We start from the raw sequence: 144179 nt of genomic DNA on the forward strand, positions 1-144179 counted from the left end.
CGTACGTCTGTGTATGCTCTCAGTCGTACAGGAGTGGTCCATTGATGAGAAGGTTTCCTCAGCCGTCATCTGTACAAATTTGAAGGTGTCGGACGTTTCGCCTCCTATCCAAGAGGCTTCTTCAGCAAACTAAAGTCTTACTGGTCGTATCGACCCTATTTATATATCCCTAATGTCCAGACATGGCGGCGCCGTACACAGCTATGATAGGTCCCTACTCTCAGGTTGGGGGGAGCAGAGAACCACTCCCTGTGGCCCCACTGATTGTTCCTACATTCCTGACTAACGACTGGCCTGTTTGCCCCACTCCCTCCGGTATCACCTCATCAGCATTACGAAAGTTGCCTAACCTGTTTTGCCTAAGCAGGCTATTGTATGAACGATCCAAACTGAACCTCACCCCACCAGACCGGTTTAATGAAGGATTTAGTTCTTTTATGAGAATCGCTTCTTTTACTCCCCTTTCAAACCATCTATGTTCTTTCGCTAAGATTTTAACCTCATTGTCGTCAAATGAGTGGTTGCTAGCTTTAAGGTGCATGTACTGCCGATTGAGGCCCACTAGTATTATCCTTGCGATGTTGATAGTCTTTTTTGAGAATTTGTTGAGTCTCCCCTATGTAATGCTCTTTACAATTTTAATTCTTACAATGTATTGAATAAACTACGTTACTTTGTTTTTCATTTGGCAACCTATCTTTTGGATGCACTAATTTTTGCCTTACCGTGTTTATCGGTTTGAAATAAGTAGGAATTTTGTGTTGCCAAAGGACTCTTTGTAATTTTTCAGAAACTCCTGCAATGTAAGGTAGAGTTACTCCTCTCCTTTTTTGGATCTTGAGAATTTTTGTTTCATTCCCTATTCTTTCTTTCTGACATTTGTTGAATGACCACTGAGGGTACCCACAGTTAGTGAGTTAGTGAGTGCTTTCCTGATATGTTTTGACTTCCTAAAGACTGTTTTAGCGCTCTGTCCTCTTTTATAATTACTTTACAATCCAAAAAGGCTAGTTGGTTCTCTTTTTTTGTGTCTATGTCCTCACAAGTAAATTTAATGTTGATGTCTACCGAGTTGAGGTGATCTGTGAAGGATTGAATTTCTTGTTTTTTAATTATGACAAAAGTATCATCCACATATCTAAACCAATGTCTAGGTTTTGTCCCCGGGAAGGATGTGAGGGCCTGTTTCTCCATCTCTTCCATGTACAGATTAGCCACTATGGGTGAAACTGGTGAGCCCATAGCACAACTATGAATTTGTTTGTAAATTTTCTCCCTAAATTGAAAATACGTAGTAGTAAGGCAGATTTCCAATAATTGGCAGATGTGGTCCGGCTGAAGAAACCTTCTCATCGATGGACCACTCCTGTACGACTGAGAGCTTACACAGACGTAAGTCAACAGGAACAAAATCTAAAACATCAAAATCATCTCAACAGACAGAAAAATACAAAGTATCAAAGAAAAACCATCACTTTGCTGCTGTGAAATGTAAATTTCTCCACTGTGAGACTAATAAAGGCATATCCAATCCAATCCAATCCAAAAGCCTGCCAAGATGAAACAAACACATGCAGAGCATACAATGCACAATTCATACAATGACCCGATACTGAATGGTCGTGCCGGGAGTCCTTTTACCTGCCACTGATGAAGACGACTGAGGGCGGGGCCGACAGCACTACCCGTTGGTCGCCAACCAGAACGTGGTAGTCTGCCACTGATCAGGAAAACCAGCACTTGTGCAGGTGCAGGCGGGGCCAACAGCGCCACCTGTTGGTCGCCAACCAGATCATGACAGTACCCCCCCCTTCAAGGGACTACCTCCAGAAGTTCCAAAAGTCTCCCAAAACGTCCAACTTGCCAGGCAACAATGCTGGAGACGGCAACCGTTGCCTCTCCAGCATATGATGGGCGGCGGCCTGATGGGAACGGGACTCGGCCTGACGTGGACGTTGACGCGGCACGGATCGTCGTGGACATGAGTGCGACCCTTCTCGCACAATCACGTGACGACGCATGTCTCGATGTGGACGTTGCACTGCCAGGCGCAGAGTGGCACCCCGGACGGCCGTATGGGAACAGGTTTCGGGCGGACGTTGACGTGGGCGTGAACTGCCCGGCACCGGGGAAACGAGACCAGTCCTTAGCAGCTGCGGGATCCAGCGGTGAGTGGGGTCTCGGCCTGACGTGGACGCGGCACGGCTTGTTGTGGAGGTGAGTGCGTCCCTATCTCACACAATCACGTGACGACGCATGGCTCGGCGTGGACGTTGCACTGCCAGACATCGAATGTCACCCTGGATGGCCACCTGGAAAGAGGTTTCGGCCTGACGTGGGCGTGGACGCGGCACGGCTTGTCGTGGGCTTAAGTGCGACCCTATCTCACACAATCACGTGACGACGCATGGCTCGACGTCGACGTTACACTGCCAGGCACAGGGTGGAAATGAGACCGGTCCGTTGTACCTGCGGGATCGAGGGTTGGTCGGGTCATTCTGTCACGGTTTGCAAGGTGGTGATGGCGTTTGTGGATCCCAAAAAGCAGCTAGGAGGAAGCAGCAGGTTGTATTTAAGAAATTGTATTACAATAAAGTCAACGGGAACAAAATAGAAAACATCAAAATCATCTGAACAGACAAATACAAAGTATCAAAGAAAAACCAAAAGTAAAAGTCTTCGAAGATGAAACAAACACATGCACAGCATACAATGCATGCAAAATGCATACAATGACCCGAAACCGAATGGTCGTGCTAGGAGTCCTTTTAACTGACACTGATGAAGACAACCAACACCTGAGCAACTGAGGGCGGGCCGACAGCACTACCCATTGGTCGCCAACCAGAACGTGGCAGTCTGCCACTGATCAGGACGACCAGCACCTGTGCAGGTACAGGCGGGGCCGACAGCGCCACCCGTTGGTCGCCAGCCAGATGGTAACAGTCTGGACTCTCTTCTCATACTCTGAGAATTACATCAACCTTTCTTTGTTTCATGACATTTACATAGGTGGCAGGACAGCCTGCCTCTCATTAACATATGATCCCAATATATAAACTTTTGTCTGTTTGTTTCCTATGCTTTTCTTGATGAATGCTTAAACTCACGGAAGTCAGAATCGATTCGTACTGCAATAAATTGTAAACCAAAAACAATAAAACCCATCAAAGGTACTGTTCACAGTCTCCATCCGATTTGGACAATCAACATCCTCACCGTCAGTGGTGGGCCGTCAGGGCCAGCAAGGCCTTCTCTGCTGGCCTAACATAATCAGACATCATTATCATAATTATAATAAAAGTCAATTTCATTAAAAAAGTATTTTTTCTAAATATATATATAATTATTCTACATACTGTTTTCTTGATGTTATATCCATTTGGTTATGCTCCTTTCAGTGTTGTAGTTTTAGGTCAGAGTTTTTAATCCAATCAGAATTCAGCTAGTTTGTGTCGCCAGGCTGTATGAAATCTGACCAACGCCTTCAGAATCAACAGTGAGGGCGTCTGTGCACTGTACATGAACGGGTAGTTGATAGATAGTTGCGATAGCCAATCAGATCACGAGTTGGCACAGTAAGGCCAGCTAGAGGGCCTCGCGTTGAACATGACGTACGCGTCCTGTGATTGGATACTCATTTTACCTCAGCCCTCAGCCCGGAAACCCGGAAACTTTAGCAGAAAAAACAAGTATATCTACTTGCTTTTTTAACCCACAATGGCTGAAGGAGAGGACGACTCGCTGTCGCATGTAGGTAAGCCTATTCTCAAGAACAAATGAAAAAAAATTGTTTACTTTTATTTTCAACAAATAGTTCGTTTTGTGAATGTCTTGTTGTTTTTCTTATATTAAACTGACATTTTGTAATTTAGCGTAAAATCTTGTTAAAGATTGCATATTCTTGGTGGACTTCATGAAACTTTGTGGTCAAATAATTTTAAATGTCCTTTTATTTTTAAGTGTTTGCAGTATCACGTATAGTGACAAGTTCTAATTGCTGATGCAGATTTATTGATGTGTAATTGCTCCGGAAAATAGCCTGTGTTGTAGACGATTAAGGTGATGCCACGCCCAGTACTGCGTGTGTGTGCTTTTCTAAATGATATCTCCAGCCGTTGTGTCATAAATTATCGTATTACGAGGGATATTTGTTCAAGTCGGACGAAGCAGGACTTCACTGAAGGCCTAGGTGTGAAGTGCACGGACCGCCACTGCTCACCGTCCATACTTCAAGAACACGCGAAGGAAAGGTAAGGCCGACCTTCTCCTCCAACAGGAGTTTGCATGTTCTCTGTGCCCTGCGATTGACTGGAAACCAATTTAGGGTGTCCTCCGCCTTGTGACCAAAAATGGCTGCGATAGGCTCCAGCACGGCCCACTACTGTAATGAAGATGCAGAGGTGTGGAAAATGGATGGATGGATGGATGGATGGATGGATGGATGGATGGATGGAAAAATGGTTGATGGTGATGGATGTTTTTAACATGTTATGTGCTATGTATTGAATCCAAACTGTATCAGATAATGTGGCATACTGTTTCGTGTGGGCTTTTTTCTTGCCTTTCAAAGGCGCCTTTCAATTTCAAGTCTTTCAAGTCTTTCAAGTCAGCCTGACGCATTCCCACGCATGCAAATGCATATGTAAGTAGCCTTCGCACAAGTCGGACGGAGACCACAGCACGACTTGCTCGACTCCACGCCACGCTCAAGCTCTTGGACACATTACGTCTGCGTGTCACTTCCCTGGGAGATCTGACAACTAACCAATTTACGAATAAAGACAAACATCAAACTCTTAAGTGCCATTGAACATACTATTTCTTCATACTTCATTATCATTTTCGGATTGACATTGTCTTTGCGCCTGTGATTTGCTTGTGATGTCATAATTTCTACCCCATTCCTTGACCGCCTTGTGTAAAATATGTGAATGTGCCGCTGACTATAGCGGAAGCAATATGCGGCCGAGTGATGTGTCTGATTCGGAATGGACGCCGCTGACAGAGTCACGTGTCAACTATAAAAGCAGAAGACGGTCCAGTAGACTGTGCCTAATTCGGAATGGATGCCAGCAGCAAGGATGGTATGACGTCACGTCGCCACGGAAACCTGGCTCAGCGAGTCACGTGTCATCTATAAAAGCGGAAGGCGGCCTTGTCTATTGCGCACTCACATTCAAGGATTATTCGTTCTCGAGGTAAGGCAGAAGCCTACTTTCGCTCTTATTTATTTCACACTATTACGTAGCACGCAACACGTATTCGACAAGTTTTGTGAAACAGCGGATGATTTGAACTAACACGTGTTTTGTAACGTAATCATAAAGAGGAGACACGGAGGTTATCAAACTCACTTTTCTCTCGGTGTGCACTGCAGCATTGCCTCGGGAAAGGAGACTACGACATCGTGTCTTATGTCCATGCTCAACGCCCTTTAAGCTCGCGGAAGCTGAATATCATCATTTCCCGTGCTTGATATTTTCAAATACTCGTTTTCAACTGATGTTTTCGTGAGGTGACGAATTGGTGATATCAAGAGCGTTTAATATTGCTCACTTCCTCCTGGAATGGAGGATAAACCCGAGCATTAGAGGGGATGCGTGCGTTGTTGCATCATGTGATCTTCACGGTTAATTTAGAAATATTCAAAAGAAAAAAAAACGTATTTCCATCGGGAAACGCCGTTTCTAAGAATGCAGTGGGGACCGGGGGCATACGTATGAAGCAGGAGCAGCCTTGCTCGGTGACTGTGTGGCGGCTCATTTTGCTGCATCTTTGCGGAAGTGAACTGGCGTCCGTGTTGCATAACCTACCAGACTACCACACTGCATTTCAAACTATTCCAGAGAAATACCCTGAAATAGATATAATTTAATCACGCTAAGATATGTATGATTGATTTGAAGCCCTGTTATTTGGCCGCGATCCAGCAGTGAGGAAAAGATGGTTAATACCTGGGCGAAAAGAGCTACGTGACTGCGTGTCATTTCAGAATGAAGTCTGTCGTGACGCTCTCCTTGGATGCTTGTGCATGCGCGTTTTACGAAGTTCATTGGCGTGATGGAGTAACTGCACGTTTTTTTCCACATTATGTAATTTACTTGCATGTGATTGACCACACTGCAACGTGTTTTTGGCTTGAAACTTTAACAAAAAAACGTATGGTTTTCAACTGCAGTTTAGGCCATGCCTGTTTGATTTGTTTATATCAAAAGTATAGCAATGTCTGATTTAAGCATACAGTGTCTTGATATGCATATTTTACTGATGTTGCTTGTGAGGCCCTGTCTCATAGCTGAAGGTCATAACTCCAGCTGGGGAAGGTCGATGCAGGCCTGCAGCTATTACATCACAGATGAGCAGCTAACTTATCATATCTCAGATAAAGTTCAGAAGATTCAACATCACTGACTCCATAGTATAAACTGTGACTGAAAGTCATCATTACTGGCGTGGAGTTGCTGCGGAGATGCTTAGTTTTGTTATCGGTACCATATCGGTTCACGCCTGGTTATGATTTGGAAGATGCGTGACACGTATCACAAGCGTTTCCATCTAAGAATTCCATATCTGTTTTTATGCCTGTCTATAATATAATAGTGTGCCGTAATTTACAAGTACTGTTTATGGTTATTCCCAGTGAAAGTTGTTAGTTCAAAAATATATACAGTCCATATATGTATTTGCTACCAGTGATAAGAAAATAAATGTCACTTGAAATGCCAATGTCATAAAAACTCCCACTTAGAATACTCACATTTTTTCACGTAGCATACATAATCAGTTATGTAATCTCTGCTGGTGGAACAAATGGTGGATTCTGGTAACATTCTTCAAGAGGGGCAGTGTTTCCAGTGTTACCTGGATTGCCTCTGCAAAGTCATCACGTGACAAGTGTGCTCTTGAATCCTCTGCAGGCTGAGGCACACCTTTCATTTATCCGTGTACTTGTGCATTCATGTGCCATGTCCACTGCTTGCAAGGTATTCTGTTGCTTTTTAATGATAATAATCCTTTATTTTTAAACGGTCCTTGTTGGGGTGAATTTTATCAGAAACAATGGTCAGCCACTACTGATCTGACCCAAGCCTGGATTTAAGGGGAAAAAAAGTATGGGTGGGTTGTGTCAGTAAAGGCGCCAGGGGTTTAAAACCCAGATTTGACCAAATAATCGGGCATATTATTTCGCTCGCAGACATGGTGAAAATAATTGCCCAAGTGTCAAATATTTTATTTCATTTTCATTTTCTGATATTTGAATCATGTCGAGTAGATCGACATAAGTAACACTGGTCTCATCATTTATCACAAGTAAATCTATATTATACAAAAATATAGCCTTAATTATGTATAAAGTATTTATTTAAGGTCACTTCATTGTCGTTCAACATAATACGTCTGTGTAAGCTCTCAGTCCTACAGGAGTGGTCCATCGATGAGAAGGTTTCTTCAGCCGTCATCTGTACAAAAGTGAAGGTTTCGGACGTTTCGCCTCCTATCCAAGAGCCTTCGTCAGCGAACTAAAGTCTGACTGGTCGTATCGGCCCCATTTATATATCCCTAATGTCCAGACATGGTGGCGCCGGACACCGCTATGATAGGTCCCTACTCTCAGGTTGGGGGGGCAGAAGACCCCTCCCCGTGGCCCTACTGATTGTTCCTACATTCCTGACTAACGACTGGCCTATTACCCCCACTCCCACCGGTATCACCTCATCAGCATAACGACCCTCATCAGCATTACGAAAGTTGCCTAACCTGTTTTGCCTAAGCAGGCTATTGTATGAACGATTCAAATTGAACCTCACCCCACCAGACCGGTTTAATGAAGGATTTTGTTGTTTTATAAGAATCGCTTCTTTTACCCCCCTTTCAAACCATCTATGTTCTTTCGCTAAGATTTTAACCTCATTGTCATCAAATGAGTGGTTGCTAGCTTTTAGGTGAAAATGTACTGCCGATTGAGGTCCACTTATATTATCCCTGCGATGTTGATAAAGTCTTTTTTTTGAGAATTTGTTGAGTCTCCCCAATGTACTGCTCTTTACAATTTTCATTCTTACAATGTATGGAATAAATTACATTACTTTGTTTTTCATTTGGTAGCCTATCTATGGAAAAAGTTTTGAAAATACACCCTTCATTGGCGGTGCGCTTCATACTCCGGTGCGCCTTACATACCGGAAAATAGCGTAGTCGGAGTTCTTCTGTTCTATTGGAAGGACTACAATTCTCACCAAAGCCTTTGCCTTGTTTCGGGATGTGGGCCACAAGTAAAAACGTGGCCTCAATCAATCTTCATGACCTACAGCCAGTTATCTGCCTGCACTGGAAAATATCTTTTGTAACCAAGGTAATGGAAGCCATAAAGAAATTTGGTTCAAGTTTCATTTGTCAGAAAGAAATGAAAGGTAGGAGGGGCTGAAAAATTGCAATAATTTTACCAGTTGTCGCTTTTGGTTTTTGCTGAAAAAAAATGTAGGTCCTGGATCCCCCCTCCTCCCTCCCAACACAAAATGGAGGAGTATTGTTTGGCATAAACCCCTTTTCCCAGCCATGGCCCCTCTGCCTCTCACCCAGTTTCCCCACTAAATGGGTCATATCTTAGAAGGGGGTGGGGGACCAAAAGATCAGCAAAAAGGACAAAAATACTGTAGCATGTATGCTTAATTGCAATAAATAAATAAATGAAACAGAAATGAAAACCTGTGGCAAGCAGTTCGAGGAAGAGAGAAGAACAGAAAAGTAATTGTGTTCTTCTGATTCCATTCTTATTTGGCTACGGGACCATTCGAGAATCAATGTCTGCCTCCCCCTCTCTATTTAATGAGTGCCAGCAGATTTTAAGCTGCTGTTCACATTTGTCTTGACTCGTCCACGAGGCACAATGCATCCTCTGTGCACTGTCGGATGTAATGCGTGTCCTGAATATCGGATCAATCTCTTTGTCACTTGAATGAATTCTAAGTGTAAATTGAAGTTTTTATATCGCTTTAACTACTGCAGTGCTGTTCAAATCATATACCCATTGGCGCTTTCATGAGAGAGAGTTTTAATATGCCCATTTCAACGACTTACCATGTATTTGAGTTATCGCAGTTGTACTCTATTGGCACATTTCACAACCGATTTTCATGAGCGATATTATTTATTCCCCATTTTCCACCAAATGCCAAAGCATGTGCTTTCAATATTTATCATTTGGAAAGTTCCCAAAATATATTTTCACTCTTACCCCTGCCTTCTAACGTATTATCACTGGAAGCACACAACTCAAAGTGAGTGTGTTCTTTCTACCTATTCCAATCTGCGGCAATTATGTCAAGAGGCATTCTAATGTTTTTGCCAACTTAGTACAATGATCAATACATCGTTGGAAGTTCAGCTCATGCCTTTTTAGATGTTCCTAAAATTGAAATTCTGAACGACTAACCAATTTTGCTGGGTTGCAAATGCATTTCAATTATCTGCAAAGGAGCCGTTTTGTTTTAATAATAATACATTTCATCTATAAGCGCCTTTCAAAAGTCTCATGGTCACATTACAGTCACAGGGTACGTTTTTCTGTGGGTGAGCAGTTTTAGAGTCTTCCCATTATCTAAGGCAGGGCTAGCAAAGGAAGGAAATGTCAAGAATGGAGGTGATTTTTTTTTGGTATACACAAAGTTGATGTAAAGGTGAAAGAAGAGAGCATGGAGTCACACTGTATCTTTTTATGACATTTTTTTGTTCAAACCACACAAAATGGGTTACAATTAAACCACAGCAAACATTTGTAGTTTTTTTTCAAAGTCACACAAAATATTTAAAAGAATGTTTTATCCCATCTTTTTATTTTAAGTGCAACCATAATGAGTTTACCCATTTATAGCTTGTCTATCCTGTGTCACCCACTTATAGGCACACAACAGTTAAGGAGATTATAGCCATCCAAAATGACATCCAAGTAGTGTCAAGGACTACCTGCAGTGAGTGCGTTGATTTACTTGAGCTCACCAGGTTAACTCAAATTAATGCCACTGACTTTGGAAGTTGGAAGTTTTGGAAATAAACGTGCCTTTTTAAACATTTAATGGCATGAAGTTTTCTCATGCAGAATCAGTCTAGTAAGTCAATCTGTGTGTTGAATGAGAGCCTACCAATGGCACAATTGAGGTGGAAAAACAAAGGCAGGGACAGGATGTGAGCTCTGGATGCCTCTCCCCTGGTTGATCTCACACACAGAACAAATGAAAGGAGATTGAAAAAAAAAAGCTTTAGCCATGTAGAAGGCGGATCATAGCTGAATGCATGCCAGCTATCGTGTCTGGTTTCATCTGTTTGCAGTGTCCAATTTCCATCCTCTTTCCCTGTGTTTCTCCCTGCCTTCTCATCGTTACCACTGTTTTCTAAACATGTCCATACACGACACAATACAAATGCTTGCGGTGCAGTTCAAAACCTGTACTTTTCTAACATAGCATGGAAACACTCCTTTACATTCAACTTCCTAAGATGTACCTGTACATGTCACCTTGAGTCCAATTTGAATATTTACGTTACTATTTATGTTTTCACATTCAGGAGACAACATTCACATAGAAGAAGGGGCATTTCTTACTTTGGTGTCACTCCATAGAACAAAGTTTTTATTAACAAGCTTTGTTTTATTTTTCTTCTTTCCAGGTGACCCTGTACTCCACGAGACATAGCAACCATGCCAGAGCTCTGTGTTGGAATCAACGGGTGCGTTAGAAATACACATTTTGTTTTAGGAGATTGTAGGTTGCATAATTGCGCATGCATTCTGCATTTGTTAGAAGAAAAGTTCTAATCTCATCAAGATGTGATCGGGTTGCATTCATTATTTCAGGTCTGGGAATATTGTTGCATTATGTTCCCTTGCTTCTCTGCAGCCCTTAAACTGTCGCTGGCATACGTTTGTGAGTCCAATGCAAAATGCGCTCTGAGTACACTGCTTCACTTGGACCGTCTTTTTGTTCGAATGTGCCATTCAAATACTCAGTGCCCCAAAAACAGAGCCCAGTGCAGGCAGTACAAGGTTCCTTCAGAAATTAACATGAGCTCAGCGTGCGCTGCCTAGCTGTTAACTAGGTTTCTTTTTATCCCATGTTGTAATCGCACTTAAAACTCTGATGAATTTATGTGCCTTTTATACAAAAGTTAGTTGTCATGACTACTTCCAGGAGTCTTGTTTAAAAGTATATAATGACGAGGAACCAACAGCAGTCATGGCAACAAACTTTAGCTTTGCACAACAAGGATTTTAAAAGTGCATTCATTGTTACAAGAATTTACAAGGGTGGGACATATGAAAAAGGGTTCATAATTGTTCGATTTAAGTGTAAATATTGCACACAAAAAATGAGACTTAGTCTTCCCAGAAATTCACGTTGCTTGCGGGTATAAAGCCAATCACTTACGAAAAGTGGGGGAACACAATTTGCACAGAGCACACTTACAAGACGCGTTGGAATGCATTTTCATCTTTCATTCTAGTAATGACTGTGAAAGAAAACTAAGAATGTCTTTGTCTTTTTTATTTTCAGTAAAGTCTCGTTATATCGATATTCAAGAGAGTCCGAAAAAATATCGATATAACCGGGACTATCGATATATCCGACCCTGTTTGCATGTAATTTTCTCCGTGCGTGCATAGAAATAGTATCGATATAACCGGGACTATCGATATAACGAGACTTTACTGTATTTATTTATTTATTTATTTATTTATTTTTTTTTTGTAGCTTCGGTCGCATTGGTCGACTTGTGTTGAGGGCTTGCCTTCAGAAGAAAATCAAGGTTGTGGCCATAAATGACCCCTTCATCGACCTGCAGTACATGGTAAGAGAATGAAATGTTTCGGCCCATGTTGGTGTAACATGGTAACAGATATGGAAATGTTTTAAAGAGTAGAATAATCAATCAAGCTTGCCCTATCGTGCCTTTTATTCAGTTCCAATGTGCACTCGCTGATCAAAACCATGCATCCTGAGCAAAATCTTTGCACCTGCATCTTAGGTCTACATGTTCAAGTATGACTCCACCCATGGGCAGTACAAGGGTAATGTGTGCCAAGAGAATGGCAAGCTGGTCGTGGATGGCCAAGCCATCTCAGTCTTCCAATGGTAGGCATGGACATATACACAAACTTGCTATTCATTGCCATTCATTTTGCACCAATGACTATACACAGATCATATCGAGAGGGGCATTGCCTTTTTATACAGCAAGCACAATCTCGTTCGCTGCAGGAACGTTCAGCTTTGGCCATCAGTAGTCATCCGGGGTGCACGCCCTTTGTTCACCATGTCGCCAATAACAAGTTGAAGTAATTGAACTGACCCTCACTTTATTCACAAAGAGGCCAATGTCATGACGAACAAGAGTCCACATCCTGCAAATGTACTGACTTTGTGTGCTTTCTAATATGTGCCCGCTCAGAAATGGGTCGGTCCCGGGAGGTTAGTTGATCGAGCAGTCGATCTTTGGTCCAAAATGTTTGGGCACCCTTGCACTCGTCAATGAAATGAAGCTTCAAATTTGCTTCATGAAAAAAAACTCCTCTAGATGACACTGTTTGGTTCAATGAAGGTGTTTCTCAAATTAAAGTCTGTGTCTAATAATAATAATAATAATAATCGATTTTCAAAACTCATTTCTGACCGTCATTTTACAGCAACTGGATAAATTTTTCTGTGGGTGAGCAGCAGCAGCCACACACGCCAGCGTTCACTCAACCCAGAAGTAACTCAAATAGATAGCAAGCTAGATAACTAAGAGAGAACTAGGCAACGAGATAGACCACTGATAGATAAGAGATAGCCAGCCAACTAGACCGCGAATAGATAACTAACAGATAGCTATGTAGGTAGCTTGATAGCTAGCTCGACTGTCATAATTTATGATGTAACAGGAACCCTAACCATGGATTGTTTTCAAAGTTTAGTCACTTTTAATTTAACACACTATTTAATACCCTTATTTGAACCATTTATAAATTGGGTTATTAAAGATATGTATATCCTTTTTGTGTCTAATGTTCAAGAGAGGAGCGACAACACATTATGGCAATTCACCTTTTCTCACTTTATTTTGAGTAATGCCGAGGCACTTGAAACAGACGACGACTTGACTGTTGTCAGTACACTTATCAGGTGTGTTCACCAACAGTTCAGACAAAATAAGGGCAAAACACTAGGAACCGGTTCAGCACATGGATAGCAGTGGGCAGAGTCTGTCACAGGGATATTTTAAATGTAATTCATACGGTGGTCTGGTGGGCGACTGGTTGGCACGCTGGCCTCAATGCGCAGAGGTCCAGGGTTTGATTCCTGCTCCGGACTTCCTCTGTGGAATTCGTATGTTCTCCCGACCAATCTCTGGATTTTCTGAGGGTATTCTGCTTTCCTCCCACATTCCAAAAACACGGGAGGCAAGTTAATGGAACACACTAAATGGGACTTCAGTGTGACCCTCAGCAGGAGTGGGGTTCGTCAGTTGTCTGTGTGCCCTGTGATGCATAGAGGCTTAAAGGACAACCGATGTCACTTTTTTGTTTCTTAACTGACATCAGAAAAACGTTTTATAGCATCTAAAATACCCAAAACACGCAGTATGATATTTTTATTCAAATGCAAAACACCAATGAAAATGACTTAAATTGTCCAAAATCTGCAAAAAATTTAGCTGCGAATTGGGCATTTTCAGAAAGTCCTGCGCCTAGTTTGTGACGTCACGCCAAGACGTCTTGCATTACTTGAGAATCAAAACAATGGCTTCAGATTAGAAGAATATGCTTTCTTGTTACACCTCCAGTTATGAATATGATTCAAATAGTTCTGAAGACGAAAGCATACATGTTTGCAATCGATTAAAGAATTTATTCCATGCCATTTTGAGGCAACATTGGGAAGAAACGATCACCAGAAAAGAGGCACAAAATGGCGACCTCCTGTGGCCACCTCCGTTTCCACAGGCTGATAAATTCCTTGTATGGAGCTTGAACACCCTCTTCTAGCGGCTTTTGGGTGCAACACAAGGTTTTCAGACCAAACAATACAGCAAAATACATTGACGTGGTGGAAGGACTGCTAAAATGTGTCTTTTTTTCGGTCAGGGGGCATTCCTTTAGTGACGTCACATACGGACTCGTCACCAACTCAAAAACAAGACTTCCTGAATATTCAGCGCAAGTCTTAAAACGTAAAATATAGCTATATGCGGTGGAATCTTTTTAAAATACGTTCAGTAAAAGTAATTTGAAGCCATTTTACAAATTATAGACACAACTTGTCCGGAGACATCGGTTGTCCTTTAATGGAACATTAAATTCTCCCAGTGTGTTAGTGTGTGGAGAGTGTGTGCACTGTGATTTGCTGAAAACCAGCGGAGGGTGCCTCTGCTTACTGCTTTAAGAGAGCTGGAATAAACTCCAGCATGCCCCGTTGCCCTTGTGAGAATCTGTGGATCCGAAAATGCAGCCATGGATGGATGGATGGATATAGTCGATACCACATTTTTGAAAATTCTCCCCCATGTTAATTGCCTCAAAGATAAACGCTGCCCTAACTGTCTCTTCTCTTGTCCAATATGGTCCCAATCAAGAATAATTTGATTGCTTTTTAACACGATTAAAAAGGTGGTGCAGACGGGATACCATGCCTGTTTTTCAGGGTTGAATGTCAATATCTGCAGGATGTGGAGTCTTGTTGTTCATGACATCGTCCTCTTGGCAAAAATATGTGACATTTTCACTTTGACACTTTTCGAAAGGGAACCTGCTCATTTCATTCATACTTTTCTGAATGAAATGTAATGCATTGTTTTTAATATATAGCATTTGTGAGCTTTTTAATATCCAATAGATCAGTGTTTTTCAACCTTTTTTTGAACAAGGGCACATTTTTTTACATTGGAATTTTTTTGCGGCACACCACAAACCATCTCGCAGGAAATAGGCAATCAGTGAAGTCTTGCCACACGGACGAATATTAAATTACCCTCGCAGTCTTTTCAGCACAGACACAGGACAAATGATTAATAAAGGTTTATAAAATTTTACATTTGGATAGTTTCTCACGGCACACTAGTGTGCCTCGCGGCACAGTGGTTGAAAATCACTGGAATACACCCCACCCTGTTTTGGTAATCTTGCGACTGACCAGTCTCGGGGCCTCTTTTAGTAGCTGCATACATCCCAGCCACAAACTCATTCCACCCAGCCCTGCTGTTTGTTACCTTGCATTTATGTTTATGAAAGGGCGCAGCGGAACCATATAGACGGTTCACAATGTCATCAAACATGGCACAGGGATTCTCAGCATGACATGAAATTCCACAGCTTGGATCTGAGCACATTTTGGCCTCCCAAGTCCATAAAAAATCTTGAATTTGCTTGTAGATCAAGAGAGCATAATCAGCCACATCCTCTTTTCTCAATTTTGACCAATCCAAATATACTCAATAAAGCTGCCTTACTATGATTAGCCAGGTGGGCAACATTCCCAATATGTTGCCAAGCAGCAATTGGGAGAGGTGCCAATTTCAAAGTGTATCACTCTACTTCCCAGTGAATTATCAGCATCAATTGTGGTCACAGTACAGTTATCCAAGATGACATGTGCCATGCTTCATAAACAGAGGTGAGTCAAACTATGATCAAGCTGTACTTGCTTGGAGTGCATTTATAGTCATCACAAAATTGCAGACGGCGTTGAGCAAATAAAGATTTATTGGACATCACCGTATTAAAATCACCCATTACATCAACACGAGATTAATTTCAAAAAACTAAATAAGAGATAACCTCCTCAGAAATGTATCCTCATTCCCTTATGATTCATATAAACAACTGAAATAACTCAAACCCAATGGCCTGTTGAACTTTCAACCGTAACACCTAAAGATCTATTAAAGAGCTCTTCCTCTTTTTCTGACTAGTATGAAGCCAGCTGAGATCCCTTGGGGCACAGCTGGTGCCATGTACGTTGTGGAGTCCACCGGAGTCTTCCTCAGTGTGGAGAAGGCGAATGTATGTACATGAGTTCAATTTTACATCACTGCGCAAAACTTCTATGAAGTTTCTAACGTATGCTTTTTCCCTCGTGACTATAGGCTCACATCACTGCTGGGGCTAAACGTGTGGTAGTGTCAGCGCCCTCACCTGATGCCCCCATGTTTGTCATGGGCGTCAATGAGGACAAATACGATCCCTCCTCCATGACGATTGTCAGGTAATATGGGGGTTTCTTCAAGATTTGTTTGTGCAGGTGACTGACGTGAGTCGCCACTCCTCATCAAAGATAACACGTTTGTCAATGTGAACAGCAATGCCTCCTGCACCACCAACTGCCTGGCCCCCTTGGCGAAAGTCATTCACGACAACTTTGGCATTGAGGAGGCCCTCATGGTAAGATTACAGTAAAACCGGACTACAGTAATCACGACAAATGCAATTTTGTTTGGAAATGGGTCGGCTTGTATTTATAGTCTTCTGACTTGTTGCTTTTTTTTCAAGACTACAGTCCATGCTTATACGGCCACTCAGAAGACAGTGGATGGTCCAAGTGCTAAGGCCTGGCGTGATGGCCGTGGGGCTCACCAAAACATTATTCCAGCGTCTACTGGTGCTGCCAAGGCTGTGGGCAAAGTCATTCCTGAGCTTAACGGGTAAAGGACATGAACAGAAACAAATTAATCTCCCTGTGCTATTTTGTTAATGGACACCAAGAAGTTACAAATGGCGATGGTGTTAATTTGTCCCCAGTAAGCTGACAGGCATGGCGTTCAGGGTGCCTGTGAGTGACGTGTCTGTGGTGGATCTGACATGTCGCCTGTCCAAGCCGGCAACCTATGCTCAGATTAAGGATGCTGTCAAAAAGGCCGCTAGTGGGCCCATGAAAGGAGTGCTTGGTTACACTGAGGATCAGGTGACACAAATAATGTCAAGAGCTCAACTTTTTTAAAAATTTAATTAGCAGACACTGACTGCCTGTACCATTTGAGCAGGTAGTCTCCTCTGACTTCATTGGTGACACTCACTCCTCCATCTTTGACTCTGGTGCTGGCATCTCCCTCTCTGACAACTTTGTGAAGCTCATTTCCTGGTTAGTGCATTTTTTTCTTTCTGCATTTGTTCTCAAATTCTTCTAAACAAAATACAGTATGTTTAATGTACTAATCCAATCCTCTCGTTTTTGTGTGCCCTGCTCCAGGTATGATAATGAGTGTGGCTACAGCCACCGTGTTGCTGACCTGCTGTTGTACATGCATTCCCAGGAGTAGACACTTGGCTCTGCTGAACGCCTGTCCAGAAAGGGACCACCCCAATCGTGTGCTATCCCCTCCTTTCTCTTTTTCACACAGGCTCCACTCATAACCATGTCCTTACATCACAGTCACTTAGCTCTTCTGTACAAGTAGAAAGAAATAAAATGTGTTGTGTTCTGATTTAACCATCTATTTCCCTTTGATGGTGAGATGATTGGCTTGTGACAGTATTTGTGTCTATGTGCCCCTCTACCTTCTGCACCTCTTCCCACCCAAGTAGATTTGTTGTTATGGCTCAATACTGTCATAAACTGCTGTATCCATCTCCATGTTCGTGTGTTTCAAAGGCTTATTCACCAATGGAAGTAGAAAGGGCAGGGTGACTGTAACCCCTCTAAAGAGTAATGAGGAAAAAAAAAATAAACTTAAACCTTCAAGATGTGTCCTGTTGTTTTATAGATGCATGTATTGATGATACGTGTACAGTGGTACCTCTAATTACAAATGTCTCTTCATATGAAATTTTCAAGTGCCTCAACAGGAAAATATTGCCTCTTGTTACAAAAGAAATTTCAAGATAGAGTAGGTAATAAGTATAATATGGGTTGCAACTTTAGTTCCTGAACGCAACATATCTACACTTGACCTTCTCACTGCTCCCCCATTTTATACCCTTTTTCACGTTTTTGGTATGTCTATCTTGTTTCACAGTATTATCCTCTTTTTTCGACTGTGTGCTTTCAGCTCATTATTATCAATTGACTAATCTTTAGCAATGTAACAGACATGTTCATGCAGTCGCAATTGGTGACCATCTGCTTATAAGCCCAATGAGGTATATTTTTGAGGGCCAATGTGGAATGCTGCTCGGTCTGGTGGCGACACAGCGTCTTTAACCCACAGGCAGACTTACAGTGATTTACCCATTACTAGCTACAGAAATCTTGGCCAAAACAAACATGCGAATCACACCTCTGAAGATGGAGGACACTGATTCGCGGTATTGACCTCTGAAGGGAAAAGACGAAAGGAAAAGCAGATGTGCTTCCATTCGAAACAGAGGACTCCGGTTCTTTGTACTGATGGTTAATTCTTTAATGTGATTTCACTTGCATGATGAATCACCAATGACACTACCACCACCGTAGAACCACAAACAAGTATAAAATATAGCTATTATTTACACAAACATTTGGACTTTACATCAATGAAATAAAACGTATGCAATTAAATCGGACAAACCAGCTTTCCGTCCGAAATGGAAGTTTTGAGACAAACAAAACAGCGATAAAGCATGTCCATTCTCGCCGTTTTCTCAGTGAAAATGAAACTTAAAGTAGCGCGGAAAGTAAATCTGTACCGGAAGTGACAACCCAACGTAATGTCAAGAAAAATAAAGCACAGCCATCCGCTGGTCCACTATGGGATAGCAGTTATAAACAAATGTATCAGCAGCATTTACAGCAGATATGTCATGCCTTTGTAAATTGTAGTTACTTGTTAGTGAAAAACTAGTGTAGCTCATACTACTGGAGACAAATTCAAATTAGGTCATTTCCATCCTTGCCAAATAAAGATAATTCTGTACTAAATTCATCCTGTCTACTTGATAACTAATGTTAAGCAGATTCCTTACTTACAGACAGTGTATTAGGAAGTGTGGAAGGCGGAAGTAGTCGCCGAAACATGTCAGGTATTTGAACACCTACAATACACTGTCTGTAAGTAAGGAATCTACGGAGCCCCTAAGGGGACATCGAAGAAAAAAAAAAAAAACTTTGCGAGATCTCGCAAAACTTTGCGTTCCCTCGCAAAACTTTGCGTTCCCTCGCAATACTTTGCGTTCCCTCGCAATACTTTTGCGAGATCTCGCATTCTTTGCGAGATCTCGCATTCTTTGCGAGATCTTGCAAAGAATGCGAGATCTCGCAATCTTTTTTTAAAAAATACGCGTACATGTACTTCCGGTTCATCGTCAGTGTAACCGAAAACAACAAACATGGAGCCTTTTCACCCTTTCGTTCCTTTAATCCAGTTTTACTTTAAAATTGGCTTGAAATACAAAGATATAAAATCCGTTCTTGAGATTAAACACGGCTTACTAATAAGTGAAAGACATTTGAAGCGAGTGGTGAACAAAAGTGGACTATTTCGCCGAAAAACGTTCGATGACTTGGGCGTCTTGGTTGACTTTATTCACAACCAGTTGCAGAATTCCGGACAACTACACGGTTACAGGTGGATGTACAGGAAGTGCAGAGAACATGGGCTTCTTGTCAGGGAAGAGGATGTTCGTCTGGTCCTGAAAGAGTTGGATCCGAGAGGAGTGTCTAATGCAAGCAAGACGTGTGAGACGACGAAACTACTTCTCGAAAGGGCCGAATTTTATTTGGCATATGGATTCATGACAAACTGAAACTGTTTGGAATTTGCATCAATGGGGCTATTGATGGCTTTTCAAGGAAAATAATGTGGCTCAATGCCTACACAACAAGTAGTGACCCGAAGTTAATTGGAGGTTACTACATTGAAGTTGTGCACCGTTTGGGAGGTTGTCCTCGAATCGTTCGAGCTGATTTGGGGACTGAAAATGGTCATGTTAAAGGCTTCCAGCGTTTCCTGGTGCCCATACCGCCAGGCAGCACCCTTGACAGTTACTTGGATGGAGCCAGCACCGCCAATCAAAGAATTGAATATTGGTGGGGGTTTCTTCGCAGCCAATGCATGGAATTCTGGTTATCACTCTTCAAAGACCTCAGAGACAATGGCTTCTTTGATGGTGGATTTCTGGACAAAAGCATCCTGCAATTTTGTTGCATGGGACTTATTCAGGTGAGTTCATATATTCTGTAGCTCCATTTATGAAATATGTATTTTTGTATTTGAGAGGGTGTTGATGGGACACAAAAGAAGGTAAATAATCGGATAGTGGAAAGAAGATAGTGGTCTGTGTGTGTGGGGACATAGGGTGAAGGTGAAATGATCAAGGAAAAGATGAAGGAAAAGTGGGGATGGGCAGAGTAGTAAACATGAGTGACGAGTTTAAGGTAGAAAGGAGGGAGCAGGGAGAGAAAAGCAGTCTAATTCTATAATTTCTTGCTCATAAGAGCTGCTATGACTGTGCAACTCTTCCTAAATCTGTCTGTATATCACACCAAATCCAGCAGGCATTTAAACAACTTCTTCCCTCAAGCAATTAACTCTCTAAAAAGTAACCCCAATAGAACTGTATAGTGCCTCCATTTTTTGATGAGACTAGTGCAGCTACAGGAGACAATTTCCTTGTGTGTACTACATACTTGGCAAAAAAAGATGATTCTGATTCTGATATTATTCTCAACAGGATGAGTTGGATGATACTGCCCGTGTTTGGAACAGCCATCTCATCAGGCCCTCAAAGAACATAAATGTCCCCAGTGGTCGGCCCAACGTGATGTATTCTTTACCTGAACTTTATGGCACAAGGGACTTCCTCTCCACAGTTGACAATGAACAAGTTCAACTATGCAAAAGCCAGTGTGTCTTCCGTTTAACTATGCCTTGTGATCCGGATGTATCAGAATCAGAATCAGAATACCTTTATTCGTCCCGCAATGGGGAAATTTGCAATTTTTGTATTGTTTTGTTTTGTAATTTTTTGTATTTGTATTGTGTGCTTCCTTAATGGCCCAGTCTGGTCTGATGCCACCAAAAGAGCCGTATCAGGCTGTGAACTTGTACTTGCACCTCAGAGAGGCCCTTACTGCAATTCTAAATTAGAAGCATGATGTTTTCAGGGGTCAGAGACATTAACCTTTGGTGAAAGCATTTTTGTTTCCGTATACCAGTCATACTGGAATTATATTACATTAAAATTTAAACATGAATTACTCAAAGCAATAACCATATATTTTTTGGTGTGTGTTTGGGTGAAACCATTTTATGGCTCCTCAACTGGTTCGAAGTAACATTTAATGAAGGCTGAATCCGACGACCATTGCCATTTCTTCAACCCTTTGTTCATCATTTCTTTTATCACTTCACTTTAAATGGATTATTGGGATACATTTGAGGACGAATAATATATAGCAATCACAATTTAAATAATTTTTTGTCTGCTGTTTTTGTTACTGTATAAGGAAAGCATATTTGATCAATATGAAATGTTCATTTGTCAAATCATTCTGGGTGTCAATAAATATACTGTCTTGGTTGCTGATTTTAACCACAAATACTTAACCAATGTGGATCTGAATAGTATTCCTGCACCCCAGTACACAATCACTTGCCTGTAAATGATAACATAATTGTCACTCTTCAATTTCGTCAGCAGGTGGTGTCTTGTGTTTAAAAAAAACATGAATTATTTGGAACAAATTTTATTAACATTGACAAATTGGTATGAACACCAATCACAAACATATAAATGGAATACAATATCAAGTACAAAAAGAATTGCTTTTGTTTGAACAGTGCAAATATTTGCAACATTACATGACATATCAACTTCAAACCTTTAGGTCAAACTGAAAGTGGCACCATATCCGAAACCATTAGGAGAATAAGTGATATGGAAAATTGAATGAATGAATAATAACCATGAAATCAATTGTAGACACAAAAGGAAAATACAACTGTAGACTGCCCTACGCAAGGTTGACCATGACAGATGTTTTACATCTCAAAGTACAAATAATGAAATGCTCCTAAACTGATGTGTGTGCATGTGTGTGTAGACATAAGAGAGTCAATCAATCAATTGCGCACTTTCTCCCACCATGTTGGTGACAGATGAATGAGCTTCACTGCATTCATCCAAATGAGATGTTGGAGTATTTTCTTTTGTGCCAATGTAAAATCTTAACAGTTTCAATTTGTTTTTTTCATAGAGTCTGCCAATTGTTTCATCTAAAGCAATGTGGTTTCTTTTGAAATCACAGACCTCAAAAGTAAAGTCTTCAACAGGTCCTTTGGTTTAGCTTCCATCTGGGAAAAATAGCCCTTTTCCCAGCTCCAAAATTTGAGCGACAGTTGCTGTTTTTTTCCAGGATGGCATACCTTGTTCCTCCACCTTTGCTTGTCCTCACTTGATGGTAATCGTTGCCATAAATCTTCCTTTGAGTCTTTTCTGCAGAAACATTGTTATGTCTTGCCATCCCATCAACATGGTTTTGGAGTACTCCCGAAGTCTCAGCCATTACACCTTTTTTCCTTGATCTTATTTTGCCTCTTAATTTTTGGAGGAGCAGTTCATTATCACCACTGGACATTTTCTGATGACAAAAGCAAAGGACAGCTATTCGATCACCATAAGAAGTGATATATTTGCCCATTTGCTCTTCGGTCATCATAGCAATTACTGCCATGTCAACCTGCAAAGATAAATTGTGAGAATAAATACTTGACATGTTTATTTAATTATCAATAACTTTTAATACATTTAACATATTCACATGAGTGATGGGACACTACAGTCATCATTATTTGTATTCAGTATTACACGAGAATAGTATATTAGGTAGCGGCAGCCCAATTACTAACTGTAATATCGATTTTAAATTGTGTTAATAACCTCATTATTAAAATAGAATTAACAGTACAGGTAGAGTAGATAGAAATGTTAGCTTCACTTTCACTTTATTGACCTACTACCAATACTACTTCGAAAAAAAATGTCCATGTTTCTCTTGTTTTGCTTATTACATCAGACTTTGTAGCTGTATGCCCACCTTGTCGCTTTTCATACGTGCAATGTCCACGTGAGGGACGTTTCTTGACTGCAAGAAGTGTTCCAAGTCTTCCTCCATGATGCGCCGAGTTGTTGCCTTCTCTCAATAAGCAGCGCGCGCGACCGTCTACCTGAGCCAAGCTGACCCGGAAGTACAGGAACGCACATTTTTTTAAAAAAGATTGCGAGATCTCGCAATCTTTGCGAGAGAATGCAAAGTATTGCGAGGGAACGCAAAGTATTGCGAGGGAACGCAAAGTTTTGCGAGGGAACGCAAACTTTTGCGAGGGAACGCAAACTTTTGCGAGGGAACGCAAAGTTTTGCGAGGGAACGCAAAGTTTTGCGAGATCTCGCAAAGTTTTTTTTTTTTTTCTTCGATGTCCCCTTAGGGGCTCCGTAGGAATCTGCTTAACATAAAGATAATTCTGATCGATGGCAACCTCTCCCCGAGTCAGCTGTTCACAACTAAGTTTAACACCAACAGAGCTGTTCCGAGCCATCAAATAATATATATTTGGTTGCCGCAGGCTTGGGGTGATAATTTGACCAAGTTTGTTACTCGAGCAAGCCTGCGGGACAGTTGGTCACGTGGACCAGTGAGAGTTGTGTGCAGCTCCCGACAAGTCTTCAATATAAGGATCTCCCAACTGAAAAGGTGGCATAGTATGAATTAACAGACTGTTGGCTTTTCTCTTCACCTTGTAACATTGGACATTAATTCAATTGTTCTATTTTTGGTTTAATATTGTTTTTATTTTTTTAAGATGTGAAAGCATATAACCATTCCATCTTCGTGTTTTAATTTAATACAAAGATTCACGTTTAGTTCACATTTAAGAAAACAGATCATTTTGCTCAAAAACTTGACACGTTAGAGTAAAATTTAGATTAGATTTGGATTATGTACCTAAAAATTTGTTGAAAGCAGCCATCAGACCTAGTTCGACAACAATGTGTTTCCCAGTTAAAAGTTTTCCCCCAGATTATTGTGAGTGTGAACATTTGAGCCAGTTAGTTTATCTTTTTTGGCAATTCTTGACGTCTTCAATATGAATAAGGTCATCAGACATTGCATCTGACATTATTGCTGTGAAGCTCAGCATAGAATGTGTTTGGCAGGGCTACATTCCAATTCCTCTGGAACATACAACTGTATTAAAATAGAAACCACCCAATGTGCAAGTGGTCAATTTTAAAAGGTTTTTTCATTAAGTATAAACAGCAAATTAATACGAGTTAATCTTTCACCACGCAATGAAATTAAGTACAGTTGAACATGTCAGGTGGCTGGAGACAGTGATATTAGGCTGGCGACATTAATATTAGGCAAAAATAAGTACGAATTAACTAGTCAAGTAAAACTTAAAAATATATTTCCAAAACATTTTATAATTCCTTGACCAGAAACAAATCTTGTTTTCCAATCAAAGTCAACATTATCTCCCATTATCACTATCTCAAAACAACTCAAAATCGGCTACGATACACCGTCTGTAGATACGTCTACAAGGCAGGGTCGCTCAACATCAGGCGACAGTCACGTGATTTCTACGTATAATATGTGTGCTCTGCAATTGGTTGCTAGTTTAATCCGTTCCGGGTGGGCCCGGGCCCCGCCCACCCCGGCCCTGCCCACTGCCCAAAAAAAAAGTGGCTAGGACAAGCTCCAGCAAGCCTGCGGCCCATGTGAGGATAAACCAGTTCAGTGGGACACTGTATTTGCCGGCATGTGTGGCAGGATGACACGGCACGTTGTTTTACGCAAATCACCGAGTGAACTCACACTACTATGCACGCTACATCTTAAAACTAAATTACTACAATGGTCCAGTCACGCGTGCCTCTGTGTATGTGCACAGGTCTTCAAACGTTATATAATAATAATAATAATAATAATAATACTTTTTTATTTCAAGCACTTTTCAAAGCTCTCAAGGACACTTTACAGTCACAGACAAGCAAAAATACAATTATAGCCCTTGAGGAAGGAGCACAAACACGACCGAATGTTTATTCCAACGGCTAACTAGTGGATATAGTTCCTACATAGAAAATGCAGTAAAATATTCTCAACATGCATGTTTTCTCCGGGTCCTCCGGTTTCCTCCCACACTCCAAAAACATGCATGGCAGGCAGATTGACCACTCCAAAGTGTCCCTCGGTGTGAGTGTGAGAGTGACTGTTGTACGTCTTTGTGTGCCCTGCGATTGGCTTCCAACCAATTCAGGGTGTCCCCCACCTCGTGCCAGAAGACAGCAGAGATAGGCTCCAGCACTCCCCGCGACCCTAAAGGGGAATAAGCGATACGGAAATGGATGGATGACCACGCCTTATCCTAGTGTCCGCCACAATAAGAAATAAAATACAATTATAAATTGAAACAAGAGATAGAGCTACGCAGAAAATGCCATTTTAAATAGGTGGGTTTTGAGGTGGGATTTTGAAGGTGGGAAGAGAATCGATGTCTACTAATTCAATTCAAGGTACTCGATTTGTTTTCCTAAAGAATACATGACTGAGATGAGATATCCTTTATTCGTCCCACACTGGGGAGATTCCCAATTTACAGCAGCAAAGTTATGAAAGGAAGAGGAAAGGACTAAGAATAACTGGCTGTACAGTTTCACTGCAGATAGTAGATCGCCACACATGAATTAATGTGACCCTCCTTCGCCGGTTGTAGTTCGACCCTAAATGTCTCTCAGAGAGTTTTGCCACCGCGCCCTGGAATACAAATTAACGCCAAGCACGACTGCGAAATGGGCAGGGAATCGTGCAAAAAAAAATCAAGGCTTGGTTTGACCGGACACTCTCTTGTGGTTGTTCATCGCGGTCGTTCATTCTCAGCGGAAACTCCGTCGGAAGGATTTAATGGAGACAACACCAACTTCCGGTACCGCACGGCGTCCTGCTTCCCCTTTAATCTTTTTCTTGTAAGTGGCGTTTTACTAATATTACGTTTTGTGGTACAAACACAGTTTTTGACATTGAGATGAATATGCGTGTATTATTAACTCATGGACAGTGTTCGTGGCTCGATTGACATAGCGCTCTTCTCGCTATGGAGACTGACATAGCGCTCTTCTCGCTATGGAAGTGGGATTGCGATGCGTTGCCCATAGATAGATGCCTGATCCTACCGAATACCGATGAATTCACTTTGCGCGTGGACTGTAAATGTTGAATTTTAATATTTACTGTAGGTGGAGTCTTGTGACTACGGTTAGCGTCCTTTCACATTTATAGTATCGACTAATCGATGAGAAGGTTTCTTCAGCCGTCATTTGAACAATTTTGAAGGTTTCAGACGTTTCGCCCTCTATCCAAGAGGCTTCGTCAGCGAACTAAAGTCTGACTGGTCGTATCGGCCCTATTTATATATCCCTAATGTCCAGGCATGGCGGCGCCGGACAAAAGAGCAGTACATTGGGGAGACTCAACAATTTCTCAAAAAAATACTTTATCATCATCGCAGGGATAATACAAGTGGGCCTCAATCGGCAGTACATTTGCACCTAAAAGCTAGCAACCACTCATTTGACGACAATGAGGTTAAAATCTTAGCGAAAGAACATAGATGGTTTGAAAGGGGGGGTAAAAGAAGTGATTCTTATAAAACAACAAAATCCTTCTTTAAACCGGTCTGGTGGGGTGAGGTTCAATTTGGATCGTTCATACAATAGCCTGCTTAGGCAAAACAGGTTAGGCAACATTCGTTATGCTGATGAGGTGATACCGGTGGGAGTGGGGGAAATAGGCCAGTCGTTAGTCAGGAATGTAGGAAAAATCAGTGGGGCCACAGGGAGTGGTCCTCTGCTCCCCCCAACCTGAGAGTAGTGACCTATAATAGCTGTGTCCGGCGCCGCCATGCCTGGACATTACGGATATATAAATAGGGCCGATACGACCAGTCAGACTTTAGTTCGCTGACGAAGCCTCTTGGATAGGAGGCGAAACGTCTGAAAGCTGCAAAATTGTACAGATGACGGCTGAAGAAACCTTCTCATCGATGGACCACTCCTGTACGACTGAGAGGTTACACAGAAGTATCGACTAATATTGTTTATTTTTCAAATACCGGTACAATATTTCTACAGGTCACCTGATCGCCCGACTCCCCATCATGACTCTGTTTCATTTCGGAAATTGCTTTGCTTTGGCGTATTTCCCTTACTTCATAACATACAAGTGCAGCGGCCTGTGAGTATTTCTATTATATCTGCTAATATCTTCTTTTCCTTTTGGTTTTTCCCTTCCTTATTAGTCTCGCAGTCGAGAAATTTACATTTCACAGCAACAAAGTGATGAAAGGAATGAAAGTAGAGAAACAAAATACAGGAGCTGCTGGAAAGCAGCCACTCTCGCGCACCATCTTGAAGTAAAAAAATAAAAATAAAAAAATCAGTGTCCTCCATCTCACCCAGTATATCTGCTAATATAATAGATGAGTAGATGCACCCATAGAAATAGTTTCCAATGAAAATATTGTTTGTTTTAAATATGCTATAAACAATTTCAAGTTGCCCCAATATTAAATAAACGTGCGACATTTGTAAGAGGCTGCAAACGATTTATGAGAAATTGAGATATAGTATCTTGAAACAAAGAGAACATGATCCAATATTTCTTGGATTAAAAGAGTAATCAATGAGCCTATAACCACATTATCCAGTTGGGTGCTAACATGATGTTGATTTTCTATAATTTAGGCTTATTGAACAGGTTTATTATGATAAACTTTACATTCCCGCATCTCAAGATGTGTACAGTTGATCTGTATGAAGCATAATTAGTTGTAATAATAATAATAATAATAATAATAATAATAATAATAATACATTTAATTTCTAAGCGCCTTTCAAAACTCTCAAGGAGACTTTACAGTCACTGGATTTTTGTGCATGTCATCAAGAAATTTGTCACATACTGTACCTATATGATACAATGTACCCATGTTGAGACAGTAGTTGCTATTTCCAGATATTATTGATAGTTATTTTACATGCTGGTCTCGCATTGCATTTCCTTGTCGTAGAAACATAAGGGTCAGCTAATCAGTTTAGGAATGTCAGAGCTTTGTGAGCCTCTGCCAAATCCTCTTGGTATTGTGGAAATGGTGGTACTTAATCTCCAAAAGCAATTTGGTATATCGTGCCATTCCATTTTATGGGAGCATTCTTTCCCTAATAACAGAATATCTTTTTCATCTTTTGTGTTCTAGTTCAGAATACAATGCTTTCTGGAGGTGTGTCCAGGCTGGAGCTACCTACCTTTTTGTCCAGCTCTGCAAAGTGAGTAGACTCTCTAGTACAAGTATTGTATTCCCCTCGAGGCTAAATGAGGAAAATATATACTGACGTTTCACATCAGGTAGAGTACCGTTAGTGTTGCTGTTAGGTTCGTTTAACAATAGAAAAATCTAGCAGGAATCAAAAGTAGGAACAAAAAGATTGCTATTTAATCTTTGGGGCGGCACATAATGTAATTGACTTGCACCCACTGGTGCAGGCCGGCTCTCGCAGATGGTGGAGGAGCGCGCGGCCAAGCTGTTTGGGAGAGCTTTTGAAAAAGACCAGCAGGATGTGACGTCATTGATGGATGTATAATAAAAACAGAGGCCCGAGAAAATAAAAGGATGTTAGGAAAATAAAACGATGTTTGCAATGTGTTCGTATCGTGAATTGCAAAGTGTTCGTATCGTGAATTGCCTTAACAGTTGCTCAACTGGGACATAGACATGGGCCATGGACACCTAGTTGTCCGCGATGCAATTCTTTACGAAAATCTACAATGACATTTTCAAAATTGGATTTTTGCACTCAAATGGGACTCAAACCTTTGTCTACCTAAAATATGTAGGTTAACGTGACTCTTTTTGCCTCTTATTTTTTCTGTTTCATACGTAAATGTCATTGTATTTTAATCAGAGATCTTACTCTCATTTGAAATCTGAAAGTGACTGCATGACACTAGATCAGGGGTGGGCAAACTTTTTGACTCGCGGGCCGCATTGGGTTCTAAAATTTGACAGAGGGGCAGGGCCAGGAGCATTTGGAGGGAGTGTTTGGGCCGGAAATACTAAACTTAAGGCATTAAAGGAGAACCGACGCCACCGGACAAGTTATGTCCATAATTTATAAAATCACTTCAAATGACTTCGACTGAGCGTATTTTACAAAAATTCCACAGCATATAGCTATAGTTTACGTTTTAAGACTTGCGCTGAATATTCATGAAGTCTTGTTTTTGAGTTGATGACGATCCCCATGTGACGTCAGGTTGGGACCGCCCCTGACCGAGAAAGCGACACACAATGCATTTTGGGTACTTTGTTTGGTCTGAAAACTTCGTGTTGATCCGTGTTGATGGCGAAATTAGGAAAACACATAAATAACGCCATGGTGAATCGTTGTGTGTTGCACCACGACAACTATTTGATATTCGCTGACACAAATTCCCAGCTGACAAATCAGCCCATTTCCAACGGAGCTTGGGCGCAATCTTCTGCATTTTCTGGGTGCTACATTGCTGTCATTGACGGCTCGAATTGGTATGGGAGGACTCCTTGAATCAATTGCAAACATATATGCTTTCCTCTTCAGAACTATTTGAATCATATTCATAACTGGATGAGTAACAAGAAAACATCTTCTCCGAATCTGAAGCCATTGTTTTGATTCTCGAGCAGGGCATGACGCCTTGGCGTGACGTCACGAACAAGGGGGTGGGACCTTCTTCATTTTGAAGTCATTTTTATTGCTGTTTTTCATTTAACTAAAAATATCATCCTGCCTGATTTGGGTATTTTAGCTGCTATAAAACGTTTTTCTGATGTCAGTGGGAAACAAAAAAAAAATGGTGCCGGTTGTCGCTGTACATGTAAATGTAGTGTGTACAAACCTCATAGCACAGTAAGAACACTACAACCCAATTTATTAACTGTCTTTCAAATGTGAAAAATATCCCAGTTAATAAATTAATCTCAAGGAATATGGCCTTTACATACTATTTCGCAGATACTTGGAGGAGGAAATGGGAATAGATTAAAATAACATATGCACTGTGATTTATCAAGATTGCGTCTGTTTTTAATAAGTTTTCATTGAAGGGGCAAAGTTAAAGAAATCAACATTTATTGAAAAATCGAATAACTTTCAACATTCAAAACATATTATTACACAACAAAATATTCAAGCTCAATAATACCTACTTGTGTTAAATTCCGCCAAATCATAGATGGTTTGTCCTGACCGCGCGCTCAACAAACTCTCCACTGACGCCCTCGCCTTCACGCGCAAACAATACACGTGTACCGTCGCCGAGCATACAGACGTAGGCTACCTGCACTTGACATTTGCATACTCGGCACGGCAGCCAATCAGAAGCCTGCTTCTTTCTTCCGGACTTTCGCAAGCGTTATAAAGTCGTGCAATTGCATGTCATTTTCCGAAATAGATGCACAGAACCTCAGCCCAGAAGAAAGATTCAAAAGAAGCTAACAACATATGTGACGCTACAAATCGTAAATTTACATTAAACCGTGACTGTAAAGTGTACATGAGACTTATGAAAGGGGCTTAGTGGCTCGTAGGAAGCAATGCAAACGTTGCATTGTGCACCACAATGACAATCGACTACTGCAGCAAGAATGTACCTACTGTAGTAGGTACATTCTTGATTAAAAAAAAACTTTATACTTTCGGACAATGTTTTTTAATGTGATTAGTTGTCTCATTGTGTTTCAAGTTGTGAAAAAAAATGGAATCACTTTCAACATTCAAAACATATTATTACACAACGAAATATTCAAGCTCAATAATACCTACTTGTGTTAAATTCCGCCAAATCATATGGTTTGTCCTGAACAAACTCTCCACTGACGCCCTCACCTTCATGCGCAAACAATACACGTGTACTGTCGCCGAGCACACAGACATAGGCTACCTGCAGTTGAAATTTGCATACTCGGCACGGCAGCCAATCAGAAGCCTGCTTCTTTCTTCCGGACTTTTGCAAGCGTTATATAGTCGTGCAATTGCATGTCATTTTCCAAAATAGATGCACAGAACCTCAGGCCAGAAGAAAGATTCAAAAGAAGCTAACAACATATGTGACGCTACAAAACGTAAATTTACATTAAACCGTGACTGTAACGTGTACGTGAGACTTATGAAAGGGGGTTAGTGGCTCGTAGGAAACAATGCAAACGTTGCATTGTGCACCCCAATGACAATCGACTACTGCAGCAAAATCTAGCCATGCACATTTACCGTAAATTAAGCAAGGTAGCATTTGTAGTAGGTACATTCTTGATTTAAAAAAAAATACTTTATACTTTGTGACAATGTTTTTTAATGTGATTAGTTGTCTCATTGTGCTTCAAGTTGTGAAAAGTCGGCAGGCAAATTTTCAGTTATCTGCCCTGTTGTCCGCTAACTTTTTGTCATGAGTTTCAGACACTGTTTTTACTATAATTTGGCCAAGTTCAGCGGGCCGGATTAAAAAGCCTAACGGGCCGTATGTGGCCCGCGGGCCGTAGTTTGGCCATATCTGTAGATGATCTGCTTTTTTCTTAAAGGACAACCGACGTCACTTTTTTGTTTCCTAACTGACATCAGGAAAACGTTTTATAGCATCTAAAATACCCAAAACACGCAGTATGATATTTTTTTCAAATGCAAAACACCAATAAAAATGACTTAGTGTCCAAAATCTGCACAAAATTGAGCTGCGAATTGGGCATTTTCAGAAAGTCCCGCACCGAGTTCGTGACGTCATGCCAAAACGTCTTGCATTGCTGGAGAATCAAAATAATGGCTTCAGATTCAGAGAATATGCTTTCTTGTTACACATCCAGTTATGAATATGATTCAAATAGTTCTGAAGAGGAAAGCATACGTGTTTTCAATCGATTAAAGAAGTACTTGCGTATCAATTCGAGCCGTCAGGACTACAATGTAGCGGCCCAGAAATTGCACAAGATGGCCACCGAGCTGTTGTGAGGAATGAATCAGCCCGTTTCCACAGGCTGATAAATTCCTCACATGGAGCTTGTACGCCCTCTTCTGGCACGACACGAGGTTTTCAGACCAAACAAGCATTGACGTGATTGAAGGTCCTTTTGGAAGTGTCCTTTTTTCGATCAGGGGCGTTCCTTCAGTGACGTCACGTGCGGACTAGTCACCAACTCAAAAACAAGACTTCCGGAATATTCAGCACGAGTCTTAAAACGTAAAATATAGCTATATGCGGTGGAATCTTTGTAAAATACGCTCAGTAGGAGTCATTTGAAGCCATTTTACAAATTATGGACACAACTTGTCCAGAGACGTCGGTTGTCCTTTAAAGTGTCTAAAAAGTACTTCAATTTGAAACCGGAAGTGGCCAGATTCAGAAGGCCCCGCCCCCGTGTTCGTGGTGTCACGGCAAGACGCCTTGCTCGGGAATCAAAACAATGGCTTCAGATTCGGAGAATATGCTTTCTTGTTAGTCATCCAGTTATGAATATGATTCAAATAGTTCTGAAGGGGAAAGCATAAATGTTTGCAATCGATTAAATAATGTATTCCGTGTAATTTTGAGGCATCAGGGGAGGGAAATGTCGCGCCCAAAGAAGGCAGAACATGGCGACAAAGCCGTGTAAGGAATTAATCAGCCTGTTTCCACAGGCTGATTAATTCCTTACATGGAGCTTTGTCGCCCTCTTCTGTCTCTTTTTGATCCTAAATGACGTTTTCAGACCCAAGTACAGCAAAATGCATTTATGTGATGGAAGGACTGCTACAATGTGTCCTTTTTTCGGTCAGGGGCGTTCCTTCAGTGATGTGGGGTCTGTGATGTAGGTCTCACCAACTGAAAAACAAGACTTCAGGAATATTCAGTGTGAGTCTTAAAATGTAAAATATAGCTATATGCGGTGGAATCTTTGTGAAATACGCTCAGAAGTCATTTGAAGCCATTTTACAAATTATGGACACAATTTGTCCAGAGACGTTGGTTGTCCTTTAAATGATGCATTGCATTCTTCTTGTGAAACATAATGGAAGCTCGGGAAGCTACTAGCAAAATTTCAGATTTTAATTTGATTGAATTCAGGTGTATCAGAAGTATGCAGGAAGACCCCTTAAATGTTGTGAACCACGGAGTTTGATTGCACCGAAAACATTGTTTTTTTTTCCTATTGTATTTGCCAGATGTTGTTCCTTGCAACTTTTTTCCCCACCTGGGAAGGAGGAGCTGGGGTTTATGACTTTGTTGGGGTAAGTGACATTCTCCTCACATTCTACTCACTTACCCACAACATGAGGCCCATTTTCACAATTGACTTGATTTAAAGTAATTAACGCAAGTGGCTGGAATGTGGCATACTGCAATCTGGGAAGAGCTATTTTGACATGAATATAGTGCAGTCCTGGACCGTCAGGGTCTGCAAGGCCTTCTCTGCTGGCCTAAAAATATCTGAATCACAGACTGATGTTAATTATTATTTTGTCCATGAGTTCTGATTAAATAAATCCGAATTGTCTTTCAGCTTCCTCTCATTGCTTTTTCCCTGTTGTCGTGCTTTCAGATGTGTGTTTTGGTACACAGACGTTTTGGTATTTAAGCATTTAACCAATCACATGTCAGCTATCATTTGTTACCCGGGTCATAAATCTACCTGGATGCCTTCCCAATCAGTTCTGCGGGCTCTGTCGCATCAAATGTGTTGATCAAACCTGTTTTAACCAATCAGATTTCGAGTTGGGAACCCAAATGGGGTACCAAAGCTTTCTTGCAGGCGCTGGTCCACGTTACAGTTTTCACAAACAATGATTGACTAGTCACTAGCCAATCATAGTTTGCGGAAACTGCCTGCAAGAAGGCGTTGGTACCCCTTTTGGGTTGCTAACTTGAAATCTGATTGGTTAAAGGAAAGATTTGATCGACCCATTTGATGCAACAGGGCCCGCAGAACTGATTGTGAAGGCGTCCAGGTAGATTTCTGACCCTGGTAACAAATGATGGCGAAAATGTGATTGGTTAATACATGCTTTAAGACGAAAACACTTCTGGAGTCAGCACAGCAGGGGAAAAGCAATGAAAGGGAGCTGAAAGACAATTGGCAATTATTTGACAACAATTCATGGACAAAATATAATTAACATCAGTCTGTGATTCAGATATTTTGAGGCCAGCAAAGAAGGTTTTGCAGTCCTTAACGGACCCAATTTTACCACCTTTTTCTCACGGTTCTAACACAAGATAAGAGTGGAGAGAGCGAAATATCTAAGCGGCTGGACCCCTGCACTCAAAACACCTCTTAACGTGCTACTGCACAGATGATCCCTTTTCTCTGAAAATGCGTGGAACTCAAAATGTTTTCCAACCGCGACGTTTGCAACTCGATTCCACTGTGATTCTAAACTTCAGTCTTCTCATCATACTGTTGATCCCGTTCCGCTAAGACCTGAAAAGTGAAGGCAATCGGCATGAAAAAGTAGAAGCCATTCACCATTTCTCTTTTGTCAGTTGAATCTGTTGGTCGTGTCGCCCCTTGTGGCGGCAATGCAAGCATAGTCTGAATATGAGAAGTGATGATGAATTCCATCATCCGTCGTATTTGTGCATGTATGAAAAGATAAATTGGTTCTCCGTGGCACACCCTTTTTTTAAGACTAACAATAAAATATTCAACAGAGCCTTCCAACAAAAATGTCAAATCCACCTCCAAAGAATTTCAAAATGTCCTATTTTATTTCAAACTCTTGAATAGCTCTGCACTGCACCAAACTGAAGATTTCAACAAAATGTTGATTCCCCTCAAATATGTGGTGTAAAATAATAAACAGTTCTTTGTATGATGCAGTACACCAGCCCAAACCTTCACCTCAGGAAAATTGACAGACTGTATTGCGAAAGTAATGTGTCTGAGCTAAAACAGTATAAATATACTAGTGAAAGGACAACCGATGTCTCCGGACAAGTCGTGTCCATAATTTGTAAAATTGCTTCAAATGACTTCTACTGAGCGTATTTTACAAAGATTCTACCGCATATAGCTATATTTTACGTTTTAAGACTCGTGCTGAATATTCCGGAAGTCTTGTTTTTGAGTTGGTGACGAGTCCGTACGTGACGTCACTGAAGGAACGCCCCTGACCGAAAAAAAGGCCACATTGTAGCAGTCCTTCCATTACGTCAATGCTTGTTTGGTCTGAAAACCTTGCGTTGCGCCAGAAGAGGGCGTCCAAGCTCCATATAAGCAATTTATCAGCCTGTGGAAACGCAATAATACACTGTCATGTCTACAAGAGGTCACCATTTTCTGCCTCTTTTCTGGGACGCTGCATTGCATTCCAGATGCCTCAAAATGACACGGAATAAATTCTTTAATTGATTGCAAACATGTATGCTTTCCTCTTCAGAACTATTTGAATCATATTCATAACTGGATGTGTAACAAGTAAGCATATTCTCCGAATTTGAAGCCATTGTTTTGATTCTCCAGCAATGCAAGACGTCTTGGCGTGACGTCACGAACTGGGGGCAGGACTTTCTGAAAATGCCCATTTCGCAGCTCAATTTTTTGCAGATTTTGGACACAAGTCATTTTTATTGGTGTTTTGCATTTGAATAAAAATATCATACTGTGTGTTTTGGGTATTTTAGATGCTATAAAACGTTTTTCTGATGTCAGTTAGGAAACAAAAAAGTGACGTCGGTGGTCCTCGCGCTTAGAAATAAAATGTATTATTATTATTAAGGCGCAATTTATTCATTCATTCATTTTCTGATACAGCTCATTTTTTTGCATTTTAATAGAAAAGTGTAGGTGTACCCAAGGTTTTATGACTGTCTGCTTCTGCCAGGAATTTATGAAAGCAACAGTGGATCTTGCAGACCTGCTAGGCCTCCATCTTGTCATGTCACGAAATGCTGGCAAAGGAGAATATAAAATTATGGTAGCTGCCATGGGATGGGCAACCGCCGAACTTGTAATGTCGAGGTAAGCATTGTCGCATATATTTTTGAATCCATAAAATGTAACTGGTTGCTATTTAAACAAATAGCTCAGTTTCATCAACTGTGTGTACATATCAAAGTCTCCGATTGTGGTTGTACAGATGTCTTCCTCTATGGGTCGGGGCCAGAGGGATCGAGTTTGACTGGAAATATATCCAGATGAGCTTTGACTCCAATATAAGTTTGGTAAGTATAAATACCTGCCAAGTACTCCAGGTTTGCCTTAAAGACTACGGTTTTCATTATCCCATTCCACGTTACGGGTTAATAATGAAAATTACAGTTTCCAATAAAAACAAGAATTCAAAGATCATCAAAAACACGAGAACAGGCGATTGGCACAAGGCCAGCTTTAGCTTCCTTGAAAGCTTTGAAAGGCATTTGAAATAAAATGTATTATTATTATTATTATTATTATTATTATTATTATTATTATAATTATTATTATTATTTCGTCTGTGTAAGCTCTCCGTCGTACAGGAGTGGTCCATCGATGAGAAGGTTTCTTCAGCCGTCATCTGTGTATATATATATATATATATATATATATATATATATATATATATATAGGGCCAATACTACCAGTAAGACTTTAGTTGGCTGAAGAAGCATCTTGGATAACATGCGAAACGTCCGACACCTTCAAAAAAGTACAGATGACGGCTGAAGAAACCTTCTCATCGATGGACCACTCCTGTACGACATATATATATATATACCTATACTTATATATAGTTAGGACGGCGGAAAAAATCATTGGCACCGCCCTACCCACTCTCGAGGACTTGCACACTGCAAGAATCCGAACAAGGGCGCGGAAAATCCTACTGGACCCTCCGCACCCTGCCCACCACCTTTTCCAACTACTCCCCTCAGGCAGGCGCTACCGATCCATGCGCACCAAATCCAGCAGACATTTAAACAGCTTCTTCCCCCAAGCCATTAACTCTTTGAACTCTTCAACAGTAGCCAAAATGGAACTGTATAGTGCCACTTAGCAGTTTCTTTGATGACGATACTAGTGCAGCGTGTTCTACCGGAAACAAATGCTTGTATGTTCTACATACTTGGCAATAAAGATGATTCTGATATATATATATATATATATATATATATATATATATATATATATATATATATATATATATATATTTATTAAACAGCTTCTTCCCCCAAGCCATTAACTCTTTGAACTCTTTCAACAGTAGCCAAAATGGAACTGTATAGTGCCACTTAGCAGTTTTTTTGACAACGATACTAGTGCAGCGTGTTCTACCGGAAACAAATTCCTTGTGTGTCCTACATACTTGGCAATAAAGATGATTCTGATTCTGATATATATATATATATATATATATATATATATATATATATATATATATATATATATATATATATATATATATATATATATATATATATATATCAGAATCAGAATCATCTTTATTGCCAAGTATATATATATATATATATATATATATATATATATATATATATATATATATATATATATATATATATATCCCTAATGTCCAGACATGGCGGCGCCGGACACAGATATGATAGGTCCCTACTCTCAGGTTGGGGGGAACAGAGGACCACTCCCTGCGCCCCCACCGATTGTTCCTACATTCCTGACTAACGACTGGCCTGTTGGCCCCACTTCCTCCGGTATCACCCCATCAGCATTACTAATGTTGCGTCACCTGTGTTGCCTAAGCAGGCTATTGTATGAACGATCCAAATTGAACCTCACCCCACCAGACCAGTTTAATGAAGGATTTTGTTGTTTTATGAGAATCGCTTCTTTTACTCCCCTTTCAAACCATCTATGTTCTTTCGCTAAGATTTTAACCCCATTGTCGTCAAAAGAGTGGTTGCTAGCTTTTAGGTGCAAATGTACTGCCGATTGAGGCCCACGAGTATTATCCCTGCGATGTTGGTAAAGTCTATTTTTGAGAATTTGTTGAGTCTCCCCAATGTACTGCTCTTTACAATCTTCATTCTTAAAATGTATTGAATAAACTACATTACTTTGTTTGTCATTTGGCAGCCTATCTTTTGGATGCACTACTTTTTGCCTTAACGTGTTTATCGGTTTGAAATAAGTAGGAATTTTGTGTTGCCAAAGGACTCTGTAGTTTTTCAGAAACTCCTGCAGTTTTTCAGAAACTCTTGCAATGTAAGGTACTGCTACTCCTCTCCTTTTTGTATCTTGAGAATTTTAGGTTTCATTCCCTATTCTTTCTTTCTGACATTTGTTGAATGACCACTGAGGGTACCCACAGTTTGTAAGTGCTCTCCTGATATGTTTTGACTCCTTTAATCTACCTTCAACGCTTGTTGGTATTAGTTTAGCCCTATGCTGGAGGGTTCTGATAACACCTAGTTTGTGTTGTAAAGGGTGGTTAGAATCTAAAAGTAAGGATTGGTCAGTGTGCGTAGCCTTCTTAAAGACTTCTGTTTTTAGCGCTGTCGTCTTTTATAATTACTTTACAATCCAAGAAGGCTAGTTGGTTCTCTTTAATGTTGATGTCTACCGAGATGAGGTGATCTGTGAAGGATTGAATTTCTTGTTTTTTAATTATCTGTTTGTCTATTATTATTATGATTATTTAGATCAGGGGTGTCAAACTCAAATTCACAGAGGGCAAAAAAAACATTGTCGAGGACCAGACCAATTTGGTTTATGAATTTGTTTATGCGTTTGTTATCTTTAAGATACAGCAAACTGCTGTATTAACCATTATTATCTTGAAGATACAGTAAACTACTGTATTAACCATCCTAATATATAACAATTGAATTTTTGCTTAAATACTGAACCCAGAACAGATTTAAGAAAATAATAAAAACAAACTGGAAAAAAAATATCAGGCTTATATATCTTTAACTTTATTCATTTTAATTGTAACTTAAATCTTTTCATCACAAACCATCAAGGCCAACACCTAAATAAATATCTCTTTCAACTTTGAACAGACAATGCCATCAGTAAATAAAATAATATTGATCCAGTTCAGTTTTTTTCAATGTTCAGTTACTCTGATGACGCACATTGGGACCAGGCTAGTTACTTGGCATCGCTTTTTACTTGCAAGTGCATCAATTTCTGGAGTCAGGCTCTGCGCAGAGGAAATCCTCAGGACTGAATGAAGGTGTTCATCGGTGACACGACTCCTATGTGGTGTTTTGTTCATCTTCAGTAACGAAAACAGTCGCTCGCACAGATATGTGCCCCTTTACATAGAGAGCATTTATAATAATAATACATTTAATTTATAAGTGCCTTTCAAAACTGCGCAGCTTGGGTACGGAGTTCGGGCAGCGTGTCAGTCAGGGAGGTAAGGTGGAAATTGCGCAGCACCGACAGTCGTATTTTGTCTTGAGCGTTTCATCACACTGTAGCTCAATAAACTCCATTTGGAGATTGCTTCGTGTGTTATTCTCATTGAACGTAAAAAGGGTTGTTAAAAAGTTAAAATCTACATTTTTGAGCTTCAAAGTCGGCAAACCGTCAGGCATAAATGCAGACACTTGGAGCCTCGAGTATTGCCAATGCCGCGGCATTTGTGGCAATCAAAACATACATGCATGTATATACATGTCGCAAGCCGGCGGGCCAGAGGTAATACATATTTGATATCATCACGCGGGCCAAATATAATTGTAGTAAGGGCCAAAATAGGCCCGCGGGCCTGAGTTTGACATGGTTCTTTAGATGAATTGCACATGTGCGTGGTACGGATTGTTCCTGGAATCCTGAGTGACCGCTCATGCCTGCAATCGAGACTCAAGGGTTAGCATCGTTCTTATCATTGTCATGTAATGGCATCTGCCGGAGAAAAATCAACAAAAAGTGTGAAAATTAAAAGAAAACTACAGTCGTTTCGTGAGGAATACCCCCAAGCATTTCCAGGAGTTAATACTTTGCTCAGGAAAATGTGAAAATCACGTGTGTGTTTTTTTTGCCACATTCTTTTTGTTCGCAGCAGTACTGCAGTAGTACTGGTACAAGTTATAGAACGTCTCCACGCGAGTGGCCGACAACTTTTTCAAGAAAAAAAAAGTTTTTTTTCCAAATCAAACGTTTGCTTTATTCCGATTTTGAAATCTTCGTTCGATTTGGAAATGTTAGAATTTCGGTTCATTTGGCAATTTGCATACTCGGCAGCCAATCAGAAGCCTGCATGGAATAACTGTGCTTCCGGGTGCATTTGCATATCATTTTCCAAAGTAGATGCACAGAGAACACAAGAAAAATGGCTAAGTGGTTAGGAATCAAGGCAAAACCTCAGCCCCAGAAGAAATATTCAAAAGAAGCAAACAAAATTTACGACGCTACAAAACGTAAACGTACATTACAAGCATCGTGGAAAGAGGAGTTCACGGGGCTTGTAGCAGATGACGCAACGCAAACATTGCATTGTGCAACATGCCGAACAGTGTATGAACAAACGACAACTGGAGCAAAATCATCAGCAAGGGATGTTTACAATAAATTAAGCAAGGGAGCATTTGTGGTAAGTATATTAATTACTTAATTTTAAAGCGTTGTTCTGGTATATATTCTGATTATCAATCCTTAATATTTTGCGATTCGTCGTCTTACTGTGTTTCAAGTTGTGAAAAATGGGGCAGGCAACTTTATGGCTAGGCAGGCAACTTTTCAGAGTTTTCTGCCCTGGTGTCCAGTAACTTTTTGTCATGAGTTTCAGACACTGACAATACATGTGCTATTGTGCTTCCAATTCCGTTTTTCAATAATAGCAATGTGTGAAAAGACAGTTGTTCTCTGTGGACATATAAGCACATTCTCAAAATGTCTTCATTTCTCTTCATTATCTCTTTTTTGCAGGTTCATTATATTGCCATGGCAGCGGTAGTGTGGATGTTTACTCGCTACGACCTTCCCAAGAGCTTCAGGCTACCTGTCACTGTGCTGCTGGCGCTCTGTGTCTACAAGTCCTTCTTAATGGAGTAAGTCCATCCTCAACCCACTCATTGTTGCATTTAAATCAATCACGAGCACAGACAGCATCAAACCCGTCCACTGAGGATTTTCCCAACTGGGGAAATAGGCAACCTGGATCACATCCAAATGATGAAGCATTCAAGTTTGCACCCACTGTTTTGTTCAAATTGCATACAGCTAAACTAGATTTGTTTAAAATATACATTTTACATTTTTAATCATCCATCCTTCCATCTTCTGCCGCTTATCCGGGGTCGGGTCGCGGGGGAGGCAGCTTCAGTTGGGAAGCCCAGACTTGCCTCTCCCCAGCCACTTCTTCTAGCTTGTCCTGGCGGATCCCCAGGCGTTCCCAGGCCAGCTGGGAGACATATACTCTCCAGCTTGTCCTGGGTCGGTCCCAGGGTCTCCTGCTAGTGGGGCATGCTAGGAACACTTCACCAGGGAGGCTTCATGGGGGCATTCTAATCGGATGCTCAAGCCACCTCATCTGGCTCCTCTCTATGTGGAGGAGAAGCGGCTCGACTTTGAGCTCCTCCCGGATGACCGAGCTTCTCACCTTATCTCTAAGGGAGAGCCCGGACACTACGGAGAAAGCTCATTTCGGCCGCTTGCATCCAACCATAGATGAGGGTTGGGATGTAGATCGACCGGTAGATTGAGAGCTTTGCTTTTTGGCTCAACTCCTTCTTCACCACGACAGATCGGTACAAAGTCCGCATCACAGAAGACGCCGCACCGATCCGCCTGTCAACCTCTCACTCCCTCACACCCTCATTCGTGAACAAGACTCCTAGATACTTAAAGTCCTCCACTTGAGGCAAAATCTCCTCCCCGACCCGGAGAGGGCACTCCACCCTTTTACAACTGAGAACCATTGTCTCAGATTTGGAGGTGCTGATTCTCATCCCAGCCGCTTCACATTCGGCTGTGAAACGCGAGAGAGAGAGTTGGAGAGCTCCACTTGAAGGCCCCAACAGTACCACATCATCTGCAAAAAGCAGAGATGCTATACTGAGGCCACCAAAACAGAAACATTCAACGCTTTGGCTGCGCCTCGAAATTCTGTCCATAAAGGTTATGAACATAATCGGTGACAAAGGGAGCCCAACCCTCACTGGAAACGATTACGACTTAATGCCGGCAATGCGAACCAGACTCTGACATCGGTCGTATAGGGACCAAACGGCCCGTATCAGGCACTCCTGTACCCCATACTCCAGAAGCACCCTCCACAGAACTCCACGAGGGACACAGTCAAATGCTTTCTCCAAGTCCACAAAGCACATGTAGACTGGTTGGGTGAATTCCCATGCACCCTCGAGGACCCTGCTAAGGGTGTAGAGCTGATCCACTGTTCCGCGGCCGGGACGAAAACCACACTGTTCCTCCTCAATCTGAGGCTCGACTTTCCGACGGACCCGCCCCTCTAGAACCCCTGAATAGACCTTTCCAGGGAGGCTGAGGAGTGTGATCCCTCTGTAGTTGGAACACATCTTCCGGTCCCCCTTTTTAAAACGGTGGACCACCACCCCGGTCTGCCAATCCAGAGGCACTCTCCCCGATGACCATGCAATGTTGCAGAGGCGTGTCAGCCAAGACAGCCCCACAACATCCAGAGCCTTTGGGAACTCCGGTCACATCTCATCCACCCCCGGGGCCTTGCCACCGAGGGGCTTTTTAACCACCTCGGTGACTTCAGCTACAGAGATCGGAGAGCGCACCTCTGAGTCCCAAGACACTGCTTCCTCCAAGGAAGGTGTGTTGGTAGAGTTGAGGAGGTCTTCGAAGTACTCTGCCCATCGGTTCACAACTTCTCGAGTTGAGGTCAGAAGCGCCCTATCCTCACTGCACACAGTGTTAGTGGTGCACTGCTTTCCCCTCCTGAGACGCCGGATAGTTGACCAGAATTTCCTCAAAGCGGTCCGGAAGTCGGCTTCCGTGGCCTCACCGAACTCTTCCCAAGCCCGTGTTTTTGCCTAGGCAACGACCAAGGCTGCATTCGGCTTGGCTAATCGATACCTGTCAGCTGTCTCAGGGGTCCCACAGGCCATATAGGCCCGATAGGACTACTTCAGCTTTACGGCATCCCTTACTACTGGTGTTCTCCAGCGAGTACGGTGGGTTGCCGCCACGACAGGCACCAACCACCTTACGGCCACAACTCCGATTTTCCACCTCAGCAAGGGAGGTACGGAACATGGTCCATCCATGGATACCGTTATGTTTGAATAAAGTGTTTGTTATAGACAATCCGTGTCGAGCACAGAAGTCCAATAACAAAAAACCACTCCTGTTCTGATCAGGGGGAGGGGGGGTTCCTCGCATGCACAGTCCTCCAGGTCTCAAAGTCATTGCCCACATGAGCATTGAAATCGCCCAGCAGAACAAGGGAGTCCCCAGGGGAAGTGCTCTCCAGCACACCCCCTAAGGCAGGGGTCGGGAACCTTTTTGACGAAGAGAGCCATAAAAGTAAAATATTTAGAAATGTTTTTCAGTGAGAGCCACTCACGCGAGCACACACGCACACGCACACACACTCACACACACACACACACACACACACACACACACACACACACACACACACACACACACGGGCGGCCACTTTTCAACAAAATGTCAGAATTTAATAATCAAAATAACTTTGTGATAGTACTCACCGTTAACATGAATGGTTTTCCGTTCCTCATGTTGGTAAAAATCCAGCGGAACGATCGGAATGAAAGTCAACTTGCCGGCTCCATACGCGAAGTTAATGCTAGCTAGCCTGCACACGGCTCATTAGCTTCCACACTTGCTATGCAACATACTTCTCACTGAAGTATATTGATGCTAACGTTAACATGGGGCTTGTTAAAATGTAATTGAGATTCGACTGTTTCATCGATGGTATTGTTTCATTGCAAATTAGAATCAGAACCTTTTCTCTCCACAAAGGTAAATCCTCGGTGTATTCAAGCTGAAGTGTACTTGTTTTGACTCCTTGGGCTCATTTAAATGGGCGTTTACCTGTTTCAACTGACGGCCAGTATCATTCAATCAAAATTGCGCTTTCCGCCAACGTCGGTCAGTGTCATCCAATCAAAATTGCGCTTTCCGCCAACCTCAGCCCCATCAGAAAATGAAAAGAAAAAAGCGAGAATATGTATTTAGATTTATCGGCGGGCCATATGCAATCATCAAAAGAGCCATATATGGCTCGCGAGCCATAGGTTCCCGACCCCTGCCCTAAGGTCTCTAAAAAGGATGGGTACACTGAACTGCTGTTTGGTGCATATGCACAAACAACAGTCAGAACCCGTCTCCGCACCCGAAGGCGGAGGGAAGCAACCCTTTCGTCTACAGGGGTGAATCCCAACGTACAGGCGGCGAGCCAGGGGGCAATAAGTATGCCGACACCTGCTCTACGCCTCTCACCGTGGGATACTCCAGAGTGGAAGAGAGTCCAACCCCTCTCGAGAGGGCTGGTACCGGAACCCAGGCTGTGTGTGGAGGCAAGCCCAACCATGTCTCGTCGGAACTTTTCGACCTCATGCACCAGCTTGGGCTCCTTCCCTGCAAGAGAGGTGACGTTCCACGTCCCAAGAGCTAGCTTCTGCAGTCGCGGGTCGGAACGCCAGGTGTCGCCGCCTTTGGCTGCCGTCCAGCTCACAATGCACCTGACCCCTCTGGCTCCTCCCAGGTGGTAACCCTTAAAAAGGGTACGCACGTTTCCTTTTCGGGCTGAGCCCGACCGGGCCCCATGGGTGTAGGCCCGGCCACCAGGCGCTCGCCAATGAGCCCCATCTCCAGGCCTGGCTCCAGAGAGGGGCCCCGGTGACCCGGGTCCGGGCAAGGGAAAACCAAGTCCATTCATGTTTTTCTTCTATGGGGTCTTCTGAGTCGTACTTTGTCTTTTTAATCAGTGAAACATCAAAGGTACTGTTAATTTTTAAAGTAACGGGTTATTTTTAAAATCTCTTTTCATTCCTGCACATAGGATTAGTAATACTGATGAGGTGATACCGGTCGAAATGAGGCAATCAGGCCAGTCGTTAGCCAGAACGACAGGGAATATCAGTGGAGCAGCTGCAGGGAGTAGTCTTCTGCTCCCTCCCAACCTGAGAGCAGGGACCTATCATAGCAGAGTCCGGCACCGCCATGTCTGGACAGTAGGGATATATATATATATATATATTTATATATAGGGCCTAAACTACCAGTAAGACTTTAGTTTGCTGACGAAGTTTCTTGTATAAGAAGTGAAACGTCCGACACCTTCAAAGAAGTACAGATGACGTCTGAAGAAACCATTTCATCGATGGACCACTCCTGTACGATTGAGAGCTTACACAGACGTATTACCTTGGCATACGAACTATTTTTCGGGATACACACGGAGCTGCCACAATGAGTGATATGTTGTTCGTGAATGAGCCCGTTCTCCAAACAAGGAAATGGCAGCAGACTTTTGTCCTCTATTCCCCACCCCTGAGGGATCGGGTTATAGAGAGAGAGTGAGGCCATTCTCCAAAAAAACAAAATGGTGTCTTCGGTTAAAGCCACGTGATTGGTCAAGAACCCAGCAGTGTGATGGGGCGGGGGGTTAAACATTAAAGAGACAGGCAGAAAGAGAGAGAGAGAAAACACACACACGAAAGGGAGAGGACAGAGCTTGAAACAAAAAAAGAAAAGGGAAAAAACAGGTAAAATGGTGAGAAAATGGATAGAAAACAGTGAAATTTGGACCCATTTCAACTTTGATAGTTCTAAAGCAGAGTGTAGACTGGAAGGTTAAATACCCCATCAATCAGGCTCCACAAATAACCCGCACAAGTCATCTGTACACTTGATGCAAAAAGCTATTAACCCAGCTAAACAGATTACAATTGATGAACTAGATACAATTATCACAGAGAAAGCACCTACAAAGGATCATTCCTCAAGATGGTGAAAGAAGCCTTTGTTCCTCATCAAGTGTTGAAACCGGACACTCCATTCCATCAAGCCATTAACGACCATCACAAAGGTAAATAAAATGACTTTATTGTATAGTACAGTTTATTTCTTCAATCATAATACTATAGCACATTTATTATACATAAAATGAGGTATATTTTGTGTAGTTTAAAGGCTTAGAAAATTAGAAAGTAGAAAATTATGTTTTATGGGGACCTGGGAACGTATTATTCTCAATTTAATGGTTTCCAATGGAAAATTATTTTTGGGATACACACTTTCGCCTTACACACTCTGTCTGGGAACCAATTAAGTTCGTAAGCCAAGGTCCCACTGTATATAATATATCTTCTTCTTTTCCTTTCGGCTTTTCCCCTCAGGGGTCGCCACAGCGAATCAATGTCCTCCATCTATCCCGGTTTTGTACATCCTCTTCTCGCACACCAGCTACCTTTATGTCCTCTTTGACCACATCCATAAACCTCCTCTTCGGTCTTGCTCTCGGTCTCCTGCCTGGCATGCATATATATGTATAATATATATAACATATATATAACATATATATAAAATCCTCGTCTCACCCACCATGGGTAGTGTCTGTCCCCCATTTCAGCTCGGGTCCTCTACCAGAGGCCAGGAAACTTGAGGGTTCTGCGCAGTATCTGTGCTGTTCCCAGCACTGCGCTTTTCTGGACCGAGATGTCCGATGTTGTTCCCGGGATCTGTTGCAACCACTCGTCGAGTTTGGGGGTCACTGCCCCGAGTGCTCCGACCACCACCGGCACGACTGTCACCTTTACCTTCCAGGCTCTCTCCAGCTCCTCTCTGAGCCCTTGGTATGTTCCTTCTTTCTGATGTTTCCATCACTCGGGACCGCTACATCCACGACAACGGCTTTCCGTTCCCCTTTATCTATGAGCACGATATCTGGTTGGTTGGCCATTACCATCTTGTCAGTCTGTATCTGGAAGTCCCACAGGATCTTTGCTCGATCATTCTCCACCACCTTGGGAGGTGTTTCCCATTTTGATCTTGGGGTTTCCAGTCCATACTCCGCACAGATGTTTCGGTAGACTATGCCAGCCACCTGGTTATGGCGCTCCATGTAGGCTTTCCCTGCCAGCATCTTACACCCTGCATATATACGGATACTGCACAGAACCCTCAAGCTTCCCGAGCTGAAATGGGGGGACAGACACCACCCATGGTGGGTGAGACGAATATTTTATATATATATATATATATATATATATATATATATATATATATATATATATATATACAGTAAAGTCTCGTTATATCGATATTCAAGGGAGTCCGAAAAAATATCGATATAACCGGGACTATCGATATATCCGACCCTGTTTGCATGTAATTTTCTCCGTGCGTGCATAGAAATAGTATCGATATAACCGGGACTATCGATATATCCGATATCGATATAACGAGATTTTACTGTATATATATATATATATATATATATATATATATATATACAGTAAAGTCTCATTATATCGATATTCAAGGGAGTCCGAAAAAATATCGATATAACCGGGACTATCGATATATCCGACCCTGTTTGCATGTAATTTTCTCCGTGCGTGCATAGAAATAGTATCGATATAACCGGGACTATCGATATATCCGATATCGATATAACGAGACTTTACTATATATATATATATATATATATATATATATATATATATATATATATATATATATATATATATATATATATATATATATATATATATATGTATGTATGTATGCCCGGTAGTCAAGTGGTTAGCACACCGGCTTCACAGTGCAGAGGTCGCCGGTTCGCGTCCCGGTCCGGCCTCCCTGTGTGGAGTTTGCATGTTCTCCCCGGACCCGCGTGGGTTTTCTCCGGGTCCTCCGGTTTCCTCCCACACTCCAACAACATGCATGGCAGGCAGATTGACCACTCCAAATTGTCCCTAGGTGTGAGTGTGAGAGTGACTGTTGTATGTTGTGTGCCCTGCGATTGGCTGGCAACAAATTCAGGGTGTCCCCCGCCTCGTGCCCGAAGACAGTTGAGATAGGCTCCAGCACCCCCCGCCACCCCAATGAGGAATAAGAGGTACAGAAAATGAGATTATATATACAGTAAAGTCTCGTTATATCGATATTCAAGGGAGTACGAAAAAATATCGATATAACCGGGACTATCGATATATCCGACCCTGTTTGCATGTAATTTTCTCCGTGCGTGCATAGAAATAGTATCGATATAACCGGGACTATCGATATATCCGATATCGATATAACGAGACTTTACTGTATATATAGTTGATATCGGTTTGGCATATGGGAGACACAAGCACAAAAACATCATCCAGTGTGGGTCCTTGGGCAAGAACCTTCACGCTAATGCCTACCTCATACAATGATGAGAGACAATAAATGGAATGACATGCCGGCTCAGACGTCGCCCGGCCAAACAAGGTATGCGTCGGGTGCTGGGGAACCAGAGAACCTTGATGAAAAATGGGCGACTGGAACAAAGCGGAGATGGACGAGATGCGATAACATATCTCTGTTGGAATGCTACTACTCAAGCAACCCTAGTCAGAGGGGTTACATGCGGAGAATGGGGGCTGAATGGTTACTTCGAAACCCACAGTCACGGTTGACCACCAAACAACTAGTAGTCGATATTCAAGGGAGTCCGAAAAAATATCGATATAACCGGGACTATCGATATATCCGACCCTGTTTGCATGTAATTTTCTCCGTGCGTGCATAGAAATAGTATCGATATTACCGGGACTATCGATATATCCGATATCGATATAACGAGACTTTACTGTATATATAGTTGATATCGGTTTGGCATATGGGAGACACAAGCACAAAAACATCATCCAGTGTGGGTCCTTGGGCAAGACCCTTCACGCTAATGCCTACCTCATACAATGATGAGAGACAATAAATGGAATGACATGCCGGCTCAGACGTCGCCCGGCCAAACAAGGTATGCGTCGGGTGCTGGGGAACCAGAGAACCTTGATGAAAAATGGGCGACTGGAACAAAGCGGAGATGGACGAGATGCGATAACATATCTCTGTTGGAATGCTACTACTCAAGCAACCCTAGTCAGAGGGGTTACATGCGGAGAATGGGGGCTGAATGGTTACTTCGAAACCCACAGTCACGGTTGACCACCAAACAACTAGTAGCTCAGTGTTCCAATATCCACAAACGGCGATTGCTATCACAACTTGAGATTGATGAGGTACAACACAAATTCCGAGGTGAAGGGCCCCAGGCTGCCACATCAGAGGAAGAGGTTCAACCAGAGATTGGGAGGCAAGCCCCAATGAATGATGAGATTGGGAAGCCAGTCCCAATGAATGAAATGCTGAGCGAAGCAGCAACTGACCTGAGAGATAAGATCATGGCAAGAATGAAAACTGGGCAACTAAGAAACCGATTACAACGGCTATGTGAAGTACCACCTGAAAGTCTCATGGAAACTGTGAATGCAGCACTGAGAACGATCCCGACCGGAACGATCCCGGAAACCAATGAGCTGATTTGCGCTTCAGCGTCAGTGATCCTAGAGATGCTTGGCTACAAGAGCAGACATGAGAGCCACGAGATTCTTTACCCACCATGGAAAAGACGGTTGGAGGCTAAGATCAAGGCGGCTCGGAAAGATGTGAGTCAATTGACAGAGACTCAGAGAGGTGTGACTAAAAGGCCAATACCCAAGAGGTACATGCAGATAACCATACCTGAAGCACTCGAAACTGCCAAACAAAGGCTCGAGGCCTTGTCCAGTCGCCTAAAGAGGTACACGAAAGAGAATGAGGCCAGAAGAATAAACAGGCTGTTCGCAACACAACCTGCGAAAGTGTACGCTCAGTGGCAGGGTTCTAACAGCAGAGCAGACCCTCCAAGGCTGGAAACTGAAAGATACTGGAAAGGCATATGGGAGAAAGAGGTCGCACATAACAGCAGTGCACAATGGCTGGTGACTCTGAAAGAAGAGCACAGCAACCTCCCTGAACAGAACCCAGTTACCATCACAGCGGCAGATATACAAGAGTCTCAGGTATGAAAAACTGGACCGCACCAGGCCCGGATATGGTCCACACCTACTGGCTAAAGAAACTCACAACTCTCCATGAGCGCCTAGCAGCACAAATAAACCAGTTGCTGATGGATGGGATCCACCCAGGATGGCTAACCGAAGGGCGAACAATCCTGATCATGAAGGATTCCTCAAAAAAGGGTGCAGTTCCTTCCAACTATCGGCCAATAACCTGTCTCTCCACAACATGGAAGCTCATGTCAGGCATCATTGCGGCTAAGACAAGTGGATACATGGATCAATACATGAGCAAAGCACAGAAAGGCATTGGTAGAGATACTAGAGGTGCCAAACATCAGCTGCTGGTTGACAGAACAGTCTCACAAGACTGCAGGTCCCGACATACCAACCTGTGCACAGCCTGGATTGATTACAAGAGAGCATATGACTCGATGCCACACACATGGATCACTGAATGCTTGGAGTTGTATAAGGTCAACAGGACCCTGAGAGCCTTCGTTGCAAACTCGATGAGGATGTGGAAAACCACACTTGAAGCCAATGGCAAGCCACTAACGCAAGGGTCCATCAAATGTGGCATATACCAAGGTGATGCACTCTCCCCACCGCTGTTCTGCATAGGACTGAACCCCCTCAGCCAGATAATCGCCAAGACAGGCTATGGATACAGCCTCAGAAATGGAGCTACGATCAGTCACCTCCTCTACATGGATGACATAAAGCTGTATGCTAAGAGCGAAAGGGACATAGACTCCCTGATCCACACAACCAGGATCTACAGCAGTGATATCGGAATGTCATTCGGGCTGGAGAAATGTAGTTGGATGGTGACTAAGAGGGGCAAGGTAGTCCACACTGAAGGGGTCTCACTCCCTGAAGGAACAATAGAAGACATTGAAAACAGCTACAAGTACCTAGGTATATCACAGGCCAATGGCAACCTCGAACTAGCAACAAGGAAAGCGGCTACGACCAAATACCTCCAGCGGGTGAGGCAAGTCCTCAGAAGCCAGCTCAATGGCAAGAACAACACCCGGGCACTAAACAGCTATGCCCTGCCAGTGATCAGATACCCTGCAGGAATAATAAGGTGGCCAAAGGAAGAGATTCAGACCACGGATGTTAAGACCCGAAAACTCCTCACCATGCATGGAGGGTTCCATCCCAAGTCCAGCACCCTGAGACTGTACACATGCCGTAAGGAAGGAGGCCGGGGACAAGTGAGTGTGAGAGCCACTGTCCAGGATGAAACATCCAAGCTCCATAAATACATCAAAGAGAAGGCTCCAACGGATGATGTACTCAGAGAATGTCTCAGACAGTGGGGAACAGAGGATGAGGTGCTGCTAGAGGGACAATCATGGGAGGAAAAGCCCCTACACGGGATGTACCACCGAACAATAGCAGAAGTGGCTGATCTCAAGAAATCCTATCAGTGGCTAGAGAGGGCTTGCCTAAAGGACAGCACAGAGGCACTCATCCTGGCTGCTCAAGACCAGGCCCTGAACACCAGAGCCATCGAGGCAGGGATATACCACACCAGACAAGACCCAAGGTGTATGTTGTGCAAAGAGGCACCTGAGACAATCCAACACATAACTGCAGGGTGTAAGATGCTGGCAGGGAACGCCTACATGGACCGCCATAACCAGGTGGCTAGCATAGTCTACCAAAACATCTGTGCGGAGTATGGACTGGAAACCCCAAGGTCAAAATGGGAAACACCTCCCAAGGTAGTTGAGAATGACCGAGCAAAGATCATGTGGGACTTCCAGATACAGACTGACAAGATGGTAATGGCCAACCAACCAGATATCGTGGTCATAGATAAAGGGGAAAAGAAAGCCGTTGTCGTGGATGTAGCAGTCCCGACTGATGGAAACATCAGAAAGAAGGAACATGAGAAAATCGAGAAATACCAAGGGCTCAGAGAGGAGCTGGAGAGAGCCTGGAAGGTAAAGGTGACAGTCCTGCCTGTGGTGGTGGTATATATATTATATATATATATATATATATATATATATATATATATATATATATATATATATATATATATATATATACAGTGAGACCTCAACTTATGAACACCTTATAATACGAACTTTAATTTATGAAAATTAAGCCTTATAATAAGCACTATTTCCATAATACACACCCACCACGGCCGGTCCATCGAGCACACAACCTTCGGATCTGGCGGAGTGATCTTCGGCGGAAGCACACGACCGAACAGCGCTCCAGCCGGCGCTACTTTCCACACCCCCTCTCATTGAATGCACACGTCGATCGCCTACTTGGAGTTTTTTGCTGATAATTTTACTATTATGGGACCGTAAAATAAACACCACAGGCTCGTGTTCAGCCTCAGTTCAAATTTGGTGCGTTACTATGAATAAATTGAAGAAACCACCATCCGTACACGTCTACTCTGCTCTGTTTATTTGGCATCCAAGACTTGGGGTGCGTTCAGGTTCGAGAATAGCGCACAACTTCTTATGACTAGGCTGTTTGGAAAGCATTGTCTAACTGAATGAGCAGGGACAAACACTTGCCAACGTTTCTGTGTTGCTACACTTTAACGCACCCCCCTGTCAAGATGCGATAGAAGTGATTGTGATTGGCTAAAGGGTAGTCATGTGTCATGGTAAGCCAATCAGAGCTAGTGTTTTCACACACACCGGAACAGCGTGTCAATAGTCACGCTAAATTGTCACGTGCGAGTTGACAGCTCGGGCGTGGCTGCCGCTCGCGACACTTCAATTTCATTTCAACGAGTCACTGTCAGTCACCTCACCAGTGACATGATTACGACGGAAGCGCATCGCTGTGTCTTGTGCTAGCAAATCCAACAGTTTGCTTTGTACAAGGTGATTGGTCGACCTGAGTGTGCCATTTCATTCGCCCCGCCCGCCTTCTTTTGTCATGTTTTATTCAGCATCCATGGAATCATCGGACTCGCGCCTTTTGTTGTCATAAAATATCTGCCAGCACCTACGGGACTCGAAGTGAACGCAGATGACATCGAGGAGCTTGTTGCTGACCACAATGAGGTCATCAACACAGAGATTTTGATTTGCCTTCAAGAGGACAAGCAGAAGCAGGCCATTCAACAGTTGATGTGAAGGCTTTTATTGAACAGTTCCATCCAGAAAAGGCTATGAGAATCATCAACATGATGAATGATAATGTGATGCCTCAGTTTCGTAAGACCTTACAAGTCAGAAAGCAACAGGTGTCAATTAAGAGCCATCAACGACCATCACAAAGGTAAATAAAGTGACTTTATTATACATTGGAGTGTAGTTCTTTCATTACAATCCAATAGCACATTTATTATACATAATAAGGTGGAGTTTTAAGGCTTATTTAGTTGAAAATTATATTTTATGGAAACCTGGGAACAGATTATTCTCATTTTAATGATTTCCTATGGGAATTGTTTTTGGGGATACACTTTTCGTTCGTAAACCAAGGTCTCACTGTGTATATATATATATATATATATATATATATATATATATATATATATATATATATATATATATATATATATATATATATATATATATGCCTGCATCTGTTGCTGTTGCAATATCACAACTTCCAAGATTTACAACCCAGTGCTCCAAGAGACACTTTATGCAAAAAGCTATCCATTCCATCAAGCCATCAATGACCATCACAAAGGTAAATAAAATGACTTTATTCTACAGTAGTTTCTTTAATTAGTATACCATAGCACATTTATTATACATAAAATAAGGTATATTTTGTGTAGTTTTAAGGCTTATTTCGTAGAAAATTATGTTTTATGGGGACCTGAGAAAACATTATTCTCATTTTAATGGTTTCCTATGGGAAATTGTTTGGAATACACTTTTCACATTACACACTTTCTGGGAGCCAATGAAGTTTGTAAGCTAAGGTATCACTGTATTTGGAAAGAAAGAGAGACACAGAAATACATGCCTGTCCGACCTCGAGCGTCGTGTAGTCTCCTCTATCTTATTTTAGCTGTTATGCTATTTCATCTGTAATGTCTGTTGCCGCTGATTGGTTGAAATCAAGACGCGCGCATGCACAAATGATCGCGCATACGCACGCAGAGTACTGCAGACATTTGACTGCTAAAGTGCGCTTCACTCGAGTGGTGTCACTACAGACGGTCCGTTTTGTGTTACATCAATGTTTCATTTCGCATTCGTCTATGCAAGCTTGTGCCACTTTGGGGTGTTTTGATTTTTAAATATAATCTATACTATAAAATTATCTGTCATTGGTTCAATTTAAATTCATTTCAAGTTGTATATAACAAATTTGCAAGTGGTTTCAGTTGTTAGTATCAGCGTGTACTTGGGTGTTTGAAGATTGAAAAAAATATGTCACTCCCAGCAGAGCAGCACGCTGAGCAGTCCCCCTCACCCCACCCCTGACTTGGCAAATGACAAGTTAACCTCTCACAACAACAATAATGAAACTCAGTGAGCATTCAAGAAGAAAATAAATCTGACATTTTTGTTTCAACTTTGCTCTCCCAAATGGCACATTGTATTTGAAGTGTCCTGTTAGCCTTTGGGGTGTATTGTTGTGATGTCATATTAAATGTTCTGTAAAGTGCCTTGTTACATATGCAGCCGTTAGGAAAGCACCATGGAAATAAAGTTTGATTTTATTGTACTCATCCTATTATCAGTCTGAAAATAAGTTTGATTTAAAATCCCTGTGTGTCTTATATTTGAGCAGTGTATCTGATCCCCACACCCCCCACCTCTGTATGTGCAGGTTGTTCATTCATGCCTTCGTCATGGGCAGCTGGACCGTGTTGTTGGTAAAAGCTGTGCTGACTGGTGCCATCTCTCTCTGCTCACTTCTTCTCTTCGTCTCCCTGGTGCATAGCAACTAAGTCTAAAACCAGTTTCATTGACCAGTTTTCGATCCAAACGACCAACCGATTGGTGATCGAGCCATTTCGTCCAGGCTGCCACCCCACCAGCTGTTGATTCGGTGGAACTGCGTTGCGGCTGGTTCTTTTGTGGTGGATGCCAAGTGAGATCAAAAGACATTCTTGATGATATTGACTGAAACACTTTACAAAAGGGTGTATTTTGATCACAAATTAATGTTTGGCAAGTGACATTAATTCTCAGCTGTTTGAATGAATAGAATATCAAACAAAGTGTCATCATGTCTTTGCTTGAATTTGCCACCGCAATTGTAATTTGATTTATTTCCGACCTTTCAACACGTCATGATCTAAACAGATGAGAATTGATTATTTTTTGTCGCAGTACAAAAATTGGACCCGTCAGTGACAAATCCACCATTAATGTTCTTGGACTTGTTGGAAGATTTTTAAGATGACAAACTGTATAAATAAATCTCAACTTCAGTTTTGGTTTTTTGATTCCTTTAACCGCGCAGTTTTTTTTTTCTTCTTGGTTGTCTATCTTGATTTATCCTGGGAGGTTACCTGCATACCAATAATTGTATTATTAAAATGATAATAATTATAAATTAGTAATAATTAAGTAATAATAAAATTGTACAGTTGACATAAAAAGTGGAAAATAGCTAAACTAATAAAGGTTTTCTTGTCTTAAATTGAGGGTTGTGACAGGAAGGGCATCCGGCGAAAAAGCTTGGCGAAAACAAACATGCGAATCAAACCTCTGAAGATGGAGGACACTGATTCGCTATGGCGACCCCTTGCAGGGAAAAGCCAAAAGAAAAAAAAAAAAAGAAATTGATTTTCCTATGGTCTGGGATGCTAAAAGATTTGTTTCCTGATTTGCATGGAAAACAATAGAGGTCCTCAATCAACAATGTTAAACTTATAAACGGAAATGTTTATCTTCGTAAAATCTGAATATTCGTCAACAGATTTTTAAAACCTGCACACTGAACTGGCTACAAAATTAGGCTCATCTCTAATCTCATTAGACCAATTACATTATTTTTATCTGTAGATAGTGATGGGTCCATGCGACCTCTGAGGCGTGTTGACGCAATGACACACCGTGTTGAGTCGTGATGGGAATGTGAGGCCTTATCGAAGCAATGAGGCCTTCCACCCAAATGTTTCAATTTTTGGCGATGCATCATCGGGCCTCGCTTGCTCGACTGCGCCAGCATGCGGATAATAAATGTCATAACAGAGTGATAAAAGGCACGGAGTTGTGATGTGAATGACTGCGTGTGTTACTTGAAAAAATTAATTTACTTGAGACATTGACTCGGAAACAGGGAACAAGACACACATTTCAGTCATTTTTTGTTGAGGGAAAGCTGTTCTGTTGGTACCCAAGTCCTTTAGAACAAAGTTTACACCTCACCTTTTAAAATATCAGCAAGTAGAATACATTAAAATCAGTGATACACCTACTTATCACAGTATTTTACATTATATATTCACACTTATTGTAATTTGTACGCTTTTAGCAGAGATCTGCTCCAAATGATCCCAAACAGGGGATGTTCTCTTCTTTTTCATTGTGATTGGTGCGTTCAACAGCCGATAATCAGTGATTGGAGATGTGAGTCGGGTGTGTCAGTGTCAGCCGTCACACCACTGAGGTGGGGCTTGTCGATGTGTAACCAGGTGGGATGGCTTGGTAGTCCAGGTGTTTATGGCAGGTTTCGGGGATAAATAGGAAATCTAGGTTGTTGTCAGTTATGAATTCGTGTAAAACGAGTGCTTTGTTGTTGAGTGCGTGTTCAACAGAGCCAGTTTGAGGATTTTGTGATCTATGGGAGACAGCGAGGATTGAGGGTGTTGGGGTAATTCAACATACAAACATCTCTAAACATGCTCTGTAATCTTTGTTTACATTTTGAACTTCCTGATACGTCATATCCTGCCTTCCCTTACATGATGTCGCATTTACATTACGTAACATCCTTTCGCGTCACACACTGTGCGCCGTATAAAATGCTCTCCCTTCGAGTTCTCTCTCTCTCTATCGCCATGCTCTCTCCTTAAGCCGACACCGTGATGCCTCCACTCTCTCCAAGATTAAACCAAATTTCTGTTCTACACCTGGCTCCCTGATGATTTAACCATCCTCTTCCATCAACACCCGTCGAAGCAATGAACCAGGGACGAACGATTAAAATAACCCAACAGAGGGAGTTGACTGAAATTTGGATTTGACATTTTATAAATATTTTCTCTCATTACAGTAGTACAGGGATGGGGGGTGGGGGGAGTTGGCTGTGATGATGAATTGAGTGGGGTAGATGAGAGCATGATGAGACAGTGACAACTCCAGCCTGTAGGGGGGGGGACGACAATGGTGGGTGGAAGTGCTGCGTTGGTAAAGTCGAGGAAGGTGCAGGTGTGCGATTTGTGACTGGTTAACTTGTGGAGTGGTGAACAGCATGCTGGACATTTGCTGCCAGTCAAAAGATCAGCAGCAGCAATTTGGACCGACTGGAGATGCTGAATGAATTGATTATCTGATTAGGGATATATAAATGGGGCCGATACGACCAGTCAGACTTTAGTTCGCTGACGAAGCCTCTTGGATAGGAGGCGAAACGTCCGAAACCTTCACTTTTGTACAGATGACGGCTGAAGAAACCTTCTCATCTATCTAACCCCAAGTAAGATGCATTTCAGTCATCAATCCAAGATGTGGCAAGGTGTTGTGCACTTGGGAAACATTGTTTTTATTTATCGAAGAACCATACCACTACCCCAAAGATAGAGTATATTAATGATCATGTTTGTCATCAGCGGCCCCTGGGCGACTGCTTTGTGCGTTGGCCTCGCACTACAACGATACAGGATTTTATTCCGGCGTCCTGTAAAAGAATTGGCAAACTCTACCTATATACCTGCATGGGTTTTTTTTTACAATTTCCTCCCACAGTGCAAAAATATGCGTGGCAGGTTAATGGTGTGTCAAGGTGTGATTATGAGCGATTCATTGTCAGTGTGTGTCCTGCGATTGGCTGGTGACGTCTGTCTCCTGCTCATATTTAGTCTAGTGAGACATCGTGTAACTGTCCACGGTAAAACAAAGTGTGTCCTTGAAGCAATCTGTTCACCTTTATACACTGAGACTTTGTGGAGACAAGACAGGGTTGTGAGGGTAAACGGATCGTAAAGGAGAGATTAATGTTTGTTGTGATTTTTTTGGGGTGGTCATTTCAGTGTTCTTGGATAATTGAGGTGTTTGTACTGAAGGATTATTTCATTTTATATTTTGTCTAGTAAAGCCTCTGCCCTTGTCTTTTGAGTTTCTCAATACTATTTCATGAAAATAATGCAATGATGTGTGTCTTCCTCCATATTTAGTCTAGCTTGTATAGCAGGAGTGTGAAACTCATTTTTTTGCTGGGGGCCATATTGTAGCTACAGTTTTCTCTCCAGAGTCGTTATAAATTTGGGGAAAACATTTGAATGTTTCATCTCCATGTACAGAACGCATAACAAATTAATGAATAACTAGTTTTCACATTTGAAGTCAAGTATAATTACTATTGTTGAGGTTTACATACGACAATTTGAAATTTTGGTTCGGACTTTAGCAAGTATCATGGCACTTGACATGCTAGATTTGCTTTTTGTGGGCCGAATAAAATGATGTGGCGGGCCAGATTTGGCCCCCGGGCCCTGTCTTTCACACATGTACTGTATAGCATTCTCATGCCCTGGGTAAACCAAGCTCGTCCTTGGAACCACCTGCTTGCCTTGGTACATTGCTTACTGAAGACTTTGTCAAGACTGCTCGATAAAAGCTAAGAATTGGTTCAGGAAACTGAAGTCTCAAGGTCGCACCATAGTCTCGGTATCGCCGTTCTGGTGAAATAAATATGTTATGTCTTTAGTGTGGACACACTCGTGATCAAGCAGCCATTGTCTGTAAACGATGGCTCCGGAATATTCTGCAAATAAACCATTTGAAGGTACTGTTCATTGACTGCCGCCTGTATTTGGATAACCAAAATCCTCATCCGAAATTAACGAACATGCGGACGAACAAAGGCCACTCTCGTAGTTTGCTGTGACTATTGTCAGGTATGTCTTTTTTGTGAATTTATTATAGAATGTGATGCCACTGAAATCAATTCACAAATCAGACAGTACATCTCTCCCTTGTGGGAGGGAGAGATGTAAGTTATTTTGTGCCAACCACCCACCAGTCGCCCTACGTCTCGTTCCCACTTAGCCCGGGTACTTTAGGCAGCGCCACAAAGCTTGCATTTTGAGCAGGCTTCAATGCTTATAGCTGTTCACTAAAACGCACACAGACATTGCTTTCTCTGCTGACACACTGGCTTGTGTATGCAAGAATAGCGAATGCTGAGAAACACGAATGACCTGACTAATGCCTTGCAAATTCCAATGTGAATTGAACAAGTGTGATCTGGTAGCAGAGTATGTGCCACGACAGGGTGCCTGCAGAGCCTGGTCTGAAATTAGACTAGACAAAAATATGGCTTTCATTTTTCATGAGTATTATACTGGATGTAATAAGTCGTACACGAATGTTAAAAAAATCTTGCTCTGAACTGATAGCCAGTTGAAACCATCTCACCTGGGAAAAGAGTTCCTTGATTAGAGCAGTGCTAATTCTACAACAGGGTAACATGGAGATAGGGAGTGTTATAGTTCTGTCAAAAAAATGAACAATGTAGGCGCAATTATAATCAGTCGAGCTGCCCATTAGCCAAGGTCCCTGGATGAGAGGAAAAAGGTTTCAATTGTGTGGAGCGTCTCCCATTTTTCTTTCATTCTACGTTTTCTTCTCATATAAAACAAGGGTTAATTATCGTTCAAAATAGTCATGTTCTTGTTTTTGCTTCAGCGAGTGTTTACATTAAATTTTCCCGGTATCCCAGCAAAACTGCTGTCAATGCAAATATATTCAGCATAAGGGGGAGAAGTGACTCATCCCTGTCTGCTGAAGTAGGAGGAACTCTGATAATCTCACAAACTACTCAACAGACAGCCTGAAGTAAAGAGGCGTGACATGACTGATCTGTCCTCCTACACATCTGCAGTCAGCATGTCTTGGCCGGGCTACATCGAGTATCGTGGCCTGGCCCTGCCACCCGGAGCTCACTCTGAGGAAAGCTTGGAATATGCTGAAAATTTCCCTGTGGAGGACACTGATGTGTTTTCTGTGACATATCCTAAATCAGGTACTTTACCAATCCTGTTTATTTTCACATCTGTTCCTGTAGCTTTCTATTTGCAGCTTGAATCGGAAGAACATGAAATAATTATTGGGAATTTGAGACCTTATATATACAGATGCAGATGGAGGACATTGATTCGCTGTGGCGACCCCTGAGGGGAAAAGCCGAAAGGAAATATATATATATACAGACGCAACATGAAGACTATGAAATGTTCAGCATTGCTTATATATTCCACATTCAATCAATTGAGAGCATTGGGGACATAGAAGTGCATGCATTTGTCCAGAATAGGAGAAAGTGAGGTTAACACACACACACACACGCGCGCGCGCGCGCACGGACACACACACTCCAGCCGCTACTGTAATTTTCATTTTCTCACTGTTCTATGGGGGGAAATGATCTGTATTTATTCGATTTTTTAAGACTGTTTTGGAAAGAGCTTTATGCACTGTGAGGAATTTTCTGCATAAAATTGAGAAGTGGTTAACTTCTAGGACTGCATCAAAGCGCCTTGTAACCACAAACAAATTAAATCTCGCGATTTTGTCGGGAGACTCCCGATTTTGACCACAATTCTCACACGTCACGATTGGAGAGCCAAATCTCTCGGTTTCCAAAATACGTATGTGATTTTTTTTTTGCCGCTCTGATTTTTCACCGTTTTGTAACAATACCATTCGCCCCGATTTGGAAATCTACCGAACTACAAATAGCCTCAATAGCCGTCATTTTCTGCGCTCAAAAAATGAGAATCGAGAATAGCTCGTCTCACATTGCACGTAATCTCATACATTCGAGAACTGGACAGTGAGCACAGAGTTGAGCAAGAAAGCAAGGAGAGCAATTTGGGATTACGTAATTTTATATTATGTAATTCCGGATTTGGGATTACGGTAAAAGACCACAAATCATTTTATAAAGCAACTATTGACACAATACAGACAGTTCATTTGTAAAATGAAACAAAAGAAAATGTCGAAAGACAAAATACAATTTAAGACTAATTGAATGAAATCAATCCTGTTTTATATACAGTGTTTATAATTTACACGTTTATAACGGTCACGTTATTTTAACACGCACCACAGTCACGAGTACGAAAATGTTCCTGTTTATGATTTTTTTTAAACGTAACATGTATGTTATCAACATGTCCGGCGTCATTGGAAGGCATGTTTTGAATTTTAGTCATAGGTGAATGTGTTTTATGTCCGTACGATTGAAACGCCCAGATTCACACAAAATTTGCACAGTTCGGTCTTCTAGTATTTTTTCTTGCCCAAATGCAAACAAGTGACAACCCGTTCAATTGGCGGAAGTGCTGTGTTTGCTTTCCGTACCCTCGGATATGGTGGAGATACTTTAAAATCCGAGGTCGTTTTGCTCTCTTCTTTCATATTGTACATGGTTTTAGAGTATTTAAGAATGTCAATAGGAACTGTAAATATGAAATATTGGACACGGTCGAAAGTACCTTGTTTGAAACACGTCCACTGTAAAAAGTTTGACACAGTTTTGTGTACGTGAACGTCTCGTCGGACCCGCCTGACACTTCCCTGGATAGTTGGAAGGACCAACGCGATGTCTATAGACGAGTTGTATTTTATGCACCATAAACATATGTTGCCAAAGGAAACCCACTCCCAAGAAAGCCTGACGTATTTTTCACATCAATTCACGTTTAAAGACGATGACGCCATTGCGGTCACGTACCCCAAATCAGGTTAGTGTCCATTCAGCAAACCTTTGCTCCAATGTTGCCGGTGATGTGTTGTGGTCCTGAATCATGTACACTCTTTTACGAGGTCCACGCACAGATGGAGACGTTTTGTGCTTGTATGGAGTGCATGAATATATTCATCTGTCACTACAGAGTTTGTAATCGCCAGAGATGTGTACTTTGTGACAGTGACGTGCGGTGAGGTTCATGGCTGGTGAGGCACTGACGTCATCATAGTCAGATTTACAAACATATGAACTCTACAGAGTAGTTTATTCACCATTTGATTGGCAACAGTTAACGTATTTTGTTTAAAATTTCATGTCAGCATTCTTTATTTATACAAACTGTAGCATAGAAAAAAATATTTAAAAAAACGTTTTTATCGTGTTACCTTTACTTGTAAATGAGGTCCATGCGCCGCTCCTTCTGAAGAAAGGCATCAATAACTTCTTTGTAGAAGCCTTCCTTATCTTTCTTCAGTTTTAAAAGTCTGTCTGTCTCAACGGAAAGCACTCCCAGTGAAGAAAGTCGTCCTTGATCAGTCCTGTTCCAACTGTGTTTTCAGTGCTGAGAATGACAATCTCGTCTACTTCTACAGCAACAAATGGGGCTGCACCGATCTCCTTTTTAATATCATTTCTAATGACATCACCAACTGCTTCAATTAAATCGTTCTGTATTCTGTTTCACAGGCGAGAAAATACAGTGGATGTCCCAAAATGACTCGCTAGCCTGTCATCTTTCTCAGCGAAAGCATGTAATAGTTCAACATAGTTGCCACGATTAGCAGAGCCTTTACTTTCATCATTTCCACGAAATGCCAGCTGTTGTTTGGCAAGGAAGCAGGTGGCATTGATGAGATCTTTTAAAATCTCCCAGTTCTCCTTTACCTTAGCATTGTGGATGCTGATGTTGAGTCTTCGCTGTTCATCAAAGCCAACCTGGACATCCTGAATGTTTTTAGCGCGATTTGACTTTGAATGTGCGCGGTCGACCGCTCATGTTTGATGAGGCTCAGTTGTAATTTTTTTAGGTCGCAATATCCCATTTGAGTCCAGACATTGTCACAAGTTGAGAACAGAAGGCAGGGAAAGCAGAAAAGGCAGTTTCTTGCTGGACATCCACACAGCCAGCCTTTTCGTGTGTACCAGTCCGTCTGAAAAGAGCGAGTATTCTGTCCCGTTGTCTGAAGCAAACCTTTTAGCTCCGGTGTTGGTCTTCCTTTAATTATTACCTCCTGCTTCGATTGAAAGTCCAGTTTAGAAAATTCTTTCAATTTAGATATGTAATCCTCCATTCTGAAAGTGAGGCCAAGCAACACGAAAAAATGACTGCAGGGTTGCACTTTACTCGCTAACTGTTTACTGTAGCTTTCTGTCTCTAATTCTATTATTCTGCAGACGTGGAGTCGGAAGTATCTCTGGAATCACAAGTGCCCCCTGTCATGAGGCGGGAGAACTGTTTGCCTCACCTATGCTCAGCGATTTGATAAAAATAAAACAAAATAAACACTGTAGTACAGTGTTTATAATGTACAATGACTCTACATTATATACACCAGCTAAACTGTAGAAATTTAGTTCATATACTAATCGTGTTTGAACGCTTTAATAGCGATATGCAGAAGGACAGCAATGCGGTCTCACTGCAGAGCAAGCCAGCACAGTAAGCATAGTGATTGCGCAATCCATGGTGAGGCTCAGCCGGCTGCTGCCTCACCGCTCGTCTCTACTTAGTATTTGAACGGTAAATGTGAAAATTCAGCGATTTTGAAAAAAATCCTAAAACGGTGAAGTTAAATGGACAAGAACTTTAAAGTACAAATCACTAAATACATATAACTGTTTAATTTATTTTTTCATTTGATATTTCCATGACAGCTTTCCATGATGACAGGTGAGGCACTGCCTCACCTGCCGCACCTGCCTCCATTGACTGCACGTCACTGCTTTGTGATCAATAAATTACATATCCCATGAACCTTGGTGTTTTTATTTCTGAACTCAATGATCGGGCAGGTTTTTGATGATGAATTCAACAGTAGCCAAAATGGAACTGTATAGTGCCACTTAGCAGTTTTTTTGACAACGATACTAGTGCAGCGTGTTCTACCGGAAACAAATTCCTTGTGTGTCCTACATACTTGGCAATAAAAATGATTCTGATTCTGATTCTGATTCTGAATGGTAAGGAGTCATAAATCAAATGAATCAACGAGGCAAAAAGCAGGGAAGCAGGAGAAGCAGAATGGGCTGAAAAATGTATTCACATAAAGCACTTTCTCGAGTGTGCAATGGAGAAAGTAACCCAAATACTGTACTTGAATAAAGTCCTCAAAAAATATTTGTGACTCGAGGAACATGAATGGAGTGCATCGGAAACAGAAATGGGCGGCAGATGCAACACTTGCTCCACCAGAACAGGGGCAGGTGGCAGTGGGACCACACTTCTGGTGCTGCTGTGTCCAGTGTTGGTTCTAGACCAGGGGTGGGCAAACTTTTTGACTCGCGGGCCACATTGGATTCTAAAATTTGACATAGGGGCCGGGCCAGGAGCATTTGGAGGGAGTGTTTGGGCTGGAAATAGTAAACCCAAAGCATTAAAGGACAACCGACGCCCCTGGACAAGTTATGTCCATAATTTATAAAATCACTTCAAATAACTTCGACTGGGCGTATTTTACAAAGATTCCACAGCATATAGCTATTATGTTTTAAGACTTGCACTGAATATTCATGAATCTTGTTTTCGAGTTGATGACGATCCCCATGTGACGTCACGTTTAGACCGCCCCTGACCGAGAAAGCGACACACAATGCATTTTGGGTACTTTGTTTGGTCTGAAAACTTCGTGTTGATCCGTGTTGATGGCGAAATTAGAAGGAAAACACATAAATGACGCCATGGTGAATCGTTGTGTGTTGCACCAAGACAACTATTTGATATTCGCTGACACAAATTCCCATCTGACAAATCAGCCCATTTCCAACGGAGCTTGGGCGCAATCGTCTGCTTTTCTGGGTGCTACATTGCTGTCATTGACGGCTCGAATTCATATGGGAGGACTCCTTGAATCAATTGCAAACATTTATGCTTTACTCTTTAGAACTATTTGAATCATATTCATAACTGGATGAGTAACAAGAAAACATCTTCTCCGAATCTGAAGCCATTGTTTTGATTCTCGAGCAAGGCAAGACGTCTTGGCGTGACGTCACGAATAAGGGGGTGGGACCTTCTGAAACTGGCCATTTCCGGATTCATTTTGAAGTCATTTTTATTGGTGTTTTTCATTTAACTAAAAATATCAGCCTGCCTGATTTGGGTATTTTAGATGCTATAAAACGTTTTTCTGATGTCAGTGGGAAACAAAAAAAAAATGGTGCCGGTTGTCCTTTAAATGTAGTGTGTACAAACCTCATAGCACAGTAAGAACACTACAACCCGATTTATTAACTGTCTTTCAAATGTGAAAAATATCCCTGATCAGTTAATAACTTTGTCTCAAGGAATATGGCGTTTACATACTATTTCGCAGATACTTGGAGGAGGAAATTGAAATAGATTAAAATAACATATGCACTGTGATTTATAAAGATTGTGTCTGTTTTTAATAAGTTTTTATTGAAGGGGCAAAGTTAAAGAAATCAACATTTATTGAAAAATGAAATCACTTTCCACATTCAAAACATATTATTACACAACGAAATATTCAAGCTCAATAATACCTACTTGTGTTAAATTCCGCCAAATCATATGGTTTGTCCTGAACAAACTCTCCACTGACGCCCTCGCCTTCATGCGCAAACAATACACGTGTACCGTCGCCGAGCACACAGACATAGGCTACCTGCAGTTGAAATTTGCATACTCGGCACGGCAGCCAATCAGAAGCCTGCTTCTTTCTTCCGGACTTTCGCAAGCGTTATAAAGTCGTGCAATTGCATGTCATTTTCCGAAATAGATGCACAGAACCTCAGCCCAGAAGAAAGATTCAAAAGAAGCTAACAACATATGTGACGCTACAAACCATAAATTTACATTAAACCGTGACTGTAAAGTGTACGTGAGACTTATGAAAGGGGCTTAGTGGCTCGTAGGAAGCAATGCAAACGTTGCATTGTGCACCACAATGACAATCGACTACTGCAGCAAGAATGTACCTACTGTAGTAGGTACATTCTTGATTTAAAAAAAAAAAATTATACTTTCGGACAATGTTTTTTAATGTGATTAGTTGTCTCATTGTGTTTCAAGTTGTGAAAAATGGGGCCGGCAACTTTTCAGTTATCTGCCCTGTTGTCCGCTAACTTTTTGTCATGAGTTTCAGACACTGTTTTTACTATAATTTGGGCAAATTCGGCGGGCCGGATTAAAAAGCCTAATGGGCCGTATGTGGCCCGCGGGCCGTAGTTTGCCCAAGCCTAGAATCTAGACTGACAGATAATGAAAGTACATGAAATATGACTGTTTCACTCCAAATAATTGCAACAACTTGTTTCACGACATGCTTAAAGGTTGTGAAAATGCTAAACGATAATCAGAACAGGATACTACTTCTGTCAACATTGAAAAGCAGGAGCTGAACTTCCCAGTTCCCAGCCAATTCCCAGTGTGTATGTATGAGGGTGACTGTGATTACCTGTGTAAGGTTTTTATTTTGTATTTAGTTAATTTTTTTGTCATCGGCAGTCATGTACATTGTAATACCGAAGCTCTTCTTTGCAGGTACTGTCTGGATGCAAGAGATCCTCCCGCTGGTGCTCAATGGTGGAAACTTAACACCCATCCAAACTATTCCCAATTGGGATCGAGTCCCTTGGCTGGAGGAGAAAAGATTGAAAGTAGTTGTGGATCAGTTGGCTTCTCCACGAGCACTGGTCACACATTTTCCGTACGAGCTCATGCCACAGTCTTTCTTCTACTCGAAAGCCAAGGTACTTTCTGCTTGAAAATACAATGTTGCAAAGTCATCCTGGATTTGACTCATTCCCCTCCGCCCCCACCTTCTTCATCAGGTGATCTATGTCATGAGGAACCCCAAGGATGTCGCTGTTTCTTCCTATTACTTCCACCTGATGGCCACTTTCCTTGAAGACCCTGGAACATGGGAAGAATTTATTGACAAATTTCTGGAAGGCAGAGGTCTGTTTTATATTTTTTATTGTGATGATAATCCATCCATCCATCCATCTTCCAGACCGCTTAATTCTCATTAAGGTTGCGAGGGGTGCTGTCGCCTATCCCAGCTGTCTTTGGGCACTAGGCAGGGGACACCCAGAATTGGTTGCCAGCCAATCGCAGGGCACACAGAAACGAAACACCGTTCTTGTTCACACTCACATTAAGGATTCATTTTGAGTAGTCGATCAGCCTGACATGCATGTTTTTGGAATGTTGGAGGAAACCATAGCACCCGGAGAAAACCCACACGGGCCCGGGAGAACATGCAAACTCCACACAGGGAGGCCGGACTTTTGAACTCACGACCTCTGCACTGTGAAGTCGGCGTGCTATCCACTCCACAACCGGGCCACCGATGATGATGATGATGATGATGATGATGATGATGATGATGATGATGATGATGATGATGGTGATGTCAAAAGGCAATCATTTCTCCCAGTGTGCTGCAATGCTTTTTCCTTTGCTTCTATGAATGAAGAATGTCATTGACATTGAAGTCATGTATTGTGGCACCTGAGAACTGTTTTAAATTGTGAAGAAATTGGATAAGTTCTCTTCTAATTTCAGAATCAGTATCATCTTAATTCGTCGATTAATCGAAGAAGAAGAGGGAGGTGTGGTGCCTGTAGGAAAACAGAGAAATGGAACGCCAAGAGTATAGGACTAAGAGTAGGAACTTTGAATGAAGGAACAATGACAGATAAAGGTAGAGAGCCGGTTGAAATGATGCAGAGAAGGAAGGTAGACATACTGTGTGTCCAGGAGACCAGGTGGAAAGGTACCAAGGCTAGAAGCTTAGGGTCAGGGTTCAAGTTCTTCTATCACGGTGAAGACAGAAAGAGAAATGGAGTTGGGGTTATCTTGAAAGATGAGTTTGTTAGGAATGTCTTAGAAGTAAAAAGAGTATCAGGTAGAATGATGAGTCTGAAGCGAGAAATTGAAGGTGTGATGTTAACGCCATGTATCTATGGCCTGCCAAAAATACATAAAGAAGGGTTCCGCCTCAGACCCATTGTTTGTAGCATTGACTCCTCTACATACAATGTAGCCAAATATTTAAAAACTATCTTAGCTCCTTTGGTTGGTAACAGAATATCACGTAGAGAAAACCACAGGGTTTGTAGAGAGGATCAAAGACCTCATATTGGAACCTGAGGAAACTTTGGCATCTTACGATGTGACTTCTCTCTTTACATCTGTCCCAACCCCAGCAGCAGTCTGAGTGGTGAGGACGAGACTGCTGTCGGACGTTTCTCTGCATGAAAGAACCAAACTTAAACCGGATCACATCTGCCAATTATTGGAAATCTGCCTTAATACTACACATTTTCAATTTAGGGAGAAATTTTACAGACAAATTCATGGTTGTGCTATGGGATCACCAGTTTCACCCATAGTGGCTAATCTGTACATGGAAGATATGGAGAGACAGGTCCTCATATCCTTCCCGGGGACAAAACCTAGACACTGGTTTAGATATGTGGACGATACTTTTGTCATAATTAAAAAACAAGAAATTCAATCCTCCACAGATCACCTCAACTCGGTAGACATCAACATTAAATTTACTCATGAGGACATTAAAGAGAACCAACTAGACTTCTTGGATTGTAAAGTAATTATAAAAGAGGACGGAGCGCTAAAAACAGAAGTCTTTAGGAAGGCTACGCACACTGACCAATACTTACTTTTCGATTCTAACCACCCTTTACAACACAAACTAGGAGTTATCAGAACCCTCCAGCATAGGGCTAAACTAAAACCAACAAGCATTGAAGGTAGAGAAAAGGAGTCAAAACATATCAGGAGAGCACTCACTAACTGTGGGTCCCCTCAGTGGTCATTCAACAAATGTCAGAAAGAAAGAATAGGGAATGAAACCAAAAATTCTCAAGATACAAAAAGGAGAGGAGTAGCAGTACCTTACATTGCAGGAGTTTCTGAAAAACTACAGAGGGTCATGGCAACACAAAACTCCTACTTATTTCAAACCAATAAACACGTTAAGGCAAAAATTAGTGCATCCAAAAGATAGGCTGCCAAATGACAAACAAAGTAATGTAGTTAATTCAATACATTGTCTCATCTCTCATCTCATTTTCCGTACCTCTTATTCCTCATTAGGGCCGCGGGTTTGCTGGAGCCTATCTCAGCTGTCTTCGGGCACGAGGGGGGGGACACCCTGAATTGGTTGTCCGCCAATCGCACGGCACACAAAGACAACAGTCACTCTCACACCTAGGGACAATTTGGAGTGGTCAATCTGCCTGCCATGCATGTTTTTGGAGTGTGGGATGAAACCGGAGGACCCGGAGAAAACCCACGCGGGTCCGGGGAGAGCATGCAAACTCCACACAGGGAGGCCGGACCGGGACGCGAACCGGCGACCTCTGCACTGTGAAACCACTCGACTACCGGGCCGCCCTTCAATACATTGTCATAATGAAAATTGTAAGGAGCAGTGCATTGGGAGACTCAACAAATTCTCAAAAAAAGACTTTATCAAATTCGCAGGGATAATACGAGTGGGCCTCAATCGGCAGTACATTTGCACCTAAAAGCTAACAACCACTCATTTGACGACAATGAGGTTAAAATCTTAGCGAAAGAACATAGATGGTTTGAAAGGGGAGTAAAAGAAGCGATTCTCATAAAACAACAAAATCCTTCATTAAACCGGTCTGGTGGGGTGAGGTTCAATTTGGATCGTTCATACAATAGCCTGCTTAGGCAAAACAGGTTAGACAACATTCGTATTGCTGATGAGTTGATACCGGAGGGAGGGGGGCAAACAGGCTGTGTCCGGCGCCGACATGTCTGGACATTAGGGTTATATAAATACGGCCGATACGACCAGTAAGACTTTAGTTCGCTGACGAAGCCTCTTGGATAGGAGGCGAAACGTCCGACACCTTCAAAAAAGTACAGATGACGTCTGAAGAAACCTTCTCATCGATGGACCACTCCTGTACGACTGAGAGCTTACACAGACGGATGTTAAATGTTGTTAGTGGATATGCCGCACAAGTCGGATGTGAGTTGGCGGAGAAGGAGACATTTTGGTTGGACTTTCATACAGAATATCCCTAGAAGTGAGAGGGTTGCAATTGGTGGAGACTTCAATGGACATGTTGGCGCAGGAAACAACGATGATGACGAGGTGATGGGCAGGTTTGGACTCCAGATGAGGAACACTGAAGGACAGATGGTTCTGATTCTTAGATTTGTTTTATACATTTGATTGTATACTGTAGGTGAATCCATCTTGAATACCCACATATGCATATGAACATTGGTTTTTAACTTACACTGTACTATTTTGGCACAAAATGGTTCTGTACTGTCTGTTTCCAGTGATGTTTGGCAAATGGACCAACCATGTCAAGAGCTGGAGGCACACCGAGCTGGGAGACAGAATCATGTATATCACATATGAGCAAATGGTTCAGGTAAATAAAAAAAAAAGGATTTAGAGTTTTTCGATCATCCTATGCTAGGGGTGCCCAATATGTCAACCATGGCAGACCAGTAGCTAGTCCGAGACTAGTCCCAAGTCAGTCGCAAAGGGTATACAGACCCGCACCCACATGAGTAAAATTATATATTTGTGTGTTATTGCAAACTGTACCCTTGGCATCCTATATTTCTCAATTTCACAATAATAATTTGCAAATTAAAATTAAAAACAGCAGGTAATCTTTAACCTACGATGGTGCATAACCCATGTACATCACCGTAAATTTTTAGCGACGTCCAACCTGGAATTGTAGCTTGCGATCAAAGCTGTCATGACAAAGCATTTATTGTAATTACTGTATTATTATCCCCATTCAGTGTTTTTTCATGTCCAATTCAACGATGCAGCTGGCAAAGAATTCATCTTAGTGGCCGTTATGGCTGTGTTCATCATGACAAGCGTGCGGATGCACGGGGGTGCGGTAATGGGTCCACCTGGGAAGATTCGATGATCTAAAAGTAGACCTTCGGTCCAAACTGTTTGGGCATCCCTGCTCCATGTGTGACGGGTGTCACAACAGTGACTGTCTTGAGCTCCATGTTGCTGCCGTCTTAATAATACCAGACGTGTGGATGTGTCTTTATTTCTTTTATTGCTGCAACAGAGTATGGCAGAAGGGATGGGTGAACTCGCATGGGTTTCGTCTTGTGATGAACACAAGTCTCGCCCAAATAGTTCTCAATATGCAAAACATTGTAGATAATAAAACAGAATGAACAACATTTGATCGTATAGTGGTTATTTCAAGAAAAAGAGAATACACACAAGTTCTCTGTTATTTACATGATGTCCCTGAACGCATAACATTCGAGACGTCGGCATGAACACGCAATCCGCTGGATAATGGCGGCACAGTTCAACACGCCACGAACACTCACGGCCAAATGAAACACGACACAAGAAACAAAATATTGTACAATAAAAACGAAATGAAACAATCATTACCTGCAATACAGTATGGCAGAAGGGATGGGTGAAGTTGCATGGGTTTCGTCTTGTGATTAACTGCGCAACAGAAAAGCACTATGAAGCACATGTGCTTCAAAGTTCCACTTGACAAAACTTGAATTAAATAATGACAAAAAGTAATCTGGACTCGAAAGGAATCAGGGCACTAATTAGATAACACTAGACAGTACGAAAAGGGGAAACAAAATAAGATATTGTCATGAAACTGCGAGTTAATCCAGACCATCAGAGAAATGCGACTCACCATAAGTCTCGTCCAAGTAGTTCTGAAAACTATGGGCGGGACTTAGTGCCACACTGTGCACCGTTGCGTCAATTCCGTCATAATTTAATAATCTTAGTGTACAACTCCGTTACACATGCTACATGCACACTTTGAAAAATTATGATGAAACTTTTTATACCTTGCAGGACCTTCCTGCAGCTGTACGTCTTATGTCTGATTTCCTGGGAAAAAACCTAAGTGATGAAGTCATTGAGAAAATAGCCTGCCACTGTTCTTTCAAGTCCATGCAGGCTAACATCATGTCCAACTTCACTTTGGTCCCCAAGATATACATGGACTCTGACAAGTCTCAGTTTCTGAGGAAAGGTGAGGTAGTTCTGCTTTCTCTGATTTCAGTTGCTCATTTACTTTGCCGAGAGAATGGGCTAGCTTTTTACATCAATCCAAAATTACAACCATATGCAGCTCTGTGAATGAGCAAAAAAATGCATGTTGGGTGATTGAAGACAAATTGCCCATCAGTTTGAATGTCATCGTGATTGAGTGTTTGTCTCAATGTGCCCTGTGATTGGCTGGCAAACAGGCCAATGTGAACCTGGCCCCTTGCCCAAGATCAGCAGGACAGGCTCTCTTTGGATATTTCTGATACATGTCCTAAATCACGGCTTCTGAATCAACTGTTTCAAAATCTAAACCAAGAAAATTCACATCCCTCAGAAAAGCCCTCTGAACCCAGGAACAGGAAATCAAATTAATCCATCCATCAATTTTTGAAACGACTTAAAGGCAGCTTCATAGCGCTTAGACTCTACTAAAGATATGATAGTATTAGTTAACCATGTATTAAATATAAAATAATGACTTTGATGGGAACAATAATTCATTTCCCGAGGGCAGATCAAGTGACTCCAAAGACGAAGGTGTGTTTTTTTCCGACAACTGTATTTTTTTCATGATCGATCACTGTTTTGTCTGTGCCTTAGGTGTGGTTGGAGATTGGAAGAACCATTTTAGCTCCAAGCAACTGGCCCACTTCTCCTCAGTCATTTACAAGGAGTTGGAAGGGGAAAGCTTCACTCTGCCATGGAACCTGGAATGTGCAGATGACGTAACAAAGGGGGATGAAAAAGTTGAAATGTAATAGCTGTTGGTTCTAAATTTAGTCAAGTTTTCCTTAAATATTCTGCACAAGACTGAATCGAGTTTTTACCACTACACTGGCACCTCTACTTATGAAATTAATTGGTTCTGGAAGAAGTGTCTTAACTAAAATATTTTGTAAGTAAAGACATAGCCCAAGGGGCTAATGACGTAGTCCCTGCATAATACACATTTATATATTTTATCTATCTGAACCACAGGTGTCAAAGTCAAGGCCCAGGGGCCAAATCTGGCCCACCGCATCCTTTTATTCGGCCCACGAAAGCAAATCTAGCATGTCTAGTGCCATGATGCTTGCTAAGGTCTGAAACAAATTTTCAAATTGTCATATGTAAACCACAATAACAGCCATTATTCTTGAATACAGATTTGAATACTAGTTATTCAATAATTTGTTGTGCACTCTGTATGTAATATGTGGAGAAGATGAAACATTGTAATAGTTTCCCCAAATTCATAACAGCCCTAGAGAGGATACTGTAACTACAATTGTGGTCCGCGGCGAAAAATGAGTTTGACACCCCTGATCTACACGCATAGACATCAAAACAAAACATGGATCACATAACCATCTCATTAAACGTTTTACATTTCTTTTCAATTCTGCTGGTGCAATGTCCTGTTCTCTGTGCCATATACAGAAGAAAAGTTAACAAATAAAGAAGAAATGAGAGAGAAAAAATAATAATACAAATAAAAATAATAATAATTAGAGTAGCAATAATTAACAATTTTGGTCTTGAGTGGATTGGGGTTCATTGGTTAACTTAAATATCTTTATAAGCACTTAGGTTGCTGTAAATTTTTACAGGTATCCCATAGTCTCTCAAATTTCTCTCGCTTGCCTCGGACAATGAAAGTAATCTTTTCCATTTCATAAATTTCACCCACCACCTTAATCCAGTCTTTGACCGTTGGGGGTTCTTTTGTTAGCCATGTCCTCATAATTGCTTTCTTGCTTGCTAACAGCACGATGTTGTGTATGTATTTCTGGATAGAGTTAACAATTAAATCAGGTTCCAGTCCCTGATACAAGGCTTCAAAGGTTGGAGGAACCCATTGTTATACTTGTCTCTTTCCAGTACAGTGGAACCTCGGTTTTCGAACGTCTCACAGTTCGAACAAATCAGAGTCCGAACAAAATATTCGAGAAATTCTTGCTTCGTAGTTCGAACAGCAATCAGTGTTCGAACGCCAATACGACGCATGAGTGCGTACGCGAGGGTAGGGTGCTAAGCGGCGCACGGGTGTATCGCTCTGTTCGTGACCAACTGTTGTCGCTTGCGGACGTGCTGCGTTTTGCTCTAGCGTTTAATATAGGTGTATGAAGAGTTTTAGCCCCTAATCATGCCTGCAAAGAAAGTAAGTGCTGCTAAAAGTGAAAAGGAAAAGTAGTGCGTACAACTATTGCATTTAAGAAAGAAATAATCACAAAAAAATGTGTGAGTGTCTGATCTGGCTAGGGAATACAGCATGGCGAAATCTACGATCAGTACGATATTAAAGAATAAGGAGGCTGTGAAATCTAGTGATGTGGCTGTGGGAGTGAGAGCAAGTGTCATTGGATAGATATTTTAAGAGAAAAGAACATCCTGTAGCCGAGTCATCCGTAGCTGTCACGTTTCGAGCGAGAGTGACGGCAGCTGACTCGTCGGAACGTAGTCGAATGTTTGTGATCCCGAAGCAGGCGGCAGAGACATACTACCCAAACAAGTTTATTCACAAATAAAAGAAAACACAGCGAGGAAGAACGCAGGGGGTGATCTGACCCGCTTACGATGCCAAAAAGCAAATGGCACACAAGGGTGAAAAATTACGCAATCCCGGAAGATGACATAAATTTACGGGACGCAGGGAAAATACTTTCGGACCGGATACACTCGCGCATCGAAGGAAGAGTCCAGGTACGGTGGCGAGGTGAGTCAATCATCCGGCATTGGCAAGGTGATCGCGAACCGTATAAATGCCCCGTGTCCGTGATTAGAGAATTGACAGTAGGTGGAGGGCGGCCGGGAGAGGCAGCCCCGCCTCCCGCTGTCAACTCGCAAGTGACAGGAGCAAAGAGATGGTTTCGGTGTTCGAACAAATCGCTTTTCGAACAGGGTCCTGGAACGAATTATGGTCGAGAACCGAGGTATCAGTGTATTTGGAAATGAACTGGAATTCCTAAAACACATGATAGTGTGACGCTTTGTTATTGCCACAGGATCTCCAGCAAGCTGTACTCGATACTTGTGCTGCCCTTGAGTCGGAACTCTAAAAAATCTGACAATGTTCTTCCACCCAAATTCTTTCCAAGAGTGAGCAGATGTACAATTCCATTGCTGTGCTATTATTCATTCCCATGCTTCATGTTGGATTGTAATGCCTCCCTCCTCCGACCACTTGTTCTTTATATACGTTATTTCTCCTCCTTCCAATTCCTGCAATTCTTTGTATATTTTTGATATAATTCCTCTTCCAGGTTTTGACATATATGTTAATAGGAATATCTTAATTAAACCAAAAGCACTTTGTTGGACTCATCCTTTGTGTAGGTTTCTCTCTAAATAGTGTCTTAGTTGAAGGTATCTATAGAAGTGCTGCTTCTCCAACACTGACTGGAACATGTTCAGACAAGCGGCCACCTACAACAACACCAAAGACCTCCAAGAGTACACAGACTCTGTTACCTCCTACATGAGGAAGTGCATGGATGACGTGACTGTCACCACATCTGTCACCATCCGCGCCAACCAGAAGCCATGGCTGACGGGTGAAGTCCATAGGCTCCTTAGGGCTAGGAACGCTGCCTACAAAGCTGGCGATGAGCTGGGCCTGAGGACAGCCAGGGCCAATCTGTCACGTGGCATCTGGATGGCCAAGAGACAGCACTCCAGGAGGATCGCCAACTACTTCAAAGACATCAGAGACACCAGGAACCTGTGGCGTGGGATACAGACCATCACAGACTACAAGCCCTCTCCACAGATCTGTGAGAACTCCACCACTCTGCTGAACCAGCTGAATGACTTCTTCGCCCGCTTCGAGGCAGACAACAGCACTCCAGCACATTAGACCCCACCACCTCCCGGCGACCAGGTGCTGACACTGTCCCAGGACAGCGTGAGGCGATCCCTCAGAGGGACCAACACACGCAAAGCCCCGGGTCCCGACGGCATTCCTGGTCGTGTCCTGAGAGACTGCGCGGGTGAGCTCACAGATGTCTTCACGGACATCTTCAACACCTCCCTGAGCCAGGCTGTTGTTCCCACGTGCGTCAAAGCCACCACCATCATTCCGGTCCCAAAGAAGTCGTCCCCCACCTGCCACAACGACTACCGCCCAGTCGCACTCACTCCCATCCTCATGAAGTGCTGCAAGCGGCTAGTTATGAACCACATCAAGGCTGCCCTCCCCCCAACCATGACCCTTTCCAGTTTGCATATCGGCCCAACCGCTCGACCGATGATGCCATCTCCACTGCTCTCCACACAGCGCTCACCCACCTGGAGACCAGAGACTCTTATGTCAGAATGCTGTTCATCGATTTCAACTCAGCATTCAAAACCATCATCCCCTAACAGCTCACAGACAAACTGAGCAAACTGGGGATCAGCACCTCCCTGTGCAACTGGCTGCTGGACTTCCTGACGGGGACACCACAGGCAGTCAGAGTTGGAAACAACACCTCCAGCACCATCACGCTGAACACAGGGGCGGGCCCCCCAGGGGTGTGTGCTGAGCCCCCTCCTCTTCACTCTGCTCACACACACTGCTCACTATCATCACCCAGCTCCACCCTCTTCATAAAGTTTGCGGATGACACAACTGTGGTGGGCCTCATCAACAAAGATGAGGAGACAGCCTACAGGGACGAGGTCAGCCACCTTGCCACTTGGTGCAAGGACAACAAACTCCGTCTGAATGTGGAGAAAACCAAGGAGATTGTTGTGGACTTCAGGAGAGTGCGCCCTCAGCATGCTCCACTAACCATTGACAGTGCTGCAGTGGAGAGAGTGAGCAGCACCAAGTTCCTGGGAGTGCACATATCCGAGGACCTGTCTTGGAGCTACAACACGTCATCACTGGCCAAGAAATCCCACCAGCGCCTGTACTTCCTCCGCAAGCTCAAAAGAGTTGGAGCCCCGACCGCCATCACGACCTCCTACTACCGTGGTACCATCGAGAGCATCCTGACCAGCTGTATCACCGTGTGGTACAGCGCCTGCACCGTGTCCTGCCGTAAGACTCTGCAGCGCATCGTGAGGACAGCTGAGAAGATCATCGGTGTCTCTCTCCCCCCCCTTCAGGACATTTACAACACCCGCCTCACCCGCAGAGCCATCAGGATCGCTGGCGATCCCACCCACTGCCTCTTCAGCCTGCTGCCATCGGGTAGGAGACTGCGGAGTCTCTGAGCCAAGACCAGCAGGCTCAAGGACAGTTTCTGCCACCAGGCATTCCGGAGACTCAACTCCCTCCCAGCCCTGCCCCTTCCCACTGCCACACTCACCGAACTCTGAGGACATGCTACACGTTGTACTATCATCCTGAACTCTATTTTTTGTTCTTTCTCATTTTTTTCTGCAAGACCTCACTTCAACCACTTCAACCCTTTCTTGTTGTTTGTTTTTGCATTACTACATTACGTCACTTTATATACATCACTACCTCACTTTACATACGTCACTACCTCACTTTACATACGACACTACCTCACTTTACATACGACACTACCTTACTTTACATTCAGAAATTACATGTAATGTTAAATGTTGTCAATTGTGTCTTTTTAGCCACGTTATTAGTACCTTGCACGCTGGGTCAAAGAGGAAATTAATTTCATCTGTGCTGTATGTCATGCATATTAGCATTTTTGGCAATAAAGCTGACTTTGACTTTGAAAAAGTCATGATTACTCAGTCCATAGTTGATTCTCAGGTCTTGGAATTGTCGTATCGCTCCCTCCTCAAGGAGGTCTCTGTAAATCTTTAACCCTTTTCCAACCCATTTTTGAAACCCTGCATCCGTTCTATATGGTAAAAATTCGGAGTCAAATCCAATCCATTTTAGAAGTAGATATGGGCTATTGTCTTTATCTTGTTTTAATATTCCACGCCACACCTTGATTGAGATTTTGATCCAAGGGTTGACACTTTTGAGATAATTGGTTAACCCGGGGTCTCCAATCATTGCTTGCAATGGAATTTCACTTGATATCTGGCATTCTATCTTTCCACTTCACCCTATATAATGGGTTACAGATATTGACTAAAATATTTATATGGGTTGCCTTATAACACAGGTGTCAAAGTCGAGGCCCGTGGGCCAAATCCGGCCCGCCACATCATTTTTTTCGGCCCGCGAGAGCAAATCAAACTTGTTAAATTCCATGATGATTGCTAAAATCTGAGCCAAAATTTCATATTTTTGGATGTCAACCACTATAAAAGTCATTATTCTTGACTTCAGATTTGAAAACGAGTTATTCATTAATTTGCTGTGTGCTCTATATGTAATATTTGAAGGGATTTAAACACTCTATTGGGTTCCCCAAATTCATAACGGCCCTCGAGAGGAAACCATAACTACAATGTGGCCCGCGGCAAAAAATGACTTTGACACCCCTGCCTTATAATAATTCATCAACTTTGGTAGGGAGAGGCTTCCTTTACTTTTCATCAATTGTAGAGTCTTGTATCTAATTCTAGGTCTCTTCCCCTTCCAAATAAATTGTGATACTACTTTGTCCAACTCTCGGAATATATCCTTGGGCATGTCCATTGCTAAAGTTTGAAATAGATAAAGTAGTCTGGGCAACACGTTCATTTTGATTGCTTCCACTCTTTGTAATATTCCAAGGAATGGAACCAGATATATATATATATATATATATATATATATATATATATATATATATATATATATATATATATATATATATATATATATCAGTGACGTTTAATGATAGAATGCAGAGCAGTTCACAATATTTCCCCTCATGAGTAATTACGCTAGACACAAACTGTCACCTTTATGCCCCTACGTAAAGACTCCAACATCACGTTTCAGATCCAGAATAGTATACCTTACCGTTGACAGAGGGCGGAGAGCCGGCAAACACCTCGGTAGAGTAATCTGGAAAACCCAAAGCTGGCCACTTGTGCACAGTTCACAGCAGACTCTGACCGGTATTGAGGAAACCCCACATCTTATAGACCCACTCACACGAAAACAAGTGACCAGCTTGCCCTCGCTAGAGACGAGTCATTTCTCCCCCCCTCTCCATCAGCCCTCCCTTGGTCCTGGGACTTGGTGTTTCAAAGAAGAAAAAGCAAAAATACAAACTAAACTGCCAAGCGTATGAGAACATGCAGTTCACAAAACAAGATAAGTGTGATCAAACGGCAAAAGAAAATTATGTCAGTGTGACCGAACAAATTGTATAACCAGGTGTTTCAGCTCAGAGAAGAAAAAGGCAATTAAGGCAAAAATACAAAACAAAGATAAGTGTGGAACAAGCGATAAAACAAGTTGTATCAGTCTTGGGACCAGGTGTTCATGATCAGTGTGAGAGAATACAGAAAGTGGCAAACAAATTGTATAACCATATGAGTCAGCTCAGGACACCAATAACCATTTCTTCCTTCAAGATTTTAAGTTTGTGTCCCGAGAAGCCTCCATATACCCTGATGGTCGAAAACAGTTCCGGGAGAGAGGTAGATGGTTTTCCCAAATATATTAATATATCATCCGCGAATAGGGCTATTTTGTGGGTATCTTGTCCAACGGTTCTATCCTTGATCTCTTCTTTTTGTCTTATCCATTGACTTATAGGTTCTATACAAATGGCAAATAATAGTGGGGAAATAGGGCAGCTCTGTCGGCATCCCCTTTCTAGCCCGAAAAAGTCAGTTGATCCTCCATGTATCTTAATTTTTGCGATTGGCCTATCATATAAAGCCCGTACAGTTCTGATGAAGTTATCATTGAATTTAAATCTCCGTAGTACCTTGAGTAGTACAGAGCCAAAAGCCTTTTCTGCATCTCATCCCAGCAAAACGGCTTCTAAATCGTGTGCCTTTATAGGAGCAATTATGTGGAGAGTTCTTTGAATATTATCCATTGTTTGTCTTTGTCTAATAAAACAGACCGGTTTTAAATGTATGATTTCTGTAAGTATCGATTCGAGGTGCCTTGCTAGAATTGATGTAAAAAGTTTATAGTCTTGGTTCAAGATACTAATCGGGCGGTAGTTTGCACATTCGGTTTTATCCTTCCCATCTTTTGGTATCAAGGCTATGTTCGCCTCTCTCCAAGAAAGGGGAATGGTTCCATTCGCTAGGGCCCAATTGAATGTTCTCAGTAATATTGGAGATAAGATGTCACAATAAGTCTTATACCATTCAGCGGGGAAGCCGTCAGTGCCCGGGCATTTAGCATTTATTTAGCTTTTGTTGGGAAATAGCCTTCTGTAGTTCACCTATAGTCACCTCAGCCATGAGAACGTCATTTTGATCTCCCGAGACTGTTGGGAGGTTGAGTGATTCCAACATAGCCTCGGGAGCTTCCCCATCATCCGGAACTATTTGGGCATAGAGGTCCTTAAAATATCTTTCAAAGCAACTTTGGATGTCCTTGAAGTCAAATTTCATTTGTCCGGTATATGGGTCCTTGATTTTATGAACCACCCTCTCTGCTTGTTGCTTCCTTAATTTATATGCCAGATTTTTCGTTGCTTTACTGCCCGCCTCATAGTAATTCTGCTTTAAGAAAGTAAGTTATTTCTGAATATCTATGTCATGGATGTCTTATATCTATATCTTATATCTATATCTGGATATCTATCTGTTTTTTAACTGTCGTAATTTATTGGGCCACCATCGTTTGGGCATTTTTTTGTGTTGACTCTCTAGTAATGATTTTCCGCGTTTCCGCGTCCCTCTTAAGACCGCCTTGCCTGCATCCCATACCATGTTTGGGGGGCACAGTTCTGTTATCATTTTCTAATAGAAAGAAACAGTGAGATTTCATCTTTTATTTCTTCCTTCATCTTCCCCTTTAATGCATTTAAGTTAAGTCTCCAGGCGTAAGGCCCTTTATTGCATTTTATTTGTATGTCCAAATAGACTGTGATCCGATAGGTCCATTATTCCAATTTTACTAGTCCTTATGAGGCCTATGTCTTTATTATACATGAAAAAATAATCAATCCTTGAATAACTATAATGTGGTGCAGAGTAAAAAGTATAGTCTCTAGTAGTTGGGTTAAGCTCTCTCCATACATCACATATGCCTATCTCCTTTATCATCTTTCCCACTTTATCCGCCATCGGGTTATTGTGCTGTTGTGTTGTTTTTGATGCATCCAATTTAAGATTCAATCTCATGTTAAAGTCCCCACCACATATGACCAATCCTTGGGCCTTAGTAATCATCAGGTCGAAGATGTGTCGGTAAAACCTCCATGATGCCGCAGGTGGTGCATAAACATTGATAAGAGTCACCACGGAGCCCTCCATTTTACCCACAACCATAGTATACCTCCCTTCCTTGTCTTTAATTTCTGTCTGCAACTCAAATATTACTTTTGTAGAAATAATCGTAGATACTCCTCTCCTGTGCCCCTTCGCATAGGAAGTAAAAAAATACCTGTCTGAATCCCTGTCTTTTGAGTTTCAGATGTTCCAAGTCATTTTAGTGGGTTTCTTGTAAAAACATTATGTCTACTTTTTCTTTTGCCATTTTTCCCAGAATTTTGCTTCTCTTGATTGGGTTTAGGATACTTTTCACGTTGTATGAAGCGAACCTAAGTGGAGTTTTGTAACTCTCCATCACCTAATAGGAAACACCTATTGCTGAAGCAACCCCTTTTCCACTCTACCTTTAGTGTGTTAGCAAGAAAAACTACAATAATAAAACAAAATCTAAATAAAACAAACTTAACAGATTGAGCAGATACCTCCAAGTGAGGAATCTGCTGTGGGGATTCATATATGACCTCAGTAGAGCCAGGATCTTCTGCTGGCTCGGAGGGAAAGCCTCCCCTAATATTTCCTTGTAGAGGGCCCTCCATACGTTGACGCCCTTCCAAATACATTTGTGTCCAAGAGTCCAAGCATCCATCCTCGATCCACATAATACATTCATGTGTACATAAGTGTATGCACGAAACAGGCATACATACTCATTGACTCACATATGTTTTAAATTGTCACAGCCTAGTGTCATTCCACGTATAGCCACGTACGTACACACACCTACATTCATACTCATGCATACACATACTTACAGTTCTATACTTCCAGGCACCATCTCAAACTCATATTGGTATATATATATATATATATATATATATATATATATATATATATATATATATGTAACGGAGTTGTGCGCTTAGATTATTAAATTATGAAGGAAGTGACGCAACGGCGCACAGTGTGGCACTATGTCCCGCCCATAGTTTCCAGAACAATCTCGAGGAGATTCAGGGTGAGTCGCAATTTTCTGTTGGTCTTGATTAACGCGCATTTTCATGACAATATCTTATTTTGTTTCCCCTTTTGTACTGTCTAGTGTTATCTAATTAGTTCCCTTATTCATTTCGAGTCCAGATTACTTTTTGTGTCATTATTTACTTCACGTTTTGTCGAGTGGAACTTTGGAGCGCATGTGCTTCATAGTGCTTTTCTATTGCGCAGTTAATCACAAGACGAAACCCATGCGACTTCACCCATCCCTTCTGCCATACTGTGTTGCAGGTAATAATTGTTTCATTTCGTTTTTATTGAACAATATTTAGTTTCTTGTGTCGTGTTTCATTTGCCCGTGAGTGTCCGTGGCGGGTGGCGCCATTACAAGCGCACCGCGTGTTCTGCCGAGTCTCCGCCCATGATGCGTTCAGGGACATCTTGTAAATAACAGTGAACTTGTGTTGTATTCTCTTTTTCTGTAAATAACCACTATACGATCACATGTTGTTAATTCTGTTTTGTTATCTACAATGTTTTGCATTTGAGAACAATCTCGAGGAGATTCAGGTTAATCACAAGACGAAACCCATGCGACTTCACCCATCCCTTCTGCCATACTGTGTTGCAGAAATAAAAGAAATAAAAAGACACATCCACGCGTCTCGTCTTCATTAATACGGCAGCATCGTGGAGATGAAGACAGTCACTGTGGGTATCTTGTCCAACGGTTCTATCCTCGATCTCTTCTTTTTGTCTTATCCATTGACTTATAGGTTCTATACAAATGGCAAATAATAGTGGGGAAATAGGGCAGCTCTGTCGGCATCCCCTTTCTAGCCCGAAAAAGTCAGTTGATCCTCCATGTATCTTAATTTTTGCTATTGGCCTATCATATAAAGCCCGTACAGTTCTGATGAAGTTATCATTGAATTTAAATCTCCGTAGTACCTTGAGTAGTACAGAGTCAAAAGCCTTTTCTGCATCTCACCAGCAAAACGGCTTCTAAATCGTGTGCCTTTATAGGAGCAATTATGTGGAGAGTTCTTTGAATATTATCCATTGTTTGTCTTTGTCTAATAAAACAGACCGGTTTTAAATGTATGATTTCTGTAAGTATCGATTCGAGGCGCCTTGCTAGAATTGATGTAAAAAGTTTATAGTCTTGGTTCAAGATACTAATCGGGCGGTGAGTTTGCACATTCGGTTTTATCCTTCCCATCTTTTGGTATCAAGGCTATGTTCGCCTCTCTCCAAGAAAGGGGAATGGTTCCATTCGCTAGGGCCCAATTGAATGTTCTCAGTAATATTGGAGATAAGATGTCACAATAAGTCTTATACCATTCAGCGGGGAAGCCGTCAGTGCCCGGGCATTTAGCATTTATTTAGCTTTTGTTGGGAAATAGCCTTCTGTAGTTCACCTATAGTCACCTCAGCCATGAGAACGTCATTTTGATCTCCCGAGACTGTTGGGAGGTTGAGTGATTCCAACATAGCCTCGGGAGCTTCCCCATCATCCGGAACCATTTGGGCATAGAGGTCCTTAAAATATCTTTCAAAGCAACTTTGGATGTCCTTGAAGTCAAATTTCATTTGTCCGGTATATGGGTCCTTGATTTTATGAACCACCCTCTCTGCTTGTTGCTTCCTTAATTTATATGCCAGATTTTTCGTTGCTTTACTGCCCGCCTCATAGTAATTCTGCTTTAAGAAAGTAAGTTATTTCTGAATATCTATGTCATGGATGTCTTATATCTATATCTTATATCTATATCTGGATATCTATCTGTTTTTTAACTGTCGTAATTTATTGGGCCACCATCGTTTGGGCATTTTTTTGTGTTGACTCTCTAGTAATGATTTTCCGCGTTTCCGCGTCCCTCTTAAGACCGCCTTGCCTGCATCCCATACCATGTTTGGGGGGCACAGTTCTGTTATCATTTTCTAATAGAAAGAAACAGTGAGATTTCATCTTTTATTTCTTCCTTCATCTTCCCCTTTAATGCATTTAAGTTAAGTCTCCAGGCGTAAGGCCCTTTATTGCATTTTATTTGTATGTCCAAATAGACTGTGATCCGATAGGTCCATTATTCCAATTTTACTAGTCCTTATGAGGCCTATGTCTTTATTATACATGAAAAAAATAATCAATCCTTGAATAACTATAATGTGGTGCAGAGTAAAAAGTATAGTCTCTAGTAGTTGGGTTAAGCTCTCTCCATACATCACATATGCCTATCTCCTTTATCATCTTTCCCACTTTATCCGCCATCGGGTTATTGTGCTGTTGTGTTGTTTTTGATGCATCCAATTTAAGATTCAATCTCATGTTAAAGTCCCCACCACATATGACCAATCCTTGGGCCTTAGTAATCATCAGGTCGAAGATGTGTCGGTAAAACCTCCATGATGCCGCAGGTGGTGCATAAACATTGATAAGAGTCACCACGGAGCCCTCCATTTTACCCACAACCATAGTATACCTCCCTTCCTTGTCTTTAATTTCTGTCTGCAACTCAAATATTACTTTTGTAGAAATAATGGTAGATACTCCTCTCCTGTGCCCCTTCGCATAGGAAGTAAAAAAAGACCTGTCTGAATCCCTGTCTTTTGAGTTTCAGATGTTCCAAGTCATTTTAGTGGGTTTCTTGTAAAAACATTACGTCTACTTTTTCTTTTGCCATTTTTCAGAATTTTGCCTTTCCGCTCTTTGGAAAGGATAGAAAACAAGATATTCTAAGCATAACAAAATAAAAATGTCAACTGTATACTGTGCAAATGTAGATGTGCAAAAACCGTTCTATAAACAAGACTGTACATAGTGCAGAATCAAGAAATGCATTTAGATATATTGCAACAACCCATATTTACAAGTGTCCAGTTCTTTTTTTTTTTTTTTTTTTCACATGTGATCATTGGGAATTGTGAAGCCTGACAGCAGTCGGTAGGAACGAGTGGCGGTACCTCTCCTTCTTGCAGCGCGGGTGTAATAGTCTCTAGCTAAAGGAGCTACCCAGAGCTGTCAGGATGGGCAGGAGGGGGTGGGAGGGGCTGTCCGTCATAGCTTTTAGTTTAGCTAGCGTCCGTCTGTTGCCCACCTCCTCTAGAGAGTCCAGCGAGCAGCCCACGACAGAACTGGCCCGCTTGACAAAGCGCTCCAGTCTTTTTCTGTCCCGGGTGGTGATGCTGCCTGACCAGCAGACAATGCCATAGTGGATGGCTGATGCCACCACAGAGTCATAGAAAGTCTTTAGGAGTGACCCCTGAACTCCAAAAGACCTCAGTTTCCTGAGGAGGAAGAGGCGACTCTGTCCCTTTTTGATTAGGGCATCCGTGTTTGTTGTCCAGTCCAGTTTATTGTTGAGAGTAACACCCAGGTACTTGTAGGAGGTCACCCTCTCAATGTCCGAACCCTGGATGTTCAATGGTGCAGGTGAGGATTGTTTCCTGCAGAAGTCCACCACCAGCTCCTTGGTTTTCCCGGTGTTGATCTGGAGGTGATTCTGCTGGCACCAGTCCACAAAGTCCTTTGTCAGTCCCCTGTACTCCCTATCGTCTCCCTCTGTAATGAGGCCGACAATAGCTGAGTCGTCAGTGAACTTCTGAAGGTGGCAGGTTGGGGTGTTGCAATTGAAGTCCGAATATATATACACACACACACACACACACACACACACACACACACACACACACACACATATATATATATATATATATATATATATATATATATATATACACACACACACACACACACACACACACACACATATATATATATATATATATATATATATATATATATATATATATATATATATATATATATATATATATATATATATATATATATATAATGTAGCCACAATAAGGCAGTGTGTTATTGTGCCGGTCCCAAGCCCGGATAAATACAGAGGGTCTGCGAATCAAACATATGAATCCCATACCGGATTGGTCGAGGCCCGGGTTAACAACGGCCACCATTGGTACTGTTGACCTTGAGGGTGCCAATGGAAAATTGACTACTGTTGGTCGAAGAAGCAGAGGAGGGAGGTGTGCCCGGAGGAAAAGAGAGAAATGGAACGCCAAGAGTATAGAGTATAGAAGAGTAGGAACAATGACAGGTAAAGGCAGAGAGCTTGTTGACATGATGCAGGGAAGGAAGGTAGACATACTGTGTGTCCAGGAGACCAGGTGGAAAGGGAGCAAGGCTAGAAGCTTAGGGTCGGTGTTTAAGTTGTTCTATCATGGTGAAGACAGAAAAAGAAATGGAATTGGGGTTATCTTAAAAGAGGAGTTTGTTAGGAATGTCTTAGAAGTAAAAAGAGTATCAGATAGAATGATGAGTCTGAAGCTAGAAATTGAAGGTGTGATGTTCAATGTTGTTTGTGGGTATGCCCCACAAGTAGGATGTGAGCTGGCGGAGAAGGAGAAATTTTGGTTGGACTTTGATGAAGTCATACAGAACATCGCGAGAAGTGAGAGGGTTGTAATTGGTGGAGACTTCAATGGACATGTTGGCGCAGGAAACAAAGATGATGAGGAGGTGATGGGCAGGTTTGGACTCCAGATGAGGAACGCTGAAGGACAGATGGTGGTTGACTTTGCTAAGAGAATGCTAATGGCTATTGTGAATACTTTCTTTCAGAAGAGACAGGAACATAGGGTGACCTATAAGAGTGGAGGCAGAAGTACATAGGTAGACTACATTTTGTGTCAACGGCGCCATCTAAAGGAAATCAGTGACTGCAAAGTAGTGGTTGGTGAGAGTGTAGCCAGACAGCATAGGTTGGTGGTGTGTAGGATGACGCTGGCAGTGAGGAAGATAAAGAAACCAAAGGCTGAAATGAGGACAAAATGGTGGAAATTGAAAAAGGAAGAGTGTTGCATGACATTTAGGAAGGAGGTAAGACAAGCACTGGGTGGGCAAGAGGTCCTTCCAGATGACTGGCAAACTACAGCGAACATAATCAGGTCGGACACAGGTCGGAAAGTACTTGGGGTATCGAGTGGAAGAAAGGTAGATAAGGGGACTTGGTGGTGGAATGGGGAGGTGCAGGAGTGTATACAGAGAAAGAGGTTAGCAAAGAAGAAGTGGGACACTGAGAGGACGGACGAGAGTAGACAGCAGTACAAGGAGATGCAGCGCACGGTTAAAGTAAAGGTGGCAAAGGCCAAACAAGAGGCCTATGATGACTTGTATGCTCGGCTGGACAGCAAGGAAGGTGAGACTGATCTTTACAGGCTGGCGAGACAGAGAGACAAAGATGGTAAGGACCTGCAGCAGGTTCGGGTGATTCAGGATAGAGATGGCAATGTATTAACAGGTGCCAGTAGTGTGATGGCAAGATGGAAAGAGTACTTTGAAGAATTGATGAATGAGGAAAATGAGAAGGAACAAAGAGTAGAAGACGTGACTGTTGTGGACCAAGACGTAGCAAGCATTAGCAAGGATGAAGTGAGGAGGGCGCTGAAGAGGATGAAGGGGGGAAAGGCACTTGGGTCTGATGAATCGAGGTATGGAAGTGTCTTGGAGAGATGGCGGTGGTGTTCCTGACTGGGTTATTCAACAAGATCTTAGATGGTGAACAGATGCCTGAAGAATGGAGACGAAGTGTACTCGTGCCCATTTTTAAGAACAAAGGAGATGTGCAGAGTTGTACTAATTACAGAGGAATAAAGTTGATGAGCCATACAATGAAACTCTGGGAAAGAGTAGTTGAAGCTAGACTAAGAGCAGAAGTGAACATTTGTGAGCAGCAGTATGGCTTAATGCCAAAAAAGAGTACGACAGATGCAATGTTTGCTTTAAGAATGCTGATAGAGAAGTACAGAGAAGGTCAGAAGGAATTGCATTGTGTCTTTGTAGATCTGGAGAAAGCGTATGACAGGGTGCCCAGAGAAGAGCTGTGGCATTGCATGAGGAAGTCTGGAGTGACGGAAAAGTATGTCAGAGCGGTGCAAGACATGTATCATGACTGTAAGACAGTTGTGAGGTGTGCTGTCGGTATGATCGATGAATTCAAGGTGGAGGTGGGACTCCACCAGGGGTCAGCTCTGAGCCCCTTCTTGTTTGCTATGGTGATGGACAGGCTGACAGACGATGTTAGACAAGAATCTCCTTGGACCATGATGTTTGCAGATGACATTGTGATCTGTAGCGAGAACAGGGAACAGGTGGCGGAGAAACAAGAGATGTGGAGATATGCCCTGGAAAGGAGAGGAATGAACATCAGTCGCAGCAAGACAGAATATATGTGTGTGAATGTGAGGGATCCAAGTGCAAGAGTGATGCTACAGGGGGAAAAGGTAAAGAAGGTGGAGGATTTTAAGTACTTGGGGTCAACTGTCCAGAGCAATGGAGAGTGTGGAAAAGAGGTGAAGAAGTATGTCCAGGCAGGCTGGAGCGGCTGGAGAAAAATGTCAGGTGTGATGTTTGATAGAAGGGTTTCAGCTAGGATGAAAGGAAAAGTGTATAAAACCGTGGTCAGATCAGCTATGATGTTTGGACTGGAGACAGTGCCACTGAAGAAAAGACAGGAAGCAGAGCTGGAGGTAGCAGAGCTGAAGATGTTGAGGTTTTCTTTGGGACTGACCAGGTTGGATAGGATCAGGAATGAGTACATTAGAGGGACAACTCATATTAGAGGCGTTGGAGAGAAAGTCAGAGAGGCCAGACTGAGATGGTTTGGACATGTCCAGAGGAGAGAGACTGACTATATCGGGAGAAGGATCCTGAGCCTTGAACTGCCAGGCAGGAGACCGAGAGGAAGACCAAAGAGGAGGTTTATGGATGTGGTAGTGGAAATAAATTTTATGAGTTTGCCTGAACTTAAATGTTATGAGTTTGTTCGGACATAAATGTTATATGAGTTTGCCTGAACTTAAAAGATGTACTTTCAGTTTACTCTAATGTTTTCTTGTTATCTTAATTTTGAAGTGAAAATTAGGTTTCATATTTAAGCTTAACCAACTCAAATTTATAATGTTACATGAAAACATATATTCATGTATACTGTACTTACATTTGCCTTCTATGTCTAAAAACAAAAACACACCTCACGTCTGTTTTAGTTCACATTTTTTATTAAGGTTTAAAACAACCTTTGATAAAACATTAATGATAACAGTACCAAAATGCACAGCATGTCCACATACCAAAACAACAAATAAACCCCTGAGCAGAAGATGTGAAATAAACACAACAAAACAAAGCAGAAAAAACAAATTATACCCTGCTGTTCTGTAAAAAAAACATTAATTCTCTTTTAAAGGACAACCGACGTCTCCGGACAAGTTGTGTCCATAATTTGTAAAATGGCTTCAAATGACTTCTACTGGGCGTATTTTAATAAGATTCTACCGCATATAGCTATATTTTACCTTTTAAGACTCGCGCTGAACATTCAGGAAGTCTTGTTTTTGAGTTGGTGACGAGTCCCGCCTCTTCACCGTAAAAAAGACGCATTGTAGCGTCTTTCCATCACGTCAATGTATTTTGCTGTACTGTTTTTTTAAACCATGACTTACACCCAAAAGCCGCCAGCAGAGGGAGGCAAACTCAATGGAAAGATAATATCAGCCTGTGGAAACGAGCTGATTCATTCCTCACCGGAGCTGGTCGCCATTTTTCTGCCTCTTCTTGGGTGAGACATTCCCACCCGCCCGTTTGCCTCAAAATGGCCCAAATAAATTCTTTAATCGATTGCAAACATGTGTGCTTTGCTCATCAGGACTATTTGAACCATATTCATAACTGGATGTGAAAGCATATTCCCCGAATCTGAAGCCATTGTTTTGATTCACTAGCAATGCAAGACGTCTTGGCCTGACGTCACGTAAGGGGGCGGGACTTTCTGAAAATGCCCAATTCGCAGCTCAATTTTTTTGCAGATTTTGGACACTTTGAGTCATTTTTCTTGGTGTTTTGCATTTGACTAAAAATATCATACTGCATGTTTTGGGTATTTTAGATGCTATAAAACGTTTTTCTGGTGTCAGTTAAAAAACAAAAAAGTGACGTCGGTTGTCCTTTAAGCGCTTTTGTTATTGAATAGTAATAGTAGTGTAATAGTATTGAGTAAAATTACTCAAGGCGTGGTTTGAGTGGTCTGTTATCATCAAGACAGCAGTATTTTCTGAATGAAGGTGAATGTGTGGATTAATTTATTTAGATAATCTAAATGCAATGCATACATTAAACCAACCAAGAGGAGGTGTGCATCAGCCAACCTGGGGAGACATCTCACAATAATGCCATCTTCTATCACAACAGAAATGCTGTCAGGGTTAAACAAGATGGCACTAGTGAGGTTGTCAGTTGTCACGGAGAGTACTGCGACAGGAGTGTTTTCAATGTCTGGATCCTCTTCCCACTGCAAAATCCACACAAACGTACACGTACAGAAAAAAAAGTAAAAGGTTATAGAGATGAGTCAAGAAGCTGGATTTGGGGTTATGCACTGGAATTACATGCAGAAATAAAGATGAGTTTACATTTCCTTGTCTTTACACAACACTTGCATGCAACTTAGTTAAGTTAGTTGGTTAAATTAACAGGCTTTTAAGAGTCATGATTTGTTCTCTTTGTCTTGACTCAAACATTTCAGCCAAATGTGATTTTGTTTTTGTTTTTTCACATTAGGAACCCAGGTAGGCACTTACGTATTCTTGGGCCGAATGTCTGTTTTGTTTTATAAGCAATGATTAATGAACATCAGTGGCTGGTAAGAGCAGAGAATGTGAGACTTGAGATTGTTTTAAAGAAAGAACAATCAATAAAGTATCAAGTAATGGTGTAAAATACTCCAAAATATGTTAAAGTCAAAGTCAGCTTTATTGTCAAATATGCTAATATGCATGACATGCAGCACAGATGAAATTACTGTCCTCTCGGACCCAGCATGCAAGGCACTTATAATGACTTAAGAAACATAATAAACATGAAAACACCAATTTGCCGGGAGAGGGGAGCCGCTGCGTGTTCACGCGCCGCCATCTTGGGAAAAACAAAAATAACAAATATGACAACACAAAGACACAGAGTCATTCATTCTTCAGGACTTGCTGAACCCTCTTTGTGATGACATGAAGCAGTTCTAGATGAAAGAGGAGAGGATCAAAGCATCCATTTCAGTAGTGGATCAGGGACGTCATGGTGGAATTTGCACGTCTACTACAAGCTAAATGTTGAAAGCAAACACGAAGCTGTAGCATCCATTGACGAAAAGACATTGTCTCACATCTCCTGTCTCACATGAATCCGCTTCAATTCCAAGCCGCGACAGTTCCACATACGCATTGGCGCTCTGCGCTGACGCTGCTTTCTTCTTATCGTGGGCTCCTCAAGCCATGCACCCATCCAACCGCAGACTGTCCAACAGCATCGATCTTTCCGCTGAACAAAGCGAGGCTGTGAAGATGCTGCCCCTTACAGGCACAAAAAACACAATGGCCCCAGAGCTGTCCAGCGATGATAGTCAAATGGCTCCAACATTCCTCCCATTCAAAAACAGTACTGGCATATTCATGCTGCCGAAAGGCGCAACCGCTCAGCACAGTCTCCTCCTTGATGATTGTCGTGGCCAAAAATGCTGAAAAAAATCTGTATCCCTTCCACGTGACGCACAACAACATAAAGTGACAAAAGAAAACACAATAACAAGACAAAAACAACAAAAAAAGCAAGGCTCACTTGCTGATGGCTGCCTACTCAGGCACCATCTTGGAAAAAAAATAAATTCAAAGTACTCGTTCCATCTTGCCATCACACTACTGGCACCTGTTAATACATTGCCATCTCTATCTTAATCACCTGAACCTGCTGCAGTTCCTTACCATCTTTGTCTCTCTGCCTCGCCGGCCTGTAAAGATCAGTCTCGTTGTCCAGCCTAGCATACAAGTCATCATAGGCCTCTTGTTTGGCCGTTGCCACCTTTACTTTAATTGTGCGCTGCATCTCCTTTTACTGGTGTTTACTCTCGTCCGTCCTCTCAGTGTCCCACTTTTTCTTTGGTAACCTCTTTCTCTGTATACACACCTGCTCCTCCCCATTCCACCACCAAGTCTCCTAATCTACCTTTCTTCCACTCGATGCACCAAGTACTTTCCGACCTGTCTCTCTGATTATGTTCGCTGTAGTCTGCCAGTCATCTGGGAAGACCTCTTGCCGACCCACTGCTTGACGTACCTCCTTCCTAAATGTCATGCAACACTCTTCCTGTTTCAACTTCCACCATTTTGTCCTCACTTCTGCCTTTGGTTTCTTCATCTTCCTCACTACCAGCGTCATCCTACAGATCACCAACCTATCCTGTCTGGCATAGGTTACACTCTCACCAACCACTACTTTGCAGTCACTGATTTCCTTCAGATGGCGCAGTTGACACAAAATGTAGTCTACCTGTGTACTTCTGCCTCCACTCTTATAGGTCACCCTATGTTCCTTTCTCTTCTGAAAGAAAGTATTCACAATAGCCATTTCCATTCTCTTCGCAAAGTCAACAAACATCTGTCCTTCAGTGTTCCTCATATAGAGTCCACACTTGCCCATCACCTCCTCATCATCTTTGTCTCCTGTGCCAACATGTCCATTGAAGTCTCCACCAATTACAACCCTCTCACTTCTTGGGATGTTCTGTATGACTTCATCAAAGTCCAACCAAAATGTCTCCTTCTCCGTCAGCTCACATCCGACTTGTGGGGCATACCCACAAACAATATTTAACATCACACCTTCAATTTCTAGCTTCAGACTCATCATTCTACCTGATACTCTTTTTACTTCTGAGACATTCCTAACAAACTCATCTTTTAAGATGACCCCAATTCCATTTCTCTTTCTGTCTTCACCATGGTAGAACAACTTAAACCCTGGCCCTCAGCTTCTAGGATTCCTCCCTTTCCACCTAGTCTCCTGGACGCACAGTATGTCTACCTTCCTTCACTACATCATGTCAACCGGCTCCGTCATTGTTCCTACATTCAAAGTTCCTACTCTTAGTTCTATACTCTTGCCGTTCCCTTTCTCTCTTTTCTTCCAGGCACACCTCCCTTCTCTCCTACTTCGACCAACAGTAGTCCATTTTCCACCGGCAACCTGAAGGGCAACACTACCAACGGCGGCCGTTGTTTACCCGGGCCTCGACCGGTATGGGATTCAGAGGTTTGATTCGCATATTTCTTTTAGCATTCTTTTTAACGTCGGATGCCCTTCCTGACACAACACTCTGTATTTAGGCACAATAAGACATTGGCTTATGGCCCCTTGTTGCTACATTTATGTTTTACTAATGTATCACTTTAATTTGCATGTCCTCTCAATAAATAGCTTGGCAGAAGGCTGCAGAATTCAGACGTCTGTCATCAATGACTGTTTTTCCTGACGGGTGTAAAAGACAATCTATCTGGTTCCAAGTATTCGTCCACAGTGTCTGACTCTCACATCCCTGACATACACTTATCTTGTAACAAAACATTTCCCCTAGAGTAAGGTGAAATAAGAAAGGATTAAATCCTATGCGCAGGAATTGATGAAACATTATTATATATTTCATTTGGTCTGTAGTTTTTTTAAGAACAACATATGAGAGGTATACTATGTATTTTTCAATGAAGAGATCAAGTCTCCACTGCAAAGCCCGATAGCAGAGGATGGTTCCGATCAATCGACCTCTGGGTTATGGGCCCAGCACGCTGCCACTGCGCCACTCTGCTGGTGATGACACTTATCTTATTTTTGTTCACACTGCTTGACAAGACTGAGGTTGAGACCAAATTGCAACTGGACTGTGCTGGTTGCCTTTGAAGCCGTTTCGTCTTTGAACCAAGTAAACTCTATAGACTTCTACGCAGTTCCCCTCTCCCCCCTCATTCCTCGCGCTCCCCGATGAGCCACCAGTCCCGTGGTCCCCCTGATATGACTCTTTCACGAGGTATTTGACGGCGATCGGACTAAACGAGGCAAGCGATGCACGGCCAATGGCTATGCTAGTACACAGCTTGTATAGGGACGGGCAGTGCCACAACCTTACCCTGCATCTTTGCGGCATCAGCTATTGAGTTTGTGGGATTTCACCTGACCACCGATGGCCTGAGTCCAACACACTCAAACGGAGAAGCAGCATTGCACCTGCAGCAGCATTGCACCTGCCAGAACCCTCATGCCCCGCCGAATTTTTCTCCTTTTTCAAGACATGACAGACTTCTTCTAGCGTTTCCTCCCAAACTACACCGATACGACCACGCCACTTCGGGCCCTCCTAAAGTGGAGCATCCTTTGGTCATGGACACTATCATGCTATCTTATTTCATTTGATCAGTAGTATTTTGGAGAAGAACATAACATGTATTTTGTGTATTTTTCATCAAGAGATCAGGACTCCACTGCTAAATCCGGATAGATGAGGATGGTTTCAATGCATCGACCTCTGTGTTATGGGCCCAGCATGCTGCCGTTGCACCACTCTGCTGGTGATGACACTCATCCTTTTTTTGTTCACGCTGCTTGACAAGACAGAGGTTGAGACCAAATTGTAACTGCACTGTGCTGGTTGCCATTGAAGCTGTTTCATCAAGCAATGCTGCAGGGGCCTAGTCTGGTGGCTAGGTATGGACAGCGATGTAGAAACCATGGTCAAGGACTGTTCAGCATGCCGCACAAGCGGCAAGATTGGCCAACCCCCCGCTTGACCGTAGCAGCCCGTTGCGTGGCCGGCTCACCCATGGAATCAAATCCAGGTCGACATTTGCAGTGAGCTCCATGCCATGCCTCAACACCAGCGATTCCTCCTGTAACAGACCGCTGCCGCAAATTGGAGTCATTCTGGACATCACCAGTCCAGATTACCGCCCAACCTGGACTGGCCAGCTTCTGTCTGGTCGACGGGTCGCGTTGGCATGCTGGCCGCAGAATGGCATCACCGACCACATGTCGCAGATCTGGACCTCTCAAAAAAAGACATTGCCGATAATTTTGATTTACAACCGTTTGAACCCGTCACATGGCCGACAACTCCAGTGGGATGCTTTGAAGAGCGTAGCGAACCAGCTGTGCCCGCGGGATCAGAGCCTCGGCCAGCTTGCGTCCGCCTTTTCCCTCAGTATTTAGATGACTACATCACAGACTTCTAATGAACAGATCCCAGCCAGTGCAAAGCATATTGTGTGGCAGAATAACCCACAAGGATAAGCGGGGAAACCGGCAGTCGACCCGGTTTCCCTAGTTAGTTTTGATGGTTCCTTCAGGGAGGGGGGTAAATGTAGCATATGACACACTGCCACATGACGTCGTGACAGTGTCGTTAAGCAGGGTGGTTGACGGCACCAAGTTGAGAATGACGCAGTTGAATAAAGACTTTTGACAGGCAAGTCGTCTCCTCTTCCTCCGACATAACATCAACAAATTTGTTCAGGAAAAGAAAGAGATGATTTGGTAAATGTGTATAAATAAGAATTTCTGTGTTTCTTTTGTTCTCTTATTGCCAAAACGGATGAGGACTCTTCAACGTAGTAGTTCCTGAAATTTATATATCTTTGCATTTTACACAAATCCAATTGGTATACTTATCCGGTGAGAAAACTTTGAAATCAGAATTAGTGTGAAGAAAGACGCATTTCCCCTTTTAGAGTTAGGTAAATTGAGAAAGGTTAAAATCCTATGCGCAGGAAATGAGACGTTGTATATTATTTCATTTGGTTTGTAGTTTTTGGAGAAAAACATAAAAGATGTATTCTGTGTATTTTTAATCAAGAGATCAATCCTGCACTGCTAGATCCTGATGGCTTCGATCCATCCATCCGAGTTATGGGCCCAGCACGCTGCCGCTGTGCCACTCTGTTGCTGGCTAAAGTATGCTTTTTTTTTGTTCACACTGCTTCACAAGACAAATGACGACACCATATTGGAGCTGGACTGCGCTGGTTGCCTTTGAAGCCGTTTCACCTTTTAACCAAGCAAATCACGTTATTCACAAGGGGAGATGAGACAAAACAATTCCTAATATTAGAGTAAGGTGAAATAAGAAAGGATTAAATCCTATGCGCAGGAATTGATGAAACATTATTATATATTTCATTTGGTCTGTAGTTTTTTTAAGAACAACATATGAGAGGTATACTATGTATTGATCAATGAAGAGATCAAGTCTCCACTGCAAAGCCCGATAGCAGAGGATGGTTCCGATCAATCGACCTCTGGGTTATGGGCCCAGCACGCTGCCACTGCGCCACTCTGCTGGTGATGACACTTATCTTATTTTTGTTCACACTGCTTGACAAGACTGAGGTTGAGACCAAATTGCAACTGGACTGTGCTGGTTGCCTTTGAAGCCGTTTCGTCTTTGAACCAAGTAAACTCTATAGACTTCTACGCAGTTCCCCTCTCCCCCCTCATTCCTCGCGCTCCCCGATGAGCCACCAGTCCCGTGGTCCCCCTGATATGACTCTTTCACGAGGTATTTGACGGCGATCGGACTAAACGAGGCAAGCGATGCATGGCTAATGGCTATGCTAGTACACAGCTTGTATAGGGACGGGCAGTGCTACAACCTTACCCTGCATCTTTGCGGCATCAGCTATTGAGTTTGTGGGATTTCACCTGACCACCGATGGCCTGAGTCCAACACACTCAAACGGAGAAGCAGCATTGCACCAAGTAAACTCTATGGACTTCGACGCAGTTCCCCCCCCCTCTCCTCATTCCTCGGGCTTCCCGCTGGTATGACTCTTTCACGACGCATTTGACGGCGACTAATCGGACTAAACGTTGTAAGCGACGCATGGCTAACGGCTATGCGAGTACACAGCTTGGGTAATGGGTCTGGGAAATTAATTTTTGGGATACACACTTTTCGCTTAACACACTCTGTCTGGGAAACAATTAAGTGCGTAAGCCAAAGTGCCACTGTATTTTGCTTTTTAGTTTACACTGTTTGACAAGACAGAGGACAAGACCAAATAGGAGCCAGGCTGTGGTGGTTGCCTTTGAAGCCGTTTCGCCTTTTAACCAAGCAAACTCTGTCACGTTCTTCACAAACGGAGAGCAGACAAAACTATTCCTAACGTTGGTGTGGCAGGCATTCTGCACAGGGGCTTTAAGATTTCTTCAATTTACCAACTGATTTTCATTCTCAAATGAATTTTGCAAGGTGGTGCGGCCGAGCGGTCAAACGTGCTGGATTCAGCCTAAGGCTTCAGTCTCTCCGGAGGCGTCGGTTCAAATCCCCCCTCTTCAATTTCTGTATCCTTTGCAATCTCTTACAAATTTCTCAGTGACCTCAACACATTTGTTGAGGAAAAAAAGAGACGGTATGGCAAACGTGCATCAGTTGGAACTTCTGTCTTTCTCTCGTTCTCTATTGCTAAAACGGATGAGCACTCATCAACGTTGTCATTGAAACTACGGCCCGCGGGCCACATACGGCCCATTAGTGTTTTTAATCCGGCCCGCCGAACTTGTCCAAATTATAGTAAAAACAGTGTCTGAAACTCATGACAAAAAGTTGGCAGACAACAGGGCAGATAACTCTGAAACGTTGCCTGCCCCATTTTTCACAACTTGAAACACAAGACGAGTAATCACATTAAAAAAAAACATTGTCTCAAACTATAAAGTTTTTTTTAAATTAAGGATGTACCTAGCACAAACACTGCCTTGCTTAATTTACGGCAAATGTCCATGGCTGTAGATTTTGCAGCAGTAGTCATTTGTCATCATGGTGCCCAATGCAAAGTCGGCAATGCTTGCTACAAGCCAGTAAGCCTAAAGAGTTTGATGGTTCTCTTTATTTGTAAGTAGGTTCGTTGTCAGATCTCCCAGGCAGGTGACGCGCAGAGCTTGATCGCGGCGTGGGGTCGAGCAAGTCGTGCTGTGAAACTCCGTGCGATGCTGAGCAGGTCTCTGCGAGCGGTGTGTCTGTCCGGGTCTGACTCCGAGATGAGTCTGAGATGATTCTGCCCCGTGGTTCGCCCCAATCTCTATGTCCCGCGACAGCTCCTTTTATACAATTTTCAAGCGTGTGCTATGCGTCAGGGTGAGATGCACATCAAGGAGATCAAGGAATTCAAAGACATGAAAGGGTTGAAAAGTGCACTTCAAAATCATACACCCGTGTGACGCCACAAGCCCCTTTCATAAGTCTCACGTACACTTTACAGTCACGGTTTAATGTAAATTTACATTTTGTAGCGTCACATATGTTGTTAGCTTCTTTTGAGTCTGTCTTCTCTGGCTAAGGTTCTGTGTATCTATTTTGGAAAATGATATGCAAACGCACGACCTTATAACGGTTGCGAAAGTCCGGAAGAAAGAAGCAGGCTTCTGATTGGCTGCCGTGCCGAGTATGCAAATTTCACTGCAGGTAGCCTATGTCTGTGTGCTTGGCGACGGTACACAAGGAATGTTTGCGCGTGTAGGCGAGGGCGTCCGTGGAGTTAGTAGAGCGAGCGATCAAGACAATCCATCCATGATTTTGCGGAATTTAACACAAGTAGGTATTATTGATCTTGAATATTTCGTTGTGGAATAATATGTTTTGAATGTTGAAACTTATTCCATTTTTCAATAAATTTTGATTTCTTTAACTTTGCACCTTCGATTGAAACTGATTAAAAACAGACGCAATCTTGATAAATCACAGTGCATATATTATTTTAATCTATTTCCATTTCCTTCTCCCAGTATCTGTGAAATAGTATGTAAACGCCATATCTTGCATATTCCTTGAGACAAATTTATTAACTGATCAGGGATATTTTTCATATTTGAAAGACAATTAATAAATTGGGTTGTAGTGTCCTTACTGTGCTATGAGGTTTGTACACACTACATTTAAAGGACAACCGGCACCATTTTTTTGTTTCCTACTGACATCAGAAAAACGTTTTATAGCATCTAAAATATCAAAAACACGCAGGCTGATATTTTTAGTCAAATGAAAGACACCAATAAAAATGACTTCAAAATGAATCCGGAAATGGCCACTTTCAGAAGGTTCCCCCCTCCTTGTTCGTGACGTCACGCCAAGACATCTTGCCTTGCTCGAGAATCAAAACAATGGCTTCAGATTCGGAGAAGATGCTTTCTTGTTACTCATCCAGTTATGAATATGATTCAAATAGTTCTGAAGAGGAAAGCATAAATGTTTGCAATTGATTAAAGGAGTCCTCCCATATCAATTCGAGCCGTCGATGACAGCAATGTAGCACCCAGAAATTGCAGAAGATGGCGCCCATGCTCTGTTGGAAATGGGCTGATTTGTCAGCTGGGAATTTGTGTCAGCGAATATCAAATAGTTGTCTTGGTGCAACACACAACGATTCACCTTCACATTATTTATGTGTTTTCCTTCTAATTTTGCCATCAACAAGGATCAACACAAAGTTTTCAGACCAAACAAAGTACCGCAAAATTCATTGTGTGTTGCTTTCGCGGTCAGGGGCGGTCAAAACGTGACATCACATGGGGATCGTCATCAACTTGAAAACAAGACTTCATGAATATTCAGCGCGAGTCTTAAAACATAAACTATAGCTATATGCTGTGGAATCTTTGTAAAATACGCTCAGTCAAAGTCATTTGAAGTGATTTTACAAATTATGGACATAACGACATCCGGAGACGTCGGTTGTCCTTTAATGCTTTAGGTTTAGTATTTCCGCCCCAAACACTCCCTCCAAATGCTCGGCCCCTCTGTCAAATTTTAAAACCCATTGCGGCCCGCGAGTCAAAAAGTTTGCCCTTTGAAGCCATTTCGCCTTTCAACCAAGCAAACTCCATCACGTTATTCACAAGGGGAGATCAGACAAAATGATTCCTAATATTGTGTGGCAAGCATTCTGCAGAGGGGCTTCAAAATTTCTTCAATTTGCCAACGAATTTTCATTCCCAAATGGATTTTGCAAGGGAATGTGGCCAGACGCGTGCGTTCAAATACCACCACTGCTATTTCTATGTCCTTTGCAATCTCTTCCAAATTTCTCGGTGACCTCAAAAAAATTGGAAAAGACAGACATGATTTGCCAAACGTGGACCGCCAGGTGTCAGTATTCAGCAACAGTATTCAGCAACACAGTTTCAACACAGTGTCAATACAGTGTGTCACTGAGTCGAAACGATACAGGATGCCTCATCTTCTTCTTCTTTTCCTTTCAGCTTTTCCCTTCAAGGGGTCGCCACAGCAAACACCAACCACTAATAAAAAGGCAAGTTGCAATAGTCCCCTTACTCTGACCAAAATGCTTATTATTAATAAGAAAGCAGTCCACAAATGGGAAATGACTGTCACGGTTTGTGAGGTGGTGGATGGTTCTGAATATCAAAAAAAGCAGGCAGGAGGGAGCAGCAGGGTGTATTTGACAAATTGTATTAAAGTCAAAAGGAACAACATCTAAAACAGGGGTGTCCAAAGTCGGTCCTCGAGGGCTGGTGTCCTGCCTGCTTTCCAGCTCTCCCAGGAGCAACACACCTGATTCAAATGATCAACTCATCAGCCAGCTCTGAAGCAGCATCAAAATGGTCCTGATGATTTAAATCAGGTGCGTTGCTCCTGGGAGAGCTGGAAAACAGGCAGGACGGCGGCCCTCGAGGACCGACTTTGGACACCCCTGATTTAAAACATCAAAGTCACCAAACCATAAAAGTACTAGGTAGCAACTAAAACCATGAGTTAAATATATATAACAAGATGAAACAAATCTGACAGGGTGAAACAAATATATTGACCCGACACCGAATGGTCATGCCGGGAGTCCTTTTAACTGCTACTGATTGGAACGACCAACATCTGTGCAGCTGCAGGGGGGGCCGACAGCGCCACCTGTTGGTCGCCAACCAGAACGTGACAATGACTTTTTTTGGGCTGTTTGCCATGTCTCCGTTTGAAATAGTTAAATCACAATTGCGTGTGCTTGCGTGTGTTTGTGTGTGTGTGCGCATTTGTATGTTGCAGATGTTGTGGTGCCTCCTCTCGGACACCCACTTTGTCACTGCGTTTCATCCACTGGTCCTGCCCTGTGTTGCCCACAGGATGCTCGCCTTCTTTGATGCCTTCCCTCATCAAGACACACACAGACACACACGCACGCACTCACACACACACACACACGCACGCACACACACACACACGCACACACGCGCACACGCGCACACACACGCACACGCACACGCACACACACACACACACACACACACACACACACACACACACACACACACACACACACACACACACACACACACACACACACACACACACACACACACACACACTGCCCAAAAGATCATTCAGCCTGCCAAGTTCTCTTGAGTCTGCCCGGAGCCATGCTCACACTTATCTGATGTTGAGAAATTCACTTTAGGGCCATGAAATGTTTTGATCGGCTTTGTTGTTTACAACAGGTTTCTCTGCGATTGTGTTAAAATTGTACCATTTTCTTTTTCAGGATTTGAACAATGCTTAGTTATCATTACTTCATTCATTTTCCAAACCGCTTCATCCTCATTGGGATCACAGGGGTGCTGGAGCCTATGCCAGCTGTCTTTGGGGGACACCCTAAAGTTGTCAGACAATCGCAGGGCACTCAAACACAGTGCATTGTTAAGTCAATGTGCTAACCACCGGGCCGCCCCTTTTATTTTATTGATGCATTCAAGTGCCGATTTAAAGTTAAAACAATGTTGTGTCATTTCCAGTCCAAAATTATTGTCCTCTAAATTGAAGACTCTTAATTGCCCGTACAGGTAAACATGAGTGTAAATCGTGGTCTTTCTTGAAACCTGTGATTGACAGGTCCTGGGTGTAACCAGTCTCTCAGATGGGATAAGGTCTAGACTAACATCAACCGGAATAGGAGAAAAGAAAATGGCTGATGGTCAAAGTTAGATTCATTCCGCAATTAAAGACATCCTGTCTCATGGGCGATGGCATGGGAAATTGCGTCATTCAACGACATTCTGCAAAACACATATAGGTTTTTGCCTCATTGTTGCCGCCATTTGCTAAATTGCCCGTGTGTCTTTGATGGCTTGGGAAGATATGCTAGGCTATCGTGTGCCCTCCCCAGTGTCATATAGAAAACTGTGGGCAAGAAATACCCAATGATAATGTGAAATATATATGGCACACATACATCCCCCTCCATGCCTACTCGCACGTGACACAGAGCAGAGGGGACATCACCCTCGGTCAAATGTCCACTCAACATCTATCTATCTATCTATCTATCTATCTATCTATCTATCTATCTATCTATCTATCTATCTATCTATCTATCTATCTATCTATATATATATATATATATCTATATATATATATATATATATATATATATATATATATATATATATCTATATATATATATATATATATATATATATATATATATATATACACATAATAGCTTCTTTTTCAAAGAAGTACAGATGACGGCTGAAGAAACCTTTTCATCGATTGACCACTCCTGTGCGACTGAGAGATTACACATACGTTTTGTGATATTACTCATCATCAATATGAACGTTTTTCTGTTCCTCATTATTGGTAAAATTCAGCCAAACTATCGGAATGAAAGTCAACTTGCCCGGTCCATACGCGAAGTTACTTCTCGTTAGACTGCACACAGCTCATTAGCTTGCACGATTGCTTTCTGCTGTCTCTCGCAGAAGCATGTTGATGCTAACGTTAGCATGGGGCTTGTCAAAGTGCCACTTACATTTGACTGTTTCATCTATGCTATTTTTTTTGCCAGGTGGCCTGGGAACACCTCAGGATCCGCCAGGACGAGCTAGAAGAAGTGGCTGGGGAGAGGGAAATCTGGGCTTCCCTATTGAAGCTGCTGCCCCCCGACTCGACCTCGGATAAGCGGCAGAAGATGTATGGATGGATGGATGGAAGGATGGATGTTTTGTTGAGTTTGTCTTATTTTGTGTTTTCTTTTGTCACTTTGTGTTATTGTGCGTCGTGTGGAATGGATACGGATAGTTTTTCAGCATTTTTGGCCACAACATTCATCAAGGAGGAGATTGTGCTGAGCGGTTGTGCCTTTTCAGCAGCATGAATATGCCAGTACTGTTTTTTGAATGGGTGGAAGGTCGGTGCCATTCGACTGTCATCGCTGGACAGCTCTGGGGTCCTTGTGCATTTTTGCGCCTGTAATGGGCAGCATCTTCACAGCCCACTTTGTGCAGTGGAAGGGTCGCGTGCTGTTGGACAGTCTGCGGCTGGATGGATTTGGATTTGCCTTTATTAGTCTCGCAGTGGAAAAAAATTACATTTCACAGCAGCAAAGTTATGAAAGGAATGAAAGTAGAAAAACAAAATACATGAGCTGCTGGAAAGGCAGCCACTCTCGCGGCGCCGTCTTGAAGTCAAAAGAACAAAAAAAAAAAAACTAAATAACAAATAACATGACAACACAAAGAGTCATTCATTCTGAAGCACTTTCTGTACCCTCTTTATAACACAAAGCAGTTCCACATGAAAGAGGAGAGGATCAAAGCGTCTCTTCACCAGTGGATCAGGGACATCATGGTGGAATGTGCACGTCGACTACAAGCTAAATGTTGAAAGCATGGATGCATGGCTTGAGGAGCCTGCGTTAAGAAGAAAGAAGTGTCAGCGCCGATGTGTATGTGGAACTGTTGCGGCTTGGAATTGAAGCGGATTTATGTGGGACAGGAGATGTGAGACAATCTCTTTTCGTCAAAGGATGCTACAGCTGCGTGTTTGCTTTCAACATTTAGCTTGGAGTCTAGTTGGTTTTCTGTGAGTCCTCGGTTTGCTCCCACATTCCAAAAACATGCATGGCAGACTGACAGAACACCTTAAATTCATCTTCCGAACATCATCACAGGGGGACTGTAACGGGGATTAAACCCACGACCTCTGCACTGTGAGGTCGACGCACCGGGCAACCCTGAAGTACAGGTATTTGATTTGCCATTTTCAGACGTCACCAAGTGAAGTATTTTGTTTTTCAATCCACATTGAACTCGCTTGTCGCGAGAAGAGAGCTGGAATAAACTCCCCAACACAACCGTAGAAATATAAACAGTAGAGAAAATGAATCAGTAGCTGAAGATTTCAACACTAGATTTCATAAGCAAGCTCTTGAACATCATTTCAAACACACACACACACACACACACACACACGCACACACACACACACACACACACACACACACACACACACACACACACACACACACACACACACACACACACACACACACACACACACACACACACACACACACACACACACACACACAGTCATGACCCACCCAGGGTGTCTGCTGAGTTCTGGGCTGTGGAGCAATTAGCAATAATCGCAGGAAGCTAGTTAGTGTTATCTGTGCCATGGCGGCCTGCTTTGGCACTGCCGGAGCCTGGTCCGGTCACGTAGGGTTACAGTCAGACAGACAGCAAGGGTGGCGGAGAGGTGCTCACTTGAGGGAGAATGAGAGAGAGAGGCACCAAATACAATATGAGAACATTGATTCTTGTTCCACACAGCACCAAGTGAGCAATCTTAAAATCCAATCTTTCAGAAGTTTCAGAAATCAGAATCAGAATTCAGAATCAGAATCAGAATCAGAATCATCTTTATTGCCAAGTATGTAGAACACACAAGGAATTTGTTTCCGGTAGAACACGCTGCACTAGTATCGTCGTCAAAAAAAACTGCTAAGTGGCACTATACAGTTCCATTTTGGCTACTGTTCAAAGAGTTAATGGCTTGGGGGAAGAAGCTCTTTAAATGTCTGCTGGATTTGGTGCGCATGGATCGGTAGCGCCTGCCTGAGGGGAGTAGCTGGAAAAGGTGGTGGGCAGGGTGCGGAGGGTCCAGTAGGATTTTCCGCGCCCTAGTTTGGATTCTTGCAGTGTGCAAGTCCTCGAGAGTGGGTAAGGCGGTGCCAATGATTTTTTCCGCCGTCCTAACTGTCCGTTGAAGTCGGATTTTGTCCATTTTTGTGGCGGCCCCGAACCAAACGGTGATGGAAGAACACAGGATGGATTCGATGACAGCCGTGTAGAAATGTTGCAGCACCTCCTGTGGCAGGCGATGCTTCTTTAGCAGCCTCAGGAAGTACATTCTCTGTTGGGCCTTTTTCAGGATAGAGTTGGTGTTGACCTCCCACTTCATGTCCTGGGAGACTGTGATTCCCAGGAACTTGAAGGTCTCAACGGTTGACACCAGGCAGTTGGATAGTGTGAGGGGTAGCTGTGGTGATGGATGTTTCTTGAAGTCCACGATCATCTCAACTGTCTTGAGCGTGTTCAGCTCCAGGTTGTGACGGCTGCACCAGAGCTCTAGCTGCTCCACTTGTTGTCGGTACGCAGACTCGTCGCCGTCTTTGATGAGACCGATGACCGTGGTGTCGTCTGCGAACTTTATGAATTTGACAGCTGGGTGCGTTGAGGTGCAGTCGTTCGTGTAGAGAGAGAAGAGCAATGGAGAGAGGACGCATCCCTGCGGGGCTCCAGTGCTCGTGGTTTGTGTTGAGGATGATATATTTCCCAGTCTGACCTGTTGTGTCCGTCCTGTCAGGAAGCTGAGGGTCCACTGGCAGATCGTGGGGGACACACCAAGCTGGAGAAGTTTGGGGATGAGGAGTTCTGGGATAATGGTATTGAACGCAGAGCTGTAGTCCACAAACAGGATCCTTGCGTAGGTTCCTGTGTTGTCAAGGTGGTCGAGGATGTGGTGCAGTCCGATGTTGACTGCATCCTCCACAGACCTGTTTGCCCGGTAGGCAAACTGAAGAGGATCTAGCAGAGGTCCGGTGATGTTCTTTAGGTGGTTCAGCACGAGGCATTCAAAGGACTTCATGACCACAGACGTCAGAGCGACAGGTCTATAGTCGTTCAATCCAGAGGGTGCTGGTTTCTTTGGAACTGGGACGATAGTAGACTGTTTGAAGCAGGATGGGACTTCACACTGCTCCAGGGATCTGTTGAAGATTTGTGTGAAGACCGGAGCCAGCTGGTCAGCGCAGACTCTCAGGCAGGAGGGGGACACTCTGTCAGGTCCTGCAGCTTTCTTGATCTTCTGCTGCTTGAAGAGCCGTCTAACGTCCAGTTCGTGGATCTGTAGGGCAGAGGGCGGAGATACGGTAGTTTCTGGTAATGGTGGGCAGACCGGGGAAATGGTGGTGTCCTTTTCAAATCGGCAAAAGTATGTATTTAACTCATCAGCCATACCATTGTTGTACACTGCTTGGGGGGAAGGTAAACGATAATTTGTTATTGCTTTCAGGCCATTCCACACCGATGCAGAGTCATTAGCAGAGAACTGTTTGTTAAGCCTCTCCGCATAACGTTTCTTTGCGATGTTAATTTCCTTCGTCAGTCTGTTTCGGGCGTGTTTGTAAACTGCTCGATCGCCGCTTTTAAATGCGGATTCTTTCTCTTTCCTAAGCTGCCTGAGTTTGGGAGTGAACCATGGCTTGTTGTTGTTGAATGAGCGGAAGGACTTTGTTGGTACACACATGTCCTCACAGAAACTGATGTATGATGTTACAGTGTCTGTGTATTCATCCAATGTGCCCGTTGAAGTTTCAAAGACGCTCCAATCAGTGCAGTCTAGGCATTCTTGTAGCGATAACTTTGCTTCATCTGTCCATGTTTTAACTGTCTTGACTACCGGTTTTACACATTTGAGTTTCTGTTTGTATGTGGGAATTAAGTGGATTAAATAGTGGTCAGAAAGACCCAATGCTGCATGCGCAACAGACCAGGTATGCGCCTTTAAGTGCTGTGTAACAATGATCTAGAATGTTTTCTCCTCTGGTGAAACAGTCAATATGCTGCTTATATTTGGGAAGTTCACGGTTGAAACGTGTTTGATTAAAATCGCCCAAAATGATCAGGGGTGATTCTGGATATTTTAGCTCGAGATGGTTTACATGGTCCGCTAGCGTTTGTATACACGCGTTAGCATTAGCTTGTGGCGCGATGTACACGGCAACGAGAATAAAGGAAGCGAACTCACGTGGCGAGTAGAATGGCTTGCAGTTGAGAGACAGCGATTCCAAACCAGGGCTGCAGTGTGCGTCGAGCATCGTGACATTGGTGCACCATTCTTCGTTGATGTAGAAGCATAGTCCGCCGCCTTTGGATTTCCCCGATTGCTCCGTGTCACGATCGGCCCGAAGGAGACGGAATCCGGGTAGGTGTAGCGCAGAATCCAGGTGGCGGTCACTGAGCCAGGTCTCAGTGAAGCACAGCGCAGCAGAGCGGGCAAACGTTTTATTGGTCTTTGTGAGAAGCAGAAGTTCGTCCATCTTGTTTGGTAATAAGCGTAAATTAGCGAGGTGGATCGATGGGAGCGGCGTTCGAAATCCACGCTGCCGTAGCTTGACGAGCACGCCGGCTCGCTTCCCCCTCCGCCGGCGTCTCAAAGCTCCGTACAGAGCTGCTACGCCGCTCGCGAGCAGCCCCGATAAACCTTGTAGATTTTGGTGTGTCGGTGAAAATAGTCCAAGAGTGGATTCCCCAATGCTCAGTAACTCTTCCCTCGTGTAACTGAGTCGCGTAGGATCGCAAAAAACAAATGAAAATGACAAAACCAAGAACAATACTAGGGAGCGTGTGACCGAGGCTGCCATCCGCGGCGCCATCTTGGAGTATCAAATTGATCTTGGATGAGCTTCTACATCGTGGAGACATTCAAAACAAGTTGCAATGGTTTCTTAAATTCCGATGTTATTTGCACGAAAGCTCCTCGCGGCAGCAGTCTAATGTCTCCGTTGGTTTTATGAGCATGTTTCCCTTCCTGCATTTTTGCACATACATATTTAGCTACTGTATGCACCGTACCAAGTGAGAAAATGAGCTGGTTTTGTCGAAACCAGAATATACAGGGTCAGGCAAAATCTTCTAGCAATTTGCAGGCTACATTAATTAATTCATTCATTTTCCAAAATGCTAAATCCTCACTAGTGTTACACCAAGGGGTTGGGGGGAGGGTGCTAGAGCATATCCCAGTCGTCTTCAGGCAGTAGGAGGGGGACAAAGCTTTAAAGTGTCTGGTGCTGTGGAATATTGATTAGTGACAATTGTTCAAGTATGTACAGAGCTGGAAGAACATCATTCTGGTAATACACAGGAGTGTGCAAATATACTAAAAGCCACTTTAGATTTTGGGTTGCTGTTTGGATCATTTTATGAGTCCACTACAAAAAAAATCCCACAACCATACTTGACCCTTCCAATATTCCAATGGAAATGTTCACTGTATTGATCATATTAAGCAGCAACAATATATGTCTTTGCTAAGAAAAAGCGGTGCTTCCATCGATTACATTCTAAGGTAGAAAGGCTATATCATCAGATTGTATTATTTTTTAGATCTCTTTCCAAATGTGGCAGTCTAAGTGAGGCTGACACACCAATCCCAGGGGGTGTCAAACTCATTTTCTGTCCTGGGCCACTTTGGAGTTACTTTGAGAGCTGATGCAAAATTTCTACGTTATTTATTAAAACTTGACATTTTGGTACAGATTTCAGCAAACAGAATGATAATTAACACATCTTATCTGTTCCTGTAGGTCACATAAAAGGAAATGGGGAGAGATGTGAGTTAAAGCCAAGGCTTTGACGCCTGTGCACAAACCCATTGAATATGAAATGGCAAAACGAAACACTTTCAGCTGTAGAGTAAGTAACTAAGAATGTGTGAGTGTGTCTTTGTGTGCATGTATAAAATAAGGTACGTTTTATCATGAGTAAAAACAATCTCGATTTAAGGTAATCAATTTCCACACAAATTGCGAGTCAACTCAACTAATTCTGGTTTACATTGTATGTGTTTGAAAGCATTACAGGATGTCGACAGGGAGGCCCAAAAGAGATCCATCAAAACAAACAAGAGAAATCCCTGAATGGAGCACAGACACAACAGTCACATAGCATTCACTCAGCAGTCAGACAGGCGGGCGCGTGGAGGATGCTGCACTCCGCTCTTTGCATCTGCTGTGATTGTATTTATGCTCGAGTTGAATCAACATCTGGCATGGTTGTTGATACAGCGAGTCATGTGTCACCAAAGATAGGGTAAATATATTCCAAAAGTAGCTGCTGAGGACTGAAATGACCATACTCCCTGAAATGAGTAAGAATTTATCCATGCATAGAGTTTCAAATGATGCAAGTTTATTTCCAGTCACCAAGGGCTCAAAAAGAAGGAAACATATTTCAATGATTTAAAAAAACAAGAAAACAAAGAAAACATGATCTTAACATGAAAGCCATCAAATGTTTTGTGAATTTCTTTTTCTTTGTTTTGTTTTGTTTTGTTTTGTTTTGTTTTGTTGAGAGGATCACGATCTTAACGGCGATCTTTGGACATGGAGTCATTCACATCTGAAGGCATGCAAAAATAAACGTGGCAAACAAACAGTAGCCTGTGTGAGTATGATGTTACTTGTATGCGTGTAAGTTCCTGTTGTGCAGCAATTTCCTTGATAACCTTCCAATCACTATTCAGAACTCCGCTTGGAATAGAATGGAATTGAACAAAAACATTTGAACACACTGGTATAGGAAAATACCAGTGCAGAGCAATTATGTAAGCCGTACGTCGACAAAGGACGGATATCACAGTGTGGCACATCTGGAGCTGGCTCTTGCAGTGTGGGGTTTCCATGTTGTGGCTGTTCACATTAAGACTCTGATGAGAGAATTAAAGGCAGTAATCTGGAGTGTTTTAACCGCCAAGTTGGACAATGAGTGATGCTTCTTTTACTGAAAAATCCTTTCTTTGTGTAATATATCTTTGTTATCTTTGTGTTTCCCCATTTCCCATCTTTTATTGAAAAATCCTTTCTTTGTGTAATATATCTTTGTTATCTTTGTGTTTCCCCATTGTGGGACGAATAAAGGTATTCTGATTCTGACTCTGATTCTATCACACTGATGTCATTTCTAATTTGTACCGTTCATGTTATTGTGTGACAAAAACAGAACAGGAAGATTCCTGATTAATCCCATTTATTTTATTTTGTTTTAGTTTTGGGCATATTTACTGACTATCTCTTTGGAGCTCCTGGGATGACGTTGGAAACATGCCGACTGTATGTGCAGCGTCTATTTATTAGTCACACAATGGTTGCTGTAAATAAAGGTTTAAATGACCTTCCCAGTGTCTTCACTGTGTATAAACGTGACACTGTTAAATATAGAAAGCTGTATTGCCTGCACTGTCACAATGACAACAACAGAGACAATGAAGTAAAAGAATAGATCCCTTTTGCTTACAGCTCAGACGACTGTAAAAATCTGTCATCCTGGAACAGCAAAACTTTCAACCAGTACCTTTCTCATGACTTCATGTGGAGGACAATAAAACAATGCTTTATTTACATTTTTAAACATAGACTTTAAAGTTCTGTTTGTGATGTAATATGGGGAAAGAGATGCCCATTTGACGGTAAGATCAGAATATTGTCATCAAATGGTGAGTATAGTTTTGCTTTTTTGATTTGTTGCTGTGCCGATGACCATTTTGTGTTTGGGAGCCTTTTACTGAGCGGGTTGCTTGTTCTGTAGCCACAATGGGACATAAGTCTTCTTGTGCCAGTCCCAAGCCCGGATAAAAACGGAGGGTTGTGTCAGGAAGCGCATACGACGTAAAAGCTTGGCCAAAACAAACATGTGGATCAAACCTCTAAAGGTGGAGGACACTGATTCGCTGTGGCGACCCCTTGAAGGGAAAAGCTGAAAGGAAAAGAAGAAACTTAGAGGTATAGAAATATGTATCTTATGTATGTGCAATGTTTGGAGGGACAATGTCTCTTCACGTCATATATCGTTGGCATTTATTGTAAGATAGTCTTCGTGGGCCTTAATTAGGAAAGTGCCCCATTCACCTAAATTTCAACAAGAAGTGCCAGCCAAAAGACTTGTAGTCGACGTGCACATTCCACCATGATATCCCTGATCCACTTGTGGAAAGACGCTTTGATCATCTCCTCTTTCATCTAGAACTGCTTCATGTCATCACAAAGATGGTACAGCAAGTCCTGAGTCACCAATGACTCTCTGTGTCTTTGTTTTGTCATGTTGTCTTTGTGTTGTCATATTGTTTGTTATTTATTTATTTTTTTTGTTCTTTTGACTTCAAGACGGCGCCGCGAGAGTGGCTGCCTATCCAGCAGCTCATGTATTTCTTTTTTCTACTTTCATTCCTTTCATCACTTTGCTGCTGTGAAATGTAAATTTCTCCACTGTGAGACTAATGAAGGCAAATCCAATCCAATCCAATGACCATAGGATTCCTGTGCTTGGTTGGTCAGCAAACTCACCTGATCTCAACCCCATCGAAAATGTATGGGCCATTGTCAAGAGTTTGGAAAAGAGGTGAAGAAGCGTGTCCAGGCAGGCTGGAGCGACTGGAGAAAAATGTCAGGTGTGATGTGTGATAGAAGGGTTTCAGCTAGGATGAAAGGAAAAGTGTATAAAACCGTGGTCAGACCAGCTATGATGTTTGGACTGGAGACAGTGCCACTGAAGAAAAGACAGGAAGCAGAGCTGGAGGTAGCAGAGCTGAAGATGTTGAGGTTTTCTTTGGGTGTGACCAGGTTGGATAGGATCAGGAATGAGTACATTAGAGGGACAACTCATATTAGAGGCGTTGGAGAGAAAGTCAGAGAGGCCAGACTGAGATGGTTTGGACATGTCCATAGGAGAGAGAGTGACTATATAGGGAGAAGGATGCTGACCCTTGAACTGAAGAGGAGGTTTATGGATGTGATCAATGAGGACATGAAGGTAGCTGGTTTGAGAGAAGAGGATGCACAAAACCGGGACAGATGGAGGACATTGATTCGCTGTGGCGACCCGTGAGGGGAAAAGCCGAAAGGAAAAGAAGAAGCATTTGAATAAAAAGTGACATCTGTTGTCCTTTAATACACTGTATGGAATGTACAGTAATTTTCAAAATCATCACGCTTCAGCAGACAAAACAAGAAACATTGTTGCAAAAAACGATTGCATTCATATACAGTACAGTGGGCATGTACATAACACAACAGGGAAACTGCAACGCTTACATCTTACTGTATTATGTATGCAATTTAAAAAAGTCATCAATCTTCTTCTGCTTCCCATTTTTACCTTTTAACACAAACACTTCAATCTCGTCTGATACACACGAACTAGCGTCTGAAAATGAAAATGGCGCTGCTACACAGAATCTGGTCACGTAACAAACTCACGTGACTAAGTCACGTGACCAAGTCGACCAATGGCGTGACCGATGGCGCGACCGATACAGATTTCGATAATGGCGGTACTGTATAAAAACCCCTAAGCAAATATCTATTCATCTTAAATATTTTTTGTATCGATATAGACATAGCAAAATCGACGGCGGGAGATGAAAAAGAGCACCGTAGTAACCGGATTATCGTAAAAACCACGAATCGCACTAAAAGACTAGAAATGTGCACGGGAAATGAAAATAGTGTCGTAATAAGCAGTATTACGATAGCAGATAAACGATATCGATATAATGAGATTTTACTATTTTACTATCCTACTATTACTACTATATATATATATATATATATATATATATATATATATATATATATATATATATATATATATATATATATATATATATATTCCTTACCGACCAAACGGACGTGAATCGAAATGGTCGTAAGTCAAAATCCATTCAAAATGTTGATTAGAGACTCAGTGCTAAATAACTTGCAAACGATCTGATTCGGATGCCACGGAGGGCGGGCGGGCGGGTGTGGGTCTGGATCGCCGGTGTTCGACTGGTTGCCCTCTCCCTGGCCTTATCCTGCTCTCCGCGCCATCAGGGTGTTTGAGAAGTTTTTCAGTTGAATTTGGTCTTTGGTATTTCTGGTGTTCAACAATTATTAGTTCTTTACCTGTGCCGCATTGTCGCACAATAACAGTGGAAGTTATAGTATGAAAGTCACAACTAAAGAGATGTGGTTAGTGAATGCCCACCCATGTTAATGGCCCTCATTTTGAGCACACTTCATTTTAATGAGCCATAATAGCACCTCCTGATATTCAACGTGATAGGTTCCCCCACTGGACTATTTATGTTTTGATTAGCTGCTTGGTCTTGAGTGTGGACAGGCTATCAATGTGAGCGGGCGGGGCAGCTTGGCGTGCAACAAATGAAAGTGATAGGACCCACAGGAACAGGTATTTAGTAAGATGAAAGAACACTGACGGAAGCCTGGTTCATAGTGTAATATTTGGGTGGAACAGAAATATTTTTTTTCCAGTGCCCAGCAGGCATCATTTATCCACATAAGTAAGGGAACTCCTCATACACACAGTCCAAATGAGGCTAAAATATTTCATGATAAATCACATCATAGGCAGAGAGACACAATGCGAAATATTTCTCCAAGGCGAAAAAGCGGGAGCCCTGCTGATGTGGTAAAGTAGGTAGGGGACGCCCTGAACTTGTTGCCAGCTAATCACATGGTACACAGAGAAAAAATGTGCTAACAATCACATCAAGGGAGAATTTAGAGTGTTCCATTAGCCTGCCATGCATGCTTTTGGAACATGGGAGGAAACCATAGTAGCTGGATAAAACCCACAAAGGCACAGGGAGAGCAAGCAAACTCCACACAGGAAGCCCAAAGCTAGAATCTAAGCCTGCTCCTCTGCAGTGTGAGGCCTAAATGCTAAGCAGTTAACCATCGAGGTGTCCAAGATGTGATCAATCTCAATATTATGAGATCAGAAAGAAAAATATGAACTGCTAATATCACAATCATTATTTAATGGAGCCTGTGATCCGACCAAAATAAATATATTGTGGTGAGTGTGATGCCAGAGCAGTGACTTTTATGTATTTACTACTTCGACAAAATATTAAAAATAACAAGACTTGGTCGTGAAATGCATGACGCAATTTCTGCTCATGAATGACAAGAGATGAGATACATGTGCTTTTCTCCGCCCACTTTTTGCTTCCTTTAACTTCCACCTTCCCTATATAACACAAGACACAGAAACCTCCCCGTAGCAACAACCCTGAAAGTAGGTGTCACATCTGAGGCTCTAAAATCCAGCTAACCTGACAGGAATTTTTCTGTGTGACCGCGTCCAAAGTGAAAATTTGTGATATGAGATTCGCCATGTTCTTGCTTCTTCTGATTGTGCATAGCACAGGTAAGGTCTGCTATTTTTTCACATATTACATATGTATGTTTTCACACACACACACACACACACACACACACACACACACACACACACACACACACACACACACACACACACACACACACACACGCACACACGCACACACGCACACACACACACACACACACACACACACACACACACACACACACACACACACATACATACATACATATATATATATATATATATATATATATATATATATATATATATATATATATATATATATATATATATATATATATATATATATATATATACGTTTTTTTCTTTTATCTCAAGTTTGGGGATCCAACTAGAGCGGTCATTTTCGGCGATAAACATGAAGAGGTTGTGTAATGTGCACTAATTAGTGACAGGCGTTTGATGGCACATGTTTCTTTCCTTTCTGTGTCAGATGCGAAAATGGACATCATCACCAGCAAGCAAGATATTAAAAGTGGAGAAGATATTTTACTTTTCTGTAAAGGTCAGTTTTCCATCGGTAATTTAAATAAGGCTGACGCCAATGTCATTAGAAATGCCATTGTGTAGGTACAAAGCCCCTGTGGCACATATCGGTTTTAATTTCCATTTGATGCATATACTATCCTGTCTTAGCTGGGGGAGAAGGACACATAACATGGCAAAAGAATGGCGAGGACATTGATGAAGAGTTGATATCAACAGTGGATGAGTCCTCTTCAAAACTGGTCATCAAGAGTGCGACAGTGGAGGATGCAGGAAGGTACACCTGCCTGTGTGAATTTGACAACGGCCACATGGACGATGTTCAGACACAGATTTATGTTTATGGTATGTAAGAGTATCATACACTTTTAGCAGATGTATAAAAAACTCAACACTAACTGGTCACGACACCTGCAAAGTTGCATCAGCTGGTAGGCCTATCAGTGATTCTGTCGCATTAAACTAAGTGATGTGATAAAGTCAGAGACGTGTTTGCATGCACAATATTTTTATGAGAATGTATTTGAATTTGCTTTGTTGTATAACTGGATTGGATCGTACTGAGATGAGTGGTGACTGTTTTGCCCCTCTCATAATTCCATTAATTGCCAATTTTTTTCAGAGAATATTATTGTGCCATTGTGGCGTAGTCGTTTGCATAACATTCTTGGCAAATATTGGGTTATGCAGATGCTGCTGTGGCCAGTGGATCTTTTGAAACACTGTTAAAATCAAACTTGTCTGATCTAAGAATTTACCACACTCAAAATAAGCATCTTGGATTTGTTGTCAGAGGGTCCATCATTTGAAAACACCCTTACCTACCATGAGTTTTTGGAGGGTACAGATGGAATGGTGCCTTGTTGGGTGTCTGGCCAGCCGGCGGTGGAAGTCCGCTGGATATACAGCAAGGAGATGTCTCCTCAGGGTAAGTATATCATCATGGGGCTTCTCTACACATAATTATTTGTCGAATCTGATTTTGACTTTGAAATTGATTTTGGAATGTGGTTTTCTGATCTTTTTTCTTTGTTTTTATTAGGAAAAAATGTGTACCCACTGCCTGATAACGCACTCCTCATTGAGAAAGTGAAGCGACAGGATGCTGGGATATACGTGTGCCAGGCCCAGATAAAAGGAAGGCCCATCTATAATCAGCTTTCCATATCTATTGTGGTCAATGGTGTGTCTTCTTTGCATCATCACTAAAAGTATGAAATCAAGCATGTTTGATTTTCCAGAAAGTAGACAAGCATTGGGATTGTTGAATTTGCATAAAGTCCAGTCGGTGTTCTGAAAGAGTGACAATAACAAGTTTGTTCTGAATATAGCTCCCCCCACTGTACATCTGAAAGAAGAGTTGATCAAAGTCATCGCTGGACCGGAAAACAATGTTTCCTTGCTGTGTTTGGTTGACGGCCAACCGAAACCCAATATTACCTGGAGCATGTAAGACCTTGGTTACTAATTAATACACATTCATTCTATTGGCTTTTCTATGTCAGGGGTCACCCCAGAAAGTCATTGGCTCAGTTTTATAATGGATGTCTTTCCTGTCACAACCAACCTTCTTTTCTCTGGGATTGGCACACTTTAAAAACAATCACTTTTTTGACACATAATAAATATGTTTGAACAAAATAATATGCACGCAGGAAATGAATAGAACATACATAGATACATTGCGTTATAATGGTGACTGACTTCAATCTCTTTAAACTTCTGTTTTACAGGCCAGCATTATACGACCCCAGTCATCATAAGTTCAACTCTGACCGTAGCCAATTGACCATTAGGTCCGTTGTCAGGGATGACTACGGGGAGTACATCTGCACCGCAACCAACAAGATTGCAGAAAGCAGCGCTACCCTTATGCTTCACGTTTTTGGTTGGTTTTCTTCTTTTCTGACTCGATACAGAATGAAAAGCAAAATATCCAAATGACATTTGCATTCAAACATGGCTACTGTGGTGAAAATGCAGTTATTTCATTTCAGAGACCCCAGAGGTGTCTTTGTCTGTAGAGCAGCAGAATGTGAGTGTGGGCGAGAGTGTGGCAGTGGCCTGTAACGTCTCTGGACTTCCTCAACCAGACCTGCACTGGATCAATAAGCGTAATGGACAAACCCTGGTAGGAATGAGATGCAGGGCCAGAGCTACAGGATGGCCAGGGGTGGTAAAAGACACCCCTTGTCACTCTATGGCCATCCCTATCCAAGGAGGAAATTTTATGATGTGCCAATTTTACATAGATGCAGTATTCCTAGACCCGTTGGTACACAGTGGATTACACATAAAGAAGGAAATTCTATAAAAGGCCTGTATCAAGTAAAGATCATTCAATTATTACTGTTACAGTAGCATCAAAGTCGTGTTTTGACATCACGGAAGGTAAACTGATATGGCAGAGAGGTAATTTTTTATCTTACCCATCCATGGTCCTGGTTTCATGAAATACAATGCACACGTACTGAATACCCCATCGTCATAACAGTGGCATTAAAAAAAAAAAAAAATTGTAAAGAATTAAGAGAATTTTGTGTTGCCTTGCTTTTTAGAAATTATATGAATGTGTGAAGCTATTGATTGTGACATTTAATTCCTGTAACTCCCATTGTGGGTTCGATGTCCAGGAATGATTGGCACATGCATCACTGCCCTTTACACTAATATGTTGTGTCAGCCTTAGCTCCCACTGAAATAAATTGGCCAATGTCTCTTGTTCACAAGCTCAGAATTTCATAAAAATAAATAAATAAATAAATAAATAAATAAATAAATAAATAACACCACTATATTGGTTTCATCAATCTATGTTTAGCCTATCATGTGCTTCACAGTACTGTACATATTTTGTGTTTGGCCTCGCTAGGACTCACCTTCTGGTCGTATGCGTGCCGAGAATGGCGTTTTGATGATTGACGCAGTCGTGCCATCTGATGGTGGTCTCTATTCCTGCATGGCTGTTGGAAGCATTGGCAATGCCTCAAGAGACGTTGCAATTCACAGTAAGTCCTAAACCTCACTGGGTCACCTAAACAACGAAATAGGCCAGACATTTGCTTGAAAATAATAATGTCTCAATTGTGTATTATTTCAATAATCTCATTGTATTTTGCAGTTGTAAAGACCTGTAATACATTAGAAAGCTATATGCACCTCCCACGCCCCAATGAATGAATGAATGAACAAACAAACGAACAAAAACAGACAAATACACAAACAGACCAACAAACAAATAAACAACCATATAAATAAATAAATAAACACAAAGTAAAAAAGCAGTAAAAACACATATCACTTTATACAGTTCTAGAGGTGTGGGCTAATTTCGTCCAATGGATAAAACATACAATCCATTTTTATAAATATAGTATGTCCATGACATTAAAACAAGACATTAATAGTGATATACTGCACTAGATCAGATTAGATCAGATAAATTACAAATATCATTGAAGGTGCCTCATTTTACCATGGTGTTCTTTGACCCACAGCCCAGCCCGGTCCACCTCCCTACTTGTCAGTCTCACCTGGACCTGCCTCAGTTTTTTTATCCCTCAAAACACCACCCATCAATGGAGGAACACCAATTACAAACTTTGTCCTGCAATGGAGACAAAATACAGCTGAGCAATGGCAAGAAGTCACCGTCACAGCCTCAGGTAATTGTAAATTGTCCATGCATCAGGTTCAAACCAGCTGTTAATCCTAATGTGTGTGTCCTCATCTTTGTGCTTGTAGATACCCTGGAAGTGACCTCTCTCATGCCCTACACACTATACACTGTGCGTTTGGCTGCCATGAATGCAGCAGGACGTGGCCAATTCTCAGATGCAAACTCTGTTCGAACACTTGGAATACGTAAGTATCACATATTAGCCATATGGCAGTAGCACAATAAATCCACATTCCATTCCACATTACAGTACACAACGCCTGAAATGAACAAAATAGTATGTTGAAGCTCATTTTTAGAATTGAGGGTGTTGTTGATTTGTTGCATAATTTTATGGTAAATATACAAGATTTAAAGCAATGGCAATCAACATGCACTAACAGCATGCATACAAGTGAAAGAGAAGGACAAAGGTGCAGCACATCAGTGATCTGCCACTGAGAACACTGATGCCAACATCCAAGAACATCACAGCAATGTTTGAATTTTGGCGTGCAGCGGTTCTTGAACCTGCAGCAGTAATAATAATAATAATAATAATAATAATAATAATAATAATAATAATAATAATAATCTTCTTCTTTTCCTTTTTCGGCTTTTCCCCTCAGGGGTCGCCACAGCGAATCAATGTCCTCCATCTATCCCGGTTTTGTGCATCCTCTTCTCTCACACCAGCTACCTTCATGTCCTCTTTGACCACATCCATAAACCTCCTCTTCGGTCTTCCTCTCTGTCTCCTGCCTGGCAGTTCAAGACTCAGCATCCTTCTCCCGATATAGTCACTCTCTCTCCTCTGGACATGTCCAAACCATCTCAGTCTGGCCTCTCTGAATTTCTCTCCAAGGCCTTTAATATGAGTTGTCCCTCTAATGTACTCATTCCTGATCCTATCCAACCTGGTCACTGCCAAAGAAAACCTCAACATCTTCAGCTCTGCTACCTCCAGCTCTGCCTCCTGTCTTTTCTTCAGTGGCACTGTCTCCAGTCCAAACACCGTGGCTCGTCTGACCACAGTTTTATACACTTTTCCTTTCATCCTAGCTGAAACCCTTCTATCACACATCACACCTGACATTTTTCTCCAGCGGCTCCAGCCTGCCTGGACACGCTTCTTCACCTCTTTTCCACACTCTCCATTGCTCTGGACAGTTGACCCCGAGTACTTAAAATCCTCCACCTTCTTTATCACTTCTCCCTGTAGCATCACTGTTGCACTTGGATCCCTCTCCTTCACACATATATATTCCGTCTTGCTGCGACTGATCTTCATTCCTCTCCTTTCTAGGGCATATCTCCATAGCTCTAGTTTCTCCGCCACCTGTTCCCTGTTCTCGCTACAGATCACAATGACATCTGCAAACATCATGGTCCAAGGAGATTCTTGACTAATATCGTCTGTGAGCCTGTCCATCACCATAGCAAACAAGAAGGGGCTCAGAGCTGACCCCTGGTGGAGTCCCACCTCCACCTTGAATTCCTCAGTCATACCGACAGCACAGCTCACAACTGTATTACAGTCATGATACATGTCTTGTACCGCTCTGACATACTTTTCCGTCACTCCAGACTTCCTCATGCAATGCCACAGCTCTTCTCTGGGCACCCTGTCATACGCTTTCTCCAGATCTACAAAGACACAATGCAATTCCTTCTGACCTTCTCTGTACTTCTCTATCAGCATTCTTAAAGCAAACATTGCATCTGTCGTACTCTTTTTTGGCATGAAGCCATACTGCTGCTCACAAATGTTCACTTCTGCTCTTAGTCTAGCTTCAACTACTCTTTCCCAGAGTTTCATTGTATGGCTCATCAACTTTATTCCTCTGTAATTAGTACAACTCTGCACATCTCCTTTGTTCTTAAAAATCAGCGCCCTCCTCACTTCATCCTTGCTAATGCTTGCTACGTCTTGGTCCACAACATTCACGTCTTCTACTCTTTGTTCCTTCTCATTTTCCTCATTCATCAATTCTTCAAAGTACTCTTTCCATCTTGCCATCACACTACTGGCACCTGTTAATACATTGCCATCGCTATCCTTAATCACCCGAACCTGCTGCAGGTCCTTACCATCTTTGTCTCTCTGTCTCGCCAGCCTGTAAAGATCAGTCTCACCTTCCTTGCTGTCCAGCCGAGCATATAGTCATCATAGGCCTCTTGTTTGGCCTTTGCCACCTTTACTTTAACCGTGCGCTGCATCTCCTTGTACTGCTGTCTACTCTCGTCCGTCCTCTCAGTGTCCCACTTCTTCTTTGCTAACCTCTTTCTCTGTATACTCTCCTGCACCTCCCCATTCCACCACAAAGTCTCCTTATCTACCTTTCTTCCACTCGATACACCAAGTACTTTCCGACCTGTGACTCTGATTATGTTCGCTGTAGTTTGCCAGTCATCTGGAAGGACCTCTTGCCCACCCAGTGCTTGTCTTACCTCCTTCTTAAATGTCATGCAACACTCTTCCTTTTTCAATTTCCACCATTTTGTCCTCATTTCAGCCTTTGGTTTCTTCATCTTCCTCACTGCCAGCGTCATCCTACACACCACCAACCTATGCTGTCTGGCTACACTCTCACCAACCACTACTTTGCAGTCACTGATTTCCTTTAGATGGCGCCGTTGACACAAAATGTAGTCTACCTGTGTACTTCTGCCTCCACTCTTATAGGTCACCCTATGTTCCTGTCTCTTCTGAAAGAAAGTATTCACAATAGCCATTTGCATTCTCTTAGCAAAGTCAACCACCATCTGTCCTTCAGCGTTCCTCATCTGGAGTCCAAACCTACCCATCACCTCGTCATCATCTTTGTTTCCTGCGCCAACATGTCCATTGAAGTCTCCACCAATTACAACCCTCTCACTTCTCGGGATGTTCTGTATGACTTCATCAAAGTCCAACCAAAATTCCTCCTTCTCCGCCAGCTCCCATCCTACTTGTGGGGCATACCCACAAACAACATTGAACATCACACCTTCAATTTCTAGCTTCAGACTCATCATTCTATCTGATACTCTTTTTACTTCTAAGAAATTCCTAACAAACTCCTCTTTTAAGATAACCCCAACTCCATTTCTCTTTCTGTCTTCACCATGATAGAACAACTTAAACCCTGACCCTAAGCTTCTAGCCTTGCTCCCTTTCCACCTGGTTTCCTGGACACACAGTATGTCTACCTTCCTTCTCTGCATCATGTCAACCAGCTCTCTACCTTTACCTGTCATTGTTCCTACATTCAAAGTTCCTACTCTTAGTTCTATACTCTTGGCGTTCCATCTCTCTCTTTTCCTCCGGGCACACCTCCTTCCTCTCCTTCTTCGACCAACAGTAGTCCATTTTCCACTGGCACCCTGAAGGTCAACAGTACCAATGGCGCCATTGTTAACTCGGGCCTTGACCGATCCGGTATGGGATTCAGAGGTTTGATTCGCATATTTGTTTTGGCAATTTTTTTTACGTCGGATGCCCTTCCTGACACAACCCTCTGTATTTATCCGGGCTTGGGACCGGCACAATAAGACACTGGCTTGTGACCCCTTGTGGCTACATTACTAATAATAATAATAATAATAATAATAATAATAATAATAATACATTTAATTTCTAAGCGCCTTTAAAAACTCTCAAGGACACTTTACAGTCACAGGACTTTTTTGGGCGGGTGAGCAGTGGCAGCTATTCGCGCCAGCGTTCACTCGACCCGGAAGTAACACAGCAGCAAAGTTATAAAAGGAAGAGGAAAGGAAAGAAAGAAGTAGAAAAAGAAAACACAGGACCGGCTGGAAAGGCAGCCATTCATGGGCTGTGTATGTTAGGTCTTTGCAACTCCGGCATGATCTCATATAAGATGTATTTATTTTCATATGTTAATGTTACGGAAACAGATATTACTATTCATGTGTATTGAAGCACATGTGCTATCATAAAAATATTATTCATCACATATGTTGTTATGCACTTTCTGATTCATCTGTTTTTTCTGTTGTGTATTGCTTCCATCATCGTCCAATCTCTCATTCTGCATTGACAGGAGGTAATAAACACACACACACACACACACACACACACACACACACACACACACACGCACACACACGCACGCACACACACACACACACACACACACACACACACACACACACACACACACGCACGCGCGCGCGCGCACACACACACACACACACACACACACACACACACACACACACACACACACACACATACACACACACAGTAAGTAAATGCGTCACCACAGTAGCAAGGAGTTGTACATTTCTGCATTTTCTTTCTCTCTTACCACCTAGGTGAACCAGACAGCCCAGTTTTGTTGTGTGATGAGATGAAAGTAGGGGGCAATTCCTTCTTCATCCCGCTCAGGCAAACAGATCATGGCGGCACTCCTCTCCTGCACTACAATCTCCGATATCGAGAGGTCAGGCTCGACATGCCTTTGCTGTGTGATCGCATCCATACATAAAAAGTGGAAATTAAAATACTGTATTTAAAAAGACATATTTAAAAAAACATTTTTGTTTATTTTATGCCCCATACTTGGTGCCTCAAAGCTATATGTCTCTATTGTGTCCAGGATAAAGATCGCGCTGAATGGAAAACAGAGCAGCTGTCATCCAACGCTGACTCCATTTCCCTCATAGACCTGATCTTTGGCGCAGACTATCAACTGGAAGTCAAAGCAATCAATGCTAACGGTTCCTCACTCCCTGTAACTTTCAACTTCACCATTGCAGAGAAACCTGGTAATCCTCTCATCATCTCAAACATCAATTATAGTTGTTGGGTAAAATTCATTTATCTTCGTCTGGTTCGGACTTTGTCGAGTTTCTTGATGAAATGCCAGTTGAGTCGATAGTTGGTACACAGCAAAAACTACTTTATTCAGTAACAATCGAGAGAAACATCTCTAGTTGGAGCTGGACAAAAGAAGAACCAACGCCTGCCTCTTCAGGCTTAGTTTTAAAAGAATACCGCAACAGTCTGTTGACCAATCAGTTGCGGACAAGTCGATCTTCCGTCCAATCAGCTACGAACAACTCAGTGTTGGGAGGGCCTTAGACTAAAATTGGAGTTGTTGTCTCTTTGCAACGACTATTGAACTAATAAGCTTGATAATGCTATGTAACTAAATTAAACGTGCAATACATGAAATAACATAATATGTTTACTAATCTAAGCATGAAATAACGTAATATGTTTACTAATGTGCATAAGCACTCTATCAATAGTCGTCACATCTCAATTCTTTAGCAGCCTCATCTTTCTACTTCACTCCCTTATTAATTTTCTTTCTACTTGCAGTGCGTAGCAGCATGACAAAAGGCAGCGTGGCGGGCATTGTCATGGTGATCTTCTTGGTGATTTTCTTGCTTGTGGATGCCACTTGCTGCTACAGAAACCGCTGTGGCCTACTTATGTCCATCGCTGTGAAACTTTTTGGGCAGAAAATTTCTGACCTCAAAGCATTTGAAGAAGAAGGGTAAGTAAATTTGCTTGCTTTGCATTTGTTTTGTTTTCATCTTTCTTTTCTTGGATGCGGTGGGTGTTTATTAATCTTCAAAATGCGCAACATTTTGTATTCCCTCGTAAAGATTGCAAGATCACAAACTTTGATTTTTTTTTTACAAAAGGGTACTTTTTGTTCAAATGTGCGTTGATGTACTTCCGGGTCAACACACAGGTAACTGAAAAAACAGCCATCACAACAGATGGCAAGTTTAATCAGGGATGATAATGGCAAACGAGAAAAAAAAGTCTGAATAAAAGGAGGGGGTGCATACACACACACACACACACATATACTGTATATATATATATATATATATATATATAGTAAATGCTTATTACGACACTATTTTCATTTCCCGTGCACATTTCTAGTCTTTTTATGTATGTGTAAGCTCTCAGTCGTACAGGAGTGGTCCATCGATGAGAAGGTTTGGCTGAAGAAACCTTCTCATCGCTAGTCTTTTTATGTATAATTAATTCCGTTTAGTACGATTCGTGGTTTTTACGATAATCCGGTTACTACGGTGCTCTTTTTCATCTCCCGCCGGCCATTTTGGTATGTTTATATCGATACAAAAGATACTTACGGTGAATCGATATTTGCTTAGGGGTTTCTGTACAGTACCACCATTATCAAAATCTGTATCGGACGCTGTATCGGTCGCGCCATTGGTCGACTTGGTCACGTGAGTTTGTTATGTGACCAGGTCCCGTGTAGCAGACGCCATTTTCATTTTCAGACGCCAGCTCGTGTGTAGCAGAAGACATTTTCTACCGTTTTCAACAATGGCGACAACAATGGCATACATGTTTGCAATCGATTAAAGAATTATATGTGCCATTTTGAGGCAACAATGGGGGAACATCTCTCACCCCAAAAAAAAGAGGCACAAAATGCCGAGCTCCTATGGCCACCTCCGTTTCTTATATGGCGCTTGGATGCCCTCTACTGGCGGCTTTTGGGCGCAACACGGTTCTCAGACCAAACATACTTCATCAACGTAAGTAATGTAAACGTTGCAGTTTTGGTTTTTCATCCATTTAATTGTGTAGCATTCAGATATCTTTATCGCTTGCAACAATCACTGTTTTTTTTCGTGGTTTCGTGTGAATAGAACATGAGGATTTTGCATTGGTCGCATTTTTGAAAGGAAATAGAGTAGTCATTAAAAATGTGTAAACTGTGTAAAATATATATATATATATATCAGTGGTGGGCCGTCTGAGCCAGCAAGGCCTTCTCTGCTGGCCTAACATAATCAGACATCATTATCATTATTAGAATAAAAGTCAATTTCATTAAAAAAGTATTTTTTTCTAAATATATATACAATTATTCTACATACTGTTTTCTTGATGTTATATTATATCCATTTGGTTATGCTCCTTTCAGTGTTGTAGTTTTAGGTCAGAGTTTTTAATCCAATCAGAATCCAGCTAGCTTGTGTCGCCAGGCTGTATGAAATCTGACCGACTCCTTCAGAATCAACAGTGAGGGCATCTATGCGCTGTACATGAACGGGCACTAATAAGCTTGATAATGCTATGTAACTAAATTAAACGTGCAATAATCATAATATGTACTAAGCTAAACATGAAATAACATAATATGTTTACTAATCTAAGCATGAAATAACGTAATATGTTTACTAATGTGCATAAGCACTCTATCAATAGTCGTCACATCTCAATTCTTTAGCAGCCTCATCTTTCTACTTCACTCCCTTATTAATTTTCTTTCTACTTGCAGTGCGTAGCAGCATGACAAAAGGCAGCGTGGCGGGCATTGTCATGGTGATCTTCTTGGTGATTTTCTTGCTTGTGGATGCCACTTGCTGCTACAGAAACCGCTGTGGCCTACTTATGTCCATCGCTGTGAAACTTTTTGGGCAGAAAATTTCTGACCTCAAAGCATTTGAAGAAGAAGGGTAAGTAAATTTGCTTGCTTTGCATTTGTTTTGTTTTCATCTTTCTTTTCTTGGATGCGGTGGGTGTTTATTAATCTTCAAAATGCGCAACATTTTGTATTCCCTCGTAAAGATTGCAAGATCACAAACTTTGATTTTTTTTTTACAAAAGGGTACTTTTTGTTCAAATGTGCGTTGATGTACTTCCGGGTCAACACACAGGTAACTGAAAAAACAGCCATCACAACAGATGGCAAGTTTAATCAGGGATGATAATGGCAAACGAGAAAAAAAAAGTCTGAATAAAAGGAGGGGGTGCATACACACACACACACATATACTGTATATATATATATATATATATATATATATATATATATATATATATATATATATATATATATATATATATATATATATATATATAGTAAATGCTTATTACAACACTATTTTCATTTCCCGTGCACATTTCTAGTCTTTTTATGTATGTGTAAGCTCTCAGTCGTACAGGAGTGGTCCATCGATGAGAAGGTTTGTACTTCAAAAAGTACAGATGACGGCTGAAGAAACCTTCTCATCGCTAGTCTTTTTATGTATAATTAATTCCGTTTAGTACGATTCGTGGTTTTTACGATAATCCGGTTACTACGGTGCGCTTTTTCATCTCCCGCCGGCCATTTTGGTATGTTTATATCGATACAAAAGATACTTACGGTGAATCGATATTTGCTTAGGGGTTTCTGTACAGTACCACCATTATCAAAATCTGTATCGGACGCTGTATCGGTCGCGCCATTGGTCGACTTGGTCACGTGAGTTTGTTATGTGACCAGGTCCCGTGTAGCAGACGCCATTTTCATTTTCAGACGCCAGCTCGTGTGTAGCAGACGACATTTTCTACCGTTTTCAACAATGGCGACAACAATGGCATACATGTTTGCAATCGATTAAAGAATTATATGTGCCATTTTGAGGCAACAATGGGGGAACATCTCTCACCCCAAAAAAAAGAGGCACAAAATGGCGAGCTCCTATGGCCACCTCCGTTTCTTATATGGCGCTTGGATGCCCTCTACTGGCGGCTTTTGGGCGCAACACGGTTCTCAGACCAAACATACCATGTAGTTGATATATAGTTGCGATAGCCAATCAGATCACGAGTTGGCACAGTAAGGCCAGCTCGAGGGCCTCGCGTTGAACATGACATGTACGGGTCCTGTGATTGGATACTCACTTTACCTCAGCCCTCAGCGGAGGCAGCGCTATGCAAATCTGTCACGGTTTGCGAGGTGGTGATGGCGGGTGCGGATCCCAAGAAGCAGGCAGGAGTGAGTTGGAGGTTGTTTGACAAATTGTATTAAATTAAAGGTCAGCAGGAACAAAATGTAAAACATCAAAATCATCTGAATGGAAAAAATACAAAGTAGCAAAAGAAGACCAAAAGTAAAAGTCTGCCAAGGTTAAACAAACACATACACCATGCATGCAGCAAACAAGCAGCAAACAATGAACCGACACCGGATGGTCGTGCCGGGTGTGCTTTTAAGTGTCAGTGATTAAACGACCAGCACCTGCGAGGCTGAAGGCAGGGCTGACGTCGCCAATCTGATCGGGACGACCAGCACTTGTGCAGGAGCAGGCGGGGCCGACAGCGCCCCCCGTTGGTTGCCAACCAGATCCTGACAGTACCCCCCCCCCCTTCAAGGGGCTGCTTCCAGAAGTCCCAACAGTGTCCCAAAAGGTCCACTTGCCAGGGAACGATCGGTGGAGAGGGCATCCGCTGCAAGGGAACTAATTAGATAACACTAGACAGTACAAAAGGGGAAACAAAATAAGATATTATCATGAAAATGCGCGTTAATCCAGACCATCAGAGAAATGCGACTCACCATAAATCTCGTCCAGATTGTTCTGGAAACCATGGGCGGGACATTGGTGCCCGTCATAATTTAATAATCTAGTGCACAACTCTGTTACATATATACAGTAAAGTCTCGTTATATCGATATTCTCGGGAGTCAGAAAAAATGTAGATGTAACCATACTGTCGATATATCCGTCCTGCACCGAACTGCATGAAAAGGGGGGGGGGGGCAATACGTAAATGGGGATCTTTGATATGGCATGTAAATTCATCATTGGGTTAATGGATTGCGTATCTAGCATGCTTTTTGTACAGTAGTGACGTGAAAAATAAACTTGTGCATCAAATAAAAACATCTTTACACTTTTTAATGACTATTTCCTTTCAAAAATGCAACCAATGCAAAAAAAATCCTCACGTTGTTCAATTCACAAGCGATAAACATTTCGGAATGCAACACAATTAAATACATGAATGAAAAACCAAAACTGCAACGTTTACATTACTTACGTTGATGAAGTATTCTGCTGCACGTCAAACTCTTTCGCGAGAAGGATTTGCTTGTTGGATTGTCCTCCACAGCCACAATTGCTTTGTACGTTGTTCGGATATCATAATTGTTACGTTTACCCATGGTTGAAGTTGGTGTTGAACAACAGTACTGTATATAAGCTCTGCTACGCCGTTTTTTATTGTGCTCGCGTCAACAGGATAAACACAGAAGCTGGTCACGTGACTGGGGCTTGGGAGGACAACGGGGTTCGAGAGAGTGTTTGAATAGAATGGCTGAGCTGTGGCGTAACAGCAGCTCCTGTTTGGATCTGTATGTGATAACTGCTATGTTTTGTTATTAAAAAGACCGACCCGCTATAGCAGCGACTGTGCACAGTAGTATCAGACGCTATTGCAGCAGTAATGAACTGCCTCTCCAGCATACGACGGGCGGTGGCCTGATGGGAACGGGACTCGGCCTGGGGTGGATGAAGACGCGGCACGGATCGTCGTGGGCGTGAGTGCGATCCCTCTCGCACGTTCACGCGACGGCGCATGGCTCTACGTGGACGTCGAACTGCCAGGCGCAGAATGGCACCCCGTACGGCCGTATGTGACCAGGTCTCGGCCGGGCGCCGACGTGGGCGTGAACTGCCCGGCACCGGGGGAACGAGACCAGTCCAGAGCCGCTTCGGGATCCAGCGGTGAGTGGGGTCTCGGACTGACGTTGACGCGGACGTTGCACGGCTCGTCGTGATGAGACTTAATTAGTCATGCACGACGACAGCGTGGCTGGATGTGGGCGTGCACTGCCAGTCACCCAGTGTCACGCTGGACGGCCAACTGGAAGGAGGTCTCGGCCGGACGTTTACGTGGACGTTACGGCTCGCCGAGTGACGCAATTAAAACTCGACGAGGCTCGGGCTAACGTGGACGTAGCATTGCCAGGCACAGGGTGGAAATGAGACGGGACCGATGTACCTGCGGGATCCGATGGTTGGTCGGTTCATGCTGTCACGTTTTGCGAGTTGGTGATGGCGGTTGCGGATCCCAAAAAGCAGGCAGGAGGGAGCAGGAGGTTGTTTGACAAATTGTATTAAAATAAAGGTCAACAGGAACAAAATGTAAAACATCAAAATCATCTGAATGGAAAAAATACAAAGTATCAAAAGAAGACCAAAAGTAAAATCCGCCAAGGTTAAACAAACACATGCACAATGCATGCAGGAAACAAGCAGCAAACAATGAACCGACAACGGATGGTCGTGCCGGGTGTCCTTTCAAGTGACAGTGATTATAACGACCAGCACCTGCGAGGCTGCCGGCAGGGCTGACGTCGCTACCCGTTGGTCGCCAATCTGATCGGGATGACCAGCACCTGTGCAGGTGCAGGTGGGGCCGACAGCGCCCCCCGTTGGTCGCCAACCAGATCATGACAGTACCCCCCCTTCAAGGGGCTGCTTCCAGAAGTCCCAACAGTCTCCCAAAAGGTCCACTCGCCAGGGAACGGTCGGTGGAGAGGGCAACCGCTGCCTCTCCAGCATACGACGGGCGGTGGCCTGATAGGAACGGCACTCGGCCTGGGGTGGACGAAGACGCGGCACGGATCGTCGTGGGCGTGAGTGCGAACCTTCTCGCACGTTCACGCGACGGCGCATGTTGTTGCACATTGTTGCAAAAAAATGATTGCATTCATATACAGTACAGTGTACATGTACATAACACTGCAACAGGGAAACTGCAACGCTTACATCTTATTATGCAATTTAAAAAAATCTTCAATCTTGTTCTGCTTCCCATTTTCACCTCTTAACACAAACGATTCGATCTTTTTTAACATTTCTAAAAAAACTGATGCATTTTCTCTGGATTCTAAGTAAGATTGTACGTCCGTAACACCTTGCAACGCTTGTGTCTTTGTTGGTTCTTCATCCTCGTCATCCTCGTCATTGTGGGAATCTTCTGGGGCATACTTGGCTTTAATTTCGTGTTGGATTCTCCTCAACAGCCACGATTGCCTTGTATTTTCTTCCGAGGTCACAATTCTTTCGTTTTGCTATGGTTGAAGACGGTAGCAATATGGCGTCTGCTCCACTGCAAGACACGGGAGCTGGTCACGTGACCAAGTCACATGGCCAAGTCACATGACCAGGCCACGTGACCAAGTCGACCAACGCCACGACCGATACAGATTTCGATAATGGTGGTACTGTGTAGAAACCCCTAAGCAAATATCGATTCACATTAAGTATCTTTTGTATCGATATAAACATAAAATGGCCGGCGGGAGATGAAAAAGAGCAACGTAGTGACCGGATTATCGTATAAACCACGAATCGTACTAAAGTGAACTAATTATACATAAAAAGACTAGAAATGTGCACGGGAAATGAAAATAGTGTCGTAATAAACAGTATTATCAATATAAACAATATCGATATAACAAGATTTTACTGTATATATATATATATATATATATATATATATATATATTGTGATATCATGAGAGGCTAGCTCTCAGCGGGACGGGACAAGAAGTGCAATACTTATCAAAATAAAGTCTCTTCTGATACTTAAATCCAACTAAAGTCTCTTCTGCTCCTTAAATCCAAATAAAGTCTCTTCTGAGGTAAAAACTGAAGACGGGGTTCTTTACAAGAGTCTCTAGGCCTCACCCCTCTTGACGTCCTCGTCATGTAGCCTAGCCACCTTAGCTAGGTTCAAATCCAGTGTCCAGTCGTGTGGTCCCAACTGGCAATGAGTTCCACGCAGCAATCAACTTCTCCACAGAGCACAGCAATCGAGCTTGTCTTTCCCCAAGCTCCACACTCAGAGGCTCTCTGCCTTAAGAGCCCTGCTTTCCAATCAAGCCCTGATCAGCCGCAGGTGTGTGGTTTGAATTGCTGTCTTCCACCAGCTGGGGCCAAGACTCTCTCTGGGTGGAGCCATCTTAGGGGGATGTATTTCCCCTCCAGGACACAGCCTCTCGTGACATCACAATATATATATATATATATATATATATATATATATATATATATATATATATATATATATATATATATATATATACAGTAAAGTCTCGTTATATTGATATTCAAGGGAGTCCGAAAAAATATCGATATAACCGGGACTATCGATATATCCGACCCTGTTTGCATGTAATTTTCTCCGTGCGTGCATAGAAATAGTATCGATATAACCGGGACTATCGATATATCCGCTATCGATATAACGAGACTTTACTGTATATATATATATATATATATATATATATATATATATATACATATATATATATATGAGTGCCTCTGTGCTGTCCTTTGGGCCAGCCCTCTCTAGCTACTGATAGGACTTCTTGAGATCAGCCACTTCAGTTATGGTTTGGTGGTACATCCCGTGTAGTCAAGATCATCCAATCAAAATGGCACATTCCGCCAACCAGCGTCAGTATCATGCAATCCAAATTGCGCTTTGCGCCAACACAAGCTGAAACTGGAAATCCATCCATCCATTTTACATACCGCTTATTCCTCATTAGGGTCGCGGGGGGTGCTGGAGCCTATCTCAGCTGTCTTCGGGCACGAGGCGGGGGACACCCTGAATTGGTTGCCAGTCAATCGCAGGGCACACAAAGACGTACAACAGTCACTCTTACACTCACACCTAGGGACAATTTGGAGTGGTCAATCTGCCTACCATACATGTTTTTGGAGTCTGGGAGGAAACCGGCGGACCCGGAGAAAACCCACACAGGCCTGGGGAGAACATGCAAACAAAGCCTCTCTTACTAAACATGAGTATGTGGAGTTACAGTCACACGATGTCTCCTGGGATATATTATATATGGAAAATAACACCTTTTTTTTCAAATACTGGTACAGACGCTGCCCACTTACCGAACGACATACGTTCCGAGCGGTCGTTCGTAAGATGAATTTAGTCGCAGGTTGCTTCAGTGTTATATTTCGTATGGAATGTATGTGTAAAGGACAACCGACGTCTCCGGACAAGTTGTGTCCATATTTTGTAAAATGGCTTCAAATGACTTCGACTGAGCATATTTTAATAAGATTCCACCGCATATTGCTATATTTTACGTTTTAATATGAATATTCAGGAAGTCTTGTTTTTGAGTTGGTGACGAGTCCGTACGTGACGTCACGAAAGTACCGCCCCCTGACCGAAAAAAAGACACATTGTAGCAGTCCTTCCATCACGTCAATGTATTTTGTTGTACATGTTTGGTCTGAGAACCGTGTTGCACCCAAAAGCCGCCAAAGAGGGCATCCAAGCTCCATATAAGGAATTTATCAGCCTGTGGAAGCGGAGGTGGCCACTGGAGGTCGCCATTTTTTGCCTCTTTTTTTGGATGAGAGATTTTCCCCCAATGTTGCCTCAAAATGGCACATATAATTCTTTAATCGATTTCAAACATGTATGCTTTCCTCTTCAGAACTATTTGAATCATATTCATAACTGGATGTCTAACAAGAAAGCATATTCTCCGAATCTGAAGCCATTGTTTTGATTCACAAGCAATGCAAGACGTCTTCGCGTGATGTCACGAACTGGGGGCGGGACTTTCTGAAAATGCCCAATTCGCAGCTCAATTTTTTTGCAGATTTTGGACACTTTAAGTGATTTTTATTGGTGATTTGCATTTGACTAAAAATATCTTAATGCGTGTTTTGGGTATTTTAGATGCTATAAAACGTTTTTCTGATGTCAGTTAAAAAACAAAGTGACATCGGTTGTCCTTTAAGTCAAACACTGAACGGGGACGTACGTATGTACTTACTAATGCACTGAGTCCTCCTGGAGCGTCAACTGAGAGGAGGGATTTACTCCCCGCTCACATACTCTACACAACCAATCATAAACGACCACAGGCGCGTCAATTATTGGTAAGAGGGATTTCTCCAGGCCCACATACTGTACACAGCCAATCGTAAGCGAGCTCGGCGGATCGGGGCCAGAACTCGTTTGCAACATTTTGGCGTAGCCGGGAGCTGATTGGTCAGCCTTGGTGTACGTCGCGTGCGTGTGCTTGAGGCCCAGGACGCTGGCAATCGCAAGCGAGCTCGGCCGGAAAAGGGTGCGCAACAGTGGCTGGGGTGAGGTTCATGGTTGGTGAGGCAATGACGTCATCACAGTCAGATTTACAAACATATGAACTATGAACTCTACAGAGTAGCTTATTCACCATTTGATTGGCAACAGTTAATGCAAACAAAGCCTCTCTTACTAAACATGAGTATGTGGAGTTACAGTCACACGATGTCTCCTGGGATATATTATATATGGAAAATAACACCTTTTTTTTCAAATACTGGTACAGACGCTGCCCACTTTACGAACGACATACGTTCCGAGCGGTCGTTCGTAAGATGAATTTAGTCGCAGGTTGCTTCAGTGTTATATTTCGTATGGAATGTATGTGTAAAGGACAACCGACGTCTCCGGACAAGTTGTGTCCATATTTTGTAAAATGGCTTCAAATGACTTCGACTGAGCATATTTTAATAAGATTCCACCGCATATTGCTATATTTTACGTTTTAATATGAATATTCAGGAAGTCTTGTTTTTGAGTTGGTGACGAGTCCGTACGTGACGTCACGAAAGTACCGCCCCCTGACCGAAAAAAAGACACATTGTAGCAGTCCTTCCATCACGTCAATGTATTTTGTTGTACATGTTTGGTCTGAGAACCGTGTTGCACCCAAAAGCCGCCAGAAGAGGGCATCCAAGCTCCATATAAGGAATTTATCAGCCTGTGGAAGCGGAGGTGGCCACTGGAGGTCGCCATTTTGTGCCTCTTTTTTTGGATGAGAGATTTTCCCCCAATGTTGTCTCAAAATGGCACATATAATTCTTTAATCGATTTCAAACATGTATGCTTTCCTCTTCAGAACTATTTGAATCATATTCATAACTGGATGTGTAACAAGAAAGCATATTCTCCGAATCTGAAGCCATTGTTTTGATTCACAAGCAATGCAAGACGTCTTCGCGTGATGTCACGAACTGGGGGCGGGACTTTCTGAAAATGCCCAATTCGCAGCTCAATTTTTTGCAGATTTTGGACACTTTAAGTCATTTTTATTGGTGATTTGCATTTGACTAAAAATATCTTAATGCGTGTTTTGGGTATTTTAGATGCTATAAAACGTTTTTCTGATGTCAGTTAAAAAACAAAGTGACATCGGTTGTCCTTTAAGTCAAACACTGAACGGGGACGCACGTATGTACTTACTAATGCACTGAGTCCTCCTGGAGCGTCAACTGAGAGGAGGGATTTACTCCCCGCCCACATACTCTACACAACCAATCATAAACGACCACAGGCGCGTCAATTATTGGTAAGAGGGATTTCTCCAGGCCCACATACTGTACACAGCCAATCGTAAGCGAGCTCGGCGGATCGGGGCCAGAACTCGTTTGCAACATTTTGGCGTAGCCGGGAGCTGATTGGTCAGCCTTGGTGTACGTCGCGTGCGTGTGCTTGAGGCCCAGGACGCTGGCAATCGCAAGCGAGCTCGGCCGGAAAAGGGTGCGCAACAGTGGGTGGGGTGAGGTTCATGGTTGGTGAGGCAATGACGTCATCACAGTCAGATTTACAAACATATGAACTATGAACTCTACAGAGTAGCTTATTCACCATTTGATTGGCAACAGTTAACGTGTTTTGTTTAAAATGTCATGTCAGCATTCTTATATAAGCTATAGCATAGAAAAAAGATTAAAAAAAACTGTTATCGTGTTACCTTTACTTATAAATGAAGTCCATGTGCCACTCCTTCTGAAGAAATGCATCGATTACTTCTTTTTAGAAGCCTTCCTTATCTTTCTTCAGTTTTAAAAGTCTCTCTATTTCTTTCAAATTAGATATATAATGCTCCATTCTGAAAATAAGGCCAAGCAACACGAAAAAATGAGTGGATAGTTGCACTTAAGGTACTAACTTTATTGTAGCTTGCTCTCACTAATTCTATTATTCTGCAGCCAAGGAGGCGCATAAATGTCTGTAATCACCAGCGCCCCCTGTCATGAGGCAGGAGAACTGTGTGCCTCACCTATGCACACAGTTTTGATAAAAAATAAAATAAAATAAACACTGTAGTACAGTGTTTATAATGTGAAGTGACTCTACATTATATACACCAGCTAAACTGTAGAAATTTAGTTCATATTCTAAAAGTGTTTGAACACTTTAATAGCGCTATGCAGTGGGACCGCAATGCGGTCTCACTGCAGAGCAAGCCAGCACAGTTAGCATAGTGATTGCGCAATACAGGTGAGGCTCAGTCGGCTGCTGCCTCACCGCTCGTCTCTCCTTAGTATTTAAACTGTAAATGTGAAAATTCAGCGATTTTGAGAAAAAAAATCCAAAAATGGTGATGTTAAATGGAAAAGAATTAAAAGTACAAATCACTAAATAAGTATAACTGTTTAATTTATTTTGTCATTTGATATCTCCATGACAGGTGAGGCACGGCCTCACCTGCCTCCCCTGACTGCACGTCACTGGTGCGCAATACAAAATGTAATTTACAGGATCTCTGTCCAAACATTTTACGACATACTGTACCGCAAAAATGTTCATATGTACCGTTTTGTCGTAACTCGAATATTCGTAAACTGTGGAGCGTCTGTACTCTAAATACAATGAATTGGTTTTGCTAGTACCTTTCAGCACATCTGTTCCTTTGATGTCAATTATTTAATAATAATAATAATAATAATAATAATAATAATAATAATAATAATAATAATAATAATAATAATAATAATACGTCTGTCTAAGCTCTCAGTCGTACAGGAGTGGTCCATCGATGAAAAGGTTTCTTCAGCCGTCATCTGTACTTCTTTGAAGGTGTCGGACGTTTCGCTTCTTATCCAAGAAACTTTGTCAGCAAACTAAAGTCTTACTGGTAGTTTAGGCCCTATATATATATCCCTACTGTCCAGACATGGCGGTGCCAGACTCTGCTATGATAGGTCCCTGCTCTCAGGTTGGGGGGAGCAGAGGACTACTCCCTGCAGCTGCTCCATTGATAGTTCCTGTCGTTCTGACTAACGACTGGCCTGATTGCCCCACTTCGACCGGTATCACCACATCAGTATTACTAATCCTATGTTGCCTAAGCAGGCTATTTTATGAACGATCCAAACCTCACCCCACCAAACTAGTTTAATGATAAATTTCTTTTATAAGCGCCTTTCAAAATTCTCAAGGTCAGTTTAGAGTCATATTTCATGCCTTGAACATCCCCAAGCTTTAAAGCAGGGGTGTCAAAGTCATTTTTTGCCGCGGGCCACATTGTAGTTATGGTTTCCTCTCGAGGGCCGTTATGAATTTGGGGAACCCATTAGAATGTTTAAATCCCTTCAAATATTACATATAGAGCACACAGCAAATTAATGAATAACTCTGCAAATTAATGAATAACTCGTTTTCAAATCTGAAGTCAAGAATAATGACTTTTATTGTGGTTGACATCCAAAAATATGAAATTTTGGCTCAGATTTTAGCAATCATCATGGAATTCAACAAGTTTGATTTGCTTTCGCGGGCCGAAAAAAATGATGTGGCAGGCCGGATTTGGCCCGCGGGCCTTGACTTTGACACCTGTGCTTTAAAGCACGGAGAGACATTTTTGTTGTCATGAAGAATAATTAAGTGCAGTAAAATAATCAATAATCTGTAATCCATTTTTCTCCCCCACCCACAGGAAACCTCAGCCAGACAGAAATAGGCCTGGGGCAGATGCATGAGGCTAACATCTACAAAAGAAACAAAGACACACCCTCAGACTTAACCTTTTTGAAGAGATCATTCGAAGCAGAAATTTGAATTACCAACAGTACAGTATAAACAAATTAATTATTATTTGTCTGTTTCCTCTGTGCTGCTGATGTATGAATGCTAAGAGGGTAAGAAGCAAATTGGATTGGATTGGATTGGATATGCCTTTATTAGTCTCACAGTGGCATCTCCTGACTTAAAATCTCCTCATGAAAACCTCCAAGTTGGTAGGAACGTCAAGAAGACAGTCTAAAGTGACAAGCTATATTGTATGTCATGCAATTGTTAGCTTGCTGGTTCAGTTGAATTTAACCTCAACAGTACTGCATTCATCCTGAGGTAATCTTGATATTGGTCTTTTACAGGGTAAAGGTGTTTGTAATTTATTCTTGAAATGAAAATGTTTTCAAATAGAAACACATGTTTTGAATGTCAAAAACAAACAATGTTTTGTTTATTCCGAACAGGATCAAGTGCAGCTGTCTGACATAAAAAATGCCTGTCTGTGCAGCACGGCTTAGTACCAGTAATTATTTGCAAGCTGCACCACAATCAACAGGTTCCTGGTTAGAATCTTATTTTAGGCTCGCTAATCTACATTGTGTATTTTATGGTCTCCCGATGTTTGCTTTGATGTATTTCCATTGCTTCCTCTTTTCTATAAAAGCTTTACCTTCATTACACTTTGTAAATGACCCGTTGGTGTGAATGGTTGCTTGTATATTATGAATGTTCCCTGCGATTCGCCAGTCGCCAGTCAGAGTATGCTGCCCACTCAGCCTGAGCTGTGATAGGAGCTGGCAGATAGGACAAGTCGGTCCAAATTGGATGAATAAGCGCTTCAAAGAATGGATGGGTGGATATTAACATTTTAGAAATACTTTCTAAGCCTGATATCCTAATATTCCTACAACGATAAGCCATGCAACATTTATCACTGTTATAAAAATTCTGCAATGTATAAACAGGACCCAAGACAATAAGAACAGGAAGCAATATATTTTAAAGAATCTGATATCTCTTGTTTGAGTTTTCCTTTTGATAAACTCAGATGCAGCCTTTTTACTTTGACAAAAAGTTTATCATGATCACAGATCATATAAGCTGTGCATGTTTGTGAATATTGTATGTATGGTTTTAATCACTGTCTGAGCTATATCAAGTAAAAAAAATTATCACTATGATTAAATTTTTATTCTGACTGTTATTTTGCAATCTTTTTCAATAAAACTTTGGGCAAAAACACTTAAACACAACTTATCGCCATTCATACCTAAACACTTGTAAGACTAATGAGATATGTACCACTGGGGAGGGAAAATACCTAGCCGTTGCCAGCGGTTTCGACATTAATGGTGCTGAGTTAAAGAGAATCGTTCACACTTTTACACAAGAGCCCTGTCGTCAGTGTTTGCCACATCTAAAGATTTCATACCATGTGTGTTGCAACAGAGAGACTTGGAAAACATGCAGGACAGTGACCCTCCATGACCAGATTTTGACAACCCATTTGCATTGTACTGATGAGTGCTGCTTAGTACGATATTTTTAAAGCACAAGTTTAGATAACTGTCATGCTAAAATTCAGGGTGAACTAAGGACTAGGTACAAAACAATTACTCACCACTGAACATTGATAAATGATGGACAATAATACAACTACTACTATGATGACAGATACTCCTCTTACTCTTCCTATTACTATGGCTACTACTACTACTACTACTACTACTACTACTACTACTACTACTACTATTACTACTACTACTACTACTACTACTACTAATACTACAACTACTACAAGTATGACTAAGATGAATATTATTAACAACAATAACAACAACAACAAGAATAATCAATGAAAAAAATAACAATATTGAGGCCACTGAATAAAAAAATAACACTGATGGCCTTTTTTATTTACATACGTTACATACATAATCCTCAAATGAAGTAGATAACTGGAAATACCCTTTGGCAAAAACGACAGGTAAACTCAAGCTTGAAAGACAAAATCGGCAATAGAGGTACAGTACTCCTCTCCAACGGTAGATGGAGGTACGCACCCTTTGATGTTTTCAGCCTTAACATGATAGAAGAAGTGGCACGGGTGTGTGAGTGGTCGTGTGACGTCACACACGGCACAAATTGCTTCCTGCTGACCAGAAGCACATGATCAGCAGTGTTTACGCTTACAGTCTGCGAGCAGTTGAAATTCTCGCTGTCATACTTTGAGAAGAGCGAACCGTGGCAAAGCAGAGTTATTTGTTCAGCGGTCAACTTTATGAAATCGTGGTAAGTCAGGCTAACAACTAGCCTCCGCCTATCTAGTCTGTTACGCAGAGGTTGTGGTTCTTCCGTAGCAGCAGCGAAAGCTAATAGTAAATGGTCGGATTTTGTAGGTTGCGTCTGGTTTGGATGTGTTGGTGTGAAGTCGCTTCATCTGGTTCTATTATTTTAAAGAAGTGCTTCTCAAATGTTTTCTGTCATGCCCCCGAGGGAGAAGAAAACAGCCCTCCCCACGCGATGGTAAATAGGATAATGTTCTTAGCGCACCTCTGCATAACACTGTATCCTTATTAATTTAATAAGACAATTAAGAAAAGAAAGAACCATGGACCAACTTAGACCAAATAATTTCTTTATTCATTATAAAAGAAATTCAAAATACAATTAAAGGACAACCGACGCCCCGGACAAGTTGTGTCCATAATTTGTAAAATCGCTTCAAATGACTTCTACTGAACGTATTTTACAAAGATTCCACCACATATAGCTATATTTTACGTTTTAAGACTTGCGCTGAATATTCCGCAAGTCTTGTTTTTGAGTTGGTGACGAGTCCTCATGTCACGTCACTGACCGAGAAAGGACACACTGTAGCAGTCAAAGTCAGCTTTATTGTCAAATATGCTAATATTCATGACATACAGCACAGATGTAATTACTGTCCTCTCGGACCCGGCGTGCAAGGCACTTACAAGTCCTTTTTTCACGTCAATGCATTTTGCGGTACTTTGTTTGGTCTGAAAACTTCGTGTTGATGGCGAAATTAGAAGGAAAACACATAAATAACGCGATGGTGAGTCCTTGTGTGTTGTGACAAAAATGTTGAGCCAATTTCCACACGGAGCTTTGTCTCCATCTTCTGCCTGTTTTGGGTGCGACATCCCCCCGTTTGCCTCAAAATGACAGAATAAATTCTTCAATCGATTGCAAACATGTATGCTTTACTCTTCAGAACTATTTGAATCATATTCATAACTGGATGAGTAACAAGAAAACATTTTCTCCGAATCTGAAGCCGTTGTTTTGATTCTCGAGCAAGGCAAGACGTCTTGAGTGACACCACGAACAAGGGGGTGGGACCTTCTGAAACTGGCCACTTCCGGTTTCATTTTTTTTGCAGTTTCAGCACACTTTAAGTCATTTTTATTGGTGTTTTGCATATATATATATATATATATATATATATATATATATATATATATATATATATATATATATATATATATATATATATATATATATATGTGTGTGTGTGTGTATATGTGTGTATGTGTGTGTGGATATGTGTATGTATATGTATGTATATGAATATATAAGGATGTATATGTATATATAAGTATACTACAGTCTCATTATATCGATATCGTTTATATTTATAATACTGCTTATTACGACACTATTTTAATTTCCCGTGTATATATATATATATATATATATATATATATATATATATATATATATATATATATATTGGATTGGATTGGATATGCCTTTATTAGTCTCACAGTGGAGAAATTTACATTTCACAGCAGCAAAGTTATGAAAGAAATGAAATATATATATATACTGTATATAGTATATATATATACTGTGTATATATATATACACAGTAAAGTCTCGTTGTATCGATATTCAAGGGAGTCCGAAAAAATATCGATATAACCGGGACTATCGATATATCCGACCCTGTTTGCATGTAATTTTCTCCGTGCGTGCATAGAAATAGTATCGATATAACCGGGACTATCGATATATCCGATATCGAAAAAAACGAGACTTTACTGTATATATATATATATATATATATGTATATATATATATATATATGTATATATATATATATATATATATATATATATATATATATATATATATATATATATATATATATATATATGTATGTGTGTGTGTGTGTGTGTGTGTGTGTGTGTGTGTGTGTGTGTGTGTGTGTGTGTGTGATGTGTGTGTGTGTGCCATATACCAAGGTGATGCACTCTCCCCACTGCTGTTCTGCATAGGACTGAACCCCCTCAGCCAGATAATCGCCAAGACAGGCTATGGATACCGCCTCAGAAATGGAGCTACGATCAGTCACCTCCTCTACATGGATGACATCAAGCTGTATGCTAAGAGCGAAAGGGACATAGACTCCCTGATAACGCCATAACCAGGTGGCTGGCATAGTCTACCGAAACATCTGTGCGGAGTATGGACTGGAAACCCCAAGGTCAAAATGGGAAACACCTCCCAAGGTGGTGGAGAATGACCGAGCAAAAATCCTGTGGGACTTCCAGATACAGACTGACAAGATGGTAATGGCCAACCAACCAGATATCGTGGTCATAGATAAAGGGGAAAGGAAAGCCGTTGTCGTGGATGTAGCGGTCCCGAGTGATGGGAATATCAGAAAGAAGGAACATGAGAAAATCGAGAAATACCAAGGGCTCAGAGAGGAGCTGGAGAGAGCCTGGAAGGTAAAGGTGACAGTCGTGCCTGTGGTGGTCGGAGCACTTGGGGCAGTGACCCCCAAACTCGACGAGTGGTTGCAACAGATCCCGGGAACAACATCGGATATCTCGGTCCAGAAAAGCGCAGTGCTGGGAACAGCACGGATACTGCGCAGAAACCTCAAGCTTCCTGGCCTCTGGTAGAGGACCCGAGCTGAAATAGGGACAGACACCACCCATGGCTGAGGGGGGTTCAGTCCTATGCAGAACAGCAGTGGGGAGAGTGCATCACCTTGGTATATGCCACACACACACACACATATATATATATATATATATATATATATATATATATATATATATATATATATATATATATATATATACACTTTTCCTTTCGGCTTTTCCCCTCAGGGGTCGCCACAGCGAATCAATGTCCTCCATCTATCCCGGTTTTGTGCATCCTCTTCTCTCACACCAGCTACCTTCATGTCCTCTTTGACCACATCCATAAACCTCCTCTTCGGTTTTCCTCTCGGTCTCAAGCAGTTCAAGGCTCAGCACCTTCTCCCGATATAGTCACTGTCTCTCCACTGGACATGTCCAAACCATCTCAGTCTGGCCTCTCTGACTTTCTCTCCAAAGCCTCTAATATGAGTTGTCCCTCTAATGTACTCATTAAGGAAAACACATAAATAACGCGATGGTGAGTCCTTGTGTGTTGTGACAAAAATGTTGAGCCAATTTCCACACGGAGCTTTGTCTCCATCTTCTGCCTGTTTTGGGTGCGACATCCCCCCGTTTGCCTCAAAATGACAGAATAAATTCTTCAATCGATTGCAAACATGTATGCTTTACTCTTCAGAACTATTTGAATCATATTCATAACTGGATGAGTAACAAGAAAACATTTTCTCCGAATCTGAAGCCGTTGTTTTGATTCTCGAGCAAGGCAAGACGTCTTGAGTGACACCACGAACAAGGGGGTGGGACCTTCTGAAACTGGCCACTTCCGGTTTCATTTTTTTTGCAGTTTCAGCACACTTTAAGTCATTTTTATTGGTGTTTTGCATATATATATATATATATATATATATATATATATATATATATATATATATATATATATATATATATATATATATATATATATATATGTGTGTGTGTGTGTATATGTGTGTATGTATATGTATGTATGTATGTATATGAATATATAAGGATGTATATGTATATATAAGTATACTACAGTCTCATTATATCGATATCGTTTATATTTATAATACTGCTTATTACGACACTATTTTAATTTCCCGTGTATATATATATATATATATATATATATATATATATATATATATATATATATATATATTGGATTGGATTGGATTGGATATGCCTTTATTAGTCTCACAGTGGAGAAATTTACATTTCACAGCAGCAAAGTTATGAAAGAAATGAAATATATATATATACTGTATATAGTATATATATATACTGTGTATATATATATACACAGTAAAGTCTCGTTGTATCGATATTCAAGGGAGTCCGAAAAAATATCGATATAACCGGGACTATCGATATATCCGACCCTGTTTGCATGTAATTTTCTCCGTGCGTGCATAGAAATAGTATCGATATAACCGGGACTATCGATATATCCGATATCGAAAAAAACGAGACTTTACTGTATATATATATATATATATATATATATATATATGTATATATATATATATATATATATATATATATATATATATATATATATATATATATATATATATATATATATATATATATATATATGTGTGTGTGTGTGTGTGTGTGTGTGTGTGTGTGTGTGTGTGTGTGTGTGTGTGTGTGTGTGTGTGTGTGTGTATGTGTGTGTGTGTGCCATATACCAAGGTGATGCACTCTCCCCACTGCTGTTCTGCATAGGACTGAACCCCCTCAGCCAGATAATCGCCAAGACAGGCTATGGATACCGCCTCAGAAATGGAGCTACGATCAGTCACCTCCTCTACATGGATGACATCAAGCTGTATGCTAAGAGCGAAAGGGACGTAGACTCCCTGATAACGCCATAACCAGGTGGCTGGCATAGTCTACCGAAACATCTGTGCGGAGTATGGACTGG

The 144179-nt window shown here is 42.1% G+C and overlaps 5 protein-coding genes and 3 long non-coding RNA genes across 14 annotated transcripts in view; 7 read left to right on the forward strand and 1 right to left on the reverse strand.

The window, feature by feature from the left end:
- LOC148896258 (uncharacterized) overlaps positions 1-7503 on the reverse strand; it is a 9081-nt gene extending 1578 nt beyond the window's left edge. Inside the window, exons 1-3 of the long non-coding RNA XR_016115435.1 lie at positions 5358-7503; positions 4223-4384; positions 1642-2548 (exon numbers count right to left, since the gene is read on the reverse strand). This is a non-coding gene — a long non-coding RNA (uncharacterized LOC148896258). The remainder of the gene's footprint in view (positions 1-1641; positions 2549-4222; positions 4385-5357) is intronic.
- On the forward strand, positions 5118-17711 carry gapdhs (glyceraldehyde-3-phosphate dehydrogenase, spermatogenic). Its single transcript, XM_088999688.1, has 11 exons — positions 5118-5201; positions 10669-10728; positions 11751-11847; positions 12025-12131; positions 15946-16036; positions 16120-16238; positions 16333-16414; positions 16523-16674; positions 16772-16934; positions 17014-17111; positions 17220-17711. The coding sequence occupies exons 2-11, from the start codon at positions 10700-10702 to the stop codon at positions 17287-17289; spliced, it is 1008 nt and encodes a 335-aa protein (XP_088855814.1). The 5' UTR covers positions 5118-5201; positions 10669-10699; the 3' UTR covers positions 17290-17711.
- Positions 17712-25769: 8058 nt separating this feature from the next.
- tmem147 (transmembrane protein 147) lies at positions 25770-55372 on the forward strand. Its single transcript, XM_088999418.1, has 8 exons — positions 25770-25916; positions 27081-27183; positions 28205-28274; positions 33177-33242; positions 35835-35971; positions 36090-36174; positions 40847-40968; positions 54766-55372. The coding sequence occupies exons 2-8, from the start codon at positions 27107-27109 to the stop codon at positions 54884-54886; spliced, it is 678 nt and encodes a 225-aa protein (XP_088855544.1). The 5' UTR covers positions 25770-25916; positions 27081-27106; the 3' UTR covers positions 54887-55372.
- Positions 55373-59935: 4563 nt separating this feature from the next.
- sult2st3 (sulfotransferase family 2, cytosolic sulfotransferase 3) lies at positions 59936-73519 on the forward strand. Of its 2 annotated transcripts, none has more exons than XM_088997842.1 (6): positions 59936-60132; positions 66587-66795; positions 66877-67003; positions 70400-70494; positions 71943-72123; positions 72741-73519. In XM_088997842.1, the coding sequence occupies exons 1-6, from the start codon at positions 59961-59963 to the stop codon at positions 72896-72898; spliced, it is 942 nt and encodes a 313-aa protein (XP_088853968.1). In that variant the 5' UTR covers positions 59936-59960; the 3' UTR covers positions 72899-73519. The 2 variants fall into 2 exon arrangements, with proteins under 2 accessions (XP_088853968.1, XP_088853969.1); XM_088997843.1 differs by lacking the exon at positions 59936-60132 and adding an exon at positions 61595-61858.
- An 8765-nt stretch (positions 73520-82284) lies between these two features.
- LOC148896262 (uncharacterized) lies at positions 82285-83026 on the forward strand. The gene is made up of 2 exons (XR_016115365.1): positions 82285-82664; positions 82923-83026. It is a non-coding gene; the product is annotated as an uncharacterized LOC148896262 (long non-coding RNA).
- Positions 83027-114389: 31363 nt separating this feature from the next.
- On the forward strand, positions 114390-124221 carry ncam3 (neural cell adhesion molecule 3). Its single transcript, XM_088999492.1, has 14 exons — positions 114390-114546; positions 114980-115051; positions 115183-115377; positions 115826-115960; positions 116075-116215; positions 116364-116481; positions 116766-116920; positions 117030-117163; positions 117905-118040; positions 118530-118697; positions 118777-118897; positions 123009-123138; positions 123295-123463; positions 124023-124221. Exons 1-14 carry the CDS (start codon positions 114501-114503, stop codon positions 124202-124204), a joined length of 1902 nt encoding a protein of 633 aa, XP_088855618.1. The 5' UTR covers positions 114390-114500; the 3' UTR covers positions 124205-124221.
- Positions 124222-125984: 1763 nt separating this feature from the next.
- On the forward strand, positions 125985-138510 carry LOC148896264 (uncharacterized). Its single transcript, XR_016115320.1, has 2 exons — positions 125985-126157; positions 137230-138510. It is a non-coding gene; the product is annotated as an uncharacterized LOC148896264 (long non-coding RNA).
- A 952-nt stretch (positions 138511-139462) lies between these two features.
- The window catches only part of mroh1 (maestro heat-like repeat family member 1), a 90869-nt gene continuing 86152 nt past the window's right edge, over positions 139463-144179 (forward strand). For all 6 annotated transcript variants that reach the window (XR_016115387.1, XR_016115388.1, XR_016115389.1 and 3 more), the window contains exon 1: positions 139463-139598. The gene's annotated coding sequence lies outside the window, so the exon portion shown is untranslated. The remainder of the gene's footprint in view (positions 139599-144179) is intronic.

This window comes from Hippocampus bargibanti, linkage group LG06, assembly GCF_051943395.1.
Source record: "Hippocampus bargibanti isolate YZ-2025 linkage group LG06, ASM5194339v1, whole genome shotgun sequence".
NCBI classification, from domain to species: Eukaryota; Metazoa; Chordata; class Actinopteri; order Syngnathiformes; family Syngnathidae; genus Hippocampus; species Hippocampus bargibanti.

Excerpts from the sequence above, each read along its gene's own strand:
- gapdhs (XM_088999688.1), top strand. The coding sequence starts at position 10,700 with ATGCCAGAGCTCTGTGTTGGAATCAACGG. Across the intron at positions 11,848-12,024 it reads TCATCGACCTGCAGTACATG|GTCTACATGTTCAAGTATGA; the intron begins GTAAGAGAATGA and ends CCTGCATCTTAG. Across the intron at positions 16,675-16,771 it reads GTCATTCCTGAGCTTAACGG|TAAGCTGACAGGCATGGCGT; the intron begins GTAAAGGACATG and ends ATTTGTCCCCAG.
- tmem147 (XM_088999418.1), top strand. The coding sequence starts at position 27,107 with ATGACTCTGTTTCATTTCGGAAATTGCTTTGCTTTGGCGTATTTCCCT. Across the intron at positions 27,184-28,204 it reads ACATACAAGTGCAGCGGCCT|TTCAGAATACAATGCTTTCT; the intron begins GTGAGTATTTCT and ends TTTGTGTTCTAG. Across the intron at positions 28,275-33,176 it reads TTTTTGTCCAGCTCTGCAAA|ATGTTGTTCCTTGCAACTTT; the intron begins GTGAGTAGACTC and ends TGTATTTGCCAG.
- sult2st3 (XM_088997842.1), top strand. The coding sequence starts at position 59,961 with ATGACTGATCTGTCCTCCTACACATCTGCAGTCAGCATGTCTTGGCCG. Across the intron at positions 70,495-71,942 it reads CATATGAGCAAATGGTTCAG|GACCTTCCTGCAGCTGTACG; the intron begins GTAAATAAAAAA and ends TATACCTTGCAG. Across the intron at positions 72,124-72,740 it reads GTCTCAGTTTCTGAGGAAAG|GTGTGGTTGGAGATTGGAAG; the intron begins GTGAGGTAGTTC and ends TCTGTGCCTTAG.
- ncam3 (XM_088999492.1), top strand. The coding sequence starts at position 114,501 with ATGAGATTCGCCATGTTCTTGCTTCTTCTGATTGTGCATAGCACAG. Across the intron at positions 116,216-116,363 it reads CATATCTATTGTGGTCAATG|CTCCCCCCACTGTACATCTG; the intron begins GTGTGTCTTCTT and ends TTCTGAATATAG. Across the intron at positions 116,482-116,765 it reads CCCAATATTACCTGGAGCAT|GCCAGCATTATACGACCCCA; the intron begins GTAAGACCTTGG and ends TCTGTTTTACAG.